Source organism: Euphorbia lathyris, chromosome 2, assembly GCF_963576675.1.
Source record: "Euphorbia lathyris chromosome 2, ddEupLath1.1, whole genome shotgun sequence".
NCBI lineage: Eukaryota > Viridiplantae > Streptophyta > Magnoliopsida > Malpighiales > Euphorbiaceae > Euphorbia > Euphorbia lathyris.
The window spans coordinates 20,280,069-20,424,247 of NC_088911.1; the positions used below are offsets into that span (position 1 = coordinate 20,280,069).

Here is a 144,179-nt window from a genome sequence, read left to right on the forward strand (position 1 = left end):
ATTGAACACACGGATGATGAGATTGAAAGACGAGTGCATACACCTCTATATAGACAAGAGAACAATGCAGAAAGGTACGCCATCAAGTTAACATGAATTCGCCATTCACAGCACGGATCCTGGGGTACGAAGCGGACAGAATGTTTAAAGCTTCCAACTTGCCACAATATAAAAGAAAAGATTCAATATAAGCGGGACATTTCATATCCCGAACCCAAAGGAGGGGAGCATGTAACCGTTGGAAGAAACGCCAAAGCGTACTACAGGTTGGCCACCACACTGAAGCTTGCTGGGAGCTGGAAAACTAGATAGCTTTGTCCAGAATAACAAATAACAAGATGACAAGCAGAAGACAGATCCCAAAAATAAATTCAAAAGTGTCATTAATGTCATAGCAGATGGACCAGTGTATCAGCCACCCGTGGAAAAAGCAAAAATATCCGCTCTGGATAAAACATCCCTCCATTGCTCCTTTTGCAGAAACAGGTCCAGTAATCTCTCCACATGCAGATGCATTGGTAGTAACAATGGCGATTCAAGGATGGGAGATAAAATAAAGCAAGTAAAGACACGGGCAGTTCTCGCAATGTCATCACCAAAGGTGCATTTGCCAAACTAAAGGTTGATCCGATCCAAATAGAAACAACCATTGTTGACATCATTGGAGTGACGGGTCACACTATCCAGACCAAGGGCCAGAGGTTGCAGCCCTAATTTCCATCCGTCGTCTGACAATGTACATTCCCACCAACAAAGGAGGAGTAATGATTAGCGGGAACCAAAAGGTGGCTAAAGAGACTTATACTCGGTGTCACTATCAATCCGCCCACAATCCAAAGAGGACGAAGGTGAAAAATATTAACTTGTCACTACAGCTTTGGGCGACACAGAAACGCTCCTTATTGCTGATGGAAAGCGGGTGCGGATCGCCAAAAGATTAAAACTTGAGATCAAAGAGGATGTTAAAAAAGTTCTCATTGAATCTGAAAGCATATTTACATAGGAGAATGAGATCCCCACAGGAGTAAGCCCAGATGTGATTACTCATAAGTTAAACATCATTGAGGATGCGGTTCTAGTTGCTCAGAAAAGACGGAACCATGGGCCTAAAAATCAGTATTTTTACATATTCTTATATGTGCATTAAACTGTTATAGTATCCTACATTTTATAATTTATTCTTTCTCGCCATACTTCTTATATTCATTTGCCTAGCTTTTAGTGCTGATATACGCCCAGTGGCTGGCGAATGAAAAGTTCCACAGGCGGATCAATTACCTCAAAGATAGGACAATTGATCCCATCACGGGTGGATCCCCTTTCCACAAAGATAAGAAGCACAGACCCTCAGGAGCTTTCAAATGAGCTCAACTCTCTCCTCAAAGACAGGAAAAGGATTGACCACCATCAAAAGCGGGTTAAAATCGTCTCAAACATGAGATCATTACACCCTCAACTTTCTCCTCAAAGATAGGAGAACACTCTCATGGGCGGATCCATCTTTAGATGATCACCATTCGAGAAAGAGTTAAAACATTCCTTGGACGCAAGGACTTTACACTTTCTCACTCCCTTCCCAAAGAAGGGTTCACAAGTCCTACGGGCGGATCGCTTCACCTCAAAGATAGGTAGCAAGTTGATCCCCTAGGCAGCTTTACTTCCTCTAGAAGGAATAGAACAGCTTCAAACCTTCACAAAGGTTCGCACAACGGAGTATGGCTGGCCACCTACTCCATATTAAATCCTACAAACTTATATATTTACTTACGCAAACGTAAAAGTAAATGGCGACCATAAGGATTAAAACAATTGTACTTAAGTTTTACAAACAATCGGACAATAATCTCAGCGGCAGATCGATCTACCTCAAAGATAGGAAACAATTGATTGCCGTCAGAGACAGAGTTAAAACATTTCTCAGAAGTGAGAACTTTACACTCTCAAATACTCTTCCCAAAGAAGAGTCTCAAGACCTGGCGGCGGATCGATTCACCTCAAAGATAGGAAGCAAATCGATCGCCTAAGGCAGCTTAACTTCCTCACCAGGAATAAAAGCTTCTAACCTTTACAAAGGTTCACACATTGGGGTACGGCTGGCCACCTACCCTAAACAATCGGAGAAATCCTAAACCAGATTCTAAAAAGTTACTTGCTAAAAGATATAATGCATTAGTAAAAATAGTTCTGGAAAGCAAATGGTTCATCCAAGTAATGAAGCCTCATCTTCATCTCCAAACAATTGAAGCCTCGTCTTCATCAAAGTAATGAATTCATGTCTTCATCATAGAAATAACAAAGTGCACAAAAGTCCCTAAATGGTTGATCATTCTTACTGATCCCTAAGGGCGGGTCATTCTCCTCAATATGGCAGAACTGAAAAAAAGAAGTCCCTAAGGCGAATCATAATCCTATGCGGTAGGAACAAATGGTCCCATAAAGGGCGGGTTATTCCCTTTCTAAAGGAAATATAACTCTCAAGAAGCTTCTAGAGGATAACAATGGATACGGTTGGCCACCTATCCACAAGGAAGCAAAAGCCCCTAAAAGTGCATCATATCCATATATGATCCCACATAGGGCGGATCTTGTTCATAAGATCCCGCATAAGGAAGCCCCAAAAGGCGCATCATTTCCATATATGATCCCCCATCTAGGGCGGGTCCACTTTCCTCCAAGATAGAAAAATAAAACACCATTTAGACAGCCCTAAAGAGCTTTTTATACCTTTAGGGGGGGCTTCTGATAACAACCCAAATTATTCTTGAATAAGGAATAAGGGAAAATTAATAGAAATAATGGCAAACCATTATTCATTCTAAAAGAGATATTTATGCATGATTAATGTGGAATTAATGATAATTAATGCAGGGGCGAATATGCAAATAATGAGAAAAAGGAATGAGTCTCTAGCATTATGCCACGCCACATGGACCATGGCGAGATACGCCATAACGAGATACGCCCGATGAGAGCGAGTAGTGGAGACCCGCCATAGCTCTCAAGGAGAGCGTACATACGCCTTGACGGATCAAAGAATATGAAAAGGCGCCTTTATTACCATCCATGAATGGGAATAAATACAATTAAATGGCAATTAATAGCCATTAAAGGGGAATAAAGACTTGACTGTTCGAATACCTCAACTCTGAGGGTTTCAATGCTAAATGCTGGGATTAATGGAGAATTGATAGCAATTAAAGATGAGTAATGACACAACTCTTCACCTGCTTCCCCATTAATGCTGAAGGTTACAAAAACCTATATAAATACACCAGCTTCATAGGATCAAAGGTACACTTACTGATTCTCTACTTTTGTGCTTACAGTTTATTCTCAGAAATATTACTGACTTTGGCATCGGAGTGTCCCCGGCCGATCCTAACGGCGCCTCACAGGGAAGTGCTCCGATCAAGGTTTTTTCCCCGAGTTATCAAAGCATAAAAAAAAGGAAAAAAAAAATCATGTATCAAAAAGAGACTCATATACCATAAAACTTTATACTTCTGAAACTATTAAAAAAAATGCTACTGAAATATAAAATATCACCATAGAGCATTGTCCCAGTTAAACTATAAATGAAACAAAAAAGCTGTTAAGATAAAGTGCATCTGACTAAGTTTTTTTTTTGTTTTATTCAAATAAAAAAAACTTTTGAAACAAAACCTTGTATGAAAAAAAAATTCTGTGTATTTTTAGAAATCATAAAACAAAAATAGTAATCTGTCTTAAGAATGATAGAATATGATTAAACCAAAAAACAAATAAACACAGAAAAAAACATGAACAGTAAATAATAAATTAAAATGAAAGAGTTTAGACAGATCTAAGGCCTGTATTAGCAGTTTCCTTAAGACAGATGTTGTCGCTATTGACAATCGTCTCTCAGGGTACAACAGATTACGCAAGCGAACTCTTACCGAGTGTATAATAGCTATCACCGGAGTAGAACAAAACAACAGCTACAGATAGAAGATATGTTTCAGAGAATAATATTTCAAAGTATATCAATATTAGAGTTCCATCATGTATATATAGAACTTGAATGGACATGTCTGTTCTCTAATGAACATGACTATTCATGAACGAACAAGACTGTTTATGAACTGACACGATTAATCATGAACGAACACAACTGTTCATGAACAAGAATGACTATTGGAATTTATACTAATTTCATTTATATATAAATTTTCCAACAATAAATCTATCAAAAACTCCTATTTAAAAGGCACGTTTTGTGTATAGAGTAGTTTACAATTTTAAAAATTTGACAATAATTTTGTTAATAAATCTTATACATTGTGTAATAAAGTAATAAATTCATGTTACATGTGTAACTTACCCAAATGAAAATTCATAAAGATACCAAAAGCAAGAAAAGGAAGGCCCACGTTGAACAAAACAAGTGGTCTTGGTTTAAGCTCTTAAACAAACACAGGAAGCAATCACCTCAATTTAGATCCCAGCAAAGCAAAGTTTTATTTAGCATATATTCTAATATCATCCTACTTAATTAAATTTTACCAATGAAAATATACCATCAATTATACAACTTTGTACATTTACACTAGTATCTTTTAAATGATATTCAATTTTTTTTATTGGACAGGTTGAATGAAAATATAAGAATCATATAATTACGAGGGCGAGCCTTGACGCAACGGTAAACGTTATTATCAGGTTCAAGTCTTAGGAGCGGTCTCTTGCCAAATAAATTGGCAGGGGAAGGTTTGCCCCCAGTACACCCCTCTCCGAACTTTCGCTCAACGGGAACGTGTAGTGCATCGGACCGTCATTTATTAAACGGGTTAATTACATCCAGTACACTATATATTGACCTTTTATTATTTAGATGTGTGTAGAATAAGTGACTAACCAATGAATGTATTAAAGAGTATTTCTAGTAATAATGTCATCTTCAAGAATGTTATAGAACATGACTCTCCAGCTTTCAAGTTTCCATCCTCTTTTTCTTCCTCCTATTATTATTATTAGAGGGAAAAATTTAGGTAATTCTGGAATAATACTTTCGACCAATCGATTCATGACATATGTATATATATTTTTTCTCTACCAGTCATGTTCATATAGTGATAGTCAAATCGATTTTAATTGATCGAAAATATTACTCCTGGAATAGTGTAAAGTTCCTCTTATTAGAGTTCTAAGATATCATAATGATATTACATCACAATAAATTCTTTTACAAAAAAAATTATAATGCTGTTAACAAATTTTCATTAATTAATACAATTAACTCAATATTACTTACTATAAAACAAAACTCAATATAGGTGCAGAGGGCTAAGTTTAAGCTTGGGTCTTTTTCGGTGCAATATTTGGAGTTACCTCGAGTGTCTTCTAGATTGCCGAGAACTGATTGTCACGTAATTGTTAATAGGATTACAACTCGTATTAATTCTTGGGATGCGAAATATCTTTCTTATCCTGGGAGGATACAATTGATTACATTTGTTGCTTAGGAACATTCAGACTTTCTGGATGCTTGCTTTTATTTTTCCAAAATCAGTTATTAAAGATATTTATGCTAAATGTCGTAATTTGTTTTTGGAAGGGGAAAGGAGAGATTAGTTCGGGGGCTTTAATGGCCTGGAAAAATATTTGTTTTCAAAAAATGGAAGGGGGTTTAGGTATTAACAAATCTTGTTATTTGGAATAAAGCTCCAATTGTTAAGCATGGATTTGCTTGTGAATAAAGAGTCTTTATGGGCGATTGGGTGGGGAAGATTAAACTCAAGCCGCTAAGTTTCTGGGGTATTGTGCATCCTTTTGATTCAAGTTGGAGTTGGAGATGGATTAGTAGGATAAAAAACGAGATTAAGCCATCATAGGGTTATAAGTTAAGGAATGACAAATTGTTTTCATTCTGGTTTGATCCTTGGTTCAAAGGTAGAAGTATTTTTGAATGCTATCATCAGTTGATAACATAAGATAGTGACATTTCTCGATAAGCCACTGTGATGGATGTGTGTAGAAACTATTTGGTGGTTGACTGATTCTTGTTTTGAGTTAATAGATAGAGTTTGGCAATATATTTAATTAATATAGGTACATAATTGATAACATCCGCATATTATCTCTGGGGTAAAATAGTAAAAACCCACAGATAAAAGGACATGTTTACACAAAGCACAATCATGTGGCGATAACCATGTATTCAAAGACATGGCATACACCGGATGAGCTTGGATACGCCATGGGACAGATACACCAGGTGAAGCTTAGGTCCGCCAGGAGGGAACAAATACGCCATCCAAAGTTGATACGTCATCGTGACCACTAAGCCCTTTTTCATAAAACTGTTACGATCAGTGCCATCAAACGGTTCATTAAAGACACTAACGACCAAACTTGAAGAATGTACAATTAATACATTAAAGGGCACTAAATCTAAGACTATCCATATACTACAAAGATGGTTATAGAATCTAGTAGAAATACACCAATCCCAAAGAGTATTGGGTATGCTTACTGATTCCTTACTATAGTGTTTTTGAGTTTATTCTTGGAACTATTACTGACTTTGGTATCAAAGTGTCTCCCGCTGATCCCAACGACACCTCAGAGGGAAGAGCTCTGGCGTGAAGTATTTTCATAATTATCAATTGGTGCGGTGAATGTGGAACTCTCAAATTTTTAGAGTTTACGCCACGAGCACACTAACATCAGAAGGACCAAATCCTCCCACAACTAGAATCAATGACACTATTTAGGAAGTCATGAACCCACTCTCTAGTGGATCCACCACTTTTTGGATGGAGCCTATTATTCAAGACATGCATGAGGTTTCACCCCGTTCCTTCTGGGAGGAAGTCCAAGCATTAGTAGCTTATAATATCTCACATGAACAATAGGATCTATATCTCCTCTATATTTTGGCAAGCTTAATGGCTTGAACTTCTTATCCCTTGGCCAATTGAGTATATGTGTAGTGAAGGGGGAATCTTGATTTGTCAACATGGGTTGATTCATGCCGACTCTGTATGTTTCTTGAGTCTGGGCTACAACCTTGTCACATCCCTCATGTTGAGTATTAGGATTTAGGGCTACCATATTAGTTTGAACGGTGGTTCCTAGGATACAATGACTTCTGAGGATGCACCAATTACCAAGTGTGTGGCAGTTCTTTGGGAAGTGGTGGATCCTTGGGATGTTCCAGATCTGTATATTGCATACAGAAAAAATGGTGAAAATGAGGATAATAATCTAGTGGAAAGTTACCTATAGGTAGACCCATCAAATATCCAACAAATGACGGAAACATGAAGGAACTCGTAGCCTAGAAACATGGGAATTAGCTCCCTGTTTTTTGTCCCCCCCCCACCCCCCACGGGTATGGACTCCTAGATAATGGGTCCCATGTTTACAATAATGGAATTGCATGCCAAAAGAGTTAAGGCATTCATTTGTCCCCAATTACCAAACGAGAGTGAGGGCCTGTATATCCTCTATTCATAGTTATGATAACCCAACTTGCAAATGTTAAGAATAAAATTGGTTCAACTTGCAAATATTAAGAGTAATATTGTACCATTATAACGTTAGGAAAAAATTTGTTGTTGGCCAGCTCTACACTTTCACCGCGGTTGCAATATGAGAAAGTCCTTTAGCATTCTTTAAAAAACAAATGAGATCAAAAAGCGTCTAAAGACGCTCGAGCAATAGAGCGAGCTAGAATGGGCTTTATTCGTCATTCTAGGAAAAAAGCAACCCTTTTTCTCATTCTGGGCAACCGACTCAATCTTAACTTTAAGTTTCTTCAAGCTTCTGGTTGGATCAATCAAGAGGTAAGGTCCAAACATTTTTTTCCTAAGTAAGGATAGAGTTGTCGAATGAGGATTGGCTTTACCAATATGAGAGGTATTTTTACACCTTTATCCACTTCAATTTTTTATACATAAAAAGCTCATGAATTTGTCCCAAAAATTTAATTGACTCCTAAATTTATAAAGTGTCTCGTTAGCCTATCAACTTGCTTAAAATAACATATTAGCTACCTGAATTTGTTTAAAGTGACTAATTGCCCCCTCCCCCCCTCCACCGCCATGAACTTGCTTACAACGATCCATTAGTCCATTTAATTTGTTTAAAGTGATGTATATTCCAATTTGACTAAATCTATTAAAAAAAAAATCAAAACTTAAAAATAAAGGTCAATTGTGATTCTAACTCTTTAAAACAAATTTAACTTATTGTCTTTTTTTTTTTTGGTAAATAAGGAAGGCACATGCTCCCACACAAGTAAGGAAAAGAAACAAAAATAAGGAAACTAAGACTAAGAATGAAGCACTCTGCTTGGAGCCTCTACTGTCATCAGTAAGGATCCCCCGGAGGGCTGTAGGAGGTACACCAAACTCATGGTGGCCTAAAGAACAAGAACCTGCGAAGTTCGTTAGCCAGTCAGCCGTCCTATTACCCTCTCTATAGCTATGAATAAAAGAAATCTATCAGTCTCTGTCGCGATAAGAAAAACACCTTTTAATCAACCAGACAAAGGGGTGATGTAACTCGGCCTCACCAGTCATGAAATGAGTGACAACTTGGGAATCTAGCTCAAAAATTAACTTATTGTCTGGTACATAAGACATTTTTATAGTTTTATGTACTTAATCATTGTAGTTTAAACATGTTTAGGAGACTAATGAGATACAATATAAGTTGAAGGTTTAATTTAGTTTTGACGCAACTAATGTATTAAGCAAATATATATATATATATATAAAGTTTAAATTTGCTCCTGACTTTTCTATAAAAGTATACTACCTCTAATATATAAAACAATAAAATGTTGACCTTACATTTTTTAAGAAGGTCCTAATAATAAAAATCATAAATGGATCCTTCTTTAACCGAAAATTGCTTTCAAGTTGAAAATGTTAAAATTAAATGGCAAAAAGTATAATTAGGTCCTTGATCTTTCATTTTTTGGTTCATTAAATCCTTAATATTTTATTTGGATATATTAAGTCCATGATCTTTTTTTTTTTGTCTTATTAAGCCTTTTATGACCAAATTAGTAAGTTATGAACATCTAATTTTGTTAAAAATGTGTATTAACTTCATATGTATTTGGAATTATTGAAAAACTATTTTTTACAGTTTGAATTAAGGTTTTTACAGTTTTTCTACAGTCACATCATACATCCAAAATTGCTTTACAAGCAGTGAAAAATACAAATTTCGAATGCAGATGCAATGAATAACAGTTTGTTAACCGAATTTTATATATAAAATTACTATTTTGGTCATCAAAGGCTTAATGAGACCAAAAATAAATGATCAGGGGCTTAATGTATCCAAATTAAAAATTAAAGACTTAATGAACCAAAAAAAGAAAGACCAAGGACCTAATAATGCTTTTTGTCAAATTAAATTTATATATACACAGGAATAATATACATTTTTCCAAAAATATTTGTATAAATGTGAACATTATCCTTAAATAAATAATTAGGAATTTTATTTCAAAAAAAAATAGTGAGGAATTTATTGATGTGTGATTTTTACATAGCCAAATGAATTTGGTTAAAACCTATGCTTGCTTCAAATAATTTTAATCTTTATCCTAAAATTTTAATAAATTTAATTGTGATTGGTCAAGTGAAAACTAGTAATTTATTGATATTTGGTTACAAATCAATAGCAATAAGGTTGAACTTTATTTTCACCTTTGCTAATTTGTGGTCCATAAACTAATTACTTCCAATCTTAAGCAGGAAAAAGAAAAAAAGTGTAACTGGTTGCTTTTTTTCTTTCTTTCTTTTATGGAAATAACTGCTTGCTTTTTAGGTAGGGTAAATTACACCCATGGCCACTGAACTTTACACATTTTAACATTATGGTCACTGAACTTTAATTCTTAACAGTATGACCACTAAACTTTACACTTTTTTAATACCGATGGCTACTTAACTTTAATCAAATCCTCAAAATGATCATTAACGACCTCAAAATGAAAATATTCAAGAATTAAAGTTGTTTAGAACGATATTTACCATGAAACCACATTTTTTTATTTTTCAAAATCATCTTTTTTGGTGTTTTCTCTCTATAAAATCGACTCTCTCTCCTAACCAAACAACACCAAAATGACACTGAAACGAAAATTTTCAAGAATTAAAGTTCCTTAGAATATCATTAACTCTTCGATTTTTTTATTTTCAAGCCGTCAGTAGTCGTTTTGAAGCGTTGAGTGGCCATCGATGTTAAAAAATGTAAAGTTCAGTGATCATACTATTAAGAATTGAAGTTCAGTGACCACAATGTTAAATGGGTAAGTGGTCATGGGTGTAATTTACCCCTTTTAGGGAGGGCTGTAAATGAACAGAGCGGCTCATGAGCGGTTCGGTGATCGGCTCGATAAAAGCTCGGCTCGACTCGACTCGATTTGTAAACGAGCCGCTCGTGAAGACGATTTACTGGCTCGGTTTGTAAACGAGCCAAGCTTGAGCAGGCCAAAACTCGGCTCGAAAGCTCGCAAGCAGGCTCGATTAGAACATTTATGAACAAATTTTAATTTTATAAAAAACTATATAAATTATGTTAGTTCACAAATATCTAAACTTAATATTATTTCATTTGCTATTAGATGAGTTCGTTCACAAACATAATAAATGAGTAACAGACGAACTATTTGTAAGCATCTTGTTTATTTATTCACGAACTCTGCTTGTGAGCTTGTTTATGTACACAATTAAAGAGTTATTTGCGAGGAAACTTTACAAATATAATTAACAATTTACTCCTAAACAATTCATGGTTAGATAATTTTCTTAATGAACCAAGTTCAAAAGAGGATTTTGGACTCGAAACAAGCTCGAAGCTCGTAGCAAGACAAAACTCGGCTTAGACTCGGCTTGTTAATTTTATAACAAACTCGGCTCGGACTCGAACTCGTTAATTTTATAGCGAGCCGAGCTTGAACATGCCGAAGCTCGGCTCTGCCCTACTAACCATACTTCTCCTCCTCCAAATCAACATTTTGAACTCTCAATTTTTAATCCGTGAACTCACATACACTTCTTCTAGCGTCTTCCATCTCCATGTAGTAGACCCATCTCCAGAACCTTCATTCAACCGTCATTTCCACCGTCCGATCTCCCATTAAGCCACGTGTAAATCACATACTCTACAACAATCTGGTCATCTCTTTCTAATAATCACACTTCTCATTTCCCTCTTATTTAAACCCACCGCACCCTCTTCTCCGATACCAAAAAAAACAGCCATCACCACATCTCTTTCTCTGTCAATTCTTACCCATCTTATTCAAATTAATAAACCTCCGATCAATTCCTAATCATGGCTCCTCCTGAACTCGGTCAATCAACACTAAAATCAGCCGCATTAATCACCAAGCCACCAACTCTTCCCAGCCGAGCTTACGTCACTTTCTTAGCCGGCAATGGAGATTACATCAAAGGCGTCGTCGGCTTAGCTAAAGGTTTGAGGAAAGTGAAATCCCCTTACCCACTTGTGGTTGCGGTTTTACCCGACGTACCACTGGAGCACCGGCGGATCCTCCAGTCACAGGGTTGCATAGTCCGGGAGATTGAACCCGTTTACCCACCGGAGAACCAAACTCAGTTCGCCATGGCTTATTACGTCATCAATTACTCCAAACTCCGCATATGGGAGGTACGTTTACTTTACTTGTTCATCTATCTTACACGTGTTGTATCATTTGCCACGTGTCATTCATTAACATTTGGGTTTTGATTCTGTAGTTCGTGGAGTACAGTAAGATGATATACCTAGACGGAGATATACAGGTATTCGATAACATAGATCATCTATTCGATCTGCCAGATGGACATTTTTATGCAGTAATGGATTGCTTCTGTGAAAAAACATGGAGTCACACTTTGCAATATAAAATTGGGTACTGCCAGCAGTGCCCTGAGAGAGTGACGTGGCCTGCTGACCTGTCTCAGCCTCCTCTTTATTTCAATGCTGGCATGTTTGTGTTCGAACCCAGCATTTCAACTTATCATGATCTTTTAAAGACTCTCAAAGTTACACCTCCTACCCCTTTTGCAGAACAGGTAAATAATTTTATTTTTTGATTAATGGAATTTAATTATTTGTAAATTAAAATGTTTATATGGCAGGATTTTCTGAACATGTATTTCAGAGATATTTACAAGCCAATACCTTTAGTTTACAATCTTGTCCTTGCAATGCTATGGCGGCACCCGGAGAATGTGGAGCTTGACAAGGTTAAAGTTGTTCATTATTGTGCAGCGGTGAGTGTTTTGTGTTAATTTAATTAATGAGAACTAATTAGGTGTAATTAAGTTAATAAATGTTTGAATTTTAGGGGTCGAAGCCATGGAGATATACAGGGAAGGAAGAGAATATGCAAAGAGAGGATATAAAGATGCTGGTGGAGAAATGGTGGGATATATATAATGATGAATCGCTTGATTACAAGAAATTGCCGGCGGCGGCGGGTGGTGATGTGGAGCCGGTGAACTTGCAGCCGTTTATTGCAGCTTTGTCGGAGGCCGGTGCAGTTCAATATGTGACGGCTCCATCGGCGGCTTGAATCAATGTGTATATGTGGAATAGGTGTTTTTGATTGGGTTGTTGTTTTGTTGGTAGATGATTAATTAAGGTGTAAAAAAGGATTATGTTTAATCAGAGTTTGTAATAGGAATAATATATAGTTTTAATGTATTGGTTAAATGAATGGAAATATATATATTCAAGAGTAGTTTTTTTTTTATATTCTCGCTTTAGCTTTCTAGCTTTCTAGCTTTCTTCTCCTGATTAGACTATTCATGAAAGTTCAACGGTGTCGTTTTGGTGCTTCCTTTGTCACCCTAGTATCAGTTGTTGGATATTGAAACTATGTTCTCATCTAGATTAATGGCACCTCAGCTTAGATGGATGAAACAGCTCGCCAAAAATTCAATATTTTATTTATATTTATTACATTCTATTTTTCTCTGTTTCTTTCATTTATTTAAATTTTTTATTCAATTCATTATTTGAATCAATAAGATTTAAATTTTTGAATTAAATAATTTTTTAAAGGTAGATGTTATTTTGACTTTGATCACTCAATTTTATATTAAATTTAAGGCTTAATACATCATTTGCCCTCTGAATTTGTTCAAAATAGTTGATTGGCCCCCTAAACTTTCAAAGTGTCTTGATAGTCTCCTGAATTTGCATAAAATGTCCAGTTAGCTCCCTGAATTTGTATAACTGAATTTGTATAAAATATAATCAATTAATCATTCGGTTGTAAAAAAAGTAAGTCAAATGCGACACGTGTCTTAAAATGTTATTACATACTTCAATAACATTCACAAAATAGATTAAAACATCTTAAAAAAGAATTTCTTACCTATTCAACTATTTCTTACCTATTCAACTATAAAACATTTTCTTCTCTAATATTATAATCACATACTCCGATTTTGGTTGTTTTATTTTTTTAAGATGCGTGCAACATATTTTTTGCATTTTAACTTACTTTTTTACAACCAAGTAATTAATTGATTATATTTTATGCAAGTTTAGGGGGCTAACTGAACATTTTATGCAAGTTCAGGGGGCTATCGAGATACTTTGAAAGTTTAGAGGACTAATCAATTATTTTGGACAAGTTCAGGGATCAAATGATGATGTATTAAGCCTAAATTTAAACTTAATCACACGAAATCATATGTAACATGTTCTGACATCATACCTTATGCATATTGTTCCATAAGGTAAAAGGTCTCAAACACATCACAATATTTGACAATATTTGGATGCATATTGTTCCATAAGGTAAAAGGCCTCAAACACATTGGACCGCGAAACAGTTTAGAGTGTGTGATGTGTGTAAGGGAAGAGTCCCCAAACACATCACAATATTTGGACTATGAGAACAGTTTAGAGAGTGGTGTGTACATTCACAAAAACTAATGTCGGCATATTAGATCACCTACGACCATGGTTGTCAAAACCGGACCGGTTAAACAATCGAAAAAGACAAAGGATCAAGGGTTTGAGTTTTAACCGGATCCAACCGGGATTCAACCGGTATTCAAAAATCATGTGCAAATTATATTTTTATTCATATTTAATCTTATAACATAGTATAATATCAACTATATTCATACAAATTATACTAATATAATAACATTTATAATTATACTAATATAATAACATTTATTTAGTATCAAATCATGATATCAAATTAATAAATTTAACATGATAAATGATAAATAATAAAAAATTAAAAAATATATACTTTTAAAATTAATAGTGATTATTTTTATTAATAACTAACATGTAAATATGCTAATAGGATATGTATTTTATAATTCAATTTAAATTTAAATTTATTTTATTTTTAAAATTTATTTGTATATATTTAAAATCTAAATGCTAATTAAACTGTATTAATATTGAGAAAATATAATAATTTTTTAATGATATTTATCTAAATAGAAAAAGATAATACTAAATCATATTTTAATTATTTAAGTTATAACATTATTATTTATTTTTAAATAGTTAATAATAGACATAAGTGAAATGGTAGTGTAGTGGTGAGTATTAGAGTCTATAGACCAAAGGTCCAAGGTTTGAATCATACCTTTGTCAAAATTTATATATTTTTTTTAAGTAAACATGTCTAAAAGCAAGCCGGACCAAACTGCTTAACCGGCACTGGGTCAATCAGTTCATGGTTAACGGATCTGAACGGTTTTCAAGGATTTAACAACCGGACCACCTCCGGTCCGAAATTGTGACTGGTTCTGGTCGAACCGGGTTGGACCGGCCAGACCGGTCTGGGTTTGATAACCTTGCCTACGATAATCCAATTTATCAACGTTAGGGATAAAATTGCACCATTTTAGATGTTAGGAGTAAAATTGCTCCTGACCCAAAACGTTAAGGGTATTTTTGCACCTTAACCCTGAGTTCAAATACCTCTCGCTTAAGGAATATAACATATTAGGGACCCCACAATTAATGTCTAAAATTGATTGAAGGTCATTCGAAACTACCATAGTCATAGATGTAATCAATAATCATGATTTAATAACAACTACAGATTAACTTAATACGAAAATACCAATTTAATAGGAAAAAACTGACCATGTAATAAGTATTAAAATAATTACTAATTTAATATGAAAATACTATAAAATGAGATGATAACAACAACCATGAATTTACTCATGGTTTTCTGCCCGCTTGGAAAGAAGACAAAGTCCTTCCGAGTAAAGAATAAACAAATAGTGGGGAAGCGGATCACCCTGCCTCAAACCTCGCTCCGGAACAATTAAATCCACCTCTTAACTATTAACCATTACAAAATTGAATCCACCCCAACTTCTTTATAACTGTCCCAAGATAAGACCATTTTATTCTATCATAGGCTTTGTTGATATTAATCTTAAAAGCCACATCTTCCTTCCTATCTCCCAGCTTCCGCTTTATGGTATGAATAAACTCTTCCTATCTCCCATCTTCCGCTTTATGGTATGAATAAGTTCAAAAGAAGCCACCACATTGTCTTAAATAGACCGACCTGGAACAAAAGTTATAACAAAAGAAATGATCTGCTTCTGACGGTGAGTAAAAACTTTAGCAACAATTTTATAGATTACTTTACACATAGACGTAGGATAATCAAATTTTAGAATAAAGACAATATTGGTAACATTAATGTGACGTGAGAACACACGATCCACCAACCACTATCTACATGCAGTAAACACATCATTTTCAATGTCAGACTAGAATCTTTGGGAAAAAAACTGGATTTAAACCATCTGGACCTGACAACTTATCTGGATGTATGGAAAAACCGCTCTTTTAAACTCCTCTAGAGTAAACGTAACTCATTTATCTCAATAGAGGCACAATAAGGAATAAAATCAACCACGTGAAGGTCAGAGGTTAAACTACAAGAAAACTGGGAAAATAATATGAAACTATATGTTTCATATCCAGCAGGTTTTGGTACTATTTACAACCCTTTTCTGCTTTCTCTCCTCCACAAGCTTCAAATCTGCATTTTCATCAACATGGATTGCACTACGATCTGACCCATAAAAGTCACGTTCCACATGTACATCAAATTTGGTTTGAGTGACTTGCATGGTAGTTGCCAACTTGGACGCCTATGATTTCTCTAAACCCCTTTATTAAAGGAATTCAAATTAGATTGAAATTTTATTTCTATATCTGACAAATGCACCAACCCACCTCAACAGAACGCATCAACCATCTTATCCTCACGTTCCACCTTTCACCGCCACCAATCCATTGCCACCGATCAGCCGTTCTAATCCACTTTTCCCATGCCTGCTTCACCTAACTGTATCAGAAGAAAACCGTTGAGGGCAATGAGATTCATTATGACCAAAGAGACCACAAACATGACAAATTTGGCTAGAGTATGGGACTTCATACTTAAATTGGAGTCCAATTTAAGTATTGGACCACCTCCTAGGATTCATTCATGAGTTTTATCTTCTTCCACCGCGGAACATTACTTAATGGAAGATTGAATATCAAACCTATATATACCTTTTTATTGACTTAGATTCTTCTTCACATGATACTCTAAAAACTGCCAACAAATAGCCTGAGTTGCTTGCCTACCACCATTGACATATAACCCAATGGTAGATCGTGAATTTGGATCCAAACATAGATGGAATAAAGGAACTGTCGTGGGAACATTGCCATGCTTGAAATGGTGTGGCGAACAAAATATGGTTGTTGAAAGTCCAGGGATCGCCATCCACAACTCTCTTTAGATCGAGGGGATGATAAAATTGGAAAATTAATAAGTCATTCCCCTAATCTTACAAACGTGCCTTTTCCCAATCTCAGACCTCCAAATACTCTTCATGTGATGTTTCATTACGAAGGATTTAATAACCCAATCGGGTAAGAAACGTCGTACGATTACATTAATAGGTTTTTTTTATAACGTAACATATAACTAATTAATTTTCCAAAAAAAAATGTGGGATTTTTTTATGGAAAATAATATGTGGAATTTATAAACTACTAATATATTTATTATTATTATTATTATTATTGTTTTTAGGCCTTATATGTCAGTAGGTACTCCAACTTGTCCAAAATAGTATATTGGCTTCCTGAACTTTAAGAATGTCTCATTAGGTCCTTCAACTTGCTTAATTCGTAATGTTTAAATACAAAATGTCCACCTGGCATGTCTTATCAAAACGTGTGTCTCTCCATCAAAGAGGTGCGTGAAGTGTGGAAATACTAACAACAATGGTAATATCTTATAATCCCTAATTTAAAACCCTAAATTCCATTTGCAATTTGCGTTGTTTCCATCTGGATGCTTCCTTTCGTTTTGCAATTTTTTTTCCTTCTTTGTTCTTAATCTCCAATTTCTTTCCATTTTGGATTTCATTTCTTCCAACAATAAATTGTTGCGATTTCTTCATCTGCAAGTTCTCCTCACCAATTTCGTCATCTGTGATTTCTCTTTGGCCATTATACTGGCTCTAATCCATTTCTTCATCTGCAATTTCTCCTTGCCTATTATCATCTGCGATTTCTCTTTAGCCATTATCAGGTGCAATTTCTCTTTAGCCATTATTATCTGCGATTTCTCCTTGCCCATTATCATCTGCCATTTCTTCCATAACTGAAATTTTATTCTTGAGCAGAATGTATGTAGTTGTTAATAAGATTCTTTAGTTGCATTAAGTATTGGGTAAGTTGCATTCTGCACAATCTCTGTTATATTTGCTGCTTCCCAATTCCTCATTCTACTTGTACTGCAATTTCAGGGGAAGAAAAAAAGACTCTGGTTCTTTCATGTGGGTTGATTCTCCTTTGAGTGAAGGTTATTTGGAGGCTTCTGAACAAGAAAAAAAAAAGAGACGATGACAATTTGAATGGCAGTGTCAAAGTGTCAAATACTCAATGCAGCTCATGGAAGAAATTGATATCATGATTGGGTTTCTATGTGGGATGTTGCTTAGGTGGGGTTGATAGGTTTGGAGTTCTTTGATTTTAGTGTAATTTGTTATGGGATATGTTGTTCGTTGTAATTTAGATTTATGGTAATTCTGTAACTTGGAAATTATTTTGGGGCTTATTTAGCATAACTTTTTTTTTTTGGTAAGAAAGGAAAGGAAAAAAACATTTAGCATAACTTTTAGTATATCTTTGGATTGTAAATTTCATTATGATAAATGAAAATAGCCAATTGCTATAAACTCATGTTCTTGTTCTGTGAAAATATTGCATAATTTTGTTAGACAAATTTTCTAAAAAATATTTCTTTCTTCAATGATGTCTCAAAATGTAAAAGCTATGAAGCAGAGATAATCTGCTCTAGTGGGAAGTGTAAGTAAATTTCCCATAATAGGAATTGACAAGCGAATCTGCATAATAGGCATTGACAAGCAGAAAAAAAAAACCCGACATAAATCTGCATAATAGGAATTGACAAGCAGAAAAAAAACCGGAATGAATCTGCAAAAAAAGAATTGACAAGAAGAACAAAAAAAAAACTAGAATGAATCTGGAATTGACAAACAGAAAAAAAACTAGCCTGTTATTTTTAGGAAAAAACTTGCACTCATGTGACCCTGTTCAAATAAGGAATCTGCAGAATAACATATAACAACAAAACCGATCTATAAAAGAAGGCATAAGCCTAAAATCAATTCCAATATGACACATTGATCACAAGCCTAAAATTAATTCCAATTGTTTCTTAAGCCTGTACATCTAAATCTAGTCCAAAATTGATCAAAATGATCACATAAACATTCATTACATACATGTCCAGAAAAAATGAGTGTACCACCACTACATTACAATCCTAATTACTACCATACCTCCTCACAACGGTGGGATTTGAGGTGGTTTGAGAACTGATTGGTTGACTTGAAGTTGTGGTTTGAGGTTGGCTTTCTCTTATTGCACTCAAGCTACCACCTCCACTTGTATGCTGACTTGCACTTCGGCTTACACCTCCGATTGTAGGCTGACTTGCACTTCTAGTTGTAGACTGACTAGTTCAAAATTGCATCTCCCTATTACCTCTTAGTTGTTGCATTTGGTTTGAGGTCATAGCCTCTTTTCCTTTCCATTTCAGTTTGGGAGGGTGGTATCCAATATCTTTTGTAACCTCTGCTGAACTTTTAACATTTCGTGCACTAGTTGAAATAACAATTCCACCGAGTGTACCAGACTACATAAACACATAAAAGAGATCTCAATATACATTTCAACTCCATAGGCTTCAATAAATGTCAAAAACATAAATGAAAACCAAATTACCTTTTGGACTGTAAAGCCTGTTCTTTCTGATATTAAAACACCATAGCTACCCATGTTTTTCTTGTTTTGATTTGCATTTTGTTTCGTGTGTAAACTGGTAGCTTTTCTTTTCTTTCCATTACTATTTTCACCCTATAAAATTCCATTTAAGATGGTAAATACGTTAAGCTATTACATACCAAGATTTCAAATATGTTAGTCATACCAGATTTTGGCTTTGTGATGCTCCAAATTGTGAGGTAGCAGGAACTGCATTTGAACTAGAAACCTAAAAAGTTTAAATTGTAAGAGTCAATAATTATTTCAACTAAATAAGCAAAAAATAAATACAAATTAATTGTCAATTACCTCTGTTCCTCCTGATTTTCTCAAACTACAACCTTTCTTGTTATGCCCCTCTTTTATACAAAAAGAACAAGTCATTGGTGTCCCTCTACGAGAATATTTTCTGCTTACTTGCAAACAGATGCCATGTACAAGTTTTCAAACATTTAGCCCTAACACTAATCTGGTCATTTGGCCTTAATGTTAGTTGAACACCTTTCTTCACAGCATATTTCGTAATTGCTTCTCTATATTGCTCCACTTTTCAAATATCATCCCTAACTCCCATAATGTCTCCTCATAGTTAGGATCATAATGGATTCTTCTATTTCTCCTTCTCCTTGGTAATTCTATCTCACCGTCAACTCCTTTTTCATCATCGGAAGCAACTGTCAGCATTAGAACTCCTTATATAATCTTCATCACCCCCAATAAACCACTGTGGTTGTTTCCTTTCTTTAACCAGTCATCAAATCCAATATCGGGACCAGCTTCCCTCAATTCTATCTCCTTTTGGCCAATACCTCTATTCCTACTAGATCTTTCCCTTATATGCCTTGAGACTGTGTTTTTAATCTCCTCTCCCTCTTCATCCTGTTCGTTGGCTTCATCGTCTTCAACTTCCTGCATTATATAGTTCATCATCTGTAGTGTTAGATTCAACTTCAGATCCAGAATTAGAGCCATCTTCATCATCTGATTATACTGGTTCATTGTGATCATCTACACCGTTATAGTCACCATCAATGCCTTCTTCATTTAGTTCTTCAACAACTATGTCTTCTATATTCAACGCATCAATAACATTTAATTCCCCAGCAATTGGTTGACCTTCTTTATTTACATTTACAACATTAGAGTATGTAGTAGATGATGTCTTAATAACCATGTTTGCAACACTTGCCGAGTCATCAGCCTTGTGGGATCCATCTATCATGTTTGCAACTGAGTCCACAAATACATCAACAATATCCCCCTTTTTCAATCCCTTCATCATATCCCATAAAGAAGCATCATCCACAATCTCAGTGAAATCTGTTTTGCCCACTTTTTTGATAGTAAAGAGGACCACATACTTGGTACTTAAACTTTTCTCTAATAATTCAAAGAAAATAAAAACACATATGTTATGAGAATCTTGCAGAATGAAGCAATGAAAATAACTTTAACATTACAATAAGGAGGTAAAGATAATACTTTAACATTATGTGAGAGATAAATATTATTTTCACTACCAAAAATAGAGGTACAAAATGCAGACAAGCTATCTGACCCCACATATTTTCAATTTCCTAAAGAATAAAATTGCCCTTACTTTTGAACATTATAGCAAAAATACTTTTGCAACTCGAATAAAATAGAGAAAATAGACTTACCAACTGTACCTCTTGTTGTCAATTTTCTATGAACACAACAACCTTCTAGTTCCTTCTCCTTATATCAGACGTTCAAAATCAGATGTTCAAAATCTAAGTTAATCTCTTTTTACTTAAATCAGGGTCACTTACTCACCATTACTGATTCCCTCATCATTTAAGAGTGATCGATTTCAGAGATTAGGGTTCAACTCCATGGATTGAGAGAATAGATAGAGAGATGATATATCGATTTTCATAAATTAGGTTTTTTACCATTGACGGATCGACTATCCCGTAGAAAACCGTGTCATGCTATTTTTCCATGTCACCGTGCGTGAAATACAAACAGTAATCATCTAATGGAATAGAGACATTTTGTGTTTAAACATTACGGATTAAGCAAGTTGAAGGACCTAATGAGACCTTCTTAAAGTTCAGGGAGCCAATATACTATTTTGGAAACTTGGAGTACCTGCTGACATATAAGGCCTTTTTTTAATAAAGGGCTGTGCCGTTATGCCAACGAGCCTGTGGTTGTGACTGCAAAATTTGATTGCTGTCGCCGGAGCGTTTGCCCGCTATCTTTTTCAGCGCCGTTTTTGTCCATTTTCTCATGAATCAAATTCGAAAGGAATCAATTATGATATCTAAGCTTCTTTCTTCTCCGTTGAGTTGTAGGTACGCTTCCAAATCCCCATTTCGGCTTCTTTCTCCACTCTTCTTCTCCACTAATCCCGCTCCCCTCAACAACGGCGTAGAGGTTATTTACCGAATAATCACTGCCTCTTCCTCTGCTCAGAACCTTAAACAATCTCTGAACTCAACTGGGGTTTTTCTCTCAAACGATTTGATCGATGGAGTCCTGAAAAGGGTAAGGTTTGGCCATGGAAACCCCTTGCTAGCGCTTGAGTTCTTCAATTTCACTGCTAACAGAAGGGGGTTTTATCATACTCCTTATTCTTTAGATACTATGCTTTATATTTTGGGTAGAAGTCGTAAATTTGATCATATTTGGGATGTTTTAATTCAAATTAAGAGGAAAGATCGGACCTTGATTTCTCCTCGCACTATGCAAGTGGTTTTAGGTAGAGTTGCTAAGCTATGCTCTGTTAGACAAACTGTTGAAACTTTTAGGAAGTTTAGGAGGTTTTTACCTGTTTTTGATACTACTTGTTTCAATGCACTGTTGAGGACTTTATGCCAAGAGAAGAGTATGAGTGATGCAAGGAATGTGTATCATACATTGAAGAAAGAGTTTAAGCCTAATTTGCAAACTTTTAATATTCTTTTATCAGGCTGGAAATCTTCAGTTGAAGCAGAATCGTTTTTCGATGAGATAAAACAGTCCGGTATCGAACCTGATGTGGTTTCATACAATTCTTTGATTGATGTGTACTGTAAGAGTAGGGAGATGGACAAGGCCTATAAGCTGGTAGAGGAGATGAGAGAAAAGGATATTTTACCAGATGTGATAACGTATACTACGATCATCGGTGGTTTGGGATTGATCGGTCAGCCTGATAAAGGTAGAAGTGTATTGAAAGAGATGAAGGAATATGGTTGCTACCCGGACGTTGCAGCGTATAATGCTGCTATTAGGAACTATTGTATAGCAAAGAGGCTTGGTGATGCTGAGAGTTTGATGGATGAGATGACACACAAGCATTTGATTCCAGATGCAACTACTTATAATTTGTTCTTTAGGGTATTTTATTGGTCGTATGACTTGCGTAGATCGTGGAATTTGTACACAAAAATGATGGAAGTTGGCTGCTTGCCTAATACACAATCTTGTATGTTTCTGATGAGGTTGTGTAGGAGGCATGAAAAGGTGGAGATGGCAGTATGGCTGTGGAATGACATGGTGGAAAAGGGTTTCGGATCTTATATTTTGGTATCGGATGTGTTGTTCGATTTGCTCTGTGATATGGGGAAACTGGTGGAAGCAGAGAAGTGTTTCTTGCAGATGATAGATAAAGGACATAAACCAAGTAATGTTTCGTTTAGGAGAATCAAAGTCCTTATGGAATTAGCAAACAAACATGATGCTTTGCAGGTTTTGATAGAAAAGATGGCTATCTTTGGAACTTCTATTCGAGTTCCTGGAAGGGAAGAGCACGAAACTGACACACGATTCATAACTTGATTCCCAGCTAATCATAGAAGAGAGCGAAACTGACACACCAATCGGAAATCGATTCCCAGTTAACCATAGAAGAGGGATTCGGGTATTCATTGCACAAAACCACTGAGTGGTCTCAGCAGGGCCTTCACCAAGAGCACAGTATTGGTTCAATCCATATTCTTTCTGTTGGAAGTGAAAAAGTTTCTTCATTGGCTGCAATTGCATATCTTGTTCTGCACTATAATTTGAAAAGGCTACGATCTTTGGTAATAAATATACATTGGGGTACGTATTGTATTACTTTAGATGTGACAGTGTCAATTAGCCCAAGTAACTCGTAAATCTGGTAGACTAGTTAGTGTTGAAAAGGGGAAACCTTTATGCTGTTATGGTATCGTTCCCTATGTGGAGTTGGATCACATTCTATTCCAGTGAATCTTATTAGAATGCCAAGACTTTGATGCTCTTGTAGTGTTACTTTCTTGTTTTTTCTCTTGAATTTATCTTATATCACGAAGCGGTGAACAGTTGGTAGACCAGCAAACTTTATGCGGAATCTGTTTGGTTTAGCTGTTATTGATCTAACAATATTGCTATGCATTAGCGAGCCAATGTTCCATTCGAAAACTCAAAGAGCAGAAACACCCAGAAGGGGGTTGCAGAGAAAAGCTTCAAAACAACTAAAACTCCAGATATAGCAAAACAGGATTTTCATTGCTTCTCAGAAAGCTAATAGAAATTATTGTGAATGTACAAGTATTGTATGCGAGTGATATAAGTGTATTCCGGTGCTTGCATATGTATTAGAGTGTAAAATTAATTTGGATAAATACTTTTGTAGAATTGCATATAATTTTGAATCCTCCTAGTGAATATATATGGTATTTCTACTTTAACATTTTTGTTATACCTTCAAATTGTTGAGTAAAAGTGGAGATTCAAAACATAATGGAATACCATTGTTCAAATCAAAAGTGCATTCAGTATTTAGCGATGTGTGATATGATCCAAATTCTTTTGGAATGATAAATTGCCATCCCACTTAATCAAATTGAAATAAATGGCTTCTGATTTAGCTTCTGGAGCTACGACTTCATTGCTTCAATTAGTTCTATTCCTGATCCCTTCCGCACATATGCATGACAAAGATGATGATAATAGAGTACTCAAATCGATTGAATTCTTTGGCCCCTTATATTTCTGATAATTAAAGAAAATGAACAAGTCCAAATAATACATGGACGGATGTAAATCACCAATAAATATTGAAGTACAACAAAAATTAACTACTATATGACGTTTTGTGAAGTTGTCAACCTAGTTGGGATCTTTGCATTCCGATCTTAGCTTGTAACCCAACTTTTACTTAAAAAAACCGCTATATGGCTTTAATGTCCTCATTTTCTACTTTGTATCACGTAGAAACTATAAGAAAATATCCAACATTAAAATCCTTGTGATTTAAGTTAGCTCCTCAAGTAATTTCCTGTTTATTTCTCTCGAAATTGTTTGTGATCAGCTGAATGAATATGCATTTACAATCTTCATATGACGACTACATAATCTCCTGGAAGAAAAAATAGAATTCAACTTCTAGCTTTATCTGCACAATTTCATTGTCTGACCTGGAAAAAAAGCAAACATGAAGGAAGCAATGTGAGCAGTGATTTCATTACTAATAAATCGGAATAACCAATTACTCAAAGTAGTAGAAACGAAGAATGATATGTTTAATTATGGTAGATTCATAGTTTTTAAAGGCGCTAGGGGTCTTGGAGCCTATACACAAGGCTCAGGTGGCGCCTGATGAACAAAACATATTTGATACTAATGTCACTATTACTGATACTCTATTAGTAGTTAAGGTACGAGTTATGATGAACTAAAAACCACACTTATAATCACACAAACAAGACAAAGCCATATAAAAAACATAATATTAAACGTCAAAAACACCAAGTTAAGTGTTGACAACAGACTAAGCTACTAAATTGCAGCAAATCTATGCTGGTTTCTTGCGTTGCTCAACTTTTTATTTAATGAGAGCAATAAAAAAAAAAAACAAAAAAAAAAAAAAAATTAAAAACATAACCATTAATTGAAAAGCAGAAAAGGTACGCCTGGGGAGAGCTTGTGAAGCCTAGGCAAGCGCACAAGGCAAGAGCCTTCTAAACAAAGCCTCGCCTAGGACTTATTAGGCACAATGAGCCTCGCCTGAGGCGTGACTTCAACTATGACTATTGGTTTGCTAGAAAACACAGTTCAAACTCCTTGTCATGTCTTACTTTTATATTTGAACTAATTCAAAATCCTACAAGACATTTATCCTTTAATTTCTTCATATGTCTGACTTTTATTTTAATCGTTTCATCAATTCCAACATTATCATGTAAAATTAGTGATTATTTTATTCCCTTATCATGTAAATCTGGAATGTATTTGTTAAAGATATTACACAAGTTTCTCAAGAGCATGTTATGCTTAGACCTCCCAGAAAAACATGCTCTTTATCAATGCTTACTTGGTCTTTCCCGAAGGCATTCTCTTGCCTTCACATTTATTTTTCTTCTATTTTGTCCAATCAGAACTCTAATTTGGCTTAGGAGCTCTAGCTGCATTCCATATCAAATCCTTCAAATCTTCACTATTGAATATGTATCTAAAGCTTGTGTTTGAATTTACATATGAAGTTTGACTATATTTAAAATTGTTGCAAGAAGTTGTAATAACATGTCTACGGCGCCTTGCTTTCAACTCAACACAGTGATTCTCACTTGGTCAGTGACTGACCAAGTGAATTTGGTCGGTCACCGTTAGGTTTGGGAGGTGTAAATCTAATCCATATGATTGTTTTAATCTCCACCATATGATTTTAACAAGCCTAGATCTAACTGTGACTGACCAAATTCACTTGGTCAGTCACTGACAAGGTGAAAACTACTGCAACTCAACAATACCATAAGCTATGGGAAAAACATCATTCAGGTCTATCTCAACGGTTGATAAAAGCTGGCCTCTATAAGCTGGCCTCTATACTCCGATACTCGGCCTTCAATCAACCATCCTGCTTTGAAAGCTGACTTGAAAGCAACTAGGTAGATACATTTCCATAAATATGTCAATTTTTCCATCTTCCATGAATAGAAATGTCAGGATTTGAACTTAAAGTTTCTACTTTGTACCTGTATATCTATGAACATTCACGTCCATTTCAATGGACAGTGATTAAAATTTGAAGATTAATGTATACGTGCAAAAAAAATTCATATTTGATTCTTTCATTTCCATCACATGCTTCAATGCTATTTCTTAACTTGTGTATGCTTCTGCTCTTTCAATTTTTAGGCCTTAATGAATGCACTTACTTTCCAATATGGACTAGCCCTAAAATTTTCTAAGTATCAAGAATCTACCCACTTGGAAATTAACTGAAAATTGGGTGTACCTTGCCACACCTATGCTCAGATGTCCCTCTTAATTTGAAGAGTAGTTTGGGGTCTTCTTTTTTTCAACCTTAGATGCAAACACCTTACATCCTTGATTCTATTTGTAAATAACCTGAACCTTATGCCTTTCATTTTATGGGAGCTAAATTTGAAATTTATTTCTTCATTCAATGATTCTTCCTACATGCTTCTTTAAACTCATATAAGAATCAGGGTAAACATCTCAATTTTAAGGATTGGGTCATCAACATCCCTTGCTGCATTGAATGAAGGGTCTCTTATCCTACCTTAATTCTTCAAGTCTCACTTGCTGTACAAATCTTTGGAGTTCTCATATTTACATTGTCTCATCTACATGAAAATTCATTTGAGGAACAAATCCATTAGGCCTAACAAATGATCCACTAATGAGAATCAACTTGAACAAGAGTTTGTTGGTGAAGACTACATTTAAGAGGCTGATGAGAAAGACTAAAGAAATGGAACGGAAAGTGCCAAGAGTAGACAGCAACAAGGGAGACCTATTGGTGGTGGATTATCATTGAGTTTTGATGGATTTGCTTCTCAAATGAATTTTCAAATAGATGATGTGGAATATAACTATGAAGAGTCAGATGATTTATACTATGTGGCAGATTCAGAAAATAGAGGTTAGACAGAATAGACTTAATTCAATGTTGCAAAGGCCTGATGACCTAACTCTTAAAATTCATAAAATAACAGGTAATTAGGATCTTCACTAGGTATCTGACAAGAAAATCTAATATTTAGATGAGATCCTACACTACCACAGATAGCTAACTAAAAGCATACATGAAACAGCGATAGTAAAATTTCATTGTAAATTAATTTCATATGAAGAAAATAAACAAGGATTTGATAATTGAGTTAAACTACAAGACTCTATGATTATGATGACTAATATCTCTCAGCTATGAACTTAAAGGACTTAAAACCAGAATTGCAGTAGTCACAAGCTTCTAAATTTTTGAACATTGAAGTAAAGCCAGAAAGATGAGAGTATAAGCACCTTTGATTTCCACCCAGTTCACCAATAATCACGACAAGAGCACACCCCATCTTTGAAATGGTGGAACCTCTTAGCGTCCCGCATGATGAGTTCTCTTCCAACAATCTTTGAAATGAACTTCAGTGCATTATGGCAATCACCACAAACACGGAGATTCTTGATTACTCGAACAGGGGAGCGAGCAGGAGTGGTAAGAAAACCATATGCAGCAGCAAGTCTCTCACTATGTGCAAGAAGAGCGTCCTCCTTACCTTCCTGATCTATGTCATGCAACACAAATCTTGTCTCTGCAATGTAACCAGCTTCTTTCATCTGTGTCCTCAAACCCCTCAGCAGGGCATAGATTCTATCATTTTCAGGATGTGATGTATCCCCCGCACGATATTCATGTACCCTGCTCCTAACTTCTAATAGATTTTGGCTTCCCAACTTTTTCTTCTCGTTCCCTTTCACCAGGTCTAAGTCTTTTACCGGAACAAGGCCTGCTTTAGATTGTTCATTCAGTTGGGAGGGATCTAAAGCCTCAACAAGCTCAGCACAACGATCTCCAAGCTCTTTGTTCCCATGAATTCTGCTGAGCATCATCAAGGTTTCCCAAATCTCTATGCTTGGTTCAATTGGCATCTTTTCAATAAACTCAAGTGCTTCATCCAAGTATCCAGTACTTCCCAACATATCCACAATACTCGTGTAATGCTCCATTGATGGGACAATTCCATAGTCTTTCATCATAGATTCAAAGTGCAACATTCCTTCATTAACATCTCCAACAATGCTACAAGCAGAGAAAACTCCAATATACAAATGTGCATTAGGTTCCAATCCAGCTTGTTTAAACTCACTGAACAAATCAATGGCATCCTCTCCTAATCCACTCTTACATAACCATGTTATCATAGTGTCCCAAGAATTAAAATCGCGCTCAGACATTTTGTTGAACATATCAAATGCAACGTCTATAGCCCCACATTTTGCGTACATCTCCAAGATCATATTACATGTGCTGATGCTCAAAGGAGATAGAGATTTCATCATGTGGTTATGAACTGCTTTTGCTTCCTCTAAAGCCTTAGCCTCTCCACAAGCTTGCATCAACTGCAGTAAAGGAGGCAAATCAATAGGAACATGCTGCTCCTCCAACAAACGCAAAACCTCAACAGCTTCCTTCATCTTCTTTTGCTTGCAGAAGTCATCAAGCTCCTCCAGAGTACCTTTGTAGGGGCTACTTCCATCAGACTGGGACAACCCTCCAACATTAGGGTTTTTTGATGCTTCGGGCACTTCCATTACATTTTGAAACCCATTCAAATTTTCCTGATATCGTCCAACATTATCATTCGGTTTACCATAGCCAGCTTTTAGGTTCTGCTGATGTTGTGCATTGCGGGAACCAAACTGATCCATCTTAATATTCCCTGTGTAATTTAAATTTGAGCCAGGCTGAAATTGATTACCGTTTTGAGTATAACTGCTATTCCAGTTTCCTTGTGATTGTGAAGGGCCTTGCAAATGATGCCCACTCTGTCTCTCTGTTATTTGTCGTGGGAGCTCGTTGCTATAATCTCGATTGCTCCGTGCATTTCCATTACATTCATAAACTCTATTGGTACTATCATGCATACTCCTTGAATTAAGATCAGAAAATTTACCACTGTTGTGTTGAAATCCTCCATTAATGTTGATATTACTGTTCCTCTCAGCTGGAATATTTTGATATACCTCTCTACTATTTTTCCAGTAATCCCCACTAGAATTCTGGTAATCACCATAATTTTGACCATAAGACCCGCCAGAATTCCCAGAATGCGCAATTCGATTATCTCCTACGACATTTCCATTTGTTTCCCTAAAACCCCAATCAGGGTTTAAGCCCTTTCCATTTGGGTTTTGCACTAAACCAATAGGGTTTTGGTTCTCAGCATAAGAAAAATTAGGGTTTCGAAAATTTTCATCAGAGTTATCTACCTGGTAGCCGACAGAGTTTTCGAAATTTGATCTTTGAGCAGCAGAGCTAAGATTTTTGGAGAAAGCGAGGGTTATGATGGCATTAGAGGAAGATCGTACCTTGGATAAAGCTGTAAGGGAATTGAGCGTAAGAAGGGAGGCTCTCTTCTTGGACATTGATTGCGAAAATACTGTGCTGCTTGGAACGATGAGAGGGGTCGCCGGATACCAGCGGTTCAGTTCAGTTGCTACATCAACCCTATTACGAGAAGAAGCCAGTATAAGTTAACTTCTTGGGCCTTTGTTCAACCACCACAAATGCAATCTAACTAAATTATTTCCCTAAATATTGGATATTTTTTTTTTTTTTTTTTAGAAACAGGAAAGGAAAACAAACAAACAAAAAACAAAGACCAATTAACTTGGAGGATTAGTTTAGGAAAGCTAACCTCAATCCTATCCTCTAAAAGAAGAGAAGAGAGAAAGATAGGGGGATCAGAAAGGGCAGTAATACCTAACATCCCCTCATGGCCAGCCACAGCCAAGCGATCCGCAACTCGGTTCTGTTCTCTGAAAATGTGAGTGAACTCTAAGAAATCAAAAGACGAGCACAGCCTTTTAATAGCTTTGATAAGGTTGCGGCTATTAAGACAAATAGCATGATTATCAGAAATCATTTTGATGGCCTCCATGTTATCAGACTCCACAGATAACCTCTTAACACCCAGGCTTTTAGCAAGCTTGATACCAGAGAGAATACCTCAAAGTTCCGCAGAAAAGGAAGAGCCCAATCCCAGATTCTGGGTGAACCCAGAAAGCCAGGCACCCCCCGCATCTCTAAGAACACATCCGGCAACAATCTTACCATTGATAAGGCAGGGCAATCTTACCTAAATATTGGATAATAATAGTAATAACTTTAACTAATTACTTCTTTCAAAAAAAAAAAAAAAAAAAAAAACTTTAACTAATTACTTTTGTGGATATATAATCACTGTTCAAAATGAATGTCGTCTAGACGATCTAAGCGTTTGAAATTGAGAATACGCCTAGTTTTATTAGATTAATACCTTCAGACGTTTTTTGGCCCCTATGCAATTTTTAAACGTCTCGATTCTGCCTAGACCGCCTCGACGCCGCCTAAGCGGCGATGAAATTGTTACTATTTCAATGATATTGTTATTGAAAGGTTGATATTTTTATATTTTTAAAAAATATATATTACAAATATACATGTTTTTTCATATTAAATAATTTTATATTATTATTTTTAAATAGTATAATGCATGTTTTAATTGAATTTATATAATAATTTGTTAATTAACAAATAAAAAATACAAAAATAAAAATTCGATAATCCTCGACTAATTCTTGATTATTTTTCGATGGACATGTTCGCCCAACTAGCAGTTAGCGTATTTTATAACATTGTATAAAACTATAAAAAAAATTGCTGAATTTTTATTTTAAGATAGTTTATTTACTAATTGGGAGAAAAAGTAGTCACGTGTAGGGATGACAACAATTACTGATTTTATAGGTAACCGACACTATCCAATTTTAATAGAATTAACTGATTCCTATATAAAAAAAAGGGTAAAGTTTAAATAAAACCCCTGTTGTTTCACTAATTTTCAGATAAAGGACTGTGGTTTACTTTTTGTCAAAACGAGAACTGAGGTTTTCAATTTTAGCAAAATAAGGACTTTTTCGATTGATAATATTAAAATCACCCTTAACAAATTCAAAAATGACATATTTTAAGAACTACTAATATTCTAAGCAACTTTAATTCTTCAACTTTTTTATTTCGAGATTATTTAGATGACCTTTGGTAAAGAGAGAGAAAGTTAATGTTTAGAGAGAGAAAGTTCCAAAAAACATGATTTTCTAAAATCGAAAATGTAGTTCCATAGAAAATATGACATTGAACAACTTTAATTCTTGAAAATTTTCATTTTCAGGTCGTTAAAGATAGTTTTAATAGCATTATTAAAAGTGCGAAACCTCAATCCTCGTTTTGACAAAAAGTAAACCACAGTTCTTTATCTGAAAATTAGTGAAACCACAAGGGTTTTATTTGAACTTTCTCCTAAAAAATAGGATTTCCAATAAAATAAATTTATCAACTCTTAAATTAAATTAAGCAATCAAAATATTAATAGTAGATTGAAAAATATATCAAACTAAATAATGTGCAATTTAAATCAATTACTATTTTCAATTTTAATCATAGGGTATCAATTTTTTATCCAATCAAAGTTATAAACAATAACTACCAATTTGTTTCCGTTTTTCGGAACTGCTTTTTTTCTTTCAATACTAAATAAAAGATAGAAAATGTTTTGTAAAATTCCGAAACAACTACTTTTTGCAAAAAAAAAACAACTAATATCTACTACCTATCAGCAACAGTAAAACAGTAAATAAGAACAACTGAAGCAAATGGCCCTAAATTAGGAATTTGTGGCTGCGGAGATAAGAGATTGAAGGAACATCAAACGTGGTGTCTGGCGGTGGAAGTTGTTTTCAAACGGAGACGTTCAGACAATTCCTCACCTTATAGGGGGTACTTCTACTCTCGAACATAGATTGAGGTGACATCATGGTACTAATGGAAGGTACGGCGTCCGGTATGGCAATCGATTCCTTGTGAATATTGGCCTTTTTGACAGTAATCTGATGATCACTTTGTTTCCTTTGCCCTTTTTTAAAACTCCATCTCTCTCATAAGTTAAAATCTTTTATGGAAGTTATGCATCCTCCCTCTCTGGAAACACCTCTTCCTTAAAGCCTCAATATTCCTAATCTTTGTGCTTGATGTAATAAAGTTGGAGAGCACCCATTGCCTGCATCTCTTCATTGATTATGTGTTTGCCTTGGATTGTTGGAGTGCTCTAAACACCGATTTGGGATTCATGTCTGTTACTGACTTCTTGGAGTGGTTTACCTTCTTGCTCGACTCCACTCGCTCCTTGGCTGTTGAAAATTGTTGTATGACTTTGTGGGCTATTTGGAGGTGCAAGATCGTCTGTATTCGGCGAAACTCTAGCTTTACTACTTTGGTTAAGCTTGTCCCTTCTGTTGCTACAGCCCCACCACTAGCAACATCCCCCTCCCCTTTTCCTAAACATGGACATTGATATAGTTACCTTCACTGATGACTCTAACATTGGTCGTGGATTTGTGTTCCGTGACAACCGTATGAATGTTTTTGGATGTGGCTCAAAACTTTTTTCTGGACTTCTTAATGCATAATATTTGTTGAAACTTTGTTTATTCACAAAGCTCTTTCCTAACCGAAGGCCCAACATACTATAATGTTTTTTTATCGAATCTGACGCCAAGCTAGTGGTGGACGATCTCAATGGGATGATTGGTTCAAAGTTTTGAGTTTGGTTTTATTATCCAATTGCCAGTCCCTTACTAACAGTGTATTGGCTTTAGCATTTATTTTGTTCCAAGACAAGCTAATCAAGTTGCTCATTGTATTGCTCGGGCATCTCGTTTATATGCTATTCCTTCCTTCTAGCTTCACGGTCCTCCTTTTGTAAGATTATTAGATGATATTTTATTCTCTTGGTTTTTAATGAAATTCTCCTTTCTTGAAAAAGGACAATATTATTGAAAATACTTTTAGTAAAAAAAAATGTCCATAAAGTAATATAATTCGTCTAAAACTATAAAACATAAATTTATTGTTCCGATTACCACCTAGGCACTAAAAAACACCCGAGAAAATTTGAACGATTTCTTAATTTCGAGCGTTAAGTATAGACAGTCGTTTTCTTAAACATTGGGCAATACAAGTAGACATTAGCCTATGTCTCGGCCTAGTTTTGGTTCGATATTCAATTTTCCAATTACTCCTACTAGTGGTATTATAAAATGGCAATTGTTAAAGGGAACGGGGAAGGGGGGAGAAAATGACTCCGAAGGCAGTAAAAGAGGAAAACAAACTGCCTCAATATCCATTACCTTACAAAAGCATCCAATAAACACATAAATGCTACTAGGATGGATGTCAAGATGAAAAATAATGCAAATTTATGAATTATTCTGAAGCTACAAAAACAAATTGCAGTGTTTGCAAGAGAAAGGAAAAACGAAGTTAAAACAGGTGCAACCGCTAAAGGTTGTAAAGAAAGAACAAAAAATCAAAACACAAGGAGCACTATCAACTATATATATTTTCGAGTACTTTGCCAATCCAAAACTCCGGGTTATGGCTTCTATGCCTGCAGTTAAGATTTAACAGAAATATATAAACTTCCAATCAAAGCAACTTAATTATGATTATACACTATTATTTTCATGTTTCTACCTTGTTTGCAATATTGTTAGAGAGCCAGTCCAGTCCCTCATACAGCCCTTCACCAGAAGTGGCACATGTGCTCTGGATGTACCTGAAGTAACAACCAACGTGCACGTGAGTGGATGAGCCAAAAAAACCAGTAGGTTAAGTGGGGGTTTCGGAATCTCATTTCTCTTACCAGTGGCGTTGGCGGAGGGAGTGAAGTCCAAGCTTATCAGTTATTTCAGCAGCATTCATTGCGTTTGGAAGATCTTGTTTGTTTGCGAATACAAGCAGAACTGCATCCCTTAACTCATCCTGCCAATAGAAGTAACATCAGACCACAGGAAAACCATATGGAATTCAAAAATCAATGAAAAGGCATGTTCCTGATCACTGACAGCTTGAAAAAAGATCCATAGATACTAACTTTTTATTTATCATAAGGAGAAATTTAGAATTTCTTTAATACCTCATTCAACATTCTGTGTAGCTCATCCCTAGCTTCAACCACACGGTCTCTGTCATTGCTATCAACCACAAAGATAAGCCCTTGTGTGTTTTGGAAGTAATGTCTCCACAATGGTCGAATCTTTAAAAATGAAAAGGTATGAACAATTTAGCACAAACTTAAACCTTTATAAATGATGTATTGATATGTTAAAAAATATACAATAACAATTTATTTGAACAAAACTACACTGAGAAGAATGCTGCACATGCTAACACTGTATATTCCTTTACTATAAATATAACCCTCAAAATGTGAGCCACTGCACAAGATTTTTATCATTTGATAGTTGATAATCAAGGAACGCAAAGTAACGCACAATGGCTGAGATACTGTAGCTTATGAATATGTTAAGTGCTGATGGAGTAAATCAAATCAGCACTTGACCGTCCATAAGCACCAACAACTACATGAAGAGAAACTTTTTAAAGCGAAGGTCAAGGTCTGAAGGCAGACATTACTTTGACTCACCTAGCACTCTATGCAATTGATGGAAAGAAGAATGTGAAAATTACAAAATCAGTAGACACAAATTCCGCCAAGGCAGGAATAAAGTAGCATTAAGATAAGCGGTTTAAGGAATAACTATACATACCTTGTCCTGACCTCCAACATCCCAAACAGTGAAGCTAATGTTCTTGTATTCCACAGTCTCCACATTAAAACCTGGTTAAAAGATTAGTCAAAGAAGGTTTCATGTAAGAAACATAACTGAACCATAATCATTAATAAACGCTAGTAGGAACAGAGCAAATTACAGTTGGTAGTGGGATGGATATTTCCGGGTACCCAACCTAACCCTAATGGGACTACCTAGATCCAATATAATAGAGTTTGGAACAGTTTGTGATATAGAAAATATACCCGAGCCGGGGTCGGATATACCCCTTGTGTACCCACCAGCTGAATCCGGATATATACACATATAATATAATTTTACTTAAATACAAATAACAATACAAAATATAAATTTTATATAATAATCTGATTCAATATTAATTATATTTTATAAAGATGCAAGTTCTTATTTTGTATGAAAATATAATGCTAATATAAATTAAATTTATAATAATTTTATTCGATTATTTAATTTTTTAGTATTAAGCGGGTATTGATAATGGGTTAGGAGCAGGATGCGAGTAGTATGTGTATACTATTCATCAGGTTTGGGTATAATATTTTTTTATCGGATTCCAGTTTGGGTAGGGTGATTGTGCAGGTACCCCTACATGTTGCCATTCTCCCCGATGGCCTAAACAAAAAAATGTTTGGAATTAAATTGACTGCTTCTAACAAAATAAAAAAAGAAAGCTCTGCACCCAAGGCTAATTCCATAAATCAACCAATTCCAACAAAATCACTATCATTGCCATCCATAAGGACAATGTAAAACTCACAACAAAGATCAATTCCCAGATCAGAAGTTAAGATGCTGCACACATTTCACCAGGAGCAATAAAAGATTCATTTTTCAAAAAACGCCATGCTGATGAAACGTCACAGAAAACATCCACCAATTAATTGCCTCCTAAGGCTGTGAAACATTCAAGATCAAAAGAGCCAACATTAAATCAATCTTACCGATAGTAGGGATGGTGGTGACAATCTCTCCGAGCTTGAGCTTATAGAGGATGGTGGTCTTACCAGCCGCATCGAGACCCACCATCAGTATACGCATCTCTTTCTTGGCAAAAAGCCTGCTGAACAACTTAGTGAAAGACAGCCCCATGTTTTCAGACCTGCTTCCAACAAATAGAAAACCAAATCATTGATAATCCCAACTCATGCTACTTCCATAACGATAAGTTTCACCACATAATGGATAAGACGCTATAAAAACTCGTATGCTTTCACTAATTAAATCATAATAAAACACAGCTTCAGAACTGCACATTATTATAATTTATAGCCATTTTGAAAGCGTCCTATGGAGCCACAGACAGAAATTTGCATAAAAAAAAGTGAATGATATCTCATCAGCAAACAATCTGCATACCAAACTTAAAAAAATAAACGCGATCATATAAAATTAAGATGTATTTACTCCATGAAAAGGAAGATAATAAAACTGTTTGTTTGCAAACTTTCAAATCATACAAACAGAAAGATTTACGAATATATTGCAATCGATCAGCGCAGAGGCGCTCACGAGATAAAACAATGCAATCTGTTAAGAATGGCAGCTTAGAACTCAAAATTGACCCATTCACTCGTAGATCAAGCGCATATTATATAGATTTCATACATATATGTACAAATCCAATACTTTCAATCACGCAAAACAAGGTGAAAAGAATCAGAGATCGACACATGTAGAATTCAAAATTGTGAATCAATGTCTACGATCAAGCCATTAGAAACCAGAATCCTGATAGAAACTTAGAGATCAGATGAAAAAACAACAAAAACAATCAACAATTGAACAAAGAGAAAGAACACCTGAATTGTAGGCACTGAGATCAGATAGAAATGAAAGGAAACAATAGGAAAGTATTAATTTAAGAAGGAAATGAGAGGATGTGAGGATGGAGAAACAGAAGAAAGTTACCTGAAAGAAGAGCCAAGAGCAAATATGAGATCTACTACCTCCTCCTCACCACCAAATGAGGAAAATTAAAAAATAAAGAGCTGTCCTTCACGGTAATATCTACACCGTATAACATAGTATATTTATAGGACTGTGTTCCCAGATTGGGCTTTTTCCTAACTATCACAAACGCTCCGTTAAAGCGTGTCACTTCGATTCAAGCTAGTTTTTGGTCCATAAGTTACGCCGTTAACGTTAAGCTTTGGAATTGGGCCTTCGGCCTGCAGCAAGATTTTTTTCAACTTGGGATCGCGATTTGTTTGGGAGCGAGGGCTCCTGTTTCCAGGTTGTGGATAGGGAATTCCCGATCCCGAGAGACACTTGTCCTTTATCAAGTAAGGACACCAAGCAGAATGATGAACATGTTTACAAACTTTAATACTTCTGGATAGCTATTGAAACTTGTCTCGTTTTATCATTATAAGATCAATAAAATTAACCATGTGATATCGTCCAAAACGAGACCCGCGATAGAAACTGCTCCCTCAACATCGTCTTTATAGTCCGATGATATTAGTCTAGTGATAGAGAAGTCAAGATCTAATTGGTTCCATTTTCTCTATTTTTCTTTCCTCCTTTATTTGATTTCACCAAACCGAAACTTCTCCCTTCAAATGATAAGCTACTAATCAAACTTTTTGCTCATCCAGAATATCGACATATTCAAAGAATCTCTCCACTTCAGACAATCAATTTAGAAACCCCTCTATATCCAATTTACCCCGAACTAAGGTAAGTTAAGCTTGAAGGCGTCATCCCGATCGAAGTTTCCAATATATCCAGTCCTAACATGTTCATTATCAAGATACGGGTTTCCCCCAAAAATATCCACATGTCTATTACCAACTACACCAACATTATCAACATTTTTCACATTTCTACCATATAGCATACCCAGCATAATCAAAATCATCGTTATCACTATCTTCATTATGAATGATAACATACAGTAAAGTCTTTATATAGGAATACTCTATATAGGAATAATCTCTATTTTGTTATAAAAAACTCTGTCCGAACTTGGTAATAACCTCTATAACCAAACTCTATTTAGTAATAACCTCTCAATTGTTATACAAATTACTCAGTCCCAAGTGTATTCCTATATAGAGGTTTTACTGTAGTTCGGTCCTAACCTCGTGAGCTCTAAGGTCCGCTTGATGTGGTTGCTGTGGTGATGTATTCCGCCTTGGTGGCGATGTGGGTTGCCTTTGGGGTTGTGGTATGGGAATCTCTTCTTGCCTTCAGTTAGGACCTCTGGCGGATTGTTGGTTCATAGCCTGCACCTCTAGCTTGAAGTTTTCAATGGAGGCTCGTATTTTCTCTTCAAAACGTCTTTGCCCTTCCATTTGAATCTGACTTTGCTCCATGATGAGCTCTTTAAGTTCTTCAAATCTCTTGTCAGTGGATTCCATTGATTCTTGCGGTAGCCTCGGTTCAACCATTGCCAAAAGAAATCTCGGGTTAGGAAAACAATTGGCTTTGATATCAACTGATGCGGATTAATAATGAGAGTGTTGATATTGATCATAAATCAACAAAAGAGGTTCTTCACTAGCTAAACTAGAAAGAGTGAATCCCAAATAGAGTTATAAAACCTTGCTCTCAATAGTATTTATGTTTGATTGATTAAAAGATGATCATCCTTACAAAGTTTGGGGTTTAAATACCTCCCCCAAAAGATAAACAAAAGACAATAAAGCCCTCACTAGGGTTACAACCCATAACTAGCTAAATAGAAGTAAAGTGAGTTAGAAAGGATAAATGGCAAAGCATTAAATAAGCCTTAATAGCAAAACAATAATTATAGAGTGGTAAAATAGTAAATATAATGAAGCAGGGTTATGGCAGGCTTGTCTCCTTAGTGAGGAAGCAATCTCACACAGCGTGTGGTCTGTCTGACACGCAGTGTAGCTGAAACTCAAGCAACTCGAACAATCACACAAGGGTTGTCTTTGATAGCCTCTCCAAACAGGTCACGGCGTGTGAGGAAAGCCACATGTCGTGTGAATTATCACAAAAGTTTCAGGAGCTTTAACAAGTCATCCACACGTCATGTTGCTGATGTTACACGTCGTGTGAGACATTCTTCCATCTTGACTTGGATTCTTGGAGGAGATGCCCGCATCATCTGCAAAAATCATTGAACACAGGATGGGTGCTTTTCCATAGGAAGGAGCATTGTTTCACCCTACCCTTAGTACCTCAAAAAATCTCATCCGTAAATATTTATCGTGGATTAAACGGACCTAAAAAGTGGTTAGCTCTTTCCAAACCCGCCAAATGATCTTCATTAGGAGCCCAAATCTTTAGGTTGGCACGCTAACTATTCATCTTGTCTAGTTCCACATTCACCAAGGTATGTAGCGTATTAGTTTGCATAAGATGGTTAGGGGTAGTACATGTAATTGACTGGATAATGTCATTCGACCTGCTAGGGAAAGGGAGTTTACTTCCATATAGCAAGCTTCGAGTGGACTAAGTCCATGAGATTCTTGAAGGATAATTTGGTTATCTAACCACTGAGTGAGGGGACACCGAGGTAATTCCCTAATGAAGACATTAATGGGATTTTGCAGGTTAGACTAAGTCAATTACAAAGGCTTCTCGATATGTTTTTGGAGCAGTACAGTCGAGACTTCTAGATGTTCAATTTATGGCCTGATGCTGAGCAGAATTTATATAAAATATCCATGAGGACTTGTAATTGTTCCTCATCACCTTCTAAGAAGAGATGAACGTCATCCGCAAAGAACAAGTGTGATATAGCCGGACATAACTTTCCAATTTTGACTAGGTAGAGTTTATTATTCATGATTGCATCTTGGATTAGGTGAGTCAGCTGTTCCCCAGCTAACACAAAAAGGTATAGGGATATGGGATCGTCTTGTCAAATACCTCTTAAAGGGTGAAAAAGTCTCTGACATAGTATCGTTCAATATAACTCATGTTAAAACTATAGAGATACAAGATTGGATTCTTTCGCAGCAGCATTGTGTTGGGAGCCCAGCCAAAGTGAGAGTCTCATGTAGAAATGCTCAATCTCTTGTAATGATTTAACAACTCTAAATCAGATGCTTATAAGTCATTTATATCCAATGGTTCTCCTTTTGCTTTATGAAGTATAGTATCGTTTTAGTAACCTGAGTGGAATTTTTATATTTATATTGCTTTTTTTACATCAATCATTTTTCATTGAATTAAAGCACCATTTGATCTCCGATCTATCCAAAATGTTGGTTTTAATTCTTGATCTATTATTTAGTAACATTTGTCCCCTAACCTATCAAAAATGTTATTTTTGCACCCTAACCTATTATTTGGTTATATTTACCCCGTGACCTACCCAAAATTTGTAAAATCTCAACCATTCACATCGGTTGAGATTTCACCAATTTTGGATAGGTCATGGGCAAATGTAACCAAATAATAGATAAGTGGTGAAATAAGTATTTTGGATAAATCAGAAGGCAAATATTACCAAATAATAGATCAGAGACCAAAAGCCAAAATTTTGGATAGATCAGGGACCGGATAATGTTTTAAGCCTTTTTCATTTTAATAAAATAGTATGTATTTCCTTTTATGTATGGTCGAATTCATTGCATAATGTACACCGTAAAAAGTATCATTTCTCACCTTTACAGAAGAAATTTTTTTAAATTCACCATTACATATCACAGTTGATTTAAATAGTTTGTAATTCCACATATGAAATGAGAAATATGGTGTTTAACATAACCTTACTACTCATAATAACACTCGTTACAGAAACAGCCATTTTTTTCCTACATTGAGAAAGGATTTACGTATACTGACAGAAGAGGCCATAATGCATCCACATGTCACAGCTGTGTCTTTGCAGGACCCAAAATGAAAAAATATCAATGGTCCATTGACATCTAAACCACCTTCCTTACCTACGCAAAAGGATCTCGAACATGCCATGTTTTATTAAGATGAGACAGCTAACTACACCCACTCTTGCTTAATATGTATATAACAAGACAGCATGTAGCCATGTACACCAAATTGGAAGCACTGAACCTTCTCTTCTTATTTTTGCACTTCCAACAAATTGGTTCTCTTTTCTTTTTTTTCTTTTTTTTTCCGGTTTATTCATCATAGAATACAAAGGGCATAAAATGATTTACAAGTACATTAGGGAGTATTTAATCCTCCAAGTATTAAATACACAAGTTTGATGCTAATCTAAGAGCACAACACATTGCCGTTCAAAGTTCAAACAACTCAAGCAAAAGAAGTCATGTCGGATCGGCCTCCGGTCATCCTCTCACCCTTCTCTCCGCGCTCACCTGGAAATTTCAAACATTACCAAATGCTTTTCACCTTCTATTTTAATCAAATTTCAAACTTTTAGATGTTCATTATATGTAATTAAGTTCTTAAGGTAAGAGCCAAGTAAATTACCAGTGCGAATTCTTATTACATCTGAAACAGGCACCACTGCACAACCAAAAGGAATACCATTACAACAAGCTTAATGAAATAACAAAGCTTTCTCATAACTGGAGGGCCATGTTATCTATATATTGAAGCTTAATATGCAAGTTCCAGTATGGGCAAATATAACTGCACAAAGTATTGACTAAATCAAGTACATTATGCAAAAGCATAACCACAATTGATGCGCCTTCACTCTCAAGAAAATAGCTATGCATCTTGATACCACATCAAGTAATAACAACTATCCGTAGTTGTCAAATCGAGATTCGACTTGTGAATCAAAATCACATTTTGTGAATCGTGACTCGTGAATTGAATAGTAAGATTCAGTTCAAATTCATAATACAACAACAAAGCCTTAGTCCCAAAATGATTCGAGGTCGGCTAACATGAACCATCATATAAAACTGTGAAATCAAGTCGTGTCAGCGACACAAATTCTCACTCCACTCTGTCCTGTCCACTACCATATTTTCCTCAATCCCCAATAAACTCATATCACTCTCGATCACCCTCCTTCAAGTTTGCTTAGGTCTTCCCCTACCCCTCACCACTACATCCCTTTGCCACTCTTCAGTCATCCTAACCGGCGCATCAAGCGCTCTTCGTCTTACATGGCCAAACCACCTTAGTCGGTTTTCCCTCATTTTATTCTCAATAGATGTAAACCCCTACTTTTGTCCTAATTATTTCATTACTCACCCGATCCTTTCTCGTATGACCACACATCCATCTCAACATACGCATCTCCGTCACCGACATCTTATAAGTGTGACAGTGTTTCACTGCCCAACACTCCGTACCATATAACAGTGTTGGTCTTATTGCCGTGCGGTAGAATTTTTTCTTCAATCTATTAGGCATGCCGAGGTCACAAAGAAAACCTGTAGTACTCTTCCACTTCGCCCAACCAGATTTAATCCTATGACCAACATCTCCATCTACTTCTCCATCCGTTTGGATAATAGATCCTAAATACCGAAAGCAATCCGATGCCTGAACAACTCTCCCATGTTAAGCTTAAAATATTATCAATTATTAGTCTAGATTGAGTTTATTAGTTTCTGTTGTTGAAGTTTTTAATGAATGACGATGAAGATAATTTGGTTCTGATCAACTGTTGTTGCACCACGACAAACTAAAGACGTTTTCTAAATGGGATGGGACTTGCGTATTGAAATTGGAAAATCATGTTAATATGTCTTGATTTATGAATTAATTATAATAATCTTATTTCTTATTCTTCAAATTTCTTATTGGTTTTTTTTTCCATTAATTTATCTCCTTCCTTAATTAGAGTTATAGTTTTCCTAAATAACAATATGAAATCTGTGATAATTTAGATTCGCACTATAGATCCGGCTCGAAATAGAGCTGAATCGACTTGAATCGTACGATTCGAATCGTGAATCATAAGATTCTGTGATAATTTAGATTCGCCCTATAGATTCAGCTCGAAATAGAGCTGAATCGACTCGAATCGTACAAATCGTGAATCGTAGGATTCTAATAACAAATGACCCTGAAATTACCAAGTCCACACAATATGGCTCGATGATGGTACATCAAACGTTCATGATACTACAGCAACATATTCTGGAAGGAGCATGCCTTGACCAATTTTGTTATTGGCCAATTACTCATGATCCTATGAGTCACCAGTCAACTGACACAACAACACGACATAATTTACAGACAACCTGACTGCCACGACATGGTTGCCACGATTATTATTTTTCTAACATCTATATTCTATATAACCATATGGAACATATGTTTAACATAACCCGATTTTGACATGATAATCCGAAATTGCCACCTCTAGACACAAGCAGTCATGAGTCAACAAAAGAATACCTACTGAACCCAGTTCCCCCCTATCCCACAACTGAAAGCTGTTGTTCTTGGCTAGAAGAATGAATCCGTAGATAAATATTTTGGTTGGACAGGTCATGTTAACATATTCATGCCTGCATAAAAATGTAGAATCCTCATAGAGTCATTGAGGCTAGCACCATTATCATGATAACTATTGTTGACGACATGATCTCAAGGATACTAAGTGAGATTGTACGCAGCCACACAAAAATCAAAATGATGTGAGAAAACACAAGTCTCACGAAAAAAAGCCAGCTAGTAGTCTTGTTGGAAAATTAGTTCCGGTCAAGAAAAGATAGCTCTAAAATTTACGATTCTCATGGTACGTATTTAAATTATTAAAGCTTTCTAGCAGTGAATTATGCTACCAAATAAACAACAACAACAACAACAACAAAGCCTTAGTCCCGAAATGATTCGGGGTCGGCTAACATGAACCATCATATAAAACCGTGAAAATCAAGTCGTGTCAGCGACACAGATTCGCTCCCTCCACTCCGTCCTATCCACTACCATATTTTCCTCAATTCCCAATAAACTCATATCACTCTCGATCACCCTCCTCCAAGTTTGCTTAGGTCTTCCCCTACCCCTCACCACTACATCCCTTTGCCACTCTTCGGTTCTCCTAACCGGCGCATCAAGCGCTCTACGTCTCACATGGCCAAACCACCTTAGTTGGTTTTCTCTCATTTTATTCTCAATAGATGTGACCCCTACTTTTGTCCTAATTATTTCATTACGCACCCGGTCCTTTCTCGTGTGACCACACATCCATCTCAACATACGCATCTCCGCCACCGACATCTTATGGATGTGGTAGTGTTTCACTGCCCAACACTCCGTACCATATAACAATGCTGGTCTAATTGCCGTCCGGTAGAATTTTCCCTTCAATCTATTAGGCATGCCGGGATCACAAAGGAAACCCGTAGCACTCTTCCACTTCGACCAACCAGCTTTAATCCTATGAGCAACATCTCCATCTACTTCTCCATCCGTTTGGATAATAGATCCTAAATACCGGAAGCAATCCGAGGCCTGAACAACTCTCCCATCTAGGATGATTGTCCCTGCCTCCCTACTCCTACGGCCGCTAAACTTACACTCCAAATATTCTGTCTTACTTCGACTCAACTTAAAGCCTCTAGATTCTAGAGTTTGCCTCCATAGTTCCAACTTCATCTCCACTCCTTCTTTCGTCTCCTCAACCAACACAATATCATCTGCAAACAGCATGCACCATGGTATACCATCTTGAAGTGAACTTGTTAGTTCATCCATAACGATGGCAAAAAAAAATGGGCTTAGTGCGGAACCTTGATGCACTCCAATCGTAATAGGAAACTCTTCAGTCTTCCCAACACTAGTACGTACACTCGTGCATACTCCCTCATACATGTCCTTTATGATGTCAATATATTTCCGCGAAATGCCTTTCCTTATCAAGGCCCACCAAAGTACTTCCCTTGGTACCTTATCATATGCTTTCTCCAAGTCAATGAAAACCATATGCAAGTCTTTCTTCTTATCATATGCTACCAAATAATCATGCAGATTTTTTTCAAAATAAAAAATCTATATCAGAACTTCCACTGCAGATCAGAGCTGTAAGGAGGAAAGGATATCGAAGAAAAATCAATCTATCACTTCACATAAATGGGTAAAGAAGTTTGTACACTTACCGAAAATCTTGCCATCTCCAATCTCTCCTGTCCTAGCCTCCTCAATTATTTGTTCTATAACAGCTTCAACCTAAGGATAATGGAGAACAATCAATGACAAAGGACTTGTTTGATAAACCACTTAATGACTTAAATTAAAATATTAAGCACTTATTTAATTGAAGTGCGTTTGAGAACAATTATTTTTCCACCACTTAAATTAATAAATTAAGTTAAAAAACACTTATTTTGGTAAGTAAAAATATTTAACTTAACATTTTAAGTTAAACATTATCAACTAATATTTTTATAATAATTATATCACTCGATATTTTCAACACTTAAAATATTCAGCACTTAATTTTCAGTTTTATCAAACAACACCAAAGTATTCAGTAATTTTGTAACTAAAGAATTACCATTTAGACTGTTCATATTATCGTACCTGGTCTTTGCTCACCACAATCTCCATCTTAACTTTAGCAACAAACTTGTCTTCAGAAAATTCGGAGCCTATAACCACCATAAACAATAGAAGGGAACAACTATAGTTTAATCACTTTATGAACCATTAATATGATGCAAATGGTAGTGAAGATACTGTTGCATCTGTATGGAAATCAGGTTGTCAAAAATGAAAGAAAGTAATGTCCATGACAGTACTATAATCAATTCATCACGCTTTCAGAAAAATGAGCATCTGACCAAAAGAGGAAACGTTGGAGAGTTCCAAAGTGAAAAGCTTACCACCCTGTCTCTCTGTTGAACCACCTTGAGCACCAAAGCCTCGCACATCTGAAACAGTGACACCTCTGATACCAATTTTCAGCAAAGCCTTCATTTAAATAATAGAAATAAGTATCAATACTTACATTGTGCAACTCGTCGTTTGCTAACTATGATGGCTTTTAGAAATTTAACAATTAGCTAGTGTTCCATTTATGTGCAAGTCAGACAATGCTGGCATAGAGCATATCATGGACAGCATCACAAAAGCAAAGACAATGGAAGTTGATGCTTGATCATGAAAAGAAAATAAACAATTGACTATATAGCCACCTCACATTTTAAGGGTGTTAGTTAATAAATGGGATGTCTTCTTCCTCATGATTATAAAGCAACATCATGCAATTGATAGTCACTATCCTTATAGATGCACTCATACATATTATGTTTATGCCTACTTCATTGTTCAGTTAAGGAAAAAGGGAAAAACAAAAAGTTAGAGCTTTTCAATTAACCGCCTAATCAGTACCATCTATAATATGTTTTGCAATGCAGTAACAGCGAAAACCCCTTTGACATTCAGAGAAACCTATGTAACGAAGGAAAGAAGCATTTTATTAAATTGTTACCCCTTTCAAATTTACGGAGTCCAAAGCAAAAGTATCTAGTGAATGAATTAGTAAAGCAGAAACTATAACTGGATGCCTAATGATATGGAATGAAATAACGAAGTCTAATTTTGAAGGGTTAAAGCTATTATGAGTCTTGCTATAAATTTAAAAATTATTTAGCCATTATACTCAAAACCAATGCACAAATTCTATAAGCTCTTACCGAGGAAACCTGTGAGACTCGCCAGGGCCTGTTACAATCCCATATCCAGCAGCAAGAAGGAAAGAGATGGAATCAGTAAGGGAAACTGAAATAAGTTCAGTTTAGCAAAAAGAGGTAAAGCTACTTCAAAAGGGATCACAAGAGAGGACAAAAAAAATTCAAAGATGATAATTGATGCGTGATAGAACCTGACAATTGCTTCCACTTTATAGAATTTGGCGTCTGGGGTATAGTCTACGGAAAATCAACAACGAAAACCATAAGATGTTGAAGATATAGAGTTGATTTGTCTCTAAATTAGCACAATCTAAGTAACACATTCCAAAGAAATAAACAAAAATCGATACCAGGGGAGCCTTGGGCTCTGACTGAAGGAACAATGGAAGCATATCTTGAGAGCTTGACCGTCGAGTTAAGCTGAGAAAATGGAGCATAGGAAAGCTTTGGAAGAATGAGGGTAGAAGGAAAAAGAGGGAGATCTTTGTTGAGAGAATGGAGAGAAGTAAGAAAGCCTAATTTGGCGGTAGTTGCCATTACAGTTGAATGTAGACGAAGAAAGGAACAGTGAATTTGGGTAGTATTCTACTCCATAAAAGCACCTTTCAACAAGCAGAAGCAGTGCCTGTGCCTCGTTTCTAACGATGGCTCGGGGTTTTGGGGCCTTTTTCAAATGCCACGCCTGGAATCTCTACTCTTTTGGGCTGGTGTTAGTTGAGGAAGGTTTTTGCATTCAATTTGATGTCATTTTTCTTAAAAAATGTCGTTTTATATGTAGGTTAGGCTGTAGAAAATTTAATGGTACCTGGTTTTCTTCCAGGAAAATTTTAGCTTCATAATAAGGTGATATGATTCTCTAAATTATCAAATTTAACTAGCTATTTAGAGAGTCACCACTCTAACAAGGTGAGATGGCTCTCTAAAATAAATAGCTAGCCATTTTCACTAGCTAAATTTGGCTAGTCTTTTTAACTAGTTATTTCTATTTTTTATTCATTCTTTCTCTTTCCTTTTTGTATCTTTTTTCTACTTTTTCTTTTTTTTCTTTAAATTTAATCATTATATAAATGTAAAAATAATATTTGAAGATGAATTATATATTTTTAAAAAAATGAATTATATCAAATAAGATTGATTTGAATAGTTAAAATTTCAAATCGTTTAAGTTAGATTTCAAACTGAAGTTTTAATAAACTAAAAAAATTTATACGCATAAGTTTTTATTTTAAAATCCTTAGAGTATCTCCAACACTAACTAGCTATTTGACTCTCTAAAATAATATAAAATATTAGTTTAGCCAAATTTAGCTAGCCAAATTTATGTTTTGCTCCAACCATACTAGCTATTTGACTCTCTATTTGATTATTTTATCATTAAAAGGCGTAACTTGATCAACATTTTCAATGTCATATTCGAGTATTAAAATATCGTCATGTGTTAACCATATAACGAATATGTTAACATTGCATTCAAATTACGTCAAATTTCATAAATTGAAAAAACAATTCAAATATAACCAAATAATATATCAAAAGTCAAATGACACAAAATTAGAGTTTCAAGCCATTACTTGTTGTTGGTCCCGTGTAATTAGTTCCAAGGGGGGTTAGGAACTAATGTAACTTTTTCGCTTAATTATACTGACTTAATCAATTCTTTAAATTACTTAACTTAGTTTTGGTCAGCACGGCCGAGAGAGACGTAAGACAGCTTTAGTCAGATACTGACTAGAACAGTTTTACTTGCGAGTTGGGAAATAACACTTAGGTCAGCTTCCAACTCAGCACTCTGATTACTCAGTGTCAGCTTATATAATTTATATCCTGAGTGATCTAAACAAGCAACACATACATATATATATTGAGAGAGAGAGAGAGAGAGAGTTAGAAATTACTCAGCAGACTTATCCTGGTTCGGCCTCACCGCCTACGTCCAGTCCCCAGAATCCTTCCGGGCTTTTTCAATCCAATACTGAGCTCTTTAAATGTAGAGCACAAACCGTTTACAAGGCAGTTGAATATGCAAGAGTACCTTCCTCTATTCGTCTACTCAACTCCACTAAGCGCTATAACCGAACACTTAGATTTTCTCTACCGCTGAGTACTAAAACCGAGTACTCAACACCACTCTCTCAATTTTTACAATTGATACAAACTTGTTCTTTCTAGATGAAGAACACTTTAGATGAATACAAATTCAATCTAGCTTTTACACAGAGATAGAAATTTGGTGTAAGATCTTTTTCTTATTTGAATATGCTTTGTATGTATGCTATTTTCTTTTTGTACTTCGACAAAGGATCCAAGTGAAGCACTTGTCCTTTTATAGTGAATTCCTGATGTGGCAATCATTTGAGTCTGGAAGTATCCGTTGAATTCAAACGGCTCCTTTCGTCATTCACTAGTCAGCATACAGATTTTGCAGGCCAATCCTATCATTTGAAATTAGCAGGCGTCAGGCTTGTCTTCTTCCGCCAGGTTCGTCTTCTAGCGCCAGTTTCATATTTTAGCTAACGGCCAATTGACCCATGCATCTCGAAACTGTCTCCGTGCGTAATTCCAAAGCTTCTGTATTGGTGCAGACAGTTGTCGGATCTTGTCTTTTTGCAAACGGATCATTCGCGCTGTCCTGGTGAATACTCAGCTTGACTCTAATAGACGTTGCCTTTGATCTTTGTCTCTGTCGAGGCTGAGTCATATTCTACTCAGCTTCTTCGGCCAGCTTCGTCTTCAAGCATTTGTTCTGAAGAAGACTTTTCTTCTATTATGTTGAGTTGTGTTCCACTCAGCTTCTTTGGTCAGCTTCATCTTCAAGCGTTCGTTCTGAAGATGGCTTTTCTTCTAATATGATGAGTCGTGTTTTACTCAGCTTCTGTGCCTCATGCTGACTTCATTCTGTCGTACTTTTTATTTCTGTTCACTTAAAATTATACTCAACATTGAACAAACACATTAGTACAATTAAACCAAAGCACTTAAATTTAATTGCCCCTTAATCATGGATTAACTTAAATAATTTTGTCAAATCAAAATCATGTGGAAAGGTGTTTCAACAAACTCCCCCATTTTGATGTTGGCAAAAATATTTAATTGTGGAACTCGGCATTGAGATTCCCCATGATTGAATCACTTTTCATTCTTCTGAATTGTCTCCCCCGTAAGGGTTGCATCTGTTGACTTAAATTAACTCTAAACCCTTTAAGATTTAATCGAGTAAAAATAAGACATGCCTATACTGACTTAGTTCAATTCTAGACCTTCCAAGATCTAATTCAGATGAGCCTAGGTCAGCTTTCAGAAGAGTTTAATGCTTGGAACATATAGTCTTTACTCAATGTGGCACATAGGTATCGGAGTTATTGTATGGGTATTTATATGTGCTGAGTATATTTTACTTGTATTTTCCTTATGTTCGCAAGATTTTTACTTTGTTCAATGTTTAGTTTAAGTATGACAGATCAGCATAGAATCATAATAGGTAAGCATCGCATATAGATAAGTCAGTTTTGAAAAGAAAGGATGCTTATATAGATAGTCAGCAACAACAAAAATGGAACATGCCAAAAGTTACAAGTCTAGGACTATTTTTAATCTATCTCTTTATATTGACTTGAAGTTTGCCTTTGCCTTTGGCAGATCTTGGTTGCTGATTTGGATTTCTTGGGTCAGCAGAAGATGGACCAGGCTTCTGCTGAGTTATCTCCCTTTGTCTCTACTGAGTTCCATCAGCGTGTTCTTTCTCGCCTGTTTTGCCAGCATCGGGATTGGCAGGAGGAAAGAAGATTCCCTGCTTTGTAGCACGAGCCAATTTGGATGAGTACATTTAAATGTGACTCGTACTTTCCCTAAGACCGTCGAAGACTGCCATGCCATCGGCCATAGTGGAAGCGGGGATCTTAATGTTGGCACTGAGCATACTTAAGAGATACTCTTGAGATTTCCCGATCCAAGTGATAGATTCTGTCAGTTTGGCATATGATTGATGAAACATCCTGAGCAGGGCAGTGTCATAATTTTGACGTTGAACATTGGTATGCCGAACCTGCTTAAGGGTAGATTGAGTGCACTGTAGAATCTCATTAGTCTTCACGATGTCAGTGTCCATTTCCTGTTTATTCAGGTTGAGGAGGCGAACAGCTTCACTAATCTATTCGATGGAACACTGGGAGGAGGAGGAGATAAGCTCACGAGCTCCGGTCAGCTCAGAGGTCAGCTGGGTGAAGTATTGATTGACCTCAGCAGAGGTTGCATAAGTTGAGTTCGCATCTGATAAGGCATTGAGTTGACCCTAAATGGCATCCATATGGTTCACCATCATCAGCTGGAGTTCAGCCAGCTTCACTATTGGTTTAGTACAATTAAACCAAAGCACTTAAATTTAATTGACCCTTCATCATGGATTAACTTAAATAATTTTGTCAAATCAAAATCATGTGGAAAGGTGTTTCAACACTTGTGTCATCACTAGGGGTGCCAACGAGCCTGTGTAGTTCGCAAACAGTTCGAGTCCGGCTTAGGCAAAGCTCGGTCAAAGCTCGGCTCGATTGGGCTCGGCTCGAGTTCGAGATCGGCTCGAGGATTAACAAGTCAAAACACGAGCTTTCTTAGGTTCGACTCGAAAGCTCGCGAGCAAACTCAATTATTTTTTAATTGTATTTTACCAATTCTTAATTATATAGATATATATACATATTTCAATAATTTTAATTTTTAAATTTTATTAAGAGTCATAAGTTATACCTTCCATTAATAAATTATCACAATTTTTTTTGGCCCATATCCAAATCCACCATGTTTTAAACTTGGGCCAAGCATAAAATTTTTTTATTTTTAGAAATTAAAATAGAAACCCTACTTCACCTAACTCGTTCGTTTCACTTTCACCTAACAGTCTCCTCTCCTCTCTAACTAAGCCGCACTTTCTCTTCTAAACCACCAACACACCTCCGCCGCCTTCACCTTCATATTCACCATCACCTTCGCCGTTGCGTTCCAGTCCACAGTTCATCACGGCAGGTTAGTCTTCATTCCCTCCCTTTATTATTCTATTTCATATTTACATTCCATAGCTTTTGATTTGATTTTAGTTCACAATATGCTTCTGCTTAGTGAATTTTTAAATTGTTTACTTCGTCTGAAGCATTATGGAAAGATCTGGCAGGTTTACTTGAATGAATTTGTTAAAAGTTTAAATTACCAAATTTCTTCTACTTTCAGTTTACAGTTCCTGATCTTTTGATCAGAAGAATGCTAGGATTTTTTTTAGCAGTAGCTACTACTATTCAGTTTTTTTTTCTTAAATTGTTTCGAAAGTCATGCGCTCTGGATACGATATACATGCTGAGATTTAGTATTTGTGGTTCTCATCTATTAATGAAGCAAATTACTGTATTTTTGTGCCATATCAAATACATGTCTGACTCTTTTTCTCTTGTTGAAGAAGAAATGAAGTCCTTAAATTAAACAACATCAAACTCATTTTAATAACTTCTTCTTCTCTAGTATTAACATTTAATAATAAGGACATAAGTAGAAAATGATTACATTCATTCTGGGCCTCATAGAACTAGACATAATGATCACCCAAAATCACAAAAAATAAACAACTTGAAAGCTCCCATTATTTCGATTTTGGTGGAAGCTCGAGCCACTATCTTTCAACACATCAGAATTCTGGATTTGTAGACCTCACAATGTTATATTCTTATTAGTTGTGTTTGTATTAACAAAATATATATAAACTAGTCTTTACAAAACGTGAGCCTCTGATGGTTTTTTGGATGTAAAGTTTAATTAGTGTCTGCTGTCTGCATTAATTAATTTATTTATTTTCAATATTTTGCACGAATAGTTACAGTTTATCATTACAGAAGAAGAATTGGTTTATATTCTTTTCATTTCTTAATGGTTTCAAGCATAAGTGAATGAATTGGTACTTCTCTCGGTTCATAGCAGATTTGGCTGTTTAAATTGTTTACTGCTTGGGTTTATTTAAAGTTCAGGGGAAGTAAGATTTCAAGTTAAATGGTTCAGTTGTTAGAAGTATTTTGGGGAAGTTAAATGGTTTAGTTGTTAGAAGTATTTTGGCTGTTTAATTTCATTTTTTTTATTTTGATTATGTGTCTACTGTCTTTTTTTAGCTCTATAATTAAATGGTTAATGGTTAATAAATTTTCATAGCCATAATATATATAATTATATAATCTCTTGGTTTATTGTTTTTTGTTACAGATAATAACTCTATGTGTACACCATCATCAATGACACCCGGTTCTTCTGTACCTACTGTGGAAGAATTCAATGTAAATGTTGATGATGAAATTCAAGATGATGTGGATGAAGAAAATGTAGAAGGTCTAGATGAATCTCAAAACGAAGTAGATGGTGAAGACCCAACCCATCCTTTCAAGAGAGTAAGGAAGTCTGAGGTGTGGAAGGATTTAGAGGAGCCTGTACTCGTAGGTGGAGCTTGGAAAACTAAATGCAAGCATTGCAAAAAAACTTTTAAGGTTTTGAAAAGCGGCACTACAAGTCATTTCCAAAGACACTTGAAGACTTGTGTACAAAAGAAATTAAGAGTGAAACAAAAAAATTTGATCAACTTTTTGCCAACTGATCCAAGTGGGGGGGCACCAAATGGTAGATTTGTTAGTGATATACGTGATGGAAAGTTTGATAAATTCATATTTAGAGAAGGCATTACAATTTGGATGGCTGTGGAAGAAGTACCATTTTCAATTGTGCGAAAAGACACTTTTAACGACATGATAAGGAGAGGAGTGCCCCAATGGACATCAGTTTCACGGTCTACTATAACAAGTGATATCGAAAAACTCTATACGACGGAGAAGAAGAAATTGAAGGACCAATTGAAAGACATAGATAGAATTTCATTAACCATTGATCTCTGGTGTGCAAGACCGCAAAGGATAGAGTATATGGTTCTTACGGGTCATTTTGTTGACCGTAATTGGAAGCTACAAAATCGAGTCTTGAGCTTTGTCCATTTACCTCCTCGAAAAGGCAAAGATATTGCAAATTCCATTTTCAAATGTTTAAAAGAATGGGGAATTGAGAACAAAGTAAGTGACATAATATGTTTAGTTAATTGTTATTTTTATAATAATATTGATTGGTTATAATTTTTGTGATAAAATTGATTATTGTTTTCATATTTTAGGTCTTTACTGTTTCGGTGGATAATGCTTCCGCAAATGATTCCTGTATCCAAATCATGAAGGATACTTTCTCACTTACTAAGAGGCTGATTTTTGGTGGGCGTTGTTTCATGTTCATTGTTGTGCACACATTTTGAATATTATGGTGCAACATGGTCTCAAGCAAGTGAAGTCCATTATTAAGAATGTCCATGATACCGTGGACTATCTCAATGGAAGTGAACAAAGATTGAAAAAGTTTACCGAGCTTGTTCAACAATTCAATCTTAAGGAGAGGAGATTGGTTCTTGAATGCAAGACTAGATGGAATTCTACTTATGATATGCTAGCTTGTGCAATCAAGTTTAAAGAGGTATTTTCTAGACTTGCTTTAGAGGATAATGAATATGTTTATTGTCCTAGTGCCAATGATTGGATTAAAATTGAGAAATTGCTTGAGATCTTAAAAGTGTTTTATGATACTACTAACATTATCTCAGGATCAGAATATCGAACTTCTAATTTTTTCCTTAGTGAGGTTAATTATATTAAGGTAATGTTGGATAAAAATTCTAATTCTTCTGATGATTTTGTTAAATCGATGGTCAAAAATATGAAAGAAAGGTTTCATAAGTATTGGGGTGAATGCAATTTGCTTATGGCTATTGGTGGTGTGTTAGACCCTCATTTGAAAATGAGAGTTGTTGAAATTACTTTTCCAGAAATGTTCCTTCCCAATCTTGTTAGGAAAAATATCAATAGGGTGAGGAATACATTGTATGAACTGTATGAGGAGTATAAAAGTTTGTATCCTCCTTTGATGGAAGAACATGGTGAATCTGGAACTGGAGTTTCAAATGTTAGCAATAGGGAAAACCTTCCAGGAATGTCTAGAGTGTTACAAATTATAAGAAGTGGGGAAGTCGCCGAGCCTAGAAAATCTGAACTCGATGTGTATCTTGATGATGGAACTTGTATAGATCATGAACATAAGTTTGAGGCTTTAGAGTGGTGGAAGGATAAATCTAGCAAATATCGTGTTTTGTCTAGAATGGCTGCAGATATCTTAGCTGTTTCTATTACCACTGTTGCTTCTGAGTCAACTTTCAGTGCTGGGAGTCGGGTTATTGATCCTTTTCGATCTAAATTGAAACTGGAAACAGTGGAAATTTTGATTTGCATGGCAGATTGGTGCAAGTCTTCTTATGGATACCGAAAAAAGAACAAAAACAATGTAAGTATATTTTCTTTTGTGTTGTCTTTTTTGTATTTTTTTTTCATGGTATATCATAATTTTCATATTGTCTATTCATTTTTGTAGGGTGGTGGTGAGGATGATGATGATGAAGACAAACCTACAGAAATCATTCTTCCCATTCCTTAGAATTATAGCTGTTCTATTAAGATGTTTTCGTTTCACTTTTTTCGTTTGATGTTAAATTTGAGTTGTTTTGACATTTTATTTTGTTTATCTAATGACTTTTTTTTTAATTTTTTCCTTATTCTGAAAATTATTTGTTAAGTTGGATAATAACAATTTAAATTTGAACTTTAAACTCGAGCCGAATCACGAGCTTTTTTCGAACCGAGCCCATTACAAGCTCGAAAATGTAAAAACCAAACGAGCTCGAGCTGGCTCGAAAAGAATCGAGCTCGAGCCGAACTTGTGTCGAGCTTGAGCCGAGCTTAAAAAATCCAAGCTTGACGAGCTTCGAGCTCGAGCCGAGCCGAACTTTTTTCATTCTCGAGCCGAGCCGAGCCAAATCAGGTTCGGTATCGGTTCGGCTCGTCGGCACCCCTAGTCATTGTTGGGGTTTATGTCCTATAGACAATTGTTTTAGGATATAAATATTAATGAATAAATTGTTTATTTAATCATTTGTTTAATTAGATATATAGCATTAAAATGTAATTATATATATGAATGCATTAATCTTTCATAAAGAAAGTAACCCTAAGTTTATTTAAGTAGTTATAAAGTGTTCATACAAGCATGAAGTGAGACTGTACTTTATAATAGACCAATAGACTTAAAGTAAACCCAAGTCAAGTAATATGTTATAGGGGTTGGCATATTACTGTTGAGACTTGCATGTAACAGTGTTTTATATCGAGACAGAAAGCTGATCTCATAAGCTTTAGATATTCAGATATCTAGACAGTTACATGGATCCGGTGAAGGAGTTCATTAGGATTGGGACCCGACTTGAGATAACAGCATAGATTAATTTATCTAAAAGTGTCAATTGTTCATCTTATTGGTATTAGTAGGTATAACTAATCCTCAGACTCAAACATTCATTAATTAGTGATTCTGGATTATGGAGTCTGATACTTTGATTCTGTGCGAGCACGATCCAACAGGTGAGAGCCTGGGGTGTGTGAGAGCAGGGTTGGGTATCACACAAAGTAATTGCAGAATAGTTAATGTCAGATTGAGCATTCGTCACTCCCGATAAGTGGGAGATATATCCAAATGGCCGCTTGTGGTGAATTGACTGAAATCCTTGCAAGGTGATACAGTTAAGAGTAGAAATGAACATTTCACTTAACTTATCTTTTAGAGTGAATTCAACCTGTACAAGTAAAATCGGACTCTTCGTTATATATAACCTTGACACGTTCCATGGTTATAAGGAATTGACCGATAGGATATAGTTAATGAAGGATCGTATTATACTGTACCTAATGCAGAAAGGTTAACGTCAGTTATCAACCTGACTTCTTAATTGCTCTGGGGGAATATCATAGGTTCTGCTAGTAACAGCTCGCGACGGTATTCCGTTAATATATGTTGGAATTAATCGTGATGAATAATTTCAAAGGATATATACGGCTAGTGGCAATAAAGAACCTAATGGGTCGCATATGAGACTTGGAATCGGAGGACGAAAATGTAATTAGTGAGACACTATATATGGGCCGAAATTTACATATTAATTAGGGATAAATTAATTTGATTAATAATTATAATTTGATTATGATTATGAATTAAATTAAAAGATTATCTGATAATATTAATTAGAAGTTTTTATGTGATTGAAACTCTAATTAATTATCCCTAACATTAATTAATTATTAATTTGATTAATAATAATTATCTAGATATAATTAGTTATTATTTAGATAATAGTAAAGTGTTTATTTAATTATCTAATTAGGAATCCTATTCCGAATAAGATTCCAATTATTTAATTACCTAACACAACTGAGATTAGGGTTTAGAGAAGTCTATAAATAGACTCCCTAACCCCATAAATTCAACCAACACAATAATAAAGGAGGAGGAACCGTTCCGTCTTCGTCTCGACTAATCTACATTATTTCTTACTCTCTATTTGATCATGTATCGATTTCTGTTAGAGGCAATCATTGCGATTGCTATTATTAAGGTTGATTACTGATTAGTTATCTTTTCTATGTTGTTTCTTTTGTTGTTCGTGATACACGGATTAAGAGTTGTGGACACTTCGTTTGCAACCGTAGATAGTTCTTCACCGAAGGCATTACTTTCTATCACTCTTTATATGAAATAACAATTAACAGATCTTGGAAAAGGGAAATAGATAAAATAGATAAAATTTTATTATTCCGATGCGCCTAGGCTTGTCTATTTTCCTTCAGTCATCACATACCAAGACCGATCCTGAGATTTTGGACGGGTCCTAATAAATAAGTACAAGTAAAAAATAAAATAGAAAAATCAATTATGTAAAAGAAATCACTTATTTTTTTTTAATGAAGGATCTAATAAAAGCATTCATTTTCATATAAAAAATCTTTGATTTCGATTTAAGTACATAATTGCTCATATAAAACATTATCTACAAACATGTCTAGATACAAAATCACTAAAAATAGTGTCTACATTTTTTTTTTTTTGGTAAGAAAGGAAAGGAAAAAAAACAAAACCAACAAAAAACCTACACCGGGATCAGTCTAGGAAGGCTGACCCCAATCCTATCCTCTAGGAGAGAAGGCAAAAGAAAAGAAGGAGGAACAGAGAGGGTAGAAACACCTAACATTCTCCCATGCCCACCAGCTGCTAAGCGATCCGCCACACGGTTTTGCTCCCTAAAAATATGGGAGAAATTAAGATACTCAAAGGCAGGACGAAGCCTCAAAATAGCTTTGATGAGATTCTGGCTCTTCAGACAAACAGCCTGGCTATCTGAAATCCTGTTAATAGCCTCCAGATTATCAGATTCCACCGAGAGCTTTTTAACACCCATGCGAATGGCGAGTTTAATACCTGAAAAGATACCCCAGAGCTCCGCAGAAAAGGAGGAGCCCGTCCCCAAGTTATGGGTAAACCCCGCCATCCAATTGCCACCAGCATCCCGAAGAACTCCTCCAGCAGCAATTCTGCCATTGCTAAGGCAGGAGCCATCAGTATTCAACTTAGCAAACCCTTCTCTAGGCTTACTCCAGCCAACTAGCAGGATCTCTTTATCCGGGGAGGGGCGAACAAGGGAATCTCTTTCAAAGCTTTGAGTAATAATAAAGAGCTTCTTCGAGAAGAAAAACAGTAAATCAGGAATAAGGACAGCCTTACCCGCAAATAATTCTTCATTCCTCCACTTTCAGATTTGGTGACAAGTAATAGCAAAGAGGATGGCACCGTGCTCCATGTTGGCCAGCAAGTTCCCCTTGGCTCCTTGAGAGAACCAATCCCTTTTAGAAAAGGCCATGAAGGAAGGGAGGATGTGATGAGGGAGGATCCCTTCCCAGATCTTCTTACTATTTGGGCAATCCCTCAAGGCATGGCACAAGGTTTCCACATTGCCTCTGCATCTACTACAGGCACTAGACTCAGTCAAGTGCCTTCTATGCCTATCCGCATTCGTAAGGAGCCTGTCTTTGATACCCAGCCAAAGGAAGCTCCTGATACGGTAAGGGATCTTGAGGGACCATATGGACTTCCAAATCTCCAAGGGAGGATCAGCCCTATTAGGGGTAAAAGCTTCATAGGCCGATTTACAAGAATAAGTACCATTATTCGTCAAGGCCCAGCAATGTCTATCCTTATCCTCCTCTTGATTGCTAATCTTCACTCCTCTAATGTTAAGAAGGGTCTCCAGACTAAAGAAAGAGTCGAACTTTGACCAGATCCAGTCTCCCCCCGAGTCCACCACATCAGCAATTTTCCAGGAAAGGAGATCAGCCGACGGAGGGGAATTACACACATCAATCAGCGGTTTATCACCAATCCAGGTGTCATACCAGAAGCTAATAGATCTACCATTACCCACCTCCAGGCCAATCCCCGTACAGAATTCAGTAAACACGGCACTGAGCCCTTTCCAGAGGAAGGAACAGCTAACAACCCTCTCCTTCGGGCCACCAAAGATTCTATCTTTCCGATACTTCCCGCACAAGAGACGGACCCAAAGGGAGGAGGGGCATTGCCACATTCTCCAAAGAAGTTTCATTAACAGGACTTTATTATTGTCCTTTGCCTGCCTAATACCAAGACCCCCCCTGTTTTTAGGTTGGCAAGCTTCCTTCCACGGGACCAGGTGAACCTTTCTCCCATCTCCAGACTCACCCCACAGGAAACGCCGATTTATCTTATCCAGGTCACTAAGGACAGGCTCAGGAAGCTTACAGGCCTGCATGATGTGGTTCGGAGCAGCGCAGTTAACTAACTGGATCAAGGTAAGGCGACCTGCAAGGGAAAGAGAATTAGCTTTCCAGCTAGCACACAAACCATTAGTTTTGTCCAAAATATCCTTAAAAGAGGCTTTGGAAACCCTGTCACTGTGAAGAGGAACCCCAAGATACTTCCCCAAAGAGTTCGTCAGAGGTATGCCAGAGAACTCACTCAGTCTTCTGCACAAGCTATTGTCCATATTTTTGGAACAAAGCATACGGGACTTTTGGATGTTAACCTTCTGGCCAGAAGCCTCGCAAAAACAATCAAGGATATCCATAACTGTTTTAATTTGCTCCTCATTACCCTCAACGAAAAGCATGACGTCATCAGCAAAGAGTAAATGGGTAATAGGGGGGCAATGTCTGTTGATAGAAATAGGGTGGAGAGTCCCTTTGCACACCGCCTCTTGGATCAGGTGAGACAGTCTTTCCATGGCAATAACAAAGAGGAAGGGACTCATAGGATCTCCTTGATGAATTCCTCTGGAGGGAGAAAACTCATCCGACATGTCCCCATTGATCATGACCTGGAAAACATGAGAGGAGATACACTTCTCAATCAAAATCCTCCAGTTCTCCGGGATGCCAGCTTTGGCTAAACTATCTAGAAGAAAGCTCCAGTTCAATCTATCATAGGCTTTCTCCAGATCCAGTTTGAGGGCCACAATCCCTTTCTTACCTTTCTTAATCTTCATAGAATGGACAACCTCCTGGGCAATAACAACGTTATCCATCAATTGTCTACCAGGAACAAAGCTCTCTTGGTTCTGACTAATTATATCCGGAAGGATCTTCCGGATTCTATTAGCCACAATCTTAGTAATAGCTTTATACAAAACATTACAAAGACTGATGGGTCTCATCTGGAGGAAGGAGGAAGGCTTAACAACCTTAGGAATCAAGACAATGAGGGTTTTATTAACCGACCTGATATCGTTAGAGCCACCAAAAACACCTAACACAAAACTGTATATGCCCTCCTTAACAGTATCCCAGTGTTTATGATAGAAACTAGCGGGGATACCATCAATCCCAGGAGCCTTAGTGGACCCTATGCTAGAGAAGGCCAGATCAATCTCTTTAAGGTCAATAGGATGGAAAGCATCTTTAATAGCCTCCTCCCCCAAACGAGGAAAGGAAATACCAGAGTGGGCACTCTCCAAGTCCACAGCTTCCTCTCTAAATAGGTCCTTGTAGAAATCAAGGGCTGAGCGACGAATGTCTTCCTCCTCAAAAATCCACTCGCCACTAGCGTCCTTGATAGCATCAATCCTATTCCTCTGTCTCCTAATGATCGTAGAGAGATGAAAAAACCTGGTATTCCGATCCCCGTCTTGAATCCAGGCCTTCCTAGACTTCTGGAACCAAAGAAGCTCTTCCTGTCTAAGCACAACTTCCAACTCGTTTTGGAGAGCTCTAAGGTGACCATTTAAGCTATGGTCGAAACGAGCCTCCAAGCAACGCTGAACGCCTTCCATCCTCCTCAAGAGTTTATTCTTCCTCCTGATAATATGGCCAAAGATGTCTTTATTCCAAACAACCACCTTCCTTCTGAATTCCTCAGCAGCGAGGAGAACATCAGAGTGGGGATGCCAATTGGTTTTCACGAAATTCCTAAAGTCGGGATGAGAATCCCAAGCCACAAGATATCTAAAGGGTCTGTTACCTTTCAGCCGGTTACTTTTGACCAAATTAATGAGGATAGGGCAATGGTCAGAATGACGGAAGGGGAGATTCAGCACCTTGACCTCAGGAAACCTACAGATAGCCGCAACATTAGCATACACCTTATCCAACCTCACAAACAAGCTATTTCTTTTCCAGGTAAATTTGTGGCCAGTAGCACCCAGGTCTGAAAGCCCACACAGATCCATACTACGCTTGTGGTTAAGGCACCGGTTCACATAATGATTACCCCCTCCTCTCTGATCACTTAAAAGGGCAATATCATTAAAATCCCCGGCCACCAACCAAGCCTCCACCATGTTAGAGCTAATAGAATGAAGGATCTCCCACAACCTTGTACGATTAGAAAGAACAGGATCGGCATAAACAAAGGTAACAAAGAAAGGTTTATTACCAGGGTAGCACACCTTACTATGAATGAACTGACAGTCCATACTAACAATATCAATATTAACAAGACCTGGCTTCCAAAAGAGCCAAATCCCCCCAGCCCGGCCAGTAGCCTCCGATCTGACACAATTCCAATTCTTAAACTTTCTAACCACCTCGTCTGCTTTGGCTCCACTGACCTTAGTCTCTAGAAGAACAAAACAGGAGGGGTTAAACTGTTTAATAAGATCATTAACATGAATGCGGGTTGCCTTGCTCGCCGCACCTCTAACATTCCAAACAAAGAAATCCATCAGAAAGGAAGACTACTAACACAAGCCCAAACCCTAGATCAGGTATTTATTCGGGGCTCCTGAGAGCCTAGAGGAAGTCTCAGAAGGTCCCCTTTTAGCCCAAGAGTCTAACCCATTAAGGTTCTTCTTAGGTTTCACTTTAAGTTTCTTCATGTTCATCTTACTCACTCCTATAGCTTTTCCAATAGGAGCATCCACAGGAGGATTCAGAGAAACAGCCTTACTACTCGACCCTTCCCCTGTAGAAAGGTGAGACTGGAAGCTCCCTTTATCCTTAGCATCAGAGACAAAGAGGGGATTAATAGATTTACCCCGACTAGAAATAGGCTCGACCGATTCCAGACCAGGCATGCTCAAATCAATCTGTTCATTGGAAGGGTCCGATTCCCGACCTTCCTCCAGGGACAAGACACCGAACCTAGACCCCGAGCCAGAAGCTGAGACCACACCAGCCTCACTCCTCTTCTTGATATCCGGGGGTCTGACCTTGATCTCAGGGGCAATCTGGAGCGTAGTCATCTTTCGACTAATATCTGGCGGATGAATAGAACTAACATTAGCACTTGGCTTCCTTCTCACTGACCTCTTGGCCAGCATCCATGGCCCAAAACTCCTTTCTTCCCCTTGACTTTTCTCAGCTCCACCTATGATAGGTTGCATCAACTCCTCCGCCTCCTTCCTCTTCTTAGGACATCCCTCAAATGTATGGCCAAACATACCACATTCAAAACAGATATTATGTATACCTTCATATTCAATATGAAAAACCTTATTCTGAATACAGAATTGAGAAAGAAGAGGCTTAGCAAGATCAATATCAATACAGACCCTGGCAAACTTGCCTCTTACTGCCCCAATGGTAGTCTTATCGACAAAAATAGTGTCTACATTAATATGCTCTGACATATTTCTCTCAATACATAAAATTGTTAAATCATTCGACTTTGCTTCAGAGGTTGATGATCTCAAATAGTTTTTTAATAATTTCAATTTCCAACAAATCTTGTCGCATCTTTTAAAATTTTAAATTATTGTTGTTGGATTATATTTATTGTTGGTCCTTCTTTTGATATTTTAATTTTTTTTTTATATAAACTTTTTATTTTAGGAGCTCCTCCATCTTTATACCTAGATTTGTGCTGCAATTTATTTATACCTATAACTATTTTCCGTAATCTTTGCATCTTTTAAAATTTAATTTCTTTATTATTAAAAAATATTTTTTTGGGCTCCTCCCCTCCTGTCCAGACCCAGCCCAGTTACATACCATTCTTCCTTTTCTTTCATTTTTTTTTTATTTTTTTTATTTCTTAATATAAGGGATAAAGAAAACTGAAGAGAAATGTCCGCACATGTGGATTTTTGATGGTCCGCACGGCTCGCTTTGGGTGATTGCGGTAGCCAGCAGGCAGTAGCGCTCATAAAATTCCGAAAACATGGCGGCAAAAGAGGAAGCTAATACCAGTGAAGGCGAGGAGGAGTATGTTTACAGGATTAGTACAGCTAAGGAGTGGGAAGATTTGCAGAAAATTGGATCCACTTTTGGTGGAGATCTTGACAAATCTTCGGGTTTCATCCATTTCAGCAACCTCCACCAGGTTCCCTCTCTCTCTTTTGTTCTTCATTAGCCTCCTTCATTCATCAATTCAATTCACACTTGAACAATTTTAAATTGAATTCACTTGATTGCTATCTTTTCATTACAAGTGTGTATAGACTTGTTTTATTTGAGAATATGATTCTCTTATGGAAATTGGTGGAATAAATTGGAGACTAATCTTTATATGGAAACTAACTGCTGCTCAAATTTCCTATTAAAAAAAAAACCTGCTGCTCAAATTGCTGTTCATGATCGTGTGCGAGAAATTTGATGATCAGACTTCAGGATCGATTTTGCTGACTAGTCAGTATCTGAAATATCTTTTAAATTAACTAATTGTTAGCATTTGATTTGCAGGTTCAGCCAACACTGAAGAACTTTTTCCTGAACACTAAATTGGAATTGTACCTGCTTCAAATTGATGCTAAAAAGGTAAGCCTGTTATGCAATTTTTTGGTTTATTAAAGTTAGAACTATGAAAGGAACAGACTAAATGAATGGTCTTGAGACCTTAATTTATGCATGCCTGATCTATAGGGATAGTTAAGTATCACAATGTATAGAAGTCCTTACAACAACGATAATTGTTGATCTGCTATGCATTTGACAAGAATTTCTATGTTGCTTGCACGAGCTGTGTTACCAATTTGGTTGAAGGGTTTCTTTGCTGCTTTAATGGTACTAATTAAAGAAACTTATGTCATCTAATGTATTACAATTTGCTTAAGATATTGTTAACCTACGGTAGTGTTCGCCTGGTCAGACTGACCAAATGGAGTTTGGTTGGTTGGTCACAATTGGTTTAGAATCCTAGGGTGGAGAAATTATGTCAGTCAATGAGCAGATGAACATTATCTTGTTAACCTAAGTGGTATTCCTGGTGATTGATGATGCTGCAAAACCAGTTTGGAAGTGAAAAAGAAGTATTTATAGACTCCCTATTACGTTTTTGTTGTTGTTTGCATTGAATGTGCTGGATTATGTGGGTAGCCAATTAGTTCTGAAGAGTTAACCAAAGTCTCAGAAACATGTTGTAACTGGAAGGTGCTGATTGAGGAATCGGAGGCTAGAGATAGAAAAGCCAAATAAGTAGAATTAGGAAGAAGAGATACAGAGCTGCCTAGGAAAAGCTAACTTATGTCTGTATGAAATGATAAGTGATATATTGTGAAATTTTAAAGTTTATCTTTTCTCAGGAGACAACTTTTCTCAGATATGAGATTTTCATCCTGTCTTGATGCTCATCAATAGCTTAGCTGCCTAGCTGGTACAGAGAGTGTGTGGGAATACAGAAATATAAACTTGAAACTTGTTCTACTTATTTATAGGGTATGGTATTATTTTCTTATATTCCTTCGCTCTTTTTTTTCTTGGCTAATGTGACAACCCTTTTACCCTAGATTCTCAGTCATTATCAATTTATCAGTAAGCATTATGCAAGTCATACATGATTGCTCATTCTACTATTGATCAAATTTATATTGTGTAATTTAAAACTGATTGTGGATGGAGGTGGTAGTAATGCCTAGACTACTAAATTGGCTACTCATGTTCCCTGTTTAACATGAGCTTCCTTTACACTAATGTAATTGCAGCTTGGAGATGGATTGATATATGAAGTTGTGGATGGTACCAATAGATTTCCTCATTTTTATGGGCCTTCACGAAGTTTCAACCCTCTTCCTTTGGATGCAGTCACCAAAGCAGAGAAGATTTCTGTGGCAGATGGCGAGTTTAGTTGCAGTCTGCTGAGTTAAAAGCGGTTACTGGGGTTTTTATTATTTATTTGGCAGTCAATTGTCTGTAGAAAAGAATAAAGGGTTATCTTGACCATCATGTAATGGAACTATGGAAATGCGAAGATATCTTAAGAAAAATCACATAATACACCATTTATCTTCGTTTTCACTTTTTACCGTCCTATGGCATAAAACCAATTTCTACTCTATGTATTGGCATGCTACATGTTAGTCATCTAATATCACCAAACATATTATTAGTTATTACATAATTACACACCTAGTAAACTTGTAACTTTTTGCCATTTAACACTTTATACTTAAAATAATACAACTTTAACATTAATACTCTTACTTGTCAATTTGGACATTCAATACTCTTGTGGATACGACAAACTTTAAGTCTGATATGGCATGTACATGTTTTTCTAATTTTTAGTACCAAATCAATTGATAAGTTCATGTATCTAACAGAATGAGTTTGAGATTGACAAGTTCAGATTAGAATGAGTTTGAGATTGACAAGTTCAGGTTAAAATACAAGTACATAGTGTCAAATGACAAAAATTTACAAATCAAATGTATAATTATATATTAAACCTATCTTTTTTTCTTCAAGCTAAACAAATCAAGTGTCTTTGAATTGGGTCCAAAAACACACGAATCAACTTCTTAAACTTTCAAAATTTTCATTAAGCTTTGGAGATATTTCATTTACATTCTAAACTTATTTAAAATGAACTATTAACCCCATTAAGCTTTCTTAAGCTCTTGAATTTAATCAAAGTGATATCATTTGGCAAATATTCTTTTATACTACCATATAGCAATAAAAGTTAATCATGACATATAAAACAAATTCAAAAGGCTAATACGGCATCCTACATTTAAGAAGCTAATCGATTTTTTTGAACCAAATTTAACAGAATCATGACATATTCTACCTCAATATTGTATCTCATTCTGGTAATTTGCAAAACCCTTGTTTATCCATTTCATCTTTAATCGATTTTTTGAACAAGTTTCACAGAGTCATGATATATATTCTACCTCAATATTGTATCGCATTCTAGTAATTTGCAAAACCCTTATTTATCCATTTCATCTTTAATTTATTGCAAAAACCAATAAAAATATGGCATAATACTCTCATTATGATCATTGATAATACTTTAAGATGACCACTTCAATAAAAAAAATATCCTCATTTGTAAAGCAAATGAAATGAAAAGAACATTGTCTTAACTTTTTTAAATTAGGAAAAAAATGGTAATTTTGAGAAAGAAAACTCAAAAAATAAAAAAGGGATTTAGATTGTTTTGAGAAAAATTTTCTAAAAATAATGATTTAGAAAATAAAAAACTATAATTCCATAAACAATTATACTTCTCATACTTTTCCATTTTGAAGTCATAGCATAAAGCGGAAGCACCATGGATGTAATTTACCTTAATTACAACCATTTCAAATCCAATATTATTACTTCAAATTGAGTAAATGCAATAGAAAGAAATGTTATTGGTATGGACAATTTCTACATTTATACCAAGCTTAGTTATGTACAAAATTGACTATAGGCGTCCTATGTTTCAAGAAGGAATATCATTACAATCAGGAAAATAAGACAAAGACCTATACTAACTTGAATATAATTGCTTAAAATTACCTGTAGAATTGTTAGTTATCTCGGATGATAAAAATTTTCACCAAGAGCGATTGGAAATAAGGAATTCCATAGAGGATTCTAATTAGAACTTGCACAAACCAATGACAAGTAGATTAAACGTTTAATTGATACTGGGCAATAATGGTATCAAGAACGCTTGTGAAACTTAAGCACCAAAAACCTTAGGCAATTTGAATTTTCATGGACAAATAGACTTGAAACATCCGAGAAAAATCAGAACGTATCATACACAAAAAGTTTGCTAACTAACTGCAACTGCAGCTCACAGCAGAGCATTCATTTTATTCCCAGTAAAATAGAAAAACAAAAAAAATGAGGTCTTCCACCAAAATGCAGCACATTCAACCACATGAATGACCTTAATATCTGTGCTCTAACTTCTCCTTTTCCTGGTACTGCTGCACATATCTGTAAGAATTGCATGCAAGCAAGGATAAGGTTAGCTGGAATGATACATGTATTAGAAAAAAAAAGAAACAGAGACTACATAAATTTAATAGTTACTATTAACATATAATGAGATCCCCATGTTCATATGTGGCTATATTTTCATCATGAACACATCAGACCTTTCATTTCAATTGATTATTTATGAAAACGTTTCTTCGAACATATTTTGGGCTTTCCAATTTTTATGGAATAAACCAAGAATGTTTAACATAAATAGAATAGCAAAGGGATGTAGTGGTGAGGGGTAGGGGAAGACCTAAGCAAACTTGGAGGAGGGTGATCGAGAGTGATATGAGTTTATTGGGAATTGAGGAAAATATGGTAGTGGATAGGACGGAGTGGAGGGAGCGAATCTGTGTCGCTGACACGACTTGATTTTCACGGTTTTATATGATGGTTCATGTTAGCCGACCCCGAATCATTTCGGGACTAAGGCTTTGTTGTTGTTGTTGTTGTTGTTGTAAACCAAGAATGTTTAACATAAATAGAATAGCAAGAGAATGTTTGAACTTCAAAAAACTCGAGATAATCCCATCTGAGTTAGAGGAAACAAAATTCACAACCACATAAAAACTGAGGTACTTGGCAGCAATTAACTGTGGCCAACCCTGAGACATTCTAGCACCTCAACAGTGAATCACAATGATCAATGGATATTACTATATTAGGGTATTTACTATAGTTCCCATCTAAAATCCTTTTCCTGGTTCTCAAATTGGGGAGTCGAAAAATGATAGAAAGGTTTTGAATTAAAAAATTAACTATACTTGAACATGATTCTCTTCAGCCAGAGAAAAATGTTTTTGTTGACCATTTTTGTCCAGCATTTTGTACTAAAGAGTACAACCATGCTGATTTTTTTTTGTTTGTGAAACAAATACACAGTTCGAAAGGAAGGATAAAGAGTCTTATGACTCCGATTTATGGAAATTCACTCTTCAATGAAACCAGTCCAGCTCAAAATCAAGAATTTTTTCATGTTCATTTCATTACAGGACTAACCATCAACTGGGAACAGTTGATCAAAGCAACCCTAGGGGAGGGGACAAAGCCAATTATAAAGGACCTACAAGTGAATTATATAGCAAGAAACAAATAATAAATTTGATGTTCCTAAATTCAGAGTACATCACCTATATTTTTCCACATATTCCCGGAAAGAAAGTCCCCGTTAACCACTTCAAGCATTAAACAATATAAAAAGCTGCATACTTAGCAAGATATATAGCAACCAAACAATGCAACCGATGTACATGTATTACAAAATGGAACTAAAATAAGTGCTTCCGTGCTCTTCCTTTAAATGTTCCCTCAAGGCAAAAGATAAGTTTTACAACTCATTGAGGAACTGCAAACAACGAGTTTAATCTAAAATCTCTTTGCAGATGAGAAGCACAAATCAGTGTTACAACAGTTCAATTAAAAGAAAATAGAAATTAATCAGAACTTATCATAAGAATCACTGATGGTGTTAAAATTTGTACGCAGATGTATGATAGATATAGCAGGTATAGTTATTCCATTTTTACAGATAAGTTCGATCCCAACAGTATCAACCTAATAGAAACAATCGCTAACATCAATTAAGGAATGAGGTATAAATCTGATGCATCAACTTTCTTAGGGGAAAGTTTCTTCTACAGTTAATAAAAACAAAAATAAACCGAATCAACCGATAGTACGAACCCAAAATGAAGTAATTTCTATGTTAGGGTTTTCATACGAAGAGTCATAACGTAAAATTAAGAAAAGGAAATAGAGAAAGAGATAAAAGGAAGTACGTATAGACGCCGACGACAGGGGTGAGAAGGAAGGTGGCGCTGATCCAGTTCTCGGAGACCTTATGGTGGATCTTATTAGGCAGATCTTTCCATAAACCAGTCATGACCTTCTGTTGAAACGGCGAAAGAGCGTATATCACCGCCTTCATCCTCACCGGTTGCTTCCCCATCTCTCTTTTTTGATTTGAACTCTGCGCTTGTAAGACAAAATTCTTTCGTTCAACACCTAAAAACCAATCGCCTCAAAGCCAAACCCCAATCATTTTCAGGGCTATAATATATAGCAATTTGAGCGAAAATTCTTTCTTTTAGGCCATTCTTTGAAGTTTTCAACCTACATATTTAAGCCTTCTGAAAGGTGTATCAACAAGCGGGGATAGCTCAGTTGGGAGAGCGTCAGACTGAAGATCTGAAGGTCGCGTGTTCGATCCACGCTCACCGCATTCTTTTCGTTTTTGTCATTTTCAAAACGGTGTCGTTTTTTCATTTTATCCTGCTTTCTGGAAACGATGTCGTTTTGTCATCAAATGTCAAAACGGCTCCATTTTGTCTGTCGCTGTTTATTTAAACGATGCCGTTTGTTTCATTAAATAATCATCAATGTACTCTCTTCTCCGCAATTATCAATGTACTCTCTTCTGTCGCAATTATCATTGAAAAAACATGTTCAACAAAATTTAATCGTTTTTCAAATAACTGCATCTTTTTTTTAATCATTCAATAATTACGAGTTCTTTTTCCTAACCCAGTACCCAATTTAATTTCTCATTTCCCACTTTGAAAAAGAACATGTTTACAGATTTCTAGTTAACAGAGAGTAGTCGAAGAATGAGTTTGATGAATTAGACTGCAAAGGATCGAGGAAAGATTATAGAACTGAATGGAGATTGCAACAGCAGGAAAACGAACAAATGCAGTATACCAGTAGAGAGAGATTGGAGTTGAAAGGATAAACGAATTCCGGCGGTTCACGATCCATAATGAAGCTTTCGAAGCTTTTCCCTCCCAAATTTCACGGGAAATGCAAAAGAAGCGATTAAATCAATCCCTGCAAGTTGTTTTATACCAAAGTCGGTTCAAATAACGGGTAAGGAATCAGAATTTTTTAAGAACATAGAGAAGCTCAAATGTCAGATACTTTCAAGCAGGCGGAGATGGAATCTTTCTAATTTCTTCAATCTTCAAGCAGTCCGTATCCCTAACTTTTTAGTAAAGTAAGCTTCTCTTTCTATTTCCCTAATTTAAGTGAATATGATTCATAGGCATACTTGTGCTAGAAAGATGCTTAATGCAGGTCTTTGTATATCCTATGTTATGCTGATGATGCGTTTTGTTTGGTGAACGTATTATTGGTGAGCAAATAGCTTAACCTAGCATTGCAATTTTACTGAAATTGGTTTTTGTTGAATCTTTCCTACAGCTATATGGTTAGGTTTTCATTCATTGTGAGTTAAATTCTCCTCCAATAATTTCACCTAATCTTCCACTCTTTTAACCAAAAGAAGAAATTATTGTTGGCGAGATTAAGATCCAATTTCCTAATGGAGAAAATGGTGGAGCCTTTATTTCTTATTAAGGTTTTATTTTGTGTACTTAAACACTGTAATCCCATTCTTTTTTATATGCTTTTGGACATTTATTATGTACATTGGTTTTGATTTTATTCATCCCACTTCATATTTGTTTAGCTGTTTTTGGTTATTGTTGGCCTGCACAGCTTTTTGGTCCTGGCAACATGATCCACTGCACTAATTTTAACTTATCACGGGCTCCATATCAAATGTACCTGGCTGGAATAATGTTAATCCTTGTCTTGACATGTTTCTGTCTGTTGCAGAATTTCCAACTTCAATTTCCCTGCTGCTGCTTATCTTTTTTATTTTCACTCTTTTTATTATAGATGTGCTATGTTTCAAAATTGAATAAAATATGCAAGATTAACATACAAAAAAAAAAAAAAAAAAACCGTACAGATTGTAGTTGAGTTTGTGAGAAAAGATATCAAGTTTGATTCCTACTAAATACATAAAAATATATACAAAGAGAACAAGTTTGCATTATGAGCATTGACTGCCATTGCCACAGCTGTCTGTCTAATTAAGTTTCAGGTAAGGCCAATGCACAAATAAGTCTCTTCGCATCCCAATATGTTTGGAGATTAATTCATTTGCTAAATTTCTGTATTGTTACTGATGCAGTGACGATTTTTTTTGTAATTTCTGCAAGTTGTCGAGTTTCGGATGTTTCGACCAAATTCGGAAATTTACAATGAATTGCAATTAATTTAGTATTATTTATAATTTACTGTCTTGTTAGGACTTCCCTTTGGTGTTTTAGTTTCCTATTCAGTTTCTGTTTTAGGGTTTTGAGTTTTTGCCTATTTAAAGGCTTATTTTCATTTTAAAAAGAAGCTTTTGATTTAATAAAAACTTGATTTTCAAATTACCAAAGTTCTTTGGAATTTTGAAGGTTACTATTAGGGTATTCGTGCGTAGGATCAACTATTAGCAACGAATTGCGTTTTCTCGAAATTTATAATTAATTGCAATTAATACTGAATTAATTACAGAAATTATAAAATCTCCACTGCAATAGATTTTGACTCATCACCAATCACAGATAAAATATTGTTTTCCCTTGTATGAGTATTACTATCATCTGTTAATCTCGTATCGATACAAAATACATGACTGATTTAGCAAATGTAACTTTTGCTTGCATTGTAATTAAAGTATGTGTGGATCAACACAAATACTTTCTTATTATTCTAAGAACATACTATCTTGCTCAACTTATAATTTTTTTCTTAATATGACAAACTGTTATAATGAGGGCGAGCCTTGGCGCAACGGTAAAACGTTGTTGCCGTGTGACCTGAGGTCACGGGTTCGAGTCTTAGGAGCGGCCTCTTGCCTACACCCTTGTGGTGGGACCCCTCCCCGGACCCTCGCTCAGCGGGGACGCGTAATGCGACCGGGCCGCCCTTTTTTTTTTTATGACAAACTGTTATAATCTCACATACTATACACCTTAATCATATCTTTGTCAGTGTGTATAAATAGGGCTTGTATAGCTATTTTCTATAACCACAACAAAGGAAAATGGATATCAGAGCAGCAGAATTTTTTCTTTATGCACTTTTATCTTGCATCTTTCCTTTCTTTGTTCATTCTCAGTGTAGCAAAAATCCTGTGGTGTTCACCTTTGGTGACTCCAATACGGATACCGGTGCATACTTTGACAAACCATCCGGCCGGCTCTGTGATGGACGTTTAACCGTAGATTTCTTATGTAGGTTCAAACATATAGCTCTAGTTTCTGATGAATTTGAGGTCTGATAATGGCCTGCTAATGCTGTATCTTCAATCTTCTGCAGGTGAAAGTTTGAATTCTACTTACTTGACGCCCTATCTTGAACCTCTAAAAGCTAATTTCAGATATGGAGTTAATTTTGCCTTTGCTGGTGCAGCAACAACTCCTAAATCTAAACCTTTTAGTTTGGATATTCAACTTCTTCAGTTCATTCATTTCCGCACCCGCTCCCCGGAGCTAATAGAAAAAGGTACATTCAGATCCTTAGAGTAGCACAATAAAATAGATGTCACATCTTTTAATTATATCTCTTGTTTATATTTATTTTAGGCTACAAAAACTTGGTTGGTGAGGAAGATTTCAAGGATGCTCTATACTTAATTGACATTGGAGAGAATGATCTTGCTGGCTCATTTGAATACCTCTCCTATGAACAAGTTATCGATAAAATCCCGTCCATGGTCGATGAAATTGGCAATGCTGTCCAGGTAAATTTTCACATTTCCCTACATAGATGTTATCATGTTAAGTTCCTATTGCAAGTTCCATTAACATGATCAGATAAGAAAAATATAGGTCCTATACGAGCATGGAGGCAGGAATTTCTGGATACACAATACAGGACCAGTAGGTTGTCTGCCTCGAGAACTTTCAATTTACAAGCAGAAAAACCGCGAATTCGATGAACAGGGGTGCCTTAAGCCTCTCAATGATGCTGCTAAGGAATTTAATCAACAGTTGAATGCTCGAACCGAAGAGCTGAGAATAGTGTTGGAGGATAGCAATATTGTGTATGTGGATATTTACTCCATCAAATATGACCTATTTGCCAGTGCTGCAACTTACGGTACACTACACAGTTCCAAAAACAAGTTGATTTTTCATTGTGGAAATGTTTTGTGATGCTGAAATAGAAAATGTGGATGAACTTCATTCAGGTTTTGAAAATCCATTAATGGCATGTTGTGGACATGGTGGAGCACCATTCAACTATAATAGGAATATTACATGTGGGAAAGAAGGGCATAGTGTATGTGAAGATGGATCAAAATACATAAGTTGGGATGGAGTTCACTATACAGAAGCTGCTAATTCAATTGTGGCTTCCAAAATACTCTCCACAGACTATTCTACTCCTCAAATTGAGTTTAATTTCTTTTGCAATAACTGAAATTTGCGTTGTTTTTTTGGGAGCTGCAAGTTGATCTTTGGATTCGAAATAAGCAGCTGTTTGATAGTATTCAAGGTTTATTAGTGAGCTTGAACAAAGAAATTCAGCAGCCTAAACTTCCATTGATTTGATTATTGACTATTGCCTTCATTTTACTAAGCACATCCTTATTATTTTTATTCTTTTTTTAATAACTCATTTTTTAATTGTTGATTCAAAAAATTATGGAAGGAATAAAGCTCAATTTCATACCCTATTTTATGTATGTGAAAACAAATGGATTCCCGTTCTCTTAAAATCATCAAATCGGCCCCTATGCTATTCTAAACCTACCACTGGATCAAATAACATTGAATTGTCGTAGGCTAATCTCTCGCTGGAAGATGATGAGAGTGGTGGAGTTACTGTACCCGATGAAAATCTAAGTGTTAAAGTTGCTCTTTGCCCCTAGCGTTAGGGGTAAAATTGCACCATTTTAGGGGAAATTATTAGAAACATTCGGTTCTTAATGTCAAATGGAGGACAGCGCATACATGTTTTGTCATGTGTAACATGGACCATACATATTATAAGAAGCTCCATTATTTTGATTATTAAGTGCGGTCACAACACATGTATCCTAATGTGAATTGAGTGTCCTCCAAGTGATATAGAAGACTGAGTGTTTAATATAAAAACTCAAATGTTAGATGTAAAATTGCTCATAACTATCAATGTTAGAGATATTTTGACACCTAATCCCATTAATTACAATTTAGCTTTTAGCATTTTCTTTTTGTCTTTTTTGTTTCCAAGGGTTTTGAGTTTTTGCCTATAGACTTACAAAGAAGCTTTTAATTTAATGAAAATTTGATTTTGGAAGTATCAAAGTTCTTAAGAATTTTGAAGGTTACTATTAGGATATTTATGTGTTAATCAACTATTAGCAACGAATTACTTTTTTTTAAATATACAATAATACTAAATTAATTTCAATTAATTATAAAATTCAATTACAATTAATTTGAATTAATTGTAAATTTCCGTATTTAATCAAAACATCTGAAACTCTGCAATTTATAAAAATAATAAAATCGCCACTGCTTAAATAGATTGAATCCAAATCACATAAAATATTATTTTCCCTTATTATGAGTATTACTATCATCATTTTTTTTTTGAACTTAACTTGCTTCATTAATTAATGGTCCGTAGACCGACAAAAAGTTAACATGGAGTTCGAAATAAAAGCAGGAATAATATCAAAAAGAGACGGGCAAGCATATTGTGGAGCCGCTCTTGCCAAAGCGTGAGCTAAGCTATTTGCTTGCCTAGAGATAAAACGGATTGAGAAGCCGTTGTTGAGAGCTAGGATGTTCCGACAATCTTGAACCAAATCACCAAACTCCGAGAGATCTACTGTACAGGAGCAGATTGAATTTACTGTTGTTAGAGAATCTGATTCAAACACTACCATATTCAGATTCATGCTGCACGCCCACTGCATTGCTTGTAAGACGGCCCATGCCTCACCCTCGTTAGCGTCCATAAGGCTGTCCACATTGTTCAACCGTGCGGCAATAAACCCTCCCTCAGCATCACGAATTGCAGCTGCACATCCCGTCTTGCCCAGTATTGTAAAACTGCTCATATCAGTACATCAGGAGACAGTATCAGTAGGCGGTCTGTGCCATATTCTACGGCAATTCATTTGATCAGCGGTGGCCCGTATGTTCCGTCTAACTTGCGCATGCTGCCATTCTTCAATCATCCGTCTTGCTTCCCTTACGATGACAGCACTGGTAGTCGTCTGCTGTTTCCATAGTTTGGCGTTTCTTGCCCTCCACCAGCACCATAGCAACGTCATAAATAGTTCGATATGCTCTCGTCTACCGGACTTGCACATGTTAAAGAAGAAGGATGTGAAGTTATCTGCATCGTCGCCGGCTCGATTAATTATCTCCATTAGGCCCGCCTCCTGCCACATCTCCCTTACATTCGGGCAGAGAATAAATAGATGCCATGTATCTTCTATATCCGTTGAACAGACCGTGCATTCTCCAGGGATGTCAATACCTCTGTTGAGTAGCCGAACTCTCGTCGGAATGCAATCACGGGTGAGGCGCCAGCAGAAATATTGGACTTTTTGTGGTACAGCAGCCTCCCAGATCTCATGCCAGTTGCCTTCTTTTCTCAAATCATTGCGATCAGCAATCTCTTCCGTCGCCAGCCAGTACGCACTCTTGACCCTATAGCAGCCATTCTTCGACTTTCCCCAGATAAATTGATCTCGTCTTCCTTCCGTTCTGACCGCAGACCTTAAAATAGCAGCAATGTCCTGTTCTGTAAACAGTTCTTGTAGCATCTCTACATCCCAGTCACAAGAATTTGGTATAAATAAGTCACAGACTCTGAGCTCCTCTAGTCCCTCTATCGTCGGGGTCGAGATTCTCTGTATGTTCAGGTCTCTAAGCCACGACTCATTCCAGACCTTCACTGTGGTTCCATCTCCAATTTTCCATCTCCCACCATTCATTTTAATCTCGTATACATGATTGATTTAGCAAATGTAACTTTTGGTTGCATTGCAATTAGAGTATGCGTGGATCAACACAAATACTTTCTTATTATTCTAACAACATACTGTTATAATCATATCTTGCTCAACTTATAATTTTTTTTTTTTTGAAACAAGATTAAATTCATTCCTTAAATCGAATCAGCAACAATAGTTTCCTGCAACCAAGCCGGAGCAGAAAAAAAAACAAACTCGCTAGCATTGGACAGGGCATGTCGTGCAACAACATGAGCGCCCCTGTTCGCTAGGCGTGGAGAGAAAGACACTTTATAATTGTGTCGACTACTTAATAAAGCCTTACAATCCTGAATAATTGACCCGTAAACAGACAAGTCAGGATCAACCGAATTGACACTATTAACCACAATCAAAGAGTCACTTTCAAACAAGACATTAATACAATTAAGATAGACACACCAATGCAATGCCTCACGTAGAGCTAATGCTTCAGCTTCCCTAATATCATCAACAATAGGGATTATGCGACTACGACAAGCCATGAAGGATCCATCAGAAGATCTAAGTAAAGCTCCCATCCCACTTCGAGATTCAGCTTTAAAGGTAGCCGCGTCACAATTGCATTTGACGAAGCCTAAAGGGGGCGAGACCAGCTAATATGTCGTACCTGTGGCATTGTCGTCCGCGCCGTATGCTCAAGCCGATGGGCAACAGTGTTAGCATTGGTGTTGGCGTTGGCGTCGATGATGATGGAAGTGGGCAGCCTTCGTTGCGCAGCAAGGCGGGCGGTGACTGGTTGGCCCGCCTGAGGATCTAGACTTGGGCGATTCTGTGCGATGCTGACATCGGATTGGGCCCCTGAGGGCGTGGACCGGTGACGGGCAGCAGCAGGGAGGTTCTTCATCTGGGACTGGCGCCAGGCAGCAATGTAGTTATCCGTAAGAGAGATAGCCGTTTCTGGTAGTTGGATTTTGCTCTCCCAGACTATCTGATTCCTTTGATTCCAAATGACCCAAAGCGTCATTGCCATCTTGGTTATGGTTTCCTGATCATTGGACAAGAGTACCTGCAAAATAGAACCCGTTAGATAATCAGGTTGGAATACATCCGTATTGATCCCGGATAGGTTCCAACATTCTTGGGCGTATACACAATCCACAAAGAGATGATGGTCATGCTCAGTATCAGAGTGACAGAAGGGGCACTGCGTTGGGATTGACAACCCCCTCCCTGCCAATCTATGTCTAGTGGCCACACAGCCCGAGGGCAACTTCCACACAAACATTCTAACTTTTGGGGGAACATGCATCTTCCAAATTCTACTCCACCCATCATCCTGATTCACATCACCATATCCATCACAAAGCGCTCTATACCCTGATTTACTTGTGTACATGCCATTTTTAGTGAAATTCCACATTGGTCCATCTTCTACTTCTCTGGTTGGTAAAACCATCCTACACACAATTTTGGCATCTGCCTCGGTCAACAACTCTTCCACCTTCCCTCTATCCCAGATTTTCCTACCTTGAATAAACAGGTCAGCCACTTTTGTATCATCCTGCTCCATAACAACATCCCCCTGGATCCTAAAAGGTGCCACAGTATTCACCCATGGGTCTTTCCACACATATATTGACTTACCATCCCCAATTCTCCATCTAACTCCCAGTCTCAGTACCTCAATGGCTCTCCAAACACTCCCCCAAACAAAACTAGGATTATTGCCCAATTTGGAGGAAAGAAAAGGGTCTCTAGGGAAATATTTAGCTTTGAACATTCTACCCACTAAAGAATTTGGAGTAACCATCAACTTTCAGGCCTGTTTACCTAATAAGGCTAGATTGAATTTTTGGAGGTTCCTAAAACCTAAACCCCCCTCTTTCTTATCCCTGCTAAGCCTATCCCAACTTTGCCAATGAATCGATCTCCTGCCCCCTGGTTTCATACCCCACCAGAAGGAATTCATTATCTTCTCCAAATCCAGGCAGAGGGATTTAGGTAATTTAAACACACTCATACAAAAAGTTGGCAGAGCCTGAGCAACCGCCTTAATTAGCACTTCCTTACCCGCTGCAGAAAGGAATCTAAATGACCACGCACTTAACCTCTTCCTGAGTCTATCTTTAAGGAAACTAAAAATTGCTACTTTGGACTTCCCAATAAGTGAAGGGAGACCCAAATAGCGACCAGTATCCAGAGGATGAAAGACCTGAAGAGAGTTACATACCTCATTTCGCAGATCCAGGCCAACATTCGGACTAAAGAAAATTCCAGATTTTTGCAGGTTGATAGCCTGACCAGAAGCAGCCTCATACTCGGATAAAATCATCCCAATTTTGTTACATTCATCCATAGAAGCCCTGAAGAACAGGAAGCTGTCATCTGCAAAAAACAAGTGTGTAATAGTTGGCGCACCCCTAGCAATGAGGCACCCATGGAGGGAACCCTCATTCGCTGCCCTTGTAATCAGGTTAGATAAGACTTCAGCACACAGTATAAATAGGTAGGCGACAGAGGATCGCCTTGTCTCAGGACCCTACCAGGGTTAATCGGGCCCACAAATGTACCATTAATCGATACAGAGTACTCCACAGTAGAAATGCATAACATGATCCAATCAATCCACTGCCCAGGAAAGCCTAATTTTTGCATAACAAGTCTCAGGAAGGTCCAATCAACCCTATCATAGGCCTTGCTAATGTCCAATTTTAGGGCCACCTCACCAATTCTACCCCTATTCTTTCTCTTCATAAAGTGTAAAGACTCAAAGGCCACCATAATGCTGTCAGAGATAGACCTGCCAGGGACAAAAGCTGATTGAGACTCAGACACCAGGAAAGGTAAGACAATCTTGAGCCTATTGGCCAGGACCTTGGCAATCAATTTATAAAGCACATTGCACAGGGAAATAGGGCGAAAATCCTTCATACAATCAGGCCTATCAATTTTAGGGATAAGAACAATTATTGTGTCATTTAGATGTGGGGGAAATTCCTTTCGGGCCAGATAGCCCTTCCATGCATTAACAATCTCGGGGCCGATGAGGTCCCAAAAATGTTGAAAGAAGCCCGGATTTAGCCCATCAGGGCCAGGGGATTTATCAGGGTGCATTTGAAACATGGCAATCTTGAATTCTTCAGAAGTAAAAGGGGAGCACAGGTCAGCCTGCATTTCAGGCGTAACAAGAGGGACAAGGGTATCCACGGCATCATAACATGGGCTAATAGGACCAGCAAACAGATCAGAGAAATAGGCTTTAGCAATAATCCCCATATCATAAACTCCTTCTACTACCAGGCCGTTCATATCCTTAAGGTGGCGAATGGTGTTCCTCTGCTTTCTAGCTTTGACACAGGCATGGAAAAACTTAGTATTTTGGTCCCCCTCCTGTAGCCAGAAATTCTTAGCCCTTTGTTGCCAATATCTAGCTTCACAATCAAGAAGGGAATTCAACTCACTCTTGGCCTAAAGAAAACTGACCACATCAGCCGGAACATTGCTATCCACAAGCCTATCCAACTTCTTCTTGCATCCCTCAATTTGCTTTCTAAACCTCAGCCGATACTTCTTTCCCCATTGTTCCATACTGCTGGCACAGGCAGCCAGCTTTGCATCAAGGTTATGACAGTTACTGCTTAGCCAACAAGACCTCACCAAAACTTTGAACTCAGGATCTAAAAGCCACTCTTGTTCAAAATGAAAGTGGTTACGCCTCACATTACTAACCGGATTATCGAACTCTAAAAAAATGGGTGCGTGGTCAGAATAAGCTGAGATTAGAGTCTGAAGCCGATGTGTTGGGAATCTGTCCGCCCAGGCACTAGTGACCATAGCCCTATCCAACCTCTCCCTGACCCTCAATCTAGAACCCCGACTCCTTTCCCACGTAAATTGACTGCCCTGTGTAGGGAGATCAACCAAAAGATTCTCTTCCACCGCCTCTTGGAACCGGCGCATTAGCCCCTGAGGGTAGCCTGGGCCCCCAACCTTCTCTGAGTCAGATAGAATGCAGTTAAAATCCCCAATAACCAGCAAAGGGAGAATCGAGCATGAGCACAGTTGAGTCAGGAGTCTCCAGGACCACACATGATTCGCTCGGTTAGAATGACCATAGAAACCTACCAACCTCCAATCCCCCTTCTCAGCATCATGCATCTGAACTTCAATATGATGATCCGAGAAAGAAACCACTGAAGCCATGTCAGACTTCCTCCAAAGTAGGGCAATACCCCCACTCCTACCCCTACAATCGACTGCAAAAGAACCTTCAAATCCAAACTTCCTCCTTAACCCATCAATAGAGGAATTAGTAACCAAAGTTTCAATCAGGAAGACCAAATCCGGCTTACTTGTCTTAACAAGCTCACCGAAAGAACGAACTGCCCGAGAGTTCCCCAAACCCCGGCAGTTCCAGCTCAGGCAATTCATAATCCTCGGCGGACCTGCTCCCGAGGTCGCGCCGTTTCTGTGTCAAGAGAAAGGGTAGAATCTACCTGAGATGTAGAAACTGTCCCCTTCGGAATGTTCAGACTCAATTCGGATCCATTTCCCTGCAGCTTGCTCACGATTGCTTGCACAGAAATCGAATCCGGGCCCGCACGTCTGCGTTTGCGGTCATCTGCCAGTTCTAACCCCTCCTCATCACTATCCACTTCCATATTGTCTACCTCACCCTCCCGTGTACTCTGCATGCTCGCACACCCACTCCCCACTACCTTCTTGCCTTTCTGTTTCTCACTTAACTGTCCCGCAGGAGTATTTTCCTTTCCTACCTCCTTTTCTACGTTTGACTTCCCTGTTATCGGAGATTTAGTACCTGTGATCTCTTTAGTACTCCCACTACCTTGTAATGAGATCATACCCTGGCTCCCCGGCTCTCTCAGCCACTTCACATTCAAGACATCCCCTACCCTTCGAGTCGGGGCCTTCAACCAATCTCCCCATTCCCGTGTAATCTCCTCAGGCTTTAACATGAAACTTTTCTCACAAAATCTATCAGTGTGTCCCAGCAACCCACAAATGTAACAAAAAGTACTCAACCTCTCATACTTGAAAGATATATAAGCCCACTCCTCCTTACCCTTCCTAATCTTCTTCATCCTCTTCAAGGGTTTTCTCACATCAATTGAGATTCTTAGACGCATAAACAACCGTCTCAAGGAAGCATTATTATTAGGGTTATACTCAAGATACTTGCCAATGAAATCCCCAATTTGTCTACCTACACCTTCAGACATAGAGCCTATGGGTAAATCATATATTTGAACCCAAAAATCTGCAGTATTCAGTTCAACCAACTCAGGGCAAGGCTCATCCTTCCAAACAGCAAGCACAAGCAAGTGATTATCAAATGACCATGGCCCCCCAGCCATAACACGAGACATATCAACTGCATGATAGAATTCAAATACGTACTTATTCGCTGACAGTTCAGAGATTGCTACCCCCCTCCCGGGTCTCCAAATGGTTGCCATTCTGGCCTTCATGGCGACCCTATTTATTGTTCGATCCGAAAGAAACCGACCAACCAGGGTTAGCCCACTGTTTTTAGCAATAGGATTGGAGGAAGGACCACTAAGATCGAGGGCCTCCTCCTCCCGTCGGAAAGGGACAGGTTATTTATTTCTTTCTCCACCCCAGCCATGTCAAAGAAATGAACCTAGATGATTCAACAACAACCAGAGGACAGCAAGAGACCCCAAACAAGTAGCAGATAGAAACACAGCAAGCAATTCAACCAAAACCACAGCCCAGGCACTAATCAAGAGGAAACTGAAACAATACCCAAAGCAGAACAGACATTAAACAACAATGGCTCAATACAGCCCCTGTAGAATGCTTAACCTGACTACTACCCACAGAATATCCACAAACTTCAAACAGAAAGACAAAACAGCACAGAGCCGATCCCAAACCAATCAACAAACGAAACCAGAAAATCAAGAGAGGCAGATAACTAACCGCGTCACCACAAACGGGTGAAATGTCGCCGGAATAATCACCAGGTGCTATAAAAATGAGAGGCGATCAGATCAAGATAGCCAATCCACAGAATCCTCGCCGGACTTAGCAAGAGTCGACGGAACTGAAGACGAAGATGGCGCCGCACAGGGGAGACGGCGGAGGAAATCGCAGGGGAAACAAAGCGAAACGGCAAGAAGGAACAAGCTCTCACAACGCTGGCGGCGGAGGAGGGACAGCCGGACTCGCGGCGGCGCTGATTCGCGACGGCGAGGGCGGCAGAAAATTATACGTTGACGGCGACGAGTGTGATTGTAGGGAGGTTTTCTTTTTTGCGGTTTTGGGGCGCCATATAATTTTAATGATATTGTTATAATTTTTTTCTTAATATAACAAATTGTTATAATCTATATAAAATGAAAAATATAAAAGTAGAAGGAAAAATAGAAAGGAAACTTTTCTAGATTATATTTCTTCTTACTTTATTTATACTACATGTAAATTGTAACGGTTAGAAACCTAATACTCTAATTAAGAAACTCCAAATAACTTAACTTTTTCGTAACTAAATTCTCATAACTAGTACATAACATATGTAACTCTAATAGTTACAGGTTAATTTAATCTGCCAACATTTTCTACAACCAGAACAAAGGAAAATGGGTACCACAGCAGCAGAATTTTTTCTTTATGCATTTTTATGTTGCATCTTTCCTTTCTTTATTAATTCTCAGTGTAGCAAAAATCCAGTGGTGTTCACCTTTGGTGACTCGAATGCGGATACCGGTGCATGTCTTTCCGGCTTGGGAGTGCTTTTCGGAGCACCTAATGGACGTGCATACTTCCACGAACCATCTGGCCGGCTCTCCGATGGACGGTCGACCATTGATTTCTTAAGTAGGTTCAAACATATAGCTCTAGTTTCTGATGAACTTGAGGTCTTATAATGGCCTGCTAATGCTGTATATATCTTAAATCTTCTGCAGCTGAAAGTTTGAACTCTACTTACTTGACGCCATATCTTGAACCTCTAAAACCGAATTTCAGAAATGGAGTTAATTTTGCCTTTGCTGGTGCAGCAACAACTCCTAAATCTAAACCTTTTAGTTTGGATGTTCAACTTTTTCAGTTCATTCATTTCCGCACTCGCTCCCCCGAGCTAGTATCAAAAGGTATATTCAGATCCTTACATCATCTTCAACAGTTATTAGTGTCTCTTCAAATCATTAAGAATCTCTTCATCATTTCTATTGTTGAGGAGTTCTAGCGATTTTTTATTTCATTTTTATTAATAATTTATTATTAAGTAGTTGCTCTTTTCTGATTATTGATAAATATAACAATACTTACACGAGAACATGTCTAGCTGTCACATCTTTTAATTATATGTCTTGTTTATGCTTATTTTAGGCTACACAAACTTGGTCGGTGAGGAAGATTTTAAGGATGCTCTGTACATAATTGACATTGGACAAAATGATCTTGCTGGCTCATTTGAACACCTCTCCTACGAACAACTTATCGATAAAATCCCGTCTTTGGTTGTTGAAATTGGCAATGCAGTCCAGGTAACTTTTCAGATTTCGCTAGCAGAAAATGTTATGATGTTAAGTTCCAACAGTTCAAGCTGATAGTTAAGACCCAATCATAAATCTTATATTAATATCTAACCGGTCCTATACTAACAGGTCCTATACGAGAATGGAGGGAGGAATTTCTGGATACACAATACAGGACCATTAGGTTGTCTGCCTGGAGCACTTTCAACTTACAATCACAAAAACCGCGCATTCGATGAACACGGGTGCCTGAAGCCTCTCAATGATGCTGCTAAGGAATTTAATCAACAATTGAATGCTCGAACTTCAGAGCTGAGAATAGTGCTGGAGGATAGCAACATTGTGTATGTGGATATTTACTCCATCAAATATGACTTATTTGCTAATGCTGCAACTTATGGTAAGCTACACAGTTTCGAAAACTCGAGAACTGTTTATATTATTAGTGTTTGGTAAAATTATGACGCTGAAATTGAAAATCCCGGATGAACTGCAGGTTTTGAGAATCCATTAATGGCATGTTGTGGACATGGTGGAGCACCATTCAACTATAATAGGAATATTACATGTGGGAATAAAGGGTATAGTGTATGTGAAGATGGATCAAAATACATAAGTTGGGATGGAGTTCATTATACAGAAGCTGCTAATTCAATTGTGGCTTCCAAAATACTCTCCACGGATTATTCTACTCCTAAAATTAAGTTTAATTTCTTTTGTAATAACTGAATTTTAGTTTGTTAGTGAGGGCAGAAGTTGATCTTTGGCTTTGGAATAAGCAGATCTTTTACTAAGTTTATGTTATTTCTAGTGGTCAAGTTTATGACAAAGATCTTAATATGGGAGATGAAGTTAATAGACTATAAACACTTTTAAATGAAAATAAGCACACACATTATATTCTTTGTTTTACTCACCAACTTCAATTAGTCGTTGCTGTTGTAACTCGGGATGTTAGCTTACCTTCTTTCCTTAGCGTTTGTGTTTAAAATTGCTTATTATATGCTCTTCCCGGGGCATGTGAAACCCTCGACAGCTGGTATTGGCGCAAGAGTTCTTCAAGTTCTTATTTTTGGCCACATAATAAGTCGTTCTTAGTCCAGATCCTGTTTTTTTCCCGCCCTTTATACGAGCCTGCATTTTGAAGCTAAAAGTCATAGTTAATAAATTTACGAAACTTCCTATGTATTCATGATCCTACAAACTAGGAACTCATTGACAATAGGGCAGTTAGAGTTGTCTGTTCAAGGCTTACGATTCCTTGAATTGTGCTACTTAACTCATGTTGTGAGAATCGTGCTCTTGGTCCACGCATCCACATCACTTTTGATAACTGTTACTTAAAAAATGCTCCAATAGAGATTGTTTGAAAAAGTTGTCATTGTAATCCTACAAATTATTATTTTATTATAAATATTAAAAATAAATGGCTCCAGATTTTATTATTTTCAGGAGAGGGACTACATATTTTATATTAAAAAATAATTAAACAAGGTTGCCAAGAGATTGCAAAAAATTGGCAACTTAATAGTGGACACCCTTTAAAAGTTATCAAACCAAACCTATGTCACATCAGCTGACACTCTTTTAGGCACCCTCTATTGGAGATGCTCCTCAATTAGAGACGCTCTTCTTGATTGAAATGATTGCATTCCTCTATTCAACGTCCCGTTTCTCATAAAATTTGGAAAAGTTTCCAATTTATACCTTGAGTATTTATAAATTAATAATTTTTTTCATATTTTGTCAATAACAATGTACATTAAATGCGGGGCGTTTGGTATTCTATTGGGATAAGGATAGAGATAAATGTTGGAATGAGGATAGGATAAATGGTTGGGATAAGGATAAAAATATGATAGTCGATAATTATTATTCAATGTTTGGTATGTGGGATATGGATGAGGATAAAATAATACATTTTACTATTTTAACCTTATTTAAACTACATAACATTAATTTGAGAGATAAGACGGACTTTTCCATTCTATTAAAATCGCAGGAGCTTATCCCACTTCCTTATACCACACTCCTCATGGGTATAAGATTTGAAGGATAAGAAGCTTATCTCTCACTCGTCTCACTTTTCTATCTGCCAAATAAACACGGGATAACTTATCTCATGTTTTTTTAATCCATATCCCACCTCCTATATCCCTTCTAACAAACACCCCGTAGGGGTATTATGAAAATCTATTTTTTTTAAGTAAAATTAAAAAGGAAAGGAAGTTGACTATAATATGAGTACAACTGTAAAAACATAATCTATATTTTTAAAACAGGAAGAGTATAATTTTATATGTAGATAAGGATGTACGATATACTGTTTGCAATATAGGATAATTTCGAATAAATGTCACGTGGTTTCACAAATTTACAGATAGATATATATGATATTTTTTTTATAAACGAAAATTTGTGGTTTAGACCGTTACTAAAATCAAGGCACATGAGAATCTTTTTTTTTTAACTAAAATTAAAAAAGAAAGAAAGTTGACTATAATAGGAGTGGAACCGTGAAGACATAATCTATATTTTTAAAACAAAAAGAGTACAATTTTATAGGTAAATAAGGATGTACACTATACTATTTATAATATAGGTTATAAATAGTGGTGAAGCTCTTAGCCTAGTGGTTGAGAGCTTACCTATGTCTTGGGAGGTCATGGGTTCGAATCACAGCCGGGTCTGGTGGGGATTTTTCTTTCTTTTTTAATGTAAGCGCATTGCGCAACTTTAAAAAAAAATAGGTTATAAATAGGGTTAATTTCAAATAGATGTTATGTGGTTTTACTGATTTGTAAAGTTACTCTTGAAGTTGCTGAAGTGATCTATTTCATTATCGGAAGGGAGGTTCTACATAGGGATGACAATGGGTACTGAACCCGCGGGACCCAACACTATCCCTACCCTATATAAAGGGGTATGAGATCAAAACCATTACCCTAATGGGGCGGGTATTGGAATACCTTCAAGGTACCCGGTATCCGTCATAACGTTTTTATATATTAATAAATATCATTATTTTTAGATGTAAGACGTGAGATTTAAACATCAACCTTTTGTTTTTCAACCATTGAGTGAGACCACTAAGCTACTTTATTCTTATTAATTAAAGTTCAATTTGTTTAATTTTTAGATAGATGATTTATTAAATTTATACTTTGTTAAATTTGTAGTATTTCTTGTTTTATTTATCGATTCATAACGGGTAAGGGTATACGTAGGTACCTACGAATTAAATAGGATGGGTACGGGAAAAAGTATACCTGTTAGGGTAATGGTAATGATACAAGGAATTAAAAAATAAAAGGGCAAGAGTTTGAGATTAGCATTACCCGCGGATACCTTACCCATTGCCATATTTAGTTGTACACGTTAAAATTAATGATTTGATTGGGATAAATTGAAGTTGAGTAACCATTTTAATAGAGTGTTTGTTTATTTTATTATTTTTTTTTTGTGTTATTTACCTTTTTATATGAAAAAATAGAATTTTTGATTTTTGGTTTATATCTGAAAAAATTCTTTCAAAAATAAAAAATCTTTATTTCTAGAAAAACAGAATTTTTTTCGACCGCAAATAACCAAACAGGCTTCTGTGACTAACGAGCCCACAAAGAAATGAAGTAAAAAACTTTTGGGTAATTAATTTATTAGTCCCTATATTTTGACAAAACACACTGTTTAGTTCCTGTATTTTCAAAAACACATGGTAAGGTCTCTAACTTTTTTCTCAGTGAACTGTTTAGTCCTTCCGTTTGTTTGTTAGATTTTTTACCATTTATGACTTCGGAAATGACTAAATTACCCTTTACTATTTACCTTCAAACTTCAGAAGAGGGAATCCAATTTAGAAGAAGAAGCTATTTGTATGGAGAACAACAAAAAGAACAGACCCAATGCTTATGAATTTAAACGATTAAGAAGAAAGTCAAGAAGAAGAACACTCAAAGTTGATTTCAGATGCATTAGAATTTAAAGGAAATGAAAATAAAGGAAAAAAAGAACGCAAATCCAAATTGACTAACAGAATCTTCATGAGAGTCTAACAGCAGAGACTAAACAGTTCACCGAGAAAAACGTTAGAGACTAAACAGTTCACCGAGAAAAACGTTAGGGACTTTACCGTGTATTTTTGAAAATACAGGAACTAAATAGTGTGTTTTGTCAAAATATAGAGACTAATAAATTAATTACCCAAAACTTTTTAATCACACGCCGGGGGCACCTACCTACCACTTAGTCAATGGGTGTGATTGAAAATAGCATATATACCTTTGCTGGTTAAGTGGTTTTGTGTTGTGCCTCTCAATTTTCAATTATGATCAATAATTAAAGTTTGTTGCTAGACAAAATCATACCAATGAAAACCATTTATATATTACTTCCACTTTTATTTTGTTTTTTCTTAGAAAAATAATTTAATATACACTATTTTCTAGTGAGACTTTAACTTTAATTACCTCCTATTTATCTTTTCACTTAAAAAAAAAGTTTTAGATGTTTGGTTAGACACCAAGTGTTTACTTTTATAATTGAAAAATAGTTTTTTTTTTTTTTTTTTTTTTAATAAAAGCATGTAATCTCTATTTTTTAGAAAAACAGTCTTTTGAAACAGCAAACAACAACAACAAACAACCGGTAAACCAAAGGAACCTTTAATCTTTCTCATTACAAGAGCTATGTAAATGGACATTGGAGTGGATGGCTCGACATTCTGATTTATGTGAAATTTTAGAATATATGAAGTATATACTATTTAAAAAAAAAGTATACAAGTTATTTATTTTTTATACTAAATAAAATTATAATTAGTAATTCATATTTAAGGGACTATAAAACTTCCTTTCCTACACATCAAACAATTATAAGCAATGACCAATTAAGGTTGGCTTGCATGGTCAAGAGTCTTAAGTCGTTTAAACTAGATCTCGAATTCGAATTCTAGTGTACGTAAAAAACTTTAATTGGAAAATAATCTACTTAACAGGTGTCTAACGAAAGAAAAATCAGACTAAGACAAACTATATATATATATATATATATAAGCAATAATGCAAAATTATGTTTAGGGATTAATAAATTAACAAAGAAAATTGTTACCAAAAAAACATTAATAAAGAAAATACTCTGGCATCTGGGAAAGGCCTAACTGAAGGCAATTAATTACTAATATATAGTTTGATTCCGAAAAAAAGTAAAGTAAAGGATTCATATATATTTATATAGTGGGGGGCCTTGCATGAATATGCGAATTGATACATTCAATATTCCAGAATAAGGTCCTGTTCTTTATCACTTAATTTCAGTAACAATCAGTTCAGTTCAGTTCAATTCAGTTCAGTTCAGTTCAATTCAATTCAGTTCAGTTTAGTATTCAGTTTCAGTATTCAGTTTCAGCATCCAGTTTCAGCATTCAGTAATTTATCATTATTTATTATATTATAATAATTATTATTATTATTTATCTATAATTTATCATTATTTATTATTATTATATATTATTATTATTATTTATACTTTATCATTATCTATAAATTAGATAAAAGTCCAAAAATGATAGTTTATTAAAGTATATATCGTTTAATAAAAAAAAAATTAAAACTAAAGTATGCATCCATATTTAAAAATTAGGAATTGCATCCATATTATGAATTATTTCTAAAATTTACCGAATTTATCAATGTTAGGAATAAAATTGCACTATTTTAGACGTTAGGGGTAAAATTACTCCTGACCCAAAACGTTATGTTTGCACTTTAACCCTTAATTAGAATAAAAAGTTAAGAGTTTATATTCATATGAAAATTTGTATTTAATTTCACAGGCTTTAAATTATATGTAAATTTGTGTTTGTATGTAATTTGTATTTTTAATTTAAATTAGACTCATTTTTATTTAATTTCATAGGCTTTTATCGAGTTAAGATTTTATCAAACCGAGCTTTTATTTGATATTCAATTTAGTTTTATCTTTAATAATATATTTATTTATTATTGATATTATTAAATTTATTAGAACCATTATTATTATTATTATTATAAGTTTATTAATGTCCAATATTATCATTAAAATTATTTTAAAGTCTAATATCATCATTATTGTTAAGTTTGGTATAATTCAGTTAAGTTCAGTAGCATTCAGTTCAGTTCAGTTCAGTTCAATTCAGTTCAGTATTCAGTAGCATTCAGTTCAGTTCAGTTCAATTCAGTTCAGTTCAGTTCAGTTCAGTTCAATTCAATTCAGTTCAGTTCAGTTCAGTTCAGTTTTTTTCAGCGATAAAGAACAGAGCCTAAGACCAAGAGTATCTATAATGTATCATTATCATTTTGAACTTATATATATATATATATATATATATATATATTAGGGATAAAGGTGTAAAAATACCCTCTAACGTTGATAGTTATGAGTAATTTTATTTCTAATGTTTAAAATGGTACCATTTTATCCATCACGTTAACAAGTAAGAGTAATTTTATTTTAGAAATCTTATATTTCATCATAATATTAGATAAACATTAATTGTCCAGATGTTCGAATAAGATGATTTTCACAAACACTTAATAATAGTCAGAAGAGCATACCTTGATCCATGACGATTATAATTGAGTTCTTCGAGAATCACGAGAATTGTGTTTCTCTCACTTGAACCCTTTAGACTTTAGAGATTTTCTAGATGGAGAGAAAATCACTTTTAGATAGGTTAGAGAGATGACCAATTCTGATTTATGTTCCATAAATATACCTTCCATCAAGGTATCTCTTCATCCATAAGGTACCTTTTCATTAATAAACCAATAGGATTCAACGTACCCTTTCGTTAATCAAACATGATGATTGATCGTACCCTTACGTGAACTGACCAATAGGATTTATTGTTTTATTTTATCAAACATTAAGTATATAATATACTAGGACCATATTCTAACTTGATGTAAATTATGGAAAATCCAACATTTTACTCATAGCATTGGTAAGTTGAATCGATTTCAGACATTATTATAAAACACAAATATTTGATTACTTATTCTACATCATTTAGTTTTAAAAAAAATTCATATTTTTTTGTGATTTAGTAATAGAATTTGAGATTAATATTTTAATATTCGACAAAATATTTAGATTTTTTTCTAACTCGTATAAAATACATTATAATTTTTTAATTTTTTTTTCACATCTATTCATTTGTTTTTGATATATTACTAATGAGTGATAAACTTAAGCTGATTGTTCAGACCAATAATAATTTTTTGGTTAAGTAATTACATTTTTTACCTAACACATTGTTTAATCATCGTACTTTAATAATACATTATAAGATCTTTAAGTTTTGATCCTAATTCACCAAAATCTGTAATTAGTAGAAATGTTGTATTCGATGAATCTTGCATACTTCATGCAGAGGAGTCTTCAGTTGCATCTGGCACCAAGATAGAGAATTCTGATAAGCAGATGGAAGTTCAAGTTGAGGTGAAGAATTCATTATCTCCATTGAGGGACCAATTGATAGAGTCTACCGAAGTAAAAGAATCTACAGCTATCGAAGAGGAACATTCAATTGCTTGAATAAACCAAAAAGAGAAAGAAAACAACCTCTAAGGTTAATATATTATGTCACTTTTGCTTGTGTTGATTTGCAAGAGACTGAAGGAGTTGACAATCCTTCAACATATTCATAAGCCATTTCCAATTATGATTTTGGAAAATGGTTGCTAGCCATGCAAGAGGATGTGGAATCTCTTCACAAAAATAAAACGTGGGAATTGGTGAAACCGTTAAAGGATAAGAAGATTATCAGTTGTAAATGGGTCTTCAAATGGAAAGATGGCATTCGGGGCATTGAGTACATGATTGGTAGTTAACAGATATAGTTAGGTACAAGGAGTTGATTTTAATGATGTTTTCTCTCATATTGTTAAACATAACTCTATTTGTGTTTTTCTTGCATTGTTTGCTATAAATGACTTGGAGTTGGAATAACTTGATATCAAGACCGCCTTGTTACATGGAGAATCGAAAGAAATAATCTATATGCAACAACCTGAAGCTTTTGAAATCGAAGGCAAAGAAGACCATGTTTGCTCGTTGTATAAATCACTGTATGAGTTAAAGCTCGACAACAGTATAAACAGTTTGCTTCCTTTATGATTAGGCATGGTTATTCTAGAAGCCAATGTGATAGTTGTATTTATTTCACAAAACTTGTAAATGACTCATTTGCTTATTTTTTTACTCTATGTTGATGATATGCTTATTGTTGCCAAAAATGTGTCTGATATCAACAGATTGAAAGGAGCGTTGAGTAGTGAATTCAAGATGAAATATTTAGGAGATGCCAAAAAGATTCTTCATATGAAGCTCGATAGAGATGAAGTTGCATGAACACTCATTTTAAACATCTAAGTACTTCAGTTGCTGCTCATTTTAAACTTTCCATTGCTTTGAATATATGTCACATGTACCTTACTCTAGTGCTGTTGGCAGTATCATGTACGCGATAGTTTGTACTCGTCCTGAGATTTCACATATAGTCAATGTAGTAGATATATGTCCAATCCTGGTAAAAGATCATTGGAATGTTGTGAAATGGATTATGTGATATTTAAGGGGTACTACTAACATTTATTTAAAATTTGGAAGGAGTGAGAGCATGTTGATTGGCAATGTCAATTCAAACTATGCAAGTGATCTTGACAAAAGAAGATCCATCACATGTTATGTGTTTACCCTTGTTAGTAGTGCTATCAATTGGAAAGCTCCTTACAATCTATAGTTATATTATCCACTATCGAAGCAGAGTATATGACTGTAGTTGAACCTTTAAAAAAGTTATTTGGTTACGAAATTTGCTTGGTGACCTCAGTTTAAATTTGCCGAAGATTGTCGTTCACTGTGATAGTTCCAAGTGCTATATATATTTGACGAAAGACCAGATATTTCATAAAAGAACGAAACATATTGATGTGAAGTACCATTTTATTCGAGATATTATTTCTGAAGGAAATATTGAAGTTAATAAATTTGGTACTACAAACAATCTAACCAACATGATGTAGAAACCTCTTCCAACACCTAAGTTCAAGCATTGCTTGGACTCGATCGATATTGGCAATAAATGAGCTAGCCCAAGATAACATTATGACAAAGAAAGACTTTTACGGAAATTTTAAATCAAAGTGGGGATTTGTACTAATTATTTGAAATTCATTCAGCAGACTAAAACCCTGTGAAACTTTGTCAAATATCACTTTGCCTACTTTTTTTTTTTTTGTTTCTTTTATTCACACATGATATTTGCTTTCATTCACATGTAATATTTTTTTTATATATATAAATATCATGTATTAGCATAAGTTTGATGTATAAAATACAATTAACAATTCAATTGCTATTTGAAAGATATTCTCTAAGAGAGGCTTCACGTGTATTGAAGTTAAGTATTTTTCAGAGTGTTGTTTTCTCTATTCCTTTTATACCACTTTCAGTTCTTTAATGGAATAAGTTCTGATCTCATTCATAGAGTAAATACACTATCGAATTATGCAAACCTTTGCATTACTTATATTATTGTTCTCTTTTATTTTCGTGTGGTTTGACCAAGATAAAAGGAAATTGATATTATTATTAGGGTAAATTTCAAATAAAACCTCTGTGGTTTCACTAATTTTCAGATAAAGGGTTTACTTTTTGTCAAAACGAGAATTAAGGTTTTCAACTTTAGTAAAATAAGGATTTTTTCGATTGATATTATTAAAATCACCATTGACGACTTCAAAAATGACATATTTTAAGAAATACTAATATTCTAAGTAACTTTAATTGTTTAATTTTTTTTTTATTTTGAGATTATTTAGATGATGTTTGGTAAAGAGAGAGAAAGTTAATCTTTAGAGAGAGAAAGTTCCAAAAAAAAGATGATTTTCGAAAATCGAAAATGTAGTTCTATATCAAATATGACATTGAACAACTTTAATTCTTGAAAATTTTCATTTTTAGGTCGTTAAAGATGATTTTAATAGCATTAATCTAAAAGGTCATTGTTTTATTAAAAGTGCAAAACCTCAATCCTCGTTTTGATAAAAAAAGTAAACCACAATGCTTTATCTGAAAATTAGTGAAACCACAAAAGTTTTATTTGAAATTTACTCTTATTATTATTATTATGTATAATGAAATAATGTTGTGTGGCTGACTTTTGTTCTTTTAATGAAAAACAATTTAGATAATTTTTATTATAATCAAATATTGCAAGTCTGTATTGTATGAGGATGGTTCGTGGGGACAACATATATTATTATTAATTGCATATATAAGTTAAGTTAAGTTGGTAGGTGTCTTTGAATCTTATAAGTGATTGATTAAGTTAAGTTCCCTTAAATAATCTTAGTGGCTTCCTTTCTTTTTCTTTTTCTAATAAAAAAAAAAAGTTCAAATTATTTGGATTTTCTCTATAAATTATAACCATATAGTATAGTGTGAGTTGATCATAATTAATGAGGAAGTCCAAAATATGATTGAGAGTTTGTCTTTAATTTAGCACATTTGTTTTCCATATTTGTTAACTACTGTCGGCTTTCATTTTGTCATTGCATTACAATAAATAATTTCAGGTTCATTATTTAAGTGATTTTTAGTCAGAAATTCAAATGAAATACGGTAAAACCTCTATAAATTAATAATGTTAGGACCATGAAATTTTATTAATTTAGAGAGTTATTAATTAATCGATAAATTAATAATTATTAATTTATAGAGTGATTTGAAATTTTTTTAAAAATAAATTTTAAATTACTAATTTACATAAAGTTTTTGTCTAAAATCAATGAACAAATAAAATTAAATGTGCATTATATAAGTTAATTGAACTTGGAAATTCATTGTATTTATGTTAAAAATATTCAATGTATCATAGTTAATGAATTACTATAAAAAAAATTTATATGGAGTGTTGTTTCAAATCATACCAAAAATAGGTTTCTCATGAATCTGTCACAACGAATTTAGAGGAAGCAACCACTGAAAACATTCCTGAACTTGAGGGAATGATTTGTCAGCTTGGTTACCGCAATCCAATGGACTTCAATCAAATATTGGATTATCCAGGTGAAAACAATGAATGATCACAAGTCTGAAGTTTAGAAGAAATTGTGTCGAGCGTTATGCAAAATTCAATTGAGGATGAAGCTGAAGATGATTCGGTACCTTTGAAATCAGTCACAAGAAAGGAAACAATTACAACATCATCCACTCTTTACAAGTTTTTGTTACAATTTGACAAGGATACACCGGAACTTTTGAATGCACTGAGAATAGTTAGAGATGAAATTCAACTAGATGTAAATTTCAAGAAAAAATAAAATACTGTAGATTCATATTTTGCTAAATTATCCTAAGTACCTATATCTATATATATTTCGCATATATATTTGAGAAATTATTAATTTATAGAGGTAATAATACAGTGTATTTATAAAGGGTTGTTCCAGAAAATTATTATCTCATTAATTTATTAAAATTGATCATTTTTTGAACTGGCCCAAGTCGGGACCAGAAGAAATTATTATTTTAAATAGTTTATTAATTTATCGAGTATTAATTTATAGAGGTTTTACTGTAGTATCTAAACCGTTTAAAAAAAAAATTCTATCTCGTGAAAAAATTAATTTTTTTTTTAAATAAAGACAGAAAATTAGTTAATAGAACCACAAATATTTTAACTACGTTGATATTTTGAATACTAAATAAAAGTTAGGCCTAAATATTATTAAAGATAGAAAATGAAATGAAAAAAATACAAAAGAAAAATCATTGAGAACTAAGTAAAATAAAAGTGCTTTATAGGATTAAAGCCACCCTGAATAAAAAAAACCTGAAAGATCATGTTTTTTTTACTTAATTTTTAAACTGAACTAAACTTAATGCTATTGAACTGACACGACACGAATACTAGCATGAAATCCGTGTCAGACACTGGAGAAGAACCTAGGATACATTTAACTTTTTTGAAGAGCAGTTATTGGGCAGTTATTTTTTTTTAAGAGCAGTTATTTTTTTAAGAAAAATTGAAGCGTCTGTAACTTTAAAGAATGTGAAGCGTCTTCTATATTGGGAATCAAAACAAACGGCAAGTTTCTTCAGTTCTCTAACTCTTCCTCTTCCCTCGTAAACCCTAATTGTTCTTACAGTATAAAATATTCACCAAAAACCAAAAATGTACTACAACAAGTCTCAACTTACACAACAAAAATATCAAACCAAAAACCATCGAACACAATGTTACGCCCAACTAAGAACAAGGGATTCGATGACACGCCATTGTGGAGTCATGTTGAGGTTTTATGTACATATGCTGGTGATGGAGGTGGAAATAGGGTCTGGAGTGGAGGTGCAAATATTGCAGTGAGACAGTAACCGGTTCTTATTCTAAAGTGAGAGCGCATTTGTTGAAAATTCCTAAGCACGGTGTTCAAGCTTGCAAGTCATTGACAGATGACTTATTTCGTGAGTTGAAGAGAGAAAATGATGAAGCAGAACAGAAGAAAAGATGTTTGTCTTTGAGTGAAAAACAGAAGCAAGATTACATCTCTCTTCCTTAAGGTTCTGATTTAGTTCAACCAAAAAAAAAAGGGCCACTGGAGGATTCGTTCAATGTGTTAGAAAGAGAAGCTGACAAAGAATGTGCAATGATGTTCTACACAGGTATGTTATCATTTAATTTAGCAAGAAATCCCTACTTCAGAAAATTCTGTCAAAGATTGGCGAATGGAAATCTACATGGTTATGTTCCTCCTACTTCTGAAAGACTTAGAACAACTCTTCTTGTGTAAATGAAAGCACATGTTGACAAGTTACTGCAACCCATTAGAGACAACTAGGTCAAGAAAGGAGCATCAATTTGTTCAGATGGTTGGCAAGATCGTCAATCAAAGCCTTTGATTAATATAATGATTGCTTCTGCTGTTGGTCCAATGTTTCAAAAAGTTGTTGATGCTAGTGAGGTTATTACCAAAGATGCTGAGTATTTGGCAAGTGTGTCTAGTGAAGTAATAGATGAAATTGGTGAAGCTAAAGTGGTGCAAGTGATAACAGACAATGCAGCAAATTATAAAGCAGCTGGACCATTATTGAAAAAAATATCCCCACATTTTTTGGACACCTTGTGTTGTTCACTGCTTAAATTTGGTTCTTAAATCCATTTGTGAACCTAATGAAAAATTTTCTCACTATAATGAGTGTAGGTGGATACTACTATTGGTGCATCAAGTGAGTGAAATTAATTATTTCATGCTCAATCATGGTTTATCAGAGTTGATTTTTAACCGTTATTCAGATGTGGCTCTCTTAAAAGTAGTTGACACTAGGTTTGGTTCAAAAATCATGATGGCCACAAGGATAAGAAGGTTGAAAGATGTCCTTGAAAAAATTGTGATGGATCCGGATTGGAAGAAATTTAAGGTGAATGGTAGGACTCCAATAGAGCTCAAAGCTAGAGAAGTGAAAGATTGGCTAGTCAGTGACACTTGGTGGGATCAACTTGATTATCTTATTGAGTTTACCTTGCCAATGATGAATTTTTTGAGGGTTGCCGATGTCGACTCTTGTGTGTTGCACTTAACATATGATATGTGGGATAGCATGATTGAAGAGGTGAAAATAATTATTTTTGAGCATGAAGGTTTAAATCCACTCACTGGCCAGTCTTCATTTTTTGATGCAATTCAGGAGGTTATTGAATCTAGATGGAATAAAAGCAACACCCCCTCCATTGTATGGCACACTCTTTGGTGCCTCAATACTATACTGAGAAATTGCTTCAAGGAGGGGCTAGCAACATCCGTAGAGTTTCTCCAAATGAGGATGAAGAAGTATCTATAAATCGAAACAAATGCCTTCAACGATTGTTTGCTAATACAGATGATGCTCGAAAAGTCTTTCTAGAATATGGTATGTTTTCTGGCAGTTTAGGACAATTTGGTGAGCCTCATATCATGGTTGCAAGGGACTATGAAGATCCTTTGTCTTGGTGGGCTAATTATGGCTCCACAACACCATTGTTGCAAGCTCTAGCTTTCAAGCTTCTTTCGCGACCTGCTTCCTCATCTTGTTGTGAGAGAAAATGCAGCATATTTGGTTCCATTCAAACCATAAAAAGAAACAAGTTGACATCTCAAAGGTTGGAGATTTTGGTTTACATTCACAACAATTTAAGGTTGTCGTTTCGAAAGCAAAAGGAGCACAAAGATGGGCCATCCAAATACTGGGATATTGGTAAGATTTGTCATTTTTTTGGAAGTTATAATTATGTATAATTGAATTTTAACTTTCTGAAATTTTCCATTCTTTAGAAATTCTAGCTATAGTTCATTGTTGTCTTCTTTTTTGTAGGAGGAGACGATATAGATGCTAATAACATCTTGGAAGTTGCTGAACTTTCCCTAAATGACCCTGATATATTGAAGCAGTTTCTTTTGATTTAGGAAATTAATATTGATGGTTGTTAATTTGTTGTCTCTTAGGATCAGAACATTTTGTTTGTTGTTTGTGGCTTGAAATTCTAATTTTTAATGAAGTTGATGAAAAATTATTGTCTTTTTTTTGGATTATATATATATATATATATATATATATATATATATATATATAAATTTAAATTTCTTTATCCCCATACCTGTGTCCAAAGTTAGGACGGTGGTCCCATGTCCAAAATTTTCAAGCTTGCCGTATTAGGTACTCGGATCTATACCAGTATCGGATATGAGTTCCCGAGTCCATGTAACATAGTTTACTACTTCATGTTTTGGCCGTTTGTTTTTAACATTATTAAAGTCCTAAAAATCAATTTTAGTCATCTTTTTGTTAATAATGTTTCAAGTTTTTCAATGCACTGCAGAATAGAAAGAGAAATTGTTATCTCTGTCATGATTTTCTTTTTTATTTTATTGCTTTTCTAATTCACGTTCAAGTTGTTTTGGCATGTATAAGTCCATTTCTGTTAAGCCCAAAATATACGTAAAATATCATTTATATTTACATAAGTTTTGCTATGAAATTGTGCTATTTATATCTATTTAGAATACTTTTACGTTCGAATATGTTTCTTTCATGCAAGGTACCTTAATATTTGTTAAAAAGAAAATAGGAACGAAAAGAGGTCAAAAACAAAGGAAAAACCCTACAAAAGGAGTCAAAGACGACGAAAATCAAACGCACCGAAACGAGGACAAGGATGAAGTCAAGACGGAGAAAATTAATCTCGTGTTGCGACCGAGAATCCTCCATTCTCGGTCACGACATGCGTCGCCCAGACACTTCCCCCTTTCGTTCGAAGGCTGAAAAAACTGTTTCTCCATTCTCGGGCGAGAATTTACATTCTCGGTAAGTTCAGATTTTCAAGCATCACTATATACACTTGTTCGTTTTCAAAGAAACACATCCGTTTGATTGGATAAGAACGTCTCTTCGCAGCAGACACGTTCCTTAGACTCGACTCCTCAACATCTATAAATAAAGAGTTGATTTCAGAGTTGAGAGGAAATATTGAAGAGAAGATTTAGTACAGAATTAATGCAGAAATTCTGAGTCAAGCAATTCAGAGTTAGAAGTTCGATTTTGTAAAAAGCAATATGATGTACACACATTGTTTATCAAATAATTACAAACACAGTAGCATTTAGATTTAGATTAAGATCTGTTTATATTAGTTTACATTTTGGTAGTAGAAGTACTCGTCTCTATTCCGAAGATTCAGCGAGAAAGTTAAGTAGAGGATTCGACCTAGGAGCCTGACAAACTCTAATCGAGGTTCGAGGAAAGGATTGACAACCCGTTCACTTGAAAGTCGATGAAAGCTTCCATGCTTCTTGTTCTCTGTAAACTTGTATCAAATTCATTCTTCATCTAATAAAGTTCATATAATTCAATATATTTTTATGTAGCACTTCTGAGAAAGATTGGAAGTGAGTTCTGGTGTTTTCATTAAAACATAGTTAAATTCAAAATCATTACAATGAAACTTTGTTGAACACTTAGGCAAATTAATTCTTGCATAAGTATTAATTTGGTTAAGGTAGCAATCTAACCCGACTGTAGGAGGATTGTCTGCGGTTCAAAGCCCTTTAATTGAAGGAGTTTATGTTATTACATTTTTATAATTTATACAAAGTTTAAAGTTGTTTTCTTTGCTTAATGCAAACGAATACATTTATTCTCTTTTTCTAAGCACTAAACGTTTCTGTTTTGTAAATTCATATTCAAAACAGAATTGATTTCTAACATTCTACATATTCTAATATAATTCTTATTCTATCAATTTCAAAGCCAATTTCAAATAACGATTATCTATTTATATAAACCTTAAAGTCGGGTAGGTTAGGAGAGAGGGAGGAGGAAGATTGTGAGGAGTGAGTGGGAAGGATGAGGGGGAGGGAGATGGGTGTTTAAATAGAGAAGGGGTGGGAATCCAAGGAAGTTGCGGATTCCCAGTGGGGTACGCGGGGCGTGAAGGGGCCACGCCACGCGTATCCCACCTCCTGACCAATTGAGGTCAAAAAATGCCATGGCACGCAGGGCGTGCAGGGGGCACGCCACGCGTATCGCACCTCCTGGCCATAAACAAGTGGAAGAATGGTTAGGATGCGGGGCGTGAATGGGGGTACGCCCCGCGTATGTGACGGATTTTTAAAACATATTTCCGTTTTGTCAAAGGGATTTGAATGGATATGGAATTTAATTGGGGGTTAATTTTTTTTCTTTTTTATTTATGGTGTTAATGAGCAACTAAGAGGGTGGTTAAAGCAAAAATTAATGTTGGAGGGAAGTTTAATAAAGTTTGAATTTGAAAAGAAGTGAGGTGATTGGAGGTGAGAGGAGGTTGAGTGTAGAAGTGGAAAAGGTGTGTGGGGAAGAGGGAAAGCAGTTATAGGGAGTTGCAATCCGCAACCCCCCCCCCCCCCCCGAGGATACGCGGGGCGTAGAAAGAAAACGATCGTGGGTTTTTATTTAAAAGAGACGAAACGATCGTGAAAGAAAGAAAACAGAAAATTTGGAAAGGAAAAGAAAATGCATACAAAGAGAAAGAAAGAAAATAAAAATAAGGTGAAAAACGGATATAATACATAGAGACAAAGGGTTTGAAAAATGCAAACCGGGGCTACGTTTATAGTCGGAGTAGCTCGACTTTAGGGCGTGCGTGCTTATGGAGTCCGGAGAAATGTGGCTTCGCCATGTTGTAGAAGAGCCCCTCCTCGGTATATTTTCAATCGGTGGCCGTTCACCCGTTGGATTGTTTTGTCGGGACCTTGGATTTCGATCGCTCTAGGGGAGTGTGCATTGATGACCGTGTATGGTCCCGACCACCGACTTTTCAATTTCCTAGGGAACAAACGGAGGTGGGAGTTGTATAAGAGAACTTGGTCCCCCTTATTGAACTCCCGAATTTGCACGTGCTTGTCGTGCCATTTCTTGGTACGCTCCTTGTAAAGTTTTGCGTTTTCGTACGACCCTAGACGAAGTTCATCAAGGACATTGAGTTGAAGGAGACGATGTTCCCCTGTAATCTGCACATCAAAATTTAAAAATTTAAGAGCCCAATAAGCCTTATGCTCCAATTCTACCGGTAAATGGCATGATTTCCCGAAAACTAAGCGATAAGGCGACATTCCGATGGGCGTTTTAAACGCCGTGCGGTAGGCCCAAAGAGCGTCATCGAGCTTTAGGCTCCAATCTTTCCGAGAGGTGCTAACCGTTTTTTCCAAAATATGTTTCAATTCTCGGTTAGAAACCTCAACTTGCCCACTAGTTTGCGGGTGGTAGGGCGTGGATACTCGGTGTGCAACCCCGTATTTATGTAAGAGTTGATCGAATTGACGGTTGCAAAAGTGGGAACCCCCGTCGCTAATGATAGCTCGAGGGGTTCCAAACCGAGTAAAAATATTTTTCTTTATAAATTTTCCAACCACCTTAGAGTCGTTTGAGGGTAAGGCAACGGCCTCCACCCATTTGGAGACATAGTCAACAGCCACGAGAATGTAGACGTTGTTATGCGACTTAGGGAAAGGTCCCATGAAGTCTATCCCCCAAACATCAAAAAGTTCACAAACTAGGATTCCTTGTTGGAGCATTTCATGTTTACGGGAGATGTTCCCGCTCCGTTGACAAGCGTCACATGAGTTGACGAAGTCTTGGGAATCCTTGGACATGGTGGGCCAATAAAAGCCGGGGTAAATTACATACGTGGTGTACAACCTTTACCCTATTTCACACTTTGGTGTACAACCTTCAATTTTGCACACTAAAATGTACAAACTTTGGGTGACCTCCCACTAAAGTGTATAGCCGGTAATTGTGATCGGTCAATACGAAGTCAACGCGCCACATTAGCATTTTTTTTATCATACTCATTTAAAAGAGTGGGACCCACTTATCTAATTACTAAAAGACCCATATTCCTTATATAATTACTCAAATAACCTTATCTTCTTCTTTGCAACTCCTCTCTCCATCTTTCCCATTCTCTCTCTAAATACTTTCTCTCTCTAACTCCTCTATTTCTCTCTCTAAGTCATCTCTCCCTCTCTCTAACTCCTTCCTTGTAATTGCTCAATGTTTTTCATGGTGGGAATTAGGAATTTGGTATTATCAGGATCGACAAAAACGTCATTACCAACAATAATGGCTTCGATTTAACGTCAAACATTGACCCCTCTCACTGGTTTCGATTTAACTCCAAATATTGACCCAAAGCAACAAAACAATGCATATTATTATAAATTCATCATTCAAAATTAAAAGATGAAGAGCAGGAGAGAAGCTAGTGACATAACAAAGGCGAGGCGCAGCTAGGCCTAAATCTGACCTTTCGAAGGAGATGGGATCAAGCCAGGAAGGTAGCTGGGCAGGAAAGGCAAATATCTTCCTCCAATTTTTCCAATTTCAATCTCCTGCTCTCTCTTATTCATTTGGTAGTTTTTCATGTTTTGCTTTTTCTTATTCATGTTTGCGTGAAGAGTCTACAACTGAGTTCTGCCCAGAAATCTCCTCCCATAACTTTCTGCAAGCCTTTTGAGTTTAGCGAGATTCGATCTTGGCGATTTTCTAACAACATAATTATCGAAGGAAAAGCTACTAAACAAGATATTAATGTTATGATCTTCATGGTATAGAAATTGCTTCAATTTGCTAATCATAACTCTAAAAATTAAATTATAAAAAAATAAAAGAAATTAATTAATGGGTAAGAGTTGAAATTAATTGCTTCAGTTGTGTCTCCATGAAATTGCTAAAAATGTAGCAGAGGCGAGGAAGAGGAGGCGAGCTTCATAAAAGAGTTGAAATTAATTGCTTCAGTTGTGTCTCCATGAAATTAATTGCTTCATTTGTGTCTCCATGAAATTGCTAAAAATGTAGCAGAGGCGAGGAAGAGGAGGCGAGCTTCATAAAACAAGAGCTCACTCGAGTACGGGAAAGTAAGAAACCTTTTGTCGAGTTAGAGAGAGAAAAGGTAGAGAGGGTGAAAGCTTTAGAGAGAGAAGACTTAGAGAGAGAAAAGATAGAGAGAGTGGAAGCTTTAGAGAGAGAAATGGCTAAAAACAGAGGGAAGAAGATATGGTTTTAGTAATTATATAAAAGATAAGGGGTATAACAGTAATTTTATATTAGTGGGTCAGTTTTTGACTTTTTAGAGAAGTCAAATTGCTGATGTGGCGCGTTGACTTCGTGTTGACCGGTCACAATTACCGGCTGTACACTTTAGTGTGAAAAATTGAAGGTTGTACACCAAAGTGTGAAATAGAGCAAAGGTTGTACACCATGTATGTAATTTACCCATAAAAGGCGCATTGCAAAACTTTTGCCATAGTTCGACTTGGGCCGAAATGGCCCCCCGGCTCTTGGGTGTGACACATTTGTAACACATGATTTACCTCCTCCGGTATGCACCTACGAATAATATTATCAGCACAAGATTTAAACAAATAGGGTTCTTCCCAAAAATAATTCTTAGCGTCGTGAAAGAACTTCTTACGTTGCTCGTAGGTAAGGTGCGGGGGAAGAATATTACCGGCCTTGTAGTTTGCCATGTCGGCATACCAAGGTAGAGGTGTTACCGCATAAAGTGTCTCGTCGGGAAAGGTCTCCTTGATCTCCACAAGTTTCGGAGATTTGGCTTGCCCGCTTTGCAAACGGGAAAGATGGTCGGCCACGACATTCTCTACTCCTTTTTTGTCTTTGATTTCGATGTCGAATTCTTGTAGGAGGAGAATCCATCGTATCAAACGAGGTTTGGCATCTTGCTTGGTCATTAAGTACTTAAGAGCTGCGTGGTCAGTGTATACGATAATTTTTGATAACACAAGATAGGATCTAAATTTATCGAAAGCAAAAACTACCACAAGCATCTCTTTCTCCGTGATGGAATAGTTTTGTTGGGCCTCGTTGAGAGTTTTGCTCGCATAGAAAATTGGACGGAAAAGTTTATCCACCCGTTGGCCTAAACAAGCACCTACTGCCAAATCACTAGCATCACACATTAGTTCAAAGGGGAGATCCCAATCGGGTTTCACCATGATGGGCGCGTTAATTAGTTTTTCTTTACGCGTGTTAAATGCGATTAAACATTCAGAAGAAAAACTAAATTTCGCATCCTTTAGGAGGAGTTGGGTCAAGGGGGTTGCTATTCTAGAGAAATCCTTAATGAATCGCCTATAGAAACTCGCATGACCCAAGAAACTCCGGATCCCTTTTACATTGATTGGTGGAGGCGATTTCTCAATCACCTCAATCTTGGGCGGATCGATCGCGATTCCCTCCCCGGACACTTTGTGTCCTAACACGATACAATCTTACACTATAAACTGACACTTTTCCCAACTAAGAGCGAGATTAGTGTCCTCGCATCGTTGAAGAACCTTATCAAGATTGTTTAAACAAATTTCAAAGGACGATCCAAAAATCGAAAAATCGTCCATGAAGACTTCCATGAAATCCTAAATCATTTCGGAGAATATAGCCGTCATGCACCGTTGAAAGGTGGTAGGAGCATTACAAAGCCCAAACGGCATCAGCTTATATGCAAACGTCCCATACAGACAAGTAAATGTCGTCTTTTCTTGATCCGAAAGATCAACGGGGATTTGCATATAGCCGGATAGGCCATCGAGGGTACAAAAGAATTTGTGTCCCGCCATTCTTTCCTGCATTTGGTCAATGAACGGCAAGGGAAAATGATCTTTTCGGGTGGCTTCATTAAGTTTCCTATAGTCGATACATACGCGCCACCCCGTGACTTTTCTGGTGGGAATTAATTCCCCTTGATCATTTTTCGTTACCGTAGTGCCCCTTTTTTGGGAACGCATTGGACCGGACTAACCCATGGACTATCGGAGATAGGAAAGATTATACCTGCGTCGAGGAGTTTGATTACCTCGGCCTTTACTACCTTTTCATATTTGGGTTAAGTCGTCGCTGCGGCTGCACGGAGGGTTTGACTTCGTCCTCCATAAAGATGCGGTGTGTGCAAATGGTGGGGCTAATCCCTTTGATGTCGTGAATGGTCCATCCAAATGCGCCTTTGTGTCTTTGTAATACCGCAATCAATGCTTCCTCCATTTCCTCTGTCAAAAGTGAAGATATAACAACGGGTAAGAAACTAGGAGGTTGTAAAAACACATATTTCAAATTAGGAGGCAAGGGTTTAAGCTCCAAAGTCGGAGGCTCTTCGAGAGATGACTTTGGCTTTGCTTTACTATCCCGGTCCAAACCCTCGTGTAACATCCGCGTCTAAAAGTTAATTTTTATACTTAGTATTAGATCATATTATATTTTGACTTATTAATTAATTGGTATATTATTGATGTTAGTTTAATGTCCCTAAGTTTAAATTAAAAAGTTTAAAGTGAATTTTAAAATTAATTATAAATTAGAAGGACTGGTTTTAATATTTTACCTAATACAACTAACTCACCTAAAATCAATTACGGTGGAGGTGGGGAATTTAATAATAATAATAATAAATGGAAAAAACGTGGCATGGAGGTAAAACACTTGTTCAATTTATGGAGAAAGTAAATCCATTTGTCACTAATTTATTTCAAACTTGTATATAAAGATGACACTTAGAAAGAAAGTATGTTTTTTACATTTGATTATTATAAATAAGATAATTTCTTTACATTTTGTGGGATATAAAAATTCATATATAAATGTATGGATACATAAGGTGGCAAGGAAAGATTGAGGTAAAAAAAGAAAAGAAGGTTTTGAGATAATAAACGATCGAGTACGAGTCCGAATTTAAGCAAAGTGTCTCGTGTGGGAAGATTAGAATTTGTAACAGTTACGAGGTAATATTATTTTAATTTTAATTTTGATTTTATTTAAGTTCTAATTAGACAGTTAGTAATTACATATTAAAATAGACAATTATTGGGAGGTTTCGGTTACGAAAAGAATTGACGCTAGTTAATTATTAAATTGTTAGTCTGAATTTTGATATATTGAAAAATAATATTAATATACCGAAATTGAAAATAAAAATTTATACGGCTAGACTTCTAGTAGTGTCATGAATCTAACTGAATATTTGATCAGAACTAACGATACAGGTTTGATGTTACACGATACAATTCCTGTTAACTATACCGGTTTGAGTTACACAATACTATTCCGGTGATAACCGAAAATAATCCATTAAGAATATTTTAATTATTTTAAATATTATGAATAAAATAGTTTAAACAAAAGCTAAAGTTATAAATTAGAAGGTTAAATGCTGATATTTACCAATTAGAGCCGGTATTGATATTTATCGATTAGAGTCGGTATAGTAAAATATATAATTAAATATTCAATTGGTACATGAATTTGAATATAAAATTAGTAAAAATAGATTTATGATAATATAACGAGTCTAACGCTATATTCGGTCTAAAATAGCTATTTCGGTAACAGATAAAAATAAGTTTCAGTTTTATTAAATTGTTTTAAATATATTGTTTGAAATATTTATATACTTTTGATTTTGATTATTTGAAGAATAATTATTTATTATCATGGTATTTTAGAAATTTGGTCGAGAAAATGAATTTGATGATCTTATGCGAATTGTTTTTTGATTGAGAAAGTTATTGCGGTTGTTGTTATTATTTTGGATTGAAGTCCAAATATGATTTTTATGAATTATGATATTTTGAAAGATAAAATGGTTTTGTCCATCTAGGATTGCCCGGAGTAGGGTTGTAAGTTGTAAGACCATACCTAAGGGCGGTATGGCCAGAGTGCACGGCTGGTAGTCCTAACGTTAGGCAAGGTGAGATATAAATGAGATATCTCGATTATCGATATGATTGATGTTATGATAAGCTACACGGGTGGAATTCGAGGATGGACACACACACATACGAGTTTCATATTACGTTTTTGCAATGTGTGATGATTTGATTTGTTACAGATTTTGATAAAAAGGTTTATTTGATTACGAGTTGGTTTGATAAAACGATTTATGGATTGGTTTGAATAAAACGTATATTTGGCTACTGTTCAGTTTGATAAAAACGTTTATTTGTTTTGATTCGGTTTGATAAAACGTTTATTTATTTTGATTCATTTTGATAAAGTTATTTATTTATATATATAATTATATACTAATAAAGTGAAGTATGCGGTTAAATCATTAGCGAGTTAATTAACGTGCTAATAAGTTAAAACGAGTTAATAAGTCAAGAGAACTACCGAAGTTAAGAGAACTACCTAAAATAGGAAGAACTATGTTGTTTTGATTCCCGATTTAAATATTAAAAGACGTTCGGGATACGTAGGAAGCTTGATAGAATTATCAAGTCCAAGCCAAATAATTAATAAAACTTTAGGTAGCCCAAATAAATTTTTATCTATTAGGAAATCAGTTCGGCTTTCAAGTTGTTAGGTGTTCGTTATCCTATTTTCCGTTCATACCCGATGCCGTTTTGGGTCGGGTGTGACACCTCGAACCGGCTCCTTGCCAACAAACATTGTTCTATCTCGGAGGAGTATTCAAACGGTTTGTTCAATGGCTCCTCATCCAAGTGCTCATTATCATTTGTATCCGAAAAGGTTTCCATGGAAGACCTATCACAAAAATCCTCAACAAACAGATCAATAGAGTCTACGGAATTTAAAAAGTTACAACCCTCCATGGTATGAGAAGAGAATTTCATAGAGTTGTACACGTTGAACACTACCTCTTCATCTTGCAACCGTAGTATAAGCTTACCCTCGTGGACATCGATGAGAGTCCTACCCGTTGCAAGAAATGATCGTCCTAGGAGGATGGGTACCAAATCGTCTTCCGCCATATCGAGCACCACAAAATCGGTGGGGAAAATGAACTTGTCCACTTTCACTAAGACATCCTCCACAACTCCTTTTGGCCAGGCAATGGATCTATCGGCCAATTGAAGCGTCATATTGGTAGGCTTAGGCTCTCCCAAGCCGAGCTTCCTAAAAACAGACAAAGGCATTAGATTGATACTAGCACCTAAATCACATAAAGCTCTACTAAACTCAACATTACCAATTGTGCATGGGATAGAAAAACTTCCTAAATCTTTGAGTTTAGGCAGGAGTTTATTCATTATAATCGCGAAGCATTCCTCCGTTAGTGCTACCGTTTCATTCTGTTCTAACTTCCTCTTTTTGGCGAGGATTTCTTTAAGAAACTTTGCATAGGTGGGCATTTGTTCCAATGCCTCCGCAAACGGGATGTTAATGTGAAGTTTCTTAAAAATTTCCAAAAATTTGCCATATTGGTGATCCAATTTTTCCTTCTTAAGCCCTTGTGGAAAAGGGAGCTTCGGTACGTAAGTCCCAATTGGATCACAAACATCTTTATTCTTATCCGAGGAAGTCAAAGGTTTCGGAATCGAACCGGGGTTGCTTACCACTTCCGGTTCGTTACTTACCTTTGGAGCGGTTGGAATCGCCTTTGGAACCGGTGGCTCCAAACCCTTACCACTACGGAGTCTAATTGCTTTCGCGGTCTCCCGATTCTCTGGCCTTGGGTTTTGTTTGGTGTTAGTTGGGAGAGACCCGTGTTGTCTCTCTTGTTGTTGGCGATTCAATTGGGCCACTTGATGTCCCAAATCCCTACAAAAAGCCTCATTGTCAGCAAGACGGGAAGATATTTCCTTAAGGAGATTAATTACCGTAGGGTCTTGCGTGTTGCTAGGAGGTTGAGAAGTTTGTCCTCCTTGGGCGTTGGGGGATTGGCCCAAACCTTGCTCCTTGTATTCATTATGAAATCCGGATGGGGGCTTCAACACATTCTGATTGTTGCCATAAGACAAATTCGGGTGTTGGTGTTGAGGTCTCCATCCGTTGTTATTACGGTGGTGATAAGCATTCGAGTTATGGTAGGAATTATAATTAGAATTGTACCTTAGTTGCCCCTTTACATAACTTACGCTCTCGGCATCGCCGATAAAAGGGCTTCCGGCTTGGCAATCCTGCCCATGGTGGTCACTACCGTAATATGAGCACATCAGGACTTGTGCTGTATTTTTGAGGCTCATTTGTGCCATTAAGGCGTCTAGCTTTTTATTCATCTCAACCATGGAGAGTTTGGGAGCCTCGTTTTCCATGATAAATGTTTGATGTCGCGAGGGTCCGGCAAGCCGATCCTCTTGCCATTGGACGCTTTTTCTAGCTAACTCATGGATAAGTTCATAGGCCTCACTTGCCGATTTCCGAAACAAATCCCCACCTGCAGCGGAATCCACGGTTGCACGATTAGTGGGATTTAAACCATGATAGAAGGTACTTACAAGGTCGTGCTTTGGGATGTCATGGTGGGGGCAATTTCGGAGCAACTTCCGGAACCTAGCCCAAGCTGAGTGAAGGGCCTCGTATTCAAGTTGCCTAAAGGACGTGATATCATTTCTCAACTTAACCGTTTTGGACGACGGGAAGTAGTAGGAAAGGAACTCCTTCTCAAGCTCCTCTCATGATGTAATTGATCCTGCCTCCAACGAGTGCAACCATTCTAACGCTTGACCTGTCAAAGAGAAAGGAAACAACTTTAGTCGTACAGCCTCAACCGGAACACCATTTTGCCGAGAAGTATCGGCACACATAAAAAATTTATCGAGATGTTCGTTAGGGTTCTCATGGAGTTCTCCTCCAAATTGACCAAGTTGCTGGATCAATTGGATCATGCTAGTCTTTATCTCATATGTGTTGGCCGGGATGGTGGGAGCGATGATTCCGTTGCGATTTTAGGGCCGATGCGGAGCAAGGATTTCCATCATCGATCGCATGTCATTTCCCCCTCCATTGCGGATGTTGTTCACGGGTTGAACGGGCGGTCTTTGGTTTGCCTCGGGTTGGTTAACTTCGTTATTGGCCATCTTTTTTCTCCGAATCCTACAAAGAGTACGTTCGATTTCAAGATCAATAGGAACGAGAGTATCACTTCGAGATCGGGTGTGCATAAACTCAAAAGTAAACAAAGAAAGTATTAGCAAGAAAAAAATTTTGTCAGTAAAGGTGTATATAAACAATTTATACAAAGATAATGCTTAGACTAACAGTAAAACGTTTTGGTCTAATATTGCAAGAAATTATAAATCCCCGGCAACGGCGCCAAAAACTTGATGAGTATCCGGTAGAGTAGTAAAATGTAATGATAAGTGTGTGCTAGGGCTATGGATGTGATCTTTCTAAATGCCTTGACTCTACTAGATGCTACAACGTAGGGGCAAGTGTACCCTGTCGTATCAAGTAATAATCTGGTTAAGACCGGGTATCGAATCCACGGGATTTATAACTACAAGTATTAAACTACTCGGTTTTACACATTATCTAAGCGGTGAATACTTTAGTGGTTGGGTGACACTATAAACTACTCCTAAACTACGGGTGAGACAATTTTCATGTGTTTCGACCCCTCTTCGAGTGATACGGGTGATGATAAGTTATAACCTATGACAAACGACACGAAATATATAAGATTAATAGTTTTACTCTTACAAAGACGACTATCAATAGACCGAACAACTCCGTGAGGTTCTAAAGTCGGGATTTCCTCTCAAGGCGACTCTAATTCTTAGGATCAGAAACTAGGACCCGTAAGTTCCGTGGCTCGTCAATTCCTACGATTTCCGGTTTGTCAACTCCGGTGAGGCAACACCTATGTGATTTTTAATAGATTTCGGAGCTCGTAAACGACCTACACAATAATCAATTATAAGTATCAAAGCAAGCAATAAACATTAATATGTATAGTGAAAACGGAATCGTGAATCAAGTATTATAAATATGGAATACGAAAATACGGGATACAACCAAGCCTAGTACATAGAAAGAGTACAAGCTAATTAACAAGTAGAAAGGGAAGAAGGATCGGCCCTTAAGACTAGCTAACCGGACTCAAAGTCGTCTCTTAGGACTTGGAGGCGGAACTCTCGAGCTTGGTGAATGCGAATGGAGCGGAACTTCGGCGGAGTAACGGGAGGATTACACAAGCTCTCAAGGTGTGAGGGACTCTAACATGAGAAACTGAATGAATCAAATGAGTGCTAATCACTCTTACTTATACACAAAATTCGGGGGTAAAATTGTAAATACACAAGTTGAATTATTTCTGCATTTCCAAGGACACGCCCCGCGTGGACAGGCAGGCGCCCCGCGTAGGTGCCCATTCCGTTGACAATTTCTGGCAAACGGATCAGGTTCAGTCTTGTAATTCGAACCACGCCCCACGTGGCCAGGCAGGCGCCCCGCGTGGGTGCCCATTCCGTTGATAATTGACTGTGTGTGGATCAGATTCAGGCCTGATGTCATGAACACGCTCCGCGTGGACCGGTAGGCGCCCCGCGTATTCGCCCATTCCGTTGATAATTGTCTGCGCGTGGATCAGATTCAGACTGTTTTGTCATAGTCACGCCTCACGTAAGTTGGGGTACGCCCCGCGTAATTGAGCTTCTGAAGCTTATTTGAAGAATTTTCTCCTGTATGCCCCGCGTATTGATAGAGACGCCCCACGTACCTGGGAGATTTTACTCCTTTGCTTGTACCTGCGAAATACAATTCTCGACAGACGAGTTAGCTTGTCGTTTATTTTTCCGAAAACTGACTGAAAACAAAGGAAACTAATCAAAAGCATAAAATTTATTTTATTTTGTTGTTTTATCAAAAACACATTATTTTTGTAATTAAACTTACTCATTTAACCCACAATTAGACCGTAATTCACCCTAAAAGATAGGGACAAAATGCCCCTATCATTCACCTTCAAATGTTTAGGTTTTATCTTTTCTATCACATTTTGTTGTTTTTAAATTATGTTTGGTACAATATTTTTATTTCTATTTTGTTTGGTACAATTCTATTTCAATTATGATGAATGCTTTTATTTATCTTATTCCGTATATGTTATTTCGTATATTTTTCATGTTTTATCAATTTTTGCACCAATGAGGATATGGTCCAAATTAAGTGTGGGAGTAGATATTGCATATATCATTTAATTTTTTATTACGACTTAATGCAACGAAATAACTTTAAAGCAACATTTTGTTACATTTTGCAACATTTTTCAAAAATGATATTACTTTATAAACATTATTTTCATAACTTTACATTATTTTTCATATGTTTTAAAATATATTTAACTTATGATTATTTTTAGGTCATTTTTATCGTTAGAAATAATATTTCTATACGGGCAATATTTTTCAAATTATTCATAAATCTCCGATACGATTTTAAATAAATTGTCTCGAGTGAATGTATTTAAGTAAAAAAATTCTTTATTTTCAATTTCTATTTTATATCATGCAATTCATGATACAATAAATCTTATTTTAAATTTTCAATTAGGTTTATAGGTATTAAATTGAACTAACAATTTTTAGCTCGGTTTGATTTCGTCTTACATTAACACCAATTGAAGTTTTTAAGGAAACTTTAGCCATAATACATGTTGAATTTTAAGTCAATATAGGATGAATGTGCTATTTTTCTTTTTCCCAAATTACAAATTTTTAATTTTATAACTCATGTTAAATCAATTAGACATATTCTTAACTTTTGGCCACGATTGAGACCAACTTTATCACAATCGAGGTATGAAAGGGAAGAAAATTAAGTACCGTTTACTTTTGGCCACGATTGCGACCACCCTTATCACAATCGAGGTATGGAAGGAACGTTAAAAACAAAAATTAAGCGTGTTTAAAGTTTAAAGTAACGATTGCGTCCACCCATGGCATGGTCGGTACCTCTTAAGCAAACACAAAGCAAATAAAAGCATATAAAGTTACAATCAAGACCACCCTTATCTCGGGCGTAACTAAGCAAATAAATTAACCCAAATACTTACTCATTTAATATAATAGTTTAGGTTTGGGAAAGGAAATTTTGTGCTTTGAAATGCCTTGAGACAAAAGACTCAATAACATGCATGCTTATATCGTCCCGAATGCTTCAATTCAAAATTGAAATACAAGATGGATGATATATCGCCTTTATAATAAGTTAGTTTGATATTTTGCGTATAAATTTGTCATGCGAAGTTAGCCTTTTCGGCTTAACTAATTTAAAACGAAATACAAAGATATATGTTCTATTTTCATAAAGATGTTAGTTAAAGAATAAATTCAGTGAAATTTTGCTCGGGACTAGCAAAAGATTAAGTGTGGAGATTTGTTAAGCCCAAAATATATCTAAAATATCATTTACATTTACATAAGTTTTGCTATGAAATCGTGCTATTTATATCTATTTAGAATACTTTTACGTTCGAATATGTTTCTTTCATGCAAGGTACCTTAATATTTGGTAAAAAGCAAATAGGAACGAAAAGAGGTCAAAACGAAGGAAAAACCCTACAAAAGGAGTCAAACACGACGAAAATCGAACGCACCGAAACGAGGACAAGGACGAAGTCAAGACGGAGAAAATTAATCCCATGTCACGACCGAGAATCCTCCATTCTCGATCACGACACGCGTCGCCTAGACACTTCCCCCTTTCGTTCGAAGGCTGAAAAAACTGTTTCTCCATTCTCGGCCGAGAATTTACATTCTCGGTAAGTTCAGATTTTCAAGCATCACTATATACACTTGTTCGTTTTCAAAGAAACGCATCCGTTCGATTGGATAAGAACGTCTCTTCGCAGCAGACATGTTCCTTAGACTCGACTCCTCAACATCTATAAATAAAGAGTTGATTTCAGAGTTGAGAGGAAATATTGAAGAGAAGATTTAGTACAGAATTAATGCAGAAATTCTGAGTCAAGCAATTCAGAGTTAGAAGTTCGATTTTGCAAAAAGCAATATGATGTACACACATTGTTTATCAAATAATTACAAACACAGTAGCATTTAGATTTAGATTAAGATCTGTTTATATTAGTTTACATTTTGGTAGTAGAAGTACTCGTCTCTATTCCGAAGATTCAGCGAGAAGATTAAGTAGAGGATTCGACCCAGGAGCCTGACAAACTCTAATCGAGGTTCGAGGAAAGGATTGACAACCCGTTCACTTGAAAGTCGACGAAAGCTTCCATGCTTCTTGTTCTCTGTAAACTTGTATCAAATTCATTCTTCATCTAATAAAGTTCATATAATTCAATATATTTTTATGTAGCACTTCTGAGAAAGATTGGAAGTGAGTTCTGGTGTTTTCATTAAAACATAGTTAAATTCAAATTCATTACAAGGAAACTTTGTTGAACACTTAGGCAAATTAATTCTTGCATAAGTATTAATTTGATTAAGGTAGCAATCTAACCCGACCGTAGGAGGATTGTCTGCGGTTCAAAGCCCTTTAATTGAAGGAGTTTACGTTATTACATTTTTATAATTTATACAAAGTTTAAAGTTGCTTTCTTTGCTTAATGCAAACGAATACATTTATTCTCTTTTTCTAAGCACTAAACGTTTATGTTTTGTAAATTCATATTCAAAACAGAATTGATTTCTAACATTCGACATATTCTAATCTAATTCGACATATTCTAATCTAATTCTTATTCTATCAATTTCAAAACCAATTTCAAATAACGATTATCTATTTATATAAACCTTAAAGTCGTATTTAATCTACACTTAAATAAGTTTTTGTTGAAAAACGTTCCCTGTGGGATTGATATCTTTTTATTACTATAAGTGAAACCGTGCACTTACGGAAATCGCTCAACAATTTCCTTCCTAAATTGGTTCAATTGTTTAATATGTTAAGAGTATATTCCTAAAGGTTAAAACTCCCATTTCATTTAAATTATGTATTGTAAGGTTATCTTTGTGCTCACTGAAGACTTCCACTCATGTAGGGTATTACTTTTGAGCTTGATGATGAAATGGCTGTAGAGGATGAGGATAGGGAAGCATTGTAGGATATCATCAATAACTCAAAGTTAAGTGAAGTTTATATAACCCTTGCTCGGGATATTGAAGTCATGGAGCCCAAATCTCCTGATATATCTATAAAGTTTGAATATTAATGACTCAATTTATCCTGGAATTATATTTAACTGTCAATCTCTTCAAGGATTTTTTATGCAACATCTACTGATGTAGTTTGATATGGCTACATCTTAATAGTACTGATTTTGTTTGTTTATAATTGAACCACAATAACATGAATGGAAGCAAATGAAATTCTTCTACCTTTTGTTTTACTTGTCATATTGTCTTGAAAAATTATTGTCTAGAGAGTAGAACATTGATTGATGTTGATATTGGAGATGGTGAGCCTATTCAGAAGCTTTCGTATAACAGGTCAGGTTTACCTCTCGCCATGAGCCTTTACATTTTGCAAAGAATCCGATTACATCTGTAACTATGCTTGTTCTGTTCCACAAAATCTGGACTTTTTGAATGTGATGTGGTAGGAGTATCAGGTTGGTCCAAGTGTTGGAATTGAAGCCGAAGATCACATCTGGTGTTCAAGATACCTTCTTGAGGTAATCAAATGTTAACAAACCTATATATTTACCGTCTATGGTCTCCAAGTACTAATAAGATGCAGTCTTACTATTTCTCTATGAACCAGTTTAAAAGAGTTGTTTTTACCTCGGTCTATTGCAACTCTTAGTTTTCTGGTTGTCCAACTGTTTTTCAAATGGTTTCTTACTTTACTTTTAGTTTTCTGGTTGTAATCCTTGGTGTTTTCTACTGATTTAAAGGAAAGTCGGACTGTGTTTTAATGTCAAATTGTTCATCTTTTGATTATCCGTTGTTATGACAGAGAACCACTGAACAAGCTAGAGTTGTTGAAACGAAGCATTTTATCAAGTGGGATTATGTAAAACTCTTGTTTATGTATTTTGCAGTACAAAGAGCATGAGAGAGGAAGGCGGCTTTGAAGTGATAAAAAAAAAGCAATATTGAATTTGTCTCTTCGCCATAAAGATCATATTAGCGCCTATGGTGAAGGAAATGAGAGAAGGTTGACTGGAAAGCATGAAACAGCCAGCATAGATTCATTTTCTTGGGTAAGTCTAGAAGCTGTATCCGATTCTAAAAAATGACAAAGAAAAAAGAAGAAGAAACAAGTTTTCCTTTCTTATTTGCTGCTAATTATGTTTATCAAATTAAAATTTCTAAGAAATGGCTAATCGTGGTTGCTTAATCCGAGTAGGGCATGATACTGAGAAGAATGGCATAGGTAAACTACAAAAAGGTATCATGTCCATCTTTCAACTTTGTGGCATAGTTCTTAGGAAAGATCATTTGTTTGTAAATAAAGGTTCTGATGTGAGTAGTTTTTCTTGCATAAGCTTGTAAAATGGCCTCTCTGATGCACTAGACATCAAAAGGACCAGAGTTAGCGAGTGATCATTTGCTAGTTGAAGCAATTGGAAATACAAATTAAAGAATTTTTGTAATTATATATTTTATTATAAAAATAATTTAAATATTATATATATAAAAAAATAATTTTTTATTTAAAAATAGTATTGATGCTGAAAATTCTGCAAAACCGTCGAAAAACTGTCAGAAACTAGTTCAAAATCGTCAGCTGTAAACCGTCGCAAATCGTTTTAAAAGCGTCACAAAATTGTTGTAAAACCGTCGTAAAAACGTCTCAAGTTAGCCGTCCCTACAGAAACTTACCCCGACGCCTCACAAAAAACCGTCGCTAGAGTAGAAACGCATGTTGTATGGATGGTTTTGCGTCGAAAACCGTTGGTAAAACTGTCCATACAGTTATAACCGTCGCTAAAATAGACGGAAAAGATACTATTTTTTGTAGTGTCAAGTACAATAACAACTTTGAAAGTTGATACTTTTAATAATAATAATTTGTAGGATTGATTTATTTGTTTGTGTTGGATGAAAAGGAAAAGTTGCATATATATTAATTTGATAGCTAAGGTCATTAGTTAAGCTTTTATAATAATGAACGGCTCAAAATTAATAAGGTGAGGGTGGTATAGTCGTTCTCCAATTTTATTGTGATCTAGTTTAATGATTACGGGATAAAAGAAACAACAAATTTAGCAATTCATGTAACTTGTAAGAGACCATAATCTTTATTTATTTCCTATCTATTAACTTAAATTTTAAGTTCAATAATTCCATTACATAATACTAAAGTTTCTTATATTAAATGATTGAAAATTCAAATTCAAATAATTTTGTTTATTAATAGAATTTTAAATTTATATTGTATATATACACTTTAATTAAAAACCGAACATAAAAGATTTTAAATTTTACCCTTTACTATACCATCAAAATTTCTTATGAAACTAAACGACATGGTGCAAAAGTTCAAGAATGAACGTTGTTTAGAATCAAATTTTTCTTTTATAGAATCATATTTTTTATTTTTCATATTTTTTAAATTTTTGGAGGTTTTTATCTAAGGAAGAGTTCTCAATGGGTAATACCCATGGATTGAGACTAAAGAATTCTGATTAAATGACTTACAATAGTAGGTTATCATCAAGTTAACAAGTGACAATATCTCTCTATAATAAATAGATGTGTACACGTTTTTTTTTTTTTTTTTTTGTCAAACTTACTAATTTTTCATCATTTCCTGTTAACTAGTAGTACATTTTCCAAAAAAATAAAATAGTACTGCATACTACTAATATTTTCAAATGTCCATATTTTCATTGTGGTCATTGGTTCTTATGATTTTCGTTGATATGTGCGGGTAGTTGCAGCAAGAAATGACTTTTTTTTTTTATATATAAACAGCAAGAATTGCAACCAAAAAATATCCAGCTTTTTTATTTACTTATTTGGTATCTTATACGTGAATTGATTTTATTTGTTATATATTTATTTTTATATTTTATATAATTACTTTTTTTATATTTTATATAATTACTAACTGGCTTCTTTATGATACATCAACCCAATTAATAAATTTATGATTAATTGTTTATTATCAATTGGTTTGGTATGTCATTTGCAACCCCTTATCTGAAACTAATAAATTTTATTAAATAATTAAACATCAAAGGATAATTTTAGCAAAAGTTAAAATCATTTGTTCATCATGTTGCATTTTTATAAAGTTTTATGACATTAATTGTGTTACTAATTGATCAATTTTTTTTCAAAAACAAATAAAATAAAATAAAAAATTGATCAGCCTATATAACTTTTGTAACTTTTTAATTTCCTTTATAAATTATACCAAAAAACCCGTAAATTAGTAATCAATAAAAAAAATTTGTTTATTTTAATTACCATGCTTTTGAGGTATAACTAATTAAAGATAAAAACAACTTAATACCTCCAATTTGAATTGATTAATTTTTTATACCTAAATTAAACTTTACGTAAATTTTTTATTTTAAACATAATTTACGTAAAGTTTGAATTAATTTACATAAATTTGTCATTTTATAAAAACAAAATCACTAACTTTTGTGAAAAATATTACTTTCATGTAAAACCTTTGAACTTTACGTAAAATTGGACTTAATTAATATAAAATTATATTTTTACAAAAAACAATTATCAATTTTGCGAAAAATCGAGTTTTACGTAAAACATTTGAACTTTACGTAAATCTTGGACTTAATTTAGGTAAAGTTGTATTTTTATAAAAAAAATCATTAACTTTGCGAAAAATCGAGTTTTACGTAAGACTTTTAAAATTCACGTAAAACTTAATGTCATGTAAAATGTCACGTAAAACTTTGCGAAAAATCAAGTTTTACGTTGCGTTACGTTACATCATGTCATGTCTAAAATTAGAGGCTTTATGTAAAGTTCAAATGTTTTACGTAAAATTTAATTTTTCATGACGTTACATTGTGTTACGTTACATTATGTTATCTTACATTTTGTTATGATATCTTACTCTAAGTTACTATATGCTAAGTTACGTTACGTTAAGTTCCATTACGTCAAGTTACGTTACGTTATATTATGTTATGTCACATCATGTTACGTTACGTTACGTCACGTCATCATGTCACGTTACGTCACGTTGCATTACATTAAGATACGTTAGGTCAAGTTACATTGCATTACGTTACGTTAAGTTACATTATGTTATGTTATGTTAGTTGAAATTACGTTACGTGAAGTTATGTTATGTTAAATGATGTTACGTTACGTTAGGGATTGTAAGTTCAATGATTGTTTATAAATAAATGAAAGCTTAAAGAAATAAAAAAAAAACTTAGAATTTATAAATTAAGCTTACAATTCTAAAGATTTATAGATCGAGCTTACTATTCTAAGAATTTAAAATTGAGCTTATAATCCTAAGGATTTATAAATTGGGCTTATATTTATTATGTTATGTTACGTCATGTTATGTGACGGTACGTTACTACGTTACATTATATTATTTTACTTTACGTTACGTTACGTTATGTTATGTTAGAGATTGTAAGCTCAATGATTGTTTATAAATAAATAAAAGTTTAAAGAAATACAAGAAACCCTAAGGATTTACAAATTGAGCTTACAGTTTTAAGCATTTATAGATTGAGCTTACAATCTTAAGGATTTATAGATTGAGCTTACAATCATACGGATTTAAAAATTGAGCTTATATTTATTACGTTACGTTACGTCACGTTAAGCTACATAGCATTAAGTTATGTAAATGAAATATCACTTTGCATAGATTATGTCTAATAATAGAGTATTTTTGTAAAATTCAAAAGTTTTACGTGAAAATTATTTTTTCAAAAAGTTTGTGATTTTTTTAAAGTAATAATTTGGCAAAAATTTAGTAACAATTCATGTAAATTATATCTAAACCATGTTATGTTACATTATGTTACGTTACGTTATACTAGTTTCGTTACATTACGTTACGTTATGTGACACGATGTTACGTTACGTTACGTTACGTTACGTTACGTTACGTTACGTTACGTTACGTTACGTTACGTTACGTTACGTTACGTTACGTTACGTTACGTCACGTGTCATTATGTTACGTGACGTTATGTTACGTTACGTGAAGTTACGTGAGATTACGTTAAACTATGTTACATTAAATTAAGTTATGTTACGTTAAGTTATGTTACTTTACGTTACGTGAGATGACGAGACATTACATTACGTTAAGTTACATGATGTTATGTTACGTTACGTGATATGAGGTTACATTATGTTACGTTATGTTATGTTACTAAGAATAGAGAATTTATGTAATTTAAAGGTTTTATGTGAAACTCGTTTTTTTTTTTTTTTTTTTGCAAAGTTAATTTTTTTTTTTTATAAAATAACAACTTTATGTAAAGTAAGTATCAATCCATGTAAATTATGCCTAACAATAAACGATTTTTGTAAAATTCAATTTTTCACGAAGTTTTTTTTTTGCAAAGTCATAACTTTATGTAAATTGAGTCTCATTTAACGTAATTTATGTCTAACAATAAATAGTTTTTATAAAAATTAATTTTCACATGAAACACGATCTTTCGTGAAGTTAATATTTTTTTAAGCTAATAACATTAGCTAAATTAAGTATCACGACGCATAAATTACGTCTACAAATAAAGAATTTAAGTAAAATTCAAAGTTTTTACGTGAAATTTCATTTTTCAACAGTTGGTGTTTTTTTTTGTAAAATAACAAATATATATAAATTAAGTATATATTCACGTAAATTATGTCTAACAATAAAAATATTTTCGTAAGATTCAAAGAGTTTACGTGAAACTCGATTTTTCATGAAGTTAGTGATTTTTTTTTATGTAAAGTAATAACTTCCGCCAAATTAAGTCTTATCTTACATAAATTATGTCTAATAATAAAGATTTTTCTTAAAATTAAAAAGTTTTATGTGAACCTCCATTTTTCTCGGAGTTAGTGTTTTTTTTTTTGTAAAATAACAATTTTACGTAAATGAAATATCAGTTTACGATATATTTTTTTTCACATCTAATCGTGTGTTTGTCATATGTTACTAAATAGTGATAAAATGACGTAGATGTGAAGTTTAGATGACAAGATTCATAACCGAAAAGACAATTTGATGAATTATTTCTTAAATTGACATAACTTGTCAACATTAGGGGTTAAATTACACAATTTTTTAGATGTTAGGAGTAAAATTGCTCATTGCTATAAACGTTAATGGTATTTTTACACTTTAACCCACTAAAATAAATAATATATACGGGATTATATGTAATTCTAACAAACTACTAACACATTTTTTTGAATGACAACTACTAACACATTTAAGCTTTATTCATATAGCTAAATTTTGCATCTCTATAATGTACCAATGTTTTATACTAAGCCATATCTAAATTTTGCATCTCTATATTTTTTTTAGATTAAGAGGGTGTTTGTTTCAGCTTTTCGAAAGAGCGTTTAGCGTTTCACTCCAAACCGCAGGAAATATAGCGTTTGGTTAAGTTTATATAACCGCAGCTGTTAGCTAATAGCTGGACCCGCCATCCAGAGATCAGGGGCGGGCGTTTCGGCTTGCCAAGGGAAGGTAAGAGACTGGCGGGTCACGGACCCGCCTGTCTATAATACATGGCGGGTCCGTCACCCGCCAGTCTCTGTATAATGGCGGGTCCAAGACCCGCCATTGCAATGGTGATGGCGGGATCCGGACCCGCCATCAACAAAAAAAACTCAAAAAAATGTAGGTAGAAAGGGGGTGGGGGCAAAAATGGTAAAAATGGGGCGGTAAGTAGGAAAATAGGGGCGGTATGTAGCAACCCACTACTTATATATACCAGTATTAATTGTAGTATTAATTGTTTGTATTATTTCATTGGGAATTTAATACATAGTGATTGGAAGTTGGAGTTTGAGTTATTGCTTGGTTTGACGGCATGAAGTTGGAGGGCATGTTAAATTATTTAATTAAATTGTTAAGTGACTGTCATGTCATTAGGTAGCTATTTATAGGTTTGAAAAAGTCAAATTTAATATTAATGAACAAATTTAAATCTAGACCATTAGATTTTTATTTAATGGTTATTAAATAATACCCATGAATGGTGATAAATGAGTAGTATCCATTAATAACTTTTGTCTCTCATAACAAAAAAAAAAAAACAATTTAATGGTCTCAAAATAAATAAATACCATTTTTATAAGTTTTAAAATGAAATATTGCCTAATATTATGGGGGCGTTGGTAGCTCATTTTTATGCTTATGTTTGCTTTTTCACTTCAAGAATGAGAGTTTTAGGTGTTTGGTTAGTTATCTCATGTTTGCCTTTTACCCCTGAAAAGCAGTCTTTTACAAAAGCAGAGAATCCTTTTGGAAAAGCAGCTTTTTTCCAAGAGCAAACAGTATGTAAAACAAACGGACTCTTAGACTGATAGATGGTTAATGGAATTTTATATCAGCGAGGTTAAATGTTTCATTGGTTACTGAATTTATATGGTTGTTTTAAAATCATAACTCAACTTCAAATTGTCTCAATAAAATCACCCAACTTTGAGTTTTGTCTTAATTAGGTCACTCTGGCGATTTCAGTGATTAAAAAACATCAGAATGATGACACGTCAGCATGAGTCAATTCAGATCTATAACCGAAACGACATATGACATCCACATGTGCGCGTCACCTGACTATCACGTGTCAGTTATATTTATGAAAAAACAAATTTTAGTTTTTTTTCATAAAAAAATAACTGACATGTGGATGTCACATTTCGTTATAGTCAAAGATCTGAGCTTATTCATGTTCACATATCACTCATGTCATTATTTGATGCCTTTTAACCACTGAAAATGGTGGAGTGACTTAATTGAGATAAAATTCAAAATTGAGTGATTTTATTGAGACAAATTGGAATTGAGTGACTATTTTAAGACAATATGTTCAGTGACCAATGATCTCATTTAACCCCTTCATGTATCCAAAAGATTCTAAACGAAAATAGCTAGAATTCAATTGATTGAATTCCTTCCAAATTGATAAAAAAAACAAAACTTTTCCAAACATATAATTAAAAAGTTATATATTTAGTTTTTTTTCCAATCAAAAGGTTTAGGATAAAAAAATGGCATCTTCAAGCAGTGGCGGAGCCAGAGCTTAAAATCTGGAGGGATTTCACTGTATGAAGATTTTTTTTCTTAATAACGACTTAAGACTTTGATTCATAGTAGTCAAATCAAAATTTTCAAATTTTTTGATAATGTAAGGGTCAATTTGATCTTAATTGAAAACATTAAGGTGCAAAACAAACAACTAAGTTTCAATATAAAGTACGGATAAGGTGCAAAAATACTCTAACGTTTACACTTAAGAATAATTTTGCCTTAACGTGTAAAATTGTGTAATTTTATCCTTAACGTTGGCAGCCAAGAACAATTTTACCCCTAACGTTGACAAGTTTGGTCAATTGGAGAAATTATCTATCAAATTGTCTTCTCGATCATGAATCTTGTCATCTACACTTCACATATGTGTTCATTTTATCATCCATCAGTAACAGATCACAAATATATGATTAAACGTGAAAAAATTTAAAAAATATATTGTATTTTATCACTCATTATGGGGTAAAATTACTCATATCGGTACACGATCAAGGTATTTCTATACTTTATCCTTATAAATTAATATTACTAATTAAGAGCTAAGATACAAATAGTCAATTTAAACTAAAAAAAATACAATTAAAAATAGTAAAGGAGAATGAGGTTAATAATGATTAAAAATGATACTTAGATAGTAATATTGACATTTTTAAACGAGAATGAGGTTCAAGGGAAAAAATTAAAATGAGATAAAAATTAAAGAGAGAGATTCGAACATGGGACCAATTGGATGTAAAAGTTCATTTAGTTATCACTAAGACCAACTATACAAACTTAATTTTATATAATATAATCACGTCCTATATTATAAGTATTAATTTTAACTATTTTGGAGAATGCTCGGGACTAAACCACTGTTCCTCAAGGATGTTCCGGAGGGATGGAGGGTCGGCCGACCCTCCCTGCTCCCTCTAGATCCGCCCATGTCTTCAAGCCTAGGGTCAAAGGAAAATCTCAAAAGTCAGGTGTAGATTTATAAAAAATATTAACATATTACTCAGTTTATAGGATTCCAACAACCGCAATAGAAATCGAACTTAGATGAAAATGCCATAAAGGTCTCAAAAATTGGTTTAGGCGTCAGTCTAGGACGTTCCATTTAAAGAGGCTTCTAATCCGAAAAATTCTATGGTACACCAAGTGAAATGAATCTAACCAATAAAAAATGATATATATATATATAGGTAGAGGCTATGTTTACTTTGTGTATTTTCACCATTGGATTAATTTTATACTCTATCATCCAATGGTGAAAAACACTAAGTAATGGTTACTTTGTCAAAAACAAAGTAACCATAGAAGGCACTATATATATATATATATATATATCGCATCATTGGAAAATGATTGATATAAAGATAAAAATTGTAAATCATCATCTTTTCTTTAGTAAGGTCCATTGGACCAAAACTATCGTAGAATTTCCCTCTAGTTCTTTTTTTTGTACATGTAAAATTTATGTTAATTATAATACAATAATTATTGAGATCTATTTTTATTAAAAATCATTTATATAAATAATCATTATCTTGTATCTGAATTTAATAATCATACAGTTTCCTAAAAAGAAATTGAAAATCGATAACAATAGCATAAATAAGACTTCTAAAATTTATTTCACAGTTTCTCTATTAACAATAATTAAGATAAATTATAAATTTAGCCATATAGTTATTCGGTGAGATTTGTTTAGTCTACATGTACAAAACAATATCATCTTATCCAAATATTTACTAGATGGTGTAATTTCATATCTCATTAATAGAGCTTTTTTTATTAACATAAAATAAAATGTATAATTTTAAACTTTATTGACTTTTCTAAAAATTTAGCTAGAACATGTATAAAAAGAAATTAAGATTTGAAATTACTATCTGGTAAACATTATGGTTTAAGATTGCAATATTTTATAAGTAAATACTAAATTTGTACTTTATAAAGAATGGAACTAATAATGATGAGGTGATGAGTTGTTATAGAAGCTTCAAAGCACATGTATTTTTATTTTAAATAAAGAAGGAATTCATGGGAAAGAATGAATTGCATCTGGATCGTATATGCAAGGGAAAATAATAAAGTCAACTGGGTTTACGTAAAAGCTCAATAAAGCTTATTTTTTAGGCTTGAATATTTGGAGTAGAGGGAGAGCTGTGGCAGCCTGTCAGGGCAGCAGGTAATTGGTTGCTTTCAATTCTCAAAACATTCTCATAATGGTCCAACCTAATTTAATTTTTGTGTTTTTCTCTTCAACTTTTATTATTTATTCAAGAGATAACATAAAATTATCTCAATGACCGAATTTAATCTTTGCATATTATATTAATGAAAAAAAATGATAAATTGCATTATGACTATTAAATTTATTCATATTCACGGTAAACTACACTATGACTATTAAACTTCAAAATTAAATTAAGATAAGATTCATCTAACTTTATATTTTCTAATGTTATAGTTATTAAACTTCAATTAACGTATTAAAATGATTGTTGACGATCTCAAAATATAAATATTCAAGGATTAATGTTGTTTAGAATCATATTTACTATGAAATTGCATTTTTTATTTTCCAAAATCACCATTTTAGAGTTTTCTCTTTTAAAACATTCACTTTCTATCTCCTAACCAACCAACATCTAAATGATCTCAAGCGAAAAAATTGAAGAATTAAAGTTTTTTTTAAAATATCACCCGTTCTTGGAATTTTCTATTTTGTAACGTTAATTGAAATTTAGTGGTCATATAATGTTAGTAAATATAAAATTGAATGATTTTTACCTTACGTTTTGAAGTTTAGGTGTAATAATGTTAGTTGAGGTAAAGTTTAATGACCATAGCTGTAATTTATCTAAGGTTTAACCTTAAACCAATAAAATATTTCTAAAGCTAAACTAACTTTCAAAGAGAGAAATCTTAAACTGATTTGATATATTGGATAAAAGTTGATCAAGTTTGGTATATTTTACATGAATTTATAACCTCTAAGCTAAAATTAAATCAAACCCACTTAAAACCAATAAGATAAAATAATAAAAGAGAGCTAAAATAGCTAAAACATTAAGAAAAGGAAAACATGAAATTAACTCAAGAGAAGTAGAGTGCCCAACTAAAAACCCATGTGTTCACGTTGCAGCTGCTTCTCAATTTCCATCTTAATTTGTGATGCAGGCATCCATTCTGAGAGAAGATGAGTGGTGGAAGAAGTCAGTTCAAATGAGCAACACACTAAAGGTAAGAGATTGCTATTTATATGAAAATAGGTCACACACACCGCATGCACTGTTGAAAGCACATCAGAGAGTCAAAATCATTCCCACACGCCATGTGGACTTCCAAAAACAACATCTACATTTCAGATATAAAGTCACACGCCGTGTGGACAATTAAAATGCCTCACAAGATCAATCTTGCCCCCTCACTCTAGCTTCCTACTAATTACAACTCATGCCATCACCCTATTTACAACTTTGCCACCATTTTTACCCTTACCCCATTTTACTCTTAACCTTGTCCCTTTAATTATTTATGTAATTAGGCTTTTATGTAATTTGTTAATTAGGTTTAGAGATGATATAAATTCATCAAATTTTTTTTTATAATCACTTAGCTTTTTATCAATCAAATTATATTTTCTCTTTGAGAGCTTGTGTTAGAGTTCATCCCTTCTACAATGGGGATTTCACGATTCCTATGAGTTTAGCTCGTGAATATTGGGATTAATACTATGTAGTTTAGCTAGAGAAGAAACTTCTTTGCTAATTTACGATTAAAATCAACTTGTTCATCATCGATCTGTATCAGTTGGTATCAGAGTCGATCTTTTTCCTTCCGAAGACTTCTTTTTGGCGATGGTTCAACCTTGACTACCCCAAAAGATGATGGGATCTATAGATAAGCATTCTGAAGGTGTGGAAGCTAGCATAAGAGGGCTTACAGAGAATGAGAAAGTTGAGAGCCTCTATAAAAGGCTTCAAGCTAAAAATCCGAAATGGCTTCCAACCCACATTGGGAGTCCCTTCTAGAAGAAATGAAGAAAATCCAAAGTTGCCTCCTAAAGATTCATCACCCATCTTTTCTCCATTGCACATTCTTATGTGAGGAGATTGATGGCTATGGTGATAGAAAAGATGTTGGTGGTTCAACCATGTTGGGATGTAGAATGTCATTTGAGTCAGGCAACTTGGCAAATGAAGTGACCAACTTGAACTTTAGGGAGGACTAGAAAGAAACGAGAAGTCATTGGAAAGAATGGGCTGTTGACAAAGAGGGTAACGAAATTGAATATTATCGTGGAGAAGATGAATCCGATGAGGAGATTGATGAAGAGGAGAACCAACCCGAGAATGAGCTACAAAGAAATTATGAACTTGACTATGATGAGAGTGAGTTCGGGAATGGGATTGAAGAGAGGGGGAACGGTTCCGGAAATGAACTATGTGATGATGATGAATTTTATCATGATGCAAATGGATATGATTATGATGAAGATGATGGAATTTACCATGATGGGGATCAGTTCTGGGACGTTGGGTGGAACCAAAATAGGGTTGTTTATGAAGATGATGCAGATGGGGTCTCATGGTGAGAGTGAGCTTCAACACATTGAGAAGAACCAAATCGGGGCTACTTATGAAGATGTTGAAGATAGATTCCATTATGATGATGGGTTGAAGGACGTTGAGTGGAGCTAAAACCAAGATACATATGAAGGCGATGATGATGTCTAGGAGCGAGTGGTGTATTTGCTGACGAGGGTGCTAATGTCCAGTGAAGAGGAGCATGACCTACGACATCAATTATTTAAAACTCAGTCTTTAGTTCTTGGGAAGAAATGTGGGATGATTATGGACGGAGGAAGCCAAGTGAATGTCATTAGTCGAGTTGTCTTGAGTAAGTTTGATTTCGTTCGCAAGTCACATCCTAAACCTTATCGTATCAGTTGGATCAATGAGGTGGAGAAGCTTCAAGTTATTCACCAGTGTAAGGTTCCTTTTGCCATTGGGGCTTATCAAGATGAAACTATGTGTGATGTTGTAGAGATGGATGCTTGCCACGTGCTTTTAAAAAGGCCATGACAATTTGATTGTGATGCTTCATATGCGGAAAGAAGCAACACCTACACCATACGTAAAGATAGAATTAGGTACATCCTTACACCCTTAAAAAATTCATATATGGAGAAAAGAAGACCAACGTGAGTGCTTGTCCAACTCGAGAGTTGAATTGGAATGAGTGCACCGGTAAAAGGGTGGAGACTAAGCCAAGGGGAGTTGAACCAATATCCGAATATGTCAAGGAAGCTACCTTACAAGATAAACCTCAAGAGCTGCCACTTTGGGAGAAGGAATCGCATCACATTGACTTGGGTTTCATGGATCATTTACCTAGCCTTCCTGGTAATGAAGTCGGATCCAAAGAGGAGAATGAGGCTGTGAAAGGGAAAAGCAAGTTTGAAGGTGATGAAGTAGAGCTAATATCCATAGATGGCAAATACGTGCCCTTTAAAGAGCAACCTCAAGAGCTTCCACTTTGGAAAGAGATACATCACCACTTTGATTTGGATCCCAGTGATCACTTACCTAGCCTTTCTCATGATGGATTAAGCTCCAAAAACAAGAATGGAGTTGAGAAGGGAAAGAGCGATTTTGCAAATGAGGAAGTTGAACCAATATTTGAAGGCGATAAATACATGTCTTTCAAAGAGCAACCTCGAGAGCTTCCATCTTTAAAGAATATCGTAAAATATCATTAACAAGTTGTAATCCACATATATAAGAATTATCAATTTAATTTGTTCAGAAATCACGTCTTGATATTGTCACATCAATGGATGAAAATCCTATGATGAATTAGAACTGAAATGATAGTAATGGAAATATTAATTAAATAAAAATATGTCAAAAATAGATGCCGAATTTTTAAGCAGGGTTTCCAATATAATATGGAATAAAATTCACACTAATATAATAAACCTCATGTATTAATTAATTGTGTTTTAAGTAAAGTAATGGTCAGCCTGGCTCCATTTCTAATTTGCATCATATCACCGCCAATACTTTATGTTAATCAATTAATTAATACATTACAAGTCAACTATTGGTCATAAACTCATAATTTAGTTCGCCTATGCTCGATAACATACCAGGGATTGCCTTCTTAGGCGTGATTGATGAAAGAGATATATTGAAGCTGACGTGTTGATATCAGGAGGAAGATACACGCAAGTGGGACTGAAGACGGAAGTAGAAGATCATAATACACCTAGACCCTCCACACCAATAAGAAAAGAGCTGCTTTCCTCCCATGATAACATCACTCCCACAATTATTTACTACCGGAAATACTACCGTGGTCCGGATACAATAGACCCAACCAATGAAAAAAAACCATGCTACTTGATTAGAAAATGAATGAGATAATTGTATTAAAAAAAAATATAAAATTATTATGTTTCTATTGGCAAGGTCCAACAAATCGGGACATAATAGAATTTCTCTAGTGGTGCACTTTCTTTCTTTACGGCAACCATCTCTCAATGAGATAGTATGTTTCTTTTTTTTCATTGATTGAGTTCATTGCACCCGATTCACCATAGAAGTTCTCGCACAATTGTCATGTTTCTATAGTAGAATTTCTCCTTAAATCTAAGGTTTTAGGAATGGTACAATTTTAAAACATATTCTATTATGGTTCCAGTCTATTAAATTTTACCAATAGAAACATGATAATTATGTAATTTTTTTTCTTTACATTAATCATCTTCCAATAAGATATGTTTCTTTACATTCATAGTCTCCCAATAAAGTATGTTTCTCTTTTTTCATTCCATTGGTTGATTAAATTTTTATAAGATAAAAACTAAATATGTTTTTGTTTAATAACTAAATTTGTTCAAGGTTGCAGGAAAATTTGTTCCTTATTCCTTTTCTGCAAAAAGAAATTCTAGAATATTCAATAATACATTCAACTCATTAATTAATATCACTTTCACTTGTATATATTTATTTTTCTAATACCAATTATTTCCCCTAAAGTATTTTATCTTGAGTATTGTAAAAATTCTGGTGTATCACTTGACAGAAATTGCCGGCTATATATATATAAATTTGAAGGCTTCATCTACCGCCAGCTCAAGCACATTAACAACCATTTAACAGGCGTGGGTGCTTCTGTAGGCGCCGACTTAATCAATTGCCAATCTCCCATCGAACCTTTTACTTTCTTCTCTGTTTCTCAACCCTGGATATGCCAGTTTGATCTGCATTGCTAATTATGCCCGTTTCCGTGCAACATAGCCTGAAAATAGACAGTTGACATGTAATTGTTACCACCAACACCGACTGATCTCCATGGCAAAGCATAGTCCGTAGTGTGTATTGCTGCAAACTAATTCAAAGCAATAATAGTGTTCCTTTGAACTTGATTGAGTCATGGAGGAGACATTTGTCCCTTTGCGTGGAATCAAGAATGATCTTCATGGAAGATTGCTGTGTTACAAGCAAGATTGGACAGGAGGATTCAAAGCAGGTTTTAGGTATATACTCTTCTTTTTTACATTATTAATTGGTCAAACTTAACTTTTCCTTTTTGCTTTTAGCTTCCACTTATATCACATTCAATTTCTTTTCAGGATTTTGGCTCCCACCACATACATCTTCTTTGCCTCAGCAATTCCAGTCATTTCATTCGGCGAACAGCTCGAGAGAAATACTGGTAATATTCGATTTTTTTTTTATAAAGTTAAACGTGCTTGGAAGAGAGTAGTACTAAAAGTACTAAAATATCTGACCTGGTGCTGCAGATGGAGTTCTAACAGCAGTTCAAACACTTGCATCCACAGCAGTATGTGGGATAATACACTCCATAATTGGAGGTCAACCTCTTTTGATACTAGGAGTGGCAGAACCTACTGTGATTATGTACACATTCATGTTCAACTTTGTCAAAGAGAGAACCGATTTAGGCCGCGAGTTGTTTCTGGCATGGACCGGATGGTGAGCCGAATCCTCTTAATTTTCATTGCGAAACAATTTTATATTTTCACTTTTGTTTGACAGAGAATTCAAATTTCGTCAGGGTATGTGTTTGGACTGCAATTCTGTTGTTCTTGCTGGCAATCCTAGGAGCTTGTTCCATTATCAATAGGTTCACTCGTGTGGCAGGAGAATTGTTTGGTCTGCTCATTGCAATGCTTTTTATGCAACAAGCTATAAAAGTAATTAGAATGGTCAATTTTGAATTCTCATCATCAATAAGTACTTAAAACAATTGACAAAAATTGGCTAATCTTTGGTTGGTGCAGGGAATTGTGGATGAATTTCGTGTTCCGCAACGAGAAGATCCTACCCGGGTGGAGTTCTTACCTTCCTGGAGGTTTGCAAATGGGATGTTTGCTTTGGTTCTGTCCTTTGGTCTCTTGTTTACTGCATTAAGAAGCAGAAAAGCAAGATCTTGGCGATATGGGACCGGTATGTGACCAATTTTGAGTTCATTTTGGTAACTTTAGGAATTGGAGAACTCAAAAAGTAGTATTTACTTTCGCAGGTTGGCTTAGAAGTTCAATAGCAGACTATGGTGTACCCTTAATGGTCCTAGCATGGACAGCTATTTCCTATATCCCTTCAGGAAGTGTTGCTCAAGGGATCCCTCGCCGCCTTTTCAGCCCGAATCCTTGGTCTCCTGGGGCTTATGAGAATTGGACTGTGATCAAGGCATGTTTGAACTCTGTCTCTTCTTGATCTTTATATTAGATGAACAATCAACAGCTTAATCAAACTTGAACACTGCAGGACATGTTAAACGTTCCTATTTTCTACATAATCGGAGCTTTCGTTCCTGCTACTATGATTGCAGTACTTTATTACTTTGATCATAGTGTAGCATCTCAACTTGCTCAGCAGAAAGAGTTCAATTTAAGAAAGCCTGCTTCTTATCACTATGACTTGCTTCTTTTGGGGTTCTTGGTAAACATTTATTGCATCAATCAGTCTTAATTAACTAATTCATATCACTTCTCTTGTTCCATCACTCACTTGAATGCTGTAAAACTCATGATTTCAGACTCTAATGTGCGGTCTAATCGGAATTCCCCCGTCTAACGGAGTCATCCCGCAATCTCCAATGCATACAAAGAGCTTGGCAACACTCAAACATCAGGTAAATTGTCTTCAACTTTGTTCTTTCAAGTCACATTTTGGAAGACTAACTCTTGAGTCACTATTTATACATATTTTTCTATCTTAATTCTCCATGGTTTAGTTGCTTCGAAACCGGCTTGTTGCCAGTGCAAGAAAAAGTATACAAAAGAACGCGAGCTTGGGACAAATATATGGAAATATGCAAGAAGCATATCAGCAAATGCAGACCCCTTTGATCTACCAACAACCCTCAGAGGTATGATCATATGTTCTTCAATTAAAGGCGGATTTTTCTCACATGTTTAATTAAACAATATTAATGAATGTCCAGGGTCTAAAAGAGTTTAAAGAATCAACAATCCAAGCAGCTACATGTACAGGTCACATCGATGCCCCGGTTGATGAGACAGTGTTTGACATAGAGAAGGAGATTGATGATCTATTACCAGTTGAAGTTAAAGAACAACGTGTTAGTAACTTACTTCAATCCCTCATGGTTGGGGGTTGTCTTGCTGCTATGCCTGTCCTTAAAAGGATTCCAACTTCTGTTCTTTGGGGTTACTTTGCATTCATGGCTATTGAAAGTCTGCCTGGGAATCAGTTCTGGGAAAGAATATTACTTCTTTTCACTGCACCAAGCAGAAGATACAAGTATGTATACTCAACATAAAAAAATTTCACTGAATTTCACTGAGTTTCACTAAAATTTGGTCACTTTCTTGACAGAGTTCTTGAGGACTACCATGCCACTTTTGTAGAAACAGTTCCATTCAAGACAATAGCAATATTTACCATTTTTCAGACTACATATCTGCTAGTATGTTTTGGTCTAACATGGATTCCAATTGCTGGTCTAATGTTTCCATTGATGATCATGCTTTTGGTTCCAGTAAGACAATATATTCTCCCTAAATTCTTTAAAGGAGCACATCTTCAGGATCTAGATGCAGCAGATTATGAAGAGGCACCAGCTTTACCTTTCAATCTTGCAACAGTAAGTTGTTTTTTTGCAACTTATATATTGTCCGTTTTGGTCCAAATCCAACTTATGGTGACCTTAAAACGCGTGTTTTTGAACAGGAGACGGAGATGGGGGCAGGGGCTGGTCAGGCAGGGGATGCAGAGATACTTGATGAGGCTATAACAAGAAGCCGTGGAGAATTTAGGCATATAAACAGTCCAAAAATAACAAGCACAACAAGTACACCAGGACATGATCTTAAAAGTCCTTCTGGGTTTTCATATTCATATAGTCCAAGAGTGAGTGAATTGAGAGGGGGAAGAAGTCCAAATTTAAGTGGAAAAGGAACAGCTAAAAGTCCAGTAATTGGAGAAGTAAGATTATCTAAGCTAGGGAAAAGTCCTTCAGCTTCAGAATATAATTAGTTAGTTGTTAATTTTTATGTTATTGCTAGTTTTGGATTGATGTTTTGCTTATGTTTTTTTTGTTGGGGTTTTGTGTAATATTTTCCTTTGTTTTGGGGTTTTACATCTCCTTAATTTGGAGCAAATTTGTAACCTATAAAATATACTAATTTATGCATGTATATTGTTCTATCAGGAGTAATTTGTTTTATAGTAATAATATATAGAAAATTAAAATGTAGTCTAATAAAATAAAATAAAATCTATTAATAATAATAATACCACACATTATCTTTTTCTTTTTTCAATCACCGTCCAGCACGATAAGAGATTTTTAAAATTTATTTCACAATTTTTCTTTTTATATCTTAATAATATGGGCAAGTAGAAAAAACTTGTTGTATTTTGTAATATGTAAAAATACGACTTTTTCATTTCTCCACATTACTCCATTGACCCCCTCAATCTCTGCCACACAATGTGTGTTTCATTCTCAGAAAATGTACTCTTACAAAAAAAAAAAAAAAAACTCTATGAAGCTTCCGAATTTTGAAGTCAATGTAGAGAAAAGTTTTATCTTCAAGACAACGTGGAAATTGTTATCTCTATTTAAAATTCTATTTACTTTGGTTTTTGTAATTAGGATAGGAATTAAAAAAATTCTCCTTAAGGGCTGATTGGATGGAGATTTAAAGGTGTTAAGAAGGGAATGGTTAGTAAGAGTTGATAAAAATCGTTGTTTGAGAGGGGAAAAGGTTAGTAAGGGTTTTTACAAACACATGTTTGGAACACAACAAAAAAAATTAGAAGGGTATGGGTAATGGAAGGGTTTTGAATGGTTTTTTTTAAGAAATTATATCCAATTTTCAACCCATCAATTCGGTGGGGTTTAAAGGGTTAGAAATTACATTTCCTTCCCTTTCTTTACCTTTCCCTACTCTTTTCTACCCTTCCTTTATTTACTCTTCACTACCCTTCATCCAATCAAGCCCTGAGTGAATCTTAGTCAAAACAAGATTATACTTTTAAGGATAATGGTCAAGTTTAACCCTAACGTTTCAAGAGAAGTGTGAGTGAATTTAGCGCTAACATACGAAATATGCAATTTAGTCCTAACGTTTAAAAAAAAAATCAATTTTAGCCTTGTGTTACCAAAAATTTGAAAAGACTGGTTTTAATATTATGTAACTGTAACATCGGACCTTCTAAACAAATTTGTCGATAAATTGAAGCAGTTTCCTACACTTTTGTGGGTTATTTGCAATTATATAATAACACAGTAAATATTTTTTAATTATCTGTACTCGTATCATTACCCTAACGGATATACTTTTTACATCTTATACCCATCCCATTTAATTCGCGGATACCCTTACCCGTTAAGAATCAATAAATAAAACAAAAAATATTACAAATTTAACAAAGTATAAATTTAATAAATCATTTATCTAAAAATTGAACAAATTGAATCTTAATCAATAAGAATAAATTAGGTTAATGGTATCATTACTCAATTGTATGTGTGGGTTTCAATCCCATATCTTACATCTAAAAAACAACAATATTTTCAGAGTGTCTCGATAGCCCCCTATAAACTTGCATAAAATATTCAGTTAGCCCCCTGAACTTGCGTAAAATGTAATCAATTAATCATTCGGTTATAAAAAAATAAGTCAAATGCGGAAGATATGTTACACGTGCCTTAGAATGTTTTTACATACTTCACAAAATAAATTAAAACATGTTAAAAAAGAATTTTCTTACTTATTCAGTTATAAAAACATTTTCTTCTTTAATATTGTAATCGCATACCCCGACCTTGGTCGTTTTACTTTTTTAAGATGCTTGGAACATATCTTCCGCATTTAACTTACTTTTTTTTTACAACCGAGTAATTAATTGATTACATTTTATGCAAGTTCAGGGGACTAACTGAACATTTTATGCAAGTTCAGGGGGCTATCGAGACACTTTGAAAGTTTAGGGGGACAATCAACCATTTTGGACAAGTTCAGGGGGAAAATGATGTATTAAGCCTTTTTTAATATATATATATAAAAGTTTTATGGCGGGTACTGGGTACCCTGGGGTCTTCTCATACCCTTTTATACATGGTACGGACAAAGTTGTAAAAAACGCTAAGCGCTAGTCAGGCGAATAGGACCCTCAAGGATTAATCAGGAATTAGTCGGAGACTAATCAGGAATTAATCAGATTTGTATTTTTATATTTTTTAGTTATTAATCAATAAATTATTATATAAATTCAATTAAAATATGTATTATGCTATCTAAAATAATAATATAAAATTATTTAATATAGAAAAATATGTATATTTGTAATATATATCTTTAAAATTATGCAAACATCAATATTTTAACAACAATATCATTAAAACAACTTAAAAGTGAATTAAAATAAAACAAAAATAAATAAATTTTCAATTAAAAATGCTTTTGTTTATTGTCGCTTATGTGGTACCTAGACGGTCTAGGGGAGCCTAAGCAGCTGAAAATCGCCTAGGAGTCAATAAAACTCCTAGAGGGACTAATCGTAAAAAATCGGGATGGATTTTCGATTTTGAGCACGTAGGCGGTCCAGGAGGCCTTCGTTTCGATCGGTACAGATAGTTCCATTACGGTCGAGTAGTGTCGGATACCCGTGGATACAATACCCGTTGTGATTACATATTAAGAAAAAAAAGGAAAAAAAACTATGTCGTTATATGCCATTTAAGTCTTAATTTTATACTCCCTTCGTTTCATATTACATGTCGTTTTAGAGAGTTGCATAGAAATTAAGAATATTAGACAAAATACATCGTTACCCCTTATTTATTGATTCCACTATTTATTTATTCTATAATAAGTCCATTAATCTAATTAATTTTTATAAACCCACATTTTATAGTAGGAAAAAAAAAAGACTTAACGTATACTGATCATATAAAATGATATGTATAATGAAACAAAAAAGAGTTTCTAGAAAGACATATAATATGAAACAGAGGTATTATCTCTTGTAAAATAAAATAAAATAAAAAGTCTTAATATTGTATCAATTTTGTGATAACAACTAATATAACCTTGTTATAATAAGTTATATATAATTTACTGTAACCCGATTGATTATATTTCTACAAAGTGGAGGTAATAGAAAGAATAAGTTTAATAAAGTATTCTAAATTAAAATAATTGGTTTTGTATTTCTTCCATAAACTTTGGCTTTTAGAAGTGGTGAACAATATAATTCTATTCTTGCACAGACAAAATGTAGCTTGACTCTGCTCTCAACGCACGCATGGGCCAACTATTGGGCCCTGCATCAGTCTATTCTTAGCCCTTCTATCTCGCTCGTGCCACACAATCTGTGTCATTTGACCTTGTGATTGATTATAGGGTAAATTCCAAAAAAAACCCTTGTGGTTTCACTTATTGACAAAAAAGGATCTATGCTTTTTCTTTTGTCGAAATGGGGATTGTGTTTAAGACCGTTAACCAAAACGCGAAAAAACAGCTAACCCCGTCAACTGAGCTGACGTAGCAGAGGGTATTTTTGTTCAGTTTTTTTTTCTTTCATATAAAATGTCTCTCTTTCCATCAATAATCGATCACCAATTCAATTTAGGGTTTTTCCCCAATTTCTTCATAGATTGAGAAACCCTAGAAGTTAAATCCTAAATTGGGGAAAAACCCTAAATTAAATTGGTGATCGATTATTGATGGAAAGGGATGCCTTTTATATGAAAGGAAAAAAAATTGGACAAAAATACCCTCTACCACGTCAGCTCAGTTGACGGGGTTAGCTGTTTTTCTGCGTTTTGGTTAACGGTCTTAAACACAATCCCCATTTTGACAAAAGAAAAAGCACAGATCCTTTTTTGTCAATAAGTGAAACCACAGGGGTTTTTTTTTGGAATTTACCCTTGATTATATTATTAAAGGTATGTCTGTTAAATTGTTTGCTGATAGATATTGGATATTAGTTGTTTTTTTTCCTTAAAAAAATAATTATTTCAAAATTTTAGCAAACATTTTCTATCTCATATTTAGTATTGAAAGACAAACGGCAGTTCCAAAAAATAGAAACAAACAGACACTAAATCTATATACGAATGTTGTAGTACCATTTGCCTCTCTATAATACAATTTTTTTACCCATGGCATGTATACATATCAATTAGTTAAAAAAATCATATGTAAACTTAATAATTTAGATAAATAATGAATTAATTTTTATTTTTATTTATCTACATAAAGTCTATATCATGTAGCTCATGTGAGTATATATGTCTAGTGCACCACATCCTAGGTGTATAGACTAATAACATGATGACATGTCATATATTTTATGGTTTAAGATCTATAAATTAGAGTTTATAATTTATTTTTTAGAATGTAAGTTTTAAATTTGAGCTCTATAATTTTATATAACCATTAACTACAAAAATTATATAGTTATTAACTTATTATACATTATTAATATTTTATTGGTTAAAGTATCATGTGGTGTTAAATTATTAATCTAGTGTATAGATGTTACATTGGACATATGGTATAATCTCACCTTCTAAAAAATTATGAAATTATGTGATATTAAATGATTGATTTGATCGGTAATGTTCAGGGGCAGAGATAGGACTCCTATCATGGGTGGTTCTGACCTCTTGTGTTTGACAGAATAAGGTTGATGATGGTTTAATTAAGGTTGGAGTTATTTAATTAGTTCATTAAATTTGTATTTAATTAAAAAAATTAATTTGATTAATATATGATAAGCGATAAATTTATCTAAGTTCATTCAAAACGATCTAATCTCACTTTTATAATCTAAATCTAGCTTAATTTTAAGAATGTTATAGTGATGTATAAAAATTGGTTCTGAATCACTTCAATGATAACATATATATGTACAAAGAAAAAAAAAATGAGAGTTGGATTTATAAAAAAAAAAGCATGCACACAAATGTAAAATTGGTCCTCCCTCCCAATAAAGCAATCATTTATTTACCATTGACTTGAATGGTGATGTCGCTCAATATGCACTGCCTTCTAATATCTTCTCGAGTAACCTAAAATGAAGTAACAGCTGGTTAGAGAGGGACCACCATCCAGCGAACCTGCTCTAATGCTTAATTTAGCAAAGGTTAAAGGAAGATTGAAGACAATATGAATATTGGTGACTATGATATTTACACACCTTTTAAAGAGGTGCTAATTTTATCTATATATAGTAGCTCCCAGGGCTAACTACTATAATCTTGGAAATATGTCTAATGACTCACTAGATATGTGTCATCTAATTGTTCTCAAGGCCTTTAGCTTGCTATGGCGTTAATTGTTGCATCCTGCCATATAACAAATGTCCGGACAAGTGTCGTCATTTGATTGGTCTTGAAACCTGTTGAACGTTATAACGCCAGGCGGTGCGTGCTGCCATATAACAGGCGTCCTTTTCACGATCCAAGAGCTCTCTTTCCTTCGACATGCTAACTCCTAACTGGGCGGTGGATATTGATCCATGTGGCTTTGTCGTGTGGTAGGCGTCCTTTGTAACCGCCTCATGGATTCAAGGACTCTTCTACCACCGTATTAATATGGGAACGGACGGAGTATATTAATCCATGTGGGCAGATGTTCTCTACTAGTAATTTAATACACAAATAATGTGTATACCGGAGGGTCAACCCTAGCAAAAAAAAGAAAACAGTAAAAAAGCAGAAATAGAACAAGTAAAACTTGTGGTGAGAATTCAGGTCATGAAGCTCTCAAGTAGATGAGCAGAATTGGGTCTACATTAATTGTGAAATGCAATATGAGTGAATAGAATTTGTTACTTTTTTGAATAAGATGAGATAACTTTTCCTATTTATAGTGTTAGTTCTTAATCTAGAAACAACTATTCTGTCTGTCTGTCGACTCATAATGAAGGTTTTTAGGTCAGACCCTAATGATTTAAGTATCTCTGTCTTTTGTGTTCATTATTACAAAACAAACATGTCATAATCTGTGCCAATCTACCACAAAAAATAAAGAAAGAACTTGATTTGGTGAGGGAAGTTGACCATCACCCTCAATTTTATTTACATGATATCATGCACTTGTCTTATTCATTTTTCTTCTTAGCCACTACATATTTCTAATCAAACTTTATTCTTCTAAATCAAATCATTCAATTCAAGTGTATGGACAACCTCAATTTTAATTTCTGATGCTTTAATTATGTTCTACTATTATTTTTAGGGAAAATTACAAAACTAGGTCAAATGGAAGGCTCATTTACATATTTAACCTATTTACTGAACCTACTACATATTTAGACTGATTTTGTGTGACTTTCCCATAATACCCCTAACCTTCCCACTTCCCACCACATCGCGAACGGCCGCTCCCCCTATCTCCTTGGTTACGCAAAAAGTTGGCTCCTCCATTAATGATTTCAAGACTTTTGATCTTCCTTTCTTCCTTTAAATTGCACGAAATCTGCACCATTTCGCCAAATCATAATGAATTTCTCTCCTCTCTTCATTTCTTGATTCTGCAACTTCCTAACCCTAGAAAACAAAGTCATGGTTCTTCATCTTCTTGTTCGTTACTTGGTTTCTTTCTTCTTGTTACCATCAAAGAAATGGTTATTATACGTTATTTCCTTCGTTTTTCCCATGTTATCATATTGTTATTGTCGCTTTTAAGGGTGAAAGGGGCGAAAAATGTAAGTATCTATTGTTTTTTCTGCGTTTTTTCATGAATACACTTGGTTTCGCGAAGATTTGCGAAGAGAAAGAGCTTGGAAAGTGACGATCTACTTCGTGAATCGATGATTTCGCGAAGATCTGCGAAGAGAAAGAGACTGGAACGTGTGGATCTACTTCGAGAATCGATTAGTTCGCGAAGTTTGCGAATAGATCGTCACGTTTCAGACCTCGCAAATTTCGCGAAAGCATCGATATGCGACGTAGATCGTCACGTTTCAGACCTCGTATACCTCGTGAAAACATCGATTAGCGAAGTAAAATCACCTCTTTCCCTGCACATTTACATTCGCATGCTTCGCTAATCCTCATTTCGCGAAGCCAAAATCGTCTTTTTCGCTGTCTAACACGATTAATTTTTTCTGAAGGTGGTTGAATACGTAACATCCCTTTCTAGAAGGCGGCGTACTAGGCTGCAGGGGAGATAACTTTCCTTCCTATATAAGGATGAACTTCCCTCAAGATTGACACATTCACTCCTGAAATGGTTAGTCAGGAGAGATTGTACAAATAATCTGGTACCAATTTTGAAGCGGATGAGTAATCTTGGTGTGCACCATGGGACACATCCATCCCAAAAGGTCTGGACTTCCATTTCTCATCCTAAAAGGTCTGGACTTCCATTTCTCATTCCAAAAAGAAATGGAAGTCTAGACCTTTTGGGATGGATGTGTCTCACGGTGCACACCAAGATTACTCATCCGCTTCAAAATTGGTATACCGGATTATTGGCACAATCTCTACTAACCAACCATTTTAGGAGTGAATGTGCTTTATTAGGAGTTTATTGTGGCAATCTTGTTGTAAATTTTGACGTTGTTGTGATTTTAATGTTGTTATTGTGGCAATCTTGTTGTAAAATTTGATAATATTATGATTTTAATGTTAGAATCCGTTGTTGTTTGCCATTTTTTGTTATATACCACTTCGCGAATTAGCTTCAAAACATATCCAGGCTTCGCATATGCGAACTAAATTCATCAAGTAAACGAAACTTTAGCTTCGCATGCTTCGCATATAAACCCAAACATTAGCTTCGCAGGCTTTGCATAATATGGAATCTGCGAAGTCAGACGGGAGGGGGCGAGACGCGCGTAAATATTGAGGGTATTATGGGAAAGTCACACAAAATCAGTCTAGATATGTAGTTGGTTGAGTAAATGGGTTAAATATGTAAATGGGGCTCCTATTTGACCCATTTTTATAATTAACCCTTATTTTTATGATTTTATTGCTAACTATATCAATATCTTATCCTTGTATATTAAGCAATGTTTTAAAACACGGAATGGACCAACTAGTTCCATCCAGGAATGGACCAGCTAGTTCCATCGCAAACTGATCATATCTCTGGTCCGATATGTTTTGGGTCAATTTTATGGATTCGTTAAGAATCGAAATCAACCGATGAACCGATATCAAACCTCTGAACTAGAATGACCTCGGTCTGCTATTTGAGGCAAGCACACATTTTGTGCTGACCGTGTATGTCTCATCTATCATTGTTTATTGTACAATTGCTACTTTATATATAATTTTTTTACTTCTCACCACTCCGCGATTTTCTCTTTCACAATAATAAGATATATGACATGCATTTTTTTTTTGTCATCCGATTGTTTTTTGTGATAGTATTTTAAATTTCTGTCATCTGAAAGATTAAGTGTAAAGAACCGAATATATCTTAGTTTTCAGGATAGTCGTAATACTATACAAAATGGTCATGTTACTCTGTTATTTTACATCTGTGTGTTTATGCCAAATATAATGGTTAAAATCTAAAAATAAATAGACAGAAAGATCAAATGGTTAATTAAAAGATAAAAATATTATAATGTGTTTTTTAAAATATGGAAATTAAATAGTGTGTTAAGTAAAAAGGAAGCGGAATTATTTGAAGGAGACATATTCCATCCAAATTCACGCATATACCTTTTTGTTCATTTGAAGCAAAGCAATAAAACACTTTTTATATCCAAATAACTATTCACATGCTTTTTTTATGAAAAACTCCACCTCTCAACATGCCCAACAAAACAAAATACATGATGTGCACCTTCTAATATGTGCCAAATATTCGAAATGCTTTGACATAAATGGATTAAAACCCTCAATTTCACCCTTCAATTTTGATAATTGCATCAATCTATTCCAAAATAATAAAAAAATTATATAATATAGTCAATAATAGAGAAGAAAGTTACTTGAAAGATTGTTAATTTGAAACTCTATCCTATTTTACCTTGGTATTTTTTCTTAGCACCCGAACTAAAAATATATGTATTAGCATGTGATTTGTTTTTTTAAATATATCAAATTTTGATTAATGCATATAGGGTGTAAACAAGTTGAACTCTAACCTATGTAAGTTTGGTATTGGCTCGTTAATATCTGGAGTCGAACTCTCAAGAACCGAGTTTTGATAAGCTTTGATCGAGTCGAGCTTTGATCGAATCTGACTGAGCTTTAACTAAGCGGAGTTTTAACAAAATTCATTATACATGCATAGAATAAGTAGCGTATGAGATAAAAAAAAAGTCTTATAACGTACCGTGAGTTTACAATATCTTAAAAAAATAATCTAATGTTATGACCGAGATTCAAGAATATTAGATGCTACTCATGCTCGGAAAGTACAGACTCATAGAAAAATTTAAAACAATGAAATATTTATTAAAGAGTCATAAAGTGTAGATGAAATCATGCTTTTGTATTTCATCATTGTGATTAAAATTTACAGATTAATGTCCTATATATACAAGATTCAGTTACAGCTAATCAAAACAGATTCTGTTAGATTGAAGGGCATAAATGTCCTTTCAGAATTTGCAGCAGATCTCCTCCCAACCAGTAGATTAATCTAACCCTTCTCCTTGCTTAATGACACAGATTGATGATGTGTCATTTCTTGTATTGTAACACCCTCCCTCAAACTTGGCGTGTAGATATTGATTAACCCAAGTTTGCGTTTAAACGTTTGGAAAGCAGGAAAATGCTGGGCTTTAGTGAATAGATCAGCAAGTTGGTTAACAGATCAGATAGGAAGAAGATGAACTGTTTGATTTTGGATTTTCTCACGAACAAGGTGACAGTCAATACCAATATGTTTGGTTCTTTCGTGGAACACGGGATTGTGAGCTATGTGAAGCGCTGCTTGATTGTCACAATAAATGATTGCCGGCGAAGGATGCAGTTCATGAAAATCACGAAGTAAGTAAAGTAGCCACTGGATTTCACAGACGGTTGTGGCTAAAGCTCTATATTCTGCCTCAGAGGAGCTTCGTGAAATGGTGGTCTGCTTCTTTGAACGCCAAGAAATGAGAGATTTACCCAGAAATATGCAATACCCAGTAAGAGATCGACGAGTTTCTTCGCAGGATGCCCAGTCTGCATCAGTGAATCCCATTATCTTAGTAGTACTATCTGCAGGAAAGAAAATTCCTTGACCAGGGGAACTCTTCAAATATCTCAAAACACGATGTGCTCTCTGCAAATCATCACTAGTAGGGCTATTCAGATGTTGAGATAATTGTTGTACTATGTAGCTAATATCAGGACGTGTATGAGTTAGGTACAATAATTTCCCAATCAATTGACGATAAGAAGAAATATCAGCAATGGGCTTGTTTCCAGGTGAAGGTCGAAAATTTGGAGTAGCTGGTGTATTGACTGGTTTAGCATCTAGAAACCCCTGCTCTTGAAGAAGTTCCAGGCAGTACTTTCTTTGACAAAGGTGAATGCCTTTTTCATTTCTTGCAATTTCAAATCCTAGAAAGAATTTTAATGCTCCCAAATTCTTTATTTTGAATAACTTGTGCAAGTATGTTTTAACTTCATTTACCTCATTTCTGCAGTTGCTTGTGACCAATATGTCATCCACATAAACTAGGACTGCAATAAAAGATTTACCATTCACCTTGATAAACAGAGATGGATCTGAGACAGTTTGATTGAAGCCAAAATCTCTTAGGGCCTTGCT

At 35.3% G+C, this 144,179-nt stretch overlaps 10 protein-coding genes and 1 non-coding gene across 15 annotated transcripts; 7 read left to right on the forward strand and 4 right to left on the reverse strand.

Moving 5' to 3' along the window:
- Positions 1 to 11,148: 11,148 nt before the first annotated feature.
- Positions 11,149 to 12,748, forward strand: LOC136217154 (galactinol synthase 1-like). 2 transcript variants are annotated; one of them, XM_066003739.1, is made up of 4 exons: positions 11,149 to 11,658; positions 11,748 to 12,065; positions 12,155 to 12,266; positions 12,341 to 12,480. In XM_066003739.1, the coding sequence occupies exons 1-3, from the start codon at positions 11,323 to 11,325 to the stop codon at positions 12,233 to 12,235; spliced, it is 735 nt and encodes a 244-aa protein (XP_065859811.1). In that variant the 5' UTR covers positions 11,149 to 11,322; the 3' UTR covers positions 12,236 to 12,266; positions 12,341 to 12,480. The 2 variants fall into 2 exon arrangements, with proteins under 2 accessions (XP_065859811.1, XP_065859810.1); XM_066003738.1 differs by having other exon boundaries at positions 11,170 to 11,658; positions 12,132 to 12,266; positions 12,341 to 12,748.
- Positions 12,749 to 21,525: 8,777 nt separating this feature from the next.
- On the forward strand, positions 21,526 to 23,984 carry LOC136217155 (putative pentatricopeptide repeat-containing protein At1g02420). The gene has a single exon (XM_066003741.1). It carries the CDS (start codon positions 21,613 to 21,615, stop codon positions 23,143 to 23,145), a length of 1,533 nt encoding a protein of 510 aa, XP_065859813.1. The 5' UTR covers positions 21,526 to 21,612; the 3' UTR covers positions 23,146 to 23,984.
- Positions 23,985 to 24,341: 357 nt separating this feature from the next.
- LOC136217156 (pentatricopeptide repeat-containing protein At4g32450, mitochondrial-like) lies at positions 24,342 to 29,865 on the reverse strand. The gene is made up of 2 exons (XM_066003742.1): positions 27,601 to 29,865; positions 24,342 to 24,749 (listed from the first exon to the last, which is right to left on the reverse strand). Exon 1 carries the CDS (start codon positions 29,719 to 29,721, stop codon positions 27,619 to 27,621), a length of 2,103 nt encoding a protein of 700 aa, XP_065859814.1. The 5' UTR covers positions 29,722 to 29,865; the 3' UTR covers positions 24,342 to 24,749; positions 27,601 to 27,618.
- A 3,621-nt stretch (positions 29,866 to 33,486) lies between these two features.
- On the reverse strand, positions 33,487 to 37,030 carry LOC136217158 (ADP-ribosylation factor). 4 transcript variants are annotated; one of them, XM_066003747.1, is made up of 7 exons: positions 36,898 to 37,030; positions 35,931 to 36,088; positions 34,945 to 35,015; positions 34,311 to 34,430; positions 34,038 to 34,156; positions 33,869 to 33,950; positions 33,487 to 33,782 (listed from the first exon to the last, which is right to left on the reverse strand). In XM_066003747.1, the coding sequence occupies exons 2-7, from the start codon at positions 36,076 to 36,078 to the stop codon at positions 33,777 to 33,779; spliced, it is 546 nt and encodes a 181-aa protein (XP_065859819.1). In that variant the 5' UTR covers positions 36,079 to 36,088; positions 36,898 to 37,030; the 3' UTR covers positions 33,487 to 33,776. The 4 variants fall into 4 exon arrangements, with proteins under 4 accessions (XP_065859819.1, XP_065859816.1, XP_065859817.1 ...); XM_066003744.1 differs by lacking the exon at positions 33,487 to 33,782 and having other exon boundaries at positions 33,857 to 33,950; XM_066003745.1 differs by lacking the exon at positions 33,487 to 33,782 and having other exon boundaries at positions 33,857 to 33,950; positions 35,931 to 36,091; positions 36,898 to 37,007.
- A 3,837-nt stretch (positions 37,031 to 40,867) lies between these two features.
- Positions 40,868 to 47,238, reverse strand: LOC136217160 (nitrogen regulatory protein P-II homolog). The gene is made up of 8 exons (XM_066003748.1): positions 46,853 to 47,238; positions 46,694 to 46,739; positions 46,506 to 46,533; positions 45,693 to 45,780; positions 45,391 to 45,458; positions 44,967 to 45,036; positions 41,368 to 41,403; positions 40,868 to 41,252 (listed from the first exon to the last, which is right to left on the reverse strand). Exons 1-8 carry the CDS (start codon positions 47,037 to 47,039, stop codon positions 41,188 to 41,190), a joined length of 588 nt encoding a protein of 195 aa, XP_065859820.1. The 5' UTR covers positions 47,040 to 47,238; the 3' UTR covers positions 40,868 to 41,187.
- Positions 47,239 to 63,005: 15,767 nt separating this feature from the next.
- LOC136217162 (uncharacterized) lies at positions 63,006 to 65,191 on the forward strand. Its single transcript, XM_066003751.1, has 3 exons — positions 63,006 to 63,281; positions 63,641 to 63,715; positions 64,879 to 65,191. The coding sequence occupies exons 1-3, from the start codon at positions 63,120 to 63,122 to the stop codon at positions 65,038 to 65,040; spliced, it is 399 nt and encodes a 132-aa protein (XP_065859823.1). The 5' UTR covers positions 63,006 to 63,119; the 3' UTR covers positions 65,041 to 65,191.
- A 1,663-nt stretch (positions 65,192 to 66,854) lies between these two features.
- Positions 66,855 to 69,204, reverse strand: LOC136217163 (cytochrome b-c1 complex subunit 8-1, mitochondrial-like). The gene is made up of 2 exons (XM_066003752.1): positions 68,941 to 69,204; positions 66,855 to 67,117 (listed from the first exon to the last, which is right to left on the reverse strand). The coding sequence occupies exons 1-2, from the start codon at positions 69,108 to 69,110 to the stop codon at positions 67,069 to 67,071; spliced, it is 219 nt and encodes a 72-aa protein (XP_065859824.1). The 5' UTR covers positions 69,111 to 69,204; the 3' UTR covers positions 66,855 to 67,068.
- Positions 69,205 to 69,310: 106 nt separating this feature from the next.
- Positions 69,311 to 69,383, forward strand: TRNAF-GAA (transfer RNA phenylalanine (anticodon GAA)). The gene has a single exon. It is a non-coding gene; the product is annotated as a tRNA-Phe (tRNA).
- A 2,592-nt stretch (positions 69,384 to 71,975) lies between these two features.
- On the forward strand, positions 71,976 to 73,557 carry LOC136217164 (GDSL esterase/lipase At1g09390-like). Its single transcript, XM_066003753.1, has 5 exons — positions 71,976 to 72,231; positions 72,317 to 72,502; positions 72,583 to 72,740; positions 72,829 to 73,099; positions 73,191 to 73,557. Exons 1-5 carry the CDS (start codon positions 72,042 to 72,044, stop codon positions 73,421 to 73,423), a joined length of 1,038 nt encoding a protein of 345 aa, XP_065859825.1. The 5' UTR covers positions 71,976 to 72,041; the 3' UTR covers positions 73,424 to 73,557.
- An 8,481-nt stretch (positions 73,558 to 82,038) lies between these two features.
- Positions 82,039 to 84,190, forward strand: LOC136216721 (GDSL esterase/lipase At1g09390-like). Its single transcript, XM_066003276.1, has 6 exons — positions 82,039 to 82,224; positions 82,511 to 82,799; positions 82,889 to 83,074; positions 83,313 to 83,470; positions 83,591 to 83,861; positions 83,958 to 84,190. The coding sequence occupies exons 1-6, from the start codon at positions 82,039 to 82,041 to the stop codon at positions 84,188 to 84,190; spliced, it is 1,323 nt and encodes a 440-aa protein (XP_065859348.1).
- A 45,835-nt stretch (positions 84,191 to 130,025) lies between these two features.
- Positions 130,026 to 133,644, forward strand: LOC136217167 (probable boron transporter 2). Its single transcript, XM_066003754.1, has 12 exons — positions 130,026 to 130,481; positions 130,578 to 130,660; positions 130,749 to 130,941; positions 131,024 to 131,162; positions 131,250 to 131,415; positions 131,492 to 131,658; positions 131,737 to 131,910; positions 132,008 to 132,103; positions 132,206 to 132,340; positions 132,416 to 132,735; positions 132,811 to 133,078; positions 133,165 to 133,644. Exons 1-12 carry the CDS (start codon positions 130,378 to 130,380, stop codon positions 133,468 to 133,470), a joined length of 2,151 nt encoding a protein of 716 aa, XP_065859826.1. The 5' UTR covers positions 130,026 to 130,377; the 3' UTR covers positions 133,471 to 133,644.
- Positions 133,645 to 144,179: the final 10,535 nt, after the last annotated feature.

Excerpts from the sequence above, each read along its gene's own strand:
- LOC136217154 (XM_066003738.1), top strand. The coding sequence starts at position 11,323 with ATGGCTCCTCCTGAACTCGGTCAATCAACACTAAAATCAGCCGCATTA. Across the intron at positions 11,659-11,747 it reads CCAAACTCCGCATATGGGAG|TTCGTGGAGTACAGTAAGAT; the intron begins GTACGTTTACTT and ends TTGATTCTGTAG. Across the intron at positions 12,267-12,340 it reads TTGTTCATTATTGTGCAGCG|GGGTCGAAGCCATGGAGATA; the intron begins GTGAGTGTTTTG and ends TTTGAATTTTAG.
- LOC136217155 (XM_066003741.1), top strand. The coding sequence starts at position 21,613 with ATGAATCAAATTCGAAAGGAATCAATTATGATATCTAAGCTTCTTTCT.
- LOC136217156 (XM_066003742.1), bottom strand. The coding sequence starts at position 29,721 with ATGTCCAAGAAGAGAGCCTCCCTTCTTACGCTCAATTCCCTTACAGCT.
- LOC136217158 (XM_066003744.1), bottom strand. The coding sequence starts at position 36,078 with ATGGGGCTGTCTTTCACTAAGTTGTTCAGCAGGCTTTTTGCCAAGAAA. Across the intron at positions 34,431-34,944 it reads ATGTTGGAGGTCAGGACAAG|ATTCGACCATTGTGGAGACA; the intron begins GTATGTATAGTT and ends TCATTTTTAAAG. Across the intron at positions 33,951-34,037 it reads TCCCTCCGCCAACGCCACTG|GTACATCCAGAGCACATGTG; the intron begins GTAAGAGAAATG and ends TTGTTACTTCAG.
- LOC136217160 (XM_066003748.1), bottom strand. The coding sequence starts at position 47,039 with ATGGCAACTACCGCCAAATTAGGCTTTCTTACTTCTCTCCATTCTCTC. Across the intron at positions 46,740-46,852 it reads CAGAGCCCAAGGCTCCCCTG|ACTATACCCCAGACGCCAAA; the intron begins GTATCGATTTTT and ends GATTTTCCGTAG. Across the intron at positions 46,534-46,693 it reads AAAGTGGAAGCAATTGTCAG|GCCCTGGCGAGTCTCACAGG; the intron begins GTTCTATCACGC and ends GGATTGTAACAG.
- LOC136217162 (XM_066003751.1), top strand. The coding sequence starts at position 63,120 with ATGGCGGCAAAAGAGGAAGCTAATACCAGTGAAGGCGAGGAGGAGTAT. Across the intron at positions 63,282-63,640 it reads ATTTCAGCAACCTCCACCAG|GTTCAGCCAACACTGAAGAA; the intron begins GTTCCCTCTCTC and ends TTTGATTTGCAG. Across the intron at positions 63,716-64,878 it reads TTCAAATTGATGCTAAAAAG|CTTGGAGATGGATTGATATA; the intron begins GTAAGCCTGTTA and ends ATGTAATTGCAG.
- LOC136217163 (XM_066003752.1), bottom strand. The coding sequence starts at position 69,110 with ATGGGGAAGCAACCGGTGAGGATGAAGGCGGTGATATACGCTCTTTCG. Across the intron at positions 67,118-68,940 it reads CCTGTCGTCGGCGTCTATAC|ATATGTGCAGCAGTACCAGG; the intron begins GTACTTCCTTTT and ends CAATTCTTACAG.
- LOC136217164 (XM_066003753.1), top strand. The coding sequence starts at position 72,042 with ATGGATATCAGAGCAGCAGAATTTTTTCTTTATGCACTTTTATCTTGC. Across the intron at positions 72,232-72,316 it reads TTTAACCGTAGATTTCTTAT|GTGAAAGTTTGAATTCTACT; the intron begins GTAGGTTCAAAC and ends AATCTTCTGCAG. Across the intron at positions 72,741-72,828 it reads AAATTGGCAATGCTGTCCAG|GTCCTATACGAGCATGGAGG; the intron begins GTAAATTTTCAC and ends AGAAAAATATAG.
- LOC136216721 (XM_066003276.1), top strand. The coding sequence starts at position 82,039 with ATGGCGCCGCACAGGGGAGACGGCGGAGGAAATCGCAGGGGAAACAAA. Across the intron at positions 82,800-82,888 it reads GTCGACCATTGATTTCTTAA|CTGAAAGTTTGAACTCTACT; the intron begins GTAGGTTCAAAC and ends AATCTTCTGCAG. Across the intron at positions 83,471-83,590 it reads AAATTGGCAATGCAGTCCAG|GTCCTATACGAGAATGGAGG; the intron begins GTAACTTTTCAG and ends CTATACTAACAG.
- LOC136217167 (XM_066003754.1), top strand. The coding sequence starts at position 130,378 with ATGGAGGAGACATTTGTCCCTTTGCGTGGAATCAAGAATGATCTTCAT. Across the intron at positions 131,659-131,736 it reads AGAATTGGACTGTGATCAAG|GACATGTTAAACGTTCCTAT; the intron begins GCATGTTTGAAC and ends TGAACACTGCAG. Across the intron at positions 132,104-132,205 it reads TGGCAACACTCAAACATCAG|TTGCTTCGAAACCGGCTTGT; the intron begins GTAAATTGTCTT and ends TCCATGGTTTAG.